This window comes from Dreissena polymorpha, chromosome 7, assembly GCF_020536995.1.
Source record: "Dreissena polymorpha isolate Duluth1 chromosome 7, UMN_Dpol_1.0, whole genome shotgun sequence".
Classification (NCBI taxonomy): domain Eukaryota; kingdom Metazoa; phylum Mollusca; class Bivalvia; order Myida; family Dreissenidae; genus Dreissena; species Dreissena polymorpha.
This window is the reverse complement of record NC_068361.1, coordinates 104264039-104408217: the sequence shown is the minus strand read 5'-3', so window position 1 is coordinate 104408217 and position 144179 is coordinate 104264039. Positions and strand designations below refer to the sequence as shown.

At 35.4% G+C, this 144179-nt stretch overlaps 6 protein-coding genes and 1 long non-coding RNA gene across 7 annotated transcripts in view; 2 read left to right on the top strand and 5 right to left on the bottom strand.

Moving 5' to 3' along the window:
* The window catches only part of LOC127840004 (sodium-coupled monocarboxylate transporter 1-like), a 639226-nt gene extending 585649 nt beyond the window's left edge, over window positions 1-53577 (bottom strand). Inside the window, exons 1-6 of the mRNA XM_052368393.1 lie at window positions 53040-53577; window positions 48091-48159; window positions 44425-44476; window positions 43832-43899; window positions 43490-43570; window positions 43085-43158 (exon numbers count right to left, since the gene is read on the bottom strand). Coding sequence (XP_052224353.1) covers window positions 43085-43158; window positions 43490-43570; window positions 43832-43899; window positions 44425-44476; window positions 48091-48159; window positions 53040-53390 — 695 coding nt within the window. The 5' untranslated portion in view covers window positions 53391-53577. The remainder of the gene's footprint in view (window positions 1-43084; window positions 43159-43489; window positions 43571-43831; window positions 43900-44424; window positions 44477-48090; window positions 48160-53039) is intronic.
* LOC127837256 (sodium-coupled monocarboxylate transporter 1-like) lies at window positions 2165-26055 on the bottom strand. Its single transcript, XM_052364181.1, has 14 exons — window positions 25426-26055; window positions 20230-20298; window positions 15771-15822; window positions 15205-15272; window positions 14678-14758; window positions 13415-13488; window positions 12888-13028; window positions 12186-12407; window positions 11709-11895; window positions 10971-11057; window positions 5215-5396; window positions 3928-4028; window positions 3231-3352; window positions 2165-2788 (listed from the first exon to the last, which is right to left on the bottom strand). Exons 1-14 carry the CDS (start codon window positions 25780-25782, stop codon window positions 2564-2566), a joined length of 1968 nt encoding a protein of 655 aa, XP_052220141.1. The 5' UTR covers window positions 25783-26055; the 3' UTR covers window positions 2165-2563.
* Window positions 32879-40551, bottom strand: LOC127837267 (sodium-coupled monocarboxylate transporter 2-like). Its single transcript, XM_052364194.1, has 8 exons — window positions 40415-40551; window positions 39299-39500; window positions 37078-37264; window positions 36348-36434; window positions 35343-35524; window positions 34550-34650; window positions 33839-33960; window positions 32879-33508 (listed from the first exon to the last, which is right to left on the bottom strand). The coding sequence occupies exons 2-8, from the start codon at window positions 39451-39453 to the stop codon at window positions 33278-33280; spliced, it is 1065 nt and encodes a 354-aa protein (XP_052220154.1). The 5' UTR covers window positions 39454-39500; window positions 40415-40551; the 3' UTR covers window positions 32879-33277.
* A 16338-nt stretch (window positions 53578-69915) lies between the features above and the next one.
* On the top strand, window positions 69916-74870 carry LOC127837253 (mucin-17-like). Its single transcript, XM_052364169.1, has 5 exons — window positions 69916-71852; window positions 72484-72624; window positions 73198-73343; window positions 73855-73972; window positions 74576-74870. Exons 1-5 carry the CDS (start codon window positions 70446-70448, stop codon window positions 74843-74845), a joined length of 2082 nt encoding a protein of 693 aa, XP_052220129.1. The 5' UTR covers window positions 69916-70445; the 3' UTR covers window positions 74846-74870.
* Window positions 74871-76126: 1256 nt separating this feature from the next.
* LOC127837276 (uncharacterized) lies at window positions 76127-79800 on the bottom strand. Its single transcript, XR_008029208.1, has 3 exons — window positions 79701-79800; window positions 79072-79189; window positions 76127-78468 (listed from the first exon to the last, which is right to left on the bottom strand). It is a non-coding gene; the product is annotated as an uncharacterized LOC127837276 (long non-coding RNA).
* A 5501-nt stretch (window positions 79801-85301) lies between these two features.
* LOC127837271 (DNA polymerase epsilon subunit 3-like) lies at window positions 85302-111460 on the top strand. Its single transcript, XM_052364199.1, has 5 exons — window positions 85302-85475; window positions 97724-97797; window positions 100883-100968; window positions 105007-105125; window positions 109846-111460. The coding sequence occupies exons 2-5, from the start codon at window positions 97732-97734 to the stop codon at window positions 110052-110054; spliced, it is 480 nt and encodes a 159-aa protein (XP_052220159.1). The 5' UTR covers window positions 85302-85475; window positions 97724-97731; the 3' UTR covers window positions 110055-111460.
* Window positions 111461-112810: 1350 nt separating this feature from the next.
* LOC127837252 (BTB/POZ domain-containing protein 8-like) lies at window positions 112811-133264 on the bottom strand. Its single transcript, XM_052364168.1, has 10 exons — window positions 132218-133264; window positions 129714-129824; window positions 128685-128841; window positions 127807-127998; window positions 126434-126619; window positions 122291-122373; window positions 121683-121764; window positions 119180-119309; window positions 116214-116287; window positions 112811-115377 (listed from the first exon to the last, which is right to left on the bottom strand). Exons 1-10 carry the CDS (start codon window positions 132850-132852, stop codon window positions 114928-114930), a joined length of 2100 nt encoding a protein of 699 aa, XP_052220128.1. The 5' UTR covers window positions 132853-133264; the 3' UTR covers window positions 112811-114927.
* Between the last annotated feature and the right edge of the window lie 10915 nt (window positions 133265-144179).

The following is a 144179-nucleotide window of genomic DNA, read 5'->3' as shown; positions in this document are numbered from 1 at the left end:
TCAAGTTATTCTGTCAAGCACTCGAATAGTCGAGCGCGCAGTCCTCTGACAGCTCTTGTTATTTAGACTCTTTGTATTACATAATATTTACATAATATTTAAAATATTAGACACAATGCTGTTACAGGCAAATAAGCAGTACCAGTAAAATTTTGATAAATGTAGTGAATTTCTGCTATTCATATGCGCACTATCAATAACGAGACTATAGTTGTTGTTTTTTTAATTTCGACTGGTAATGTGTGTAGGTGTGAGTTGAATTCAACGGGAAACGTTTATGAACATAAGTTGGCGATGTTTTGTTTCTTTATGATTTCATCGATTTAACAGTGAAATAGGACACATGTCTACTTGAAATGAGAGAATATGCCTTGTTTAAATACACGCATATATTTGGAAGGAAATAGTGTCGGTGTGTCCCTTTAAGACTTAGTACTGTTTTGTTTTTATAATGGGATGAGGTGCGGACAGATGTTTGATATGCACGTACTTGTAAAGACATATATATTGAAAAGGCATGCGCATTATGTTTTAACGATGAATAGTAAACATTAAATTGATACTTAAAATCAGCTAAATGCATTATGTTCATCTTTTCTTGAATGTTCGCCTAACATCTAAAGAAAGCAATAAGAGGTTCAATTCTCTATGAGCATGTCTCGCTGCGCACGATTACGCTCTTCTCGTATATGACTCTTATGAATCTTGGCAAATACCTAGTGTTTTATTTTGCTTAATCTAAATGAACTCATGACTCTATATGTACTTTAAGCAGCATAGTATGACTTCCAAATGTCCAACAGCTCTTTAAGAGAAATATATGAGAAAGAGATTGACACGAAATACCTACCCATCTATAATAAAGTTTATATATGCACTTCACTATTATAGATTTATAGCATTTTATGTGGTGCAATATAAGTGTACTCTAGTAAATTTGAAATTATGTAATAGATTTCCTCTCAACATACATGCAGAGTTCCAGATAACTTTTTCAGCTAAATCTTGGTTTACACTCTATTAAAGAATCCAGCCTTAAAGTGTATTATGAATTCCTTTTTACCGGTTAGTATAATTTTTGGAGCATCAGCATTTAGGTTTATAGTCTAAGAAGAGCTCATGACAATTGCAGGATTGCTGCAGACTTTTTGCGAAAAAAAGGACCAGATAATGGAAAACGGTTGGCTTTTCGAATGTTTTAAAGATGGTCTTTAATTCATAATAACGTTTTAGTGCTGTTGGTTTCATAATTTTTAATGAGGGCCTAGACGCGTGAGAACTCATTGATGAAATGTTTACATTATATTCATTGAGATTGAGTTTTATGCATGATCACAAATTTTAAATTCTAATTTTATTTGTTCAATGTGTAACCGTAAACACATAATTTAAGTATACTTTTTTACTAAATTTAATTCATTTTTACGACTTAAAGCGTCTTATCTGGAGCTCTGCAAACATGTATTAGTAGCATATATTGAAATATATCCATAGAGTTTCTTTGTTTATTGAATGTAAATGACTGTACAAAAATTATGGTACGTCATTAACAAAGAAAGTTACGTCTACAAACACGCGGTTAATTTCGGTTCAGTAGCAAATATCACACAAAGGGGCGCTACTTCTGCTATAACATTAACTTTCCATTATACGCCGTAAATTTCCGTAGTCGTCCGTAATATATCGGAACGACTGTCAATTGACATCATTGTATCATGCATGATTGTATGTTGCTTTGTGCTTGGGTGAAACTCACATCTTGCCATCGCGTTAATTTATTCAACGCATCAATGTTTGATTCCATTATGCACTGCGCATATTGCACAAGTCTCTCTGCACAAACCAACATACATATACCCAGCATGCAATTTACGAACAATAATGTTGCATCTGTACACATGAATGAAACCATTAAGCAGAATGTAAATAGACATTGGTCATCAGGCAAGATGTAAGTGTCATCAAGCATGAAAAGGTGTCTACATACAAATTGAAAGAACCATCAAGAATCACGACACAGTCATAAAGAAGGATGTCAAGTGTACCTAAATACCGTTCCATAAAAACATCTACGTAGAAACCGAACGTATTATATTCAAGTGTTTCTCTACAAATGTACAATGCAAATTAAAACTATTAAAAATGGACTATTAAGAAACTAGTATTGTAGAAAGACACAATTCATTTGGAAACATTTATTTATAACGAAAGTGCGCATCTCAATGCCCTGCATAAATATGTTATAACAAACAAAGGACCTTAATTAAAAATAAACAAATATATACAGCTAAATATAAAAATAACAGCTAACACACATAAATTATCATGATAATGCATGTCTAGAGTGATTATATTTTTTAGAGCTACAGTGATTGGGCATGGCAGTTCAGAGATAGGGTGTAATTGGTTGTGGTTCAATAAATTATTTATCTTAACAATCTTCGTTATCTTAACTAATGTTTCCAACTATGTTATCTGATTATTAAAAGTCAGCATATAAAAACACACTTACACTATCAAAAAAAAGTGTTTCTATAAGCCTGGTAATTCACTCTCCTCAGCTTTAGTAAGGAGGAGGTTTCATCGAAAGAAGCTCTTCGGAATTAAATGAACTATTTGTGTACACAAAATGGGGTGTCATCGATGGTTTGTAGCCGAGTGGCGTCACAGCAGATTTGCCATAGGGCACTGGAGTTTTCTCGTGTATAGAACCGTTGCCGTTCTTGTGTTCATCTAGATCCTCTTTTGTGATCACGATTTCTTTGTCTTGCTCTTCATGTACCAGAACCTGCAACGTTGATGATATCACCAATAATATATTCTGGCAAGTATTATATGTATGCAAGCGATACTGTTAAATAAAATGACCAAAGCACCACATTCAATGACGACGTCGTATATCATCAAATTCATGATTATATTGCCAAAGGCATACATGAACTGGGCGATGATGACAATGTAATTGTGATAATATGACACCAAAGAAGAAGAAGAAGAATAAGACACACATGATGATGCTTATGGTGATTTTCTGTGATAGATACTGAGCACCTTTTTTGTTTGGTTATTGAAGTAATGAGCTCACGATCGCAATGTTAATATAATAACCACTACACCAACAATGCTTAGTTCGTCGGTCTTTCATCTCTGTGCCGCATTTGTTAAACCGAAAAAAGTCGTATTTTACTCGTGTATAATTGCTGATTATCCTTATATTGTTATGCACTTACCTCTGGGTCTTTAAACTGGTAGCCACACCTGCACAAGGTCCTCCATTTCTCCGGTAGACAGCATACAAGTCGGTCGAAAAAGGGGATGAGATATTTTGGATCTACCTCCTCTTTCTGCCAACCTATAAGGACAAATTTTTCTTTTTGAAAACCAGAATTTTCAGTTTTAATTACACATGTGTGTCTTATGCCCAGAATTTCTTAAAGACTGGGATAAAATTTGGAGTAAATGGCAATAGGGAATTTTAAATATATTTAATTACTTTTTATTGCCGTCAACGCATGATATGATTTGTTTGTGTGATTTTTAGGAACACCACATTTTTCCCATTTAAACTTCATTTTAAATATATATAGAGTTATTAAAAAAGCAATTTATCAAAGAGACATCGGAAACATGTCAGTTTATACTTAGAGTAAATAAATACAATAATATCCAAGAGTAATAACACATAAGAAAAAAGTCGTTTTAAAATGTGTAGTTATAGGAATTTTAGGCCTCTCGAATCTTTAAGCTAGATGATTGCAATAGTTCAATCTCATCTATGTATTGATCAGCTAATAATGGGGCACTTAACTGTGACTTCAGCATGTTGCAAGTATTCAGGGGCTTAAACTCAATATTTTGGGCAGGGTCAATTAATAAAGGATTAAAATGTATACCTCAACTGCATAATATAATTAAATATATACTGACCCGTAACGAGGCTGACAAATAGTCCTACAACTATGACTGTTGCCATGCCAATGCTGGGGTACCATAGATACGACACTGTATACAATAACTGCACTCCAGACCTGTGAATATAATTAGTGTTACAAGTAAAACGTTATGACCGTTGTAATGCGAATGCCGGGATGCCTCATATACGACACGGTAAACAAAAAGTACTACACTGTATACTTTAGCTGCACTTAACACCCGTGAATAAAACGCACCTACGTAGTATATTTATGACTCTTGCCTTATCAATATGGGTCGCTATACATAGGATAAGGTATACAATAGCTGTATTTCAGATGTGTGAATTAAACGAGCTTACAAAAGCAAATCATGCACATAATTCTTAAGGTTGACTGAGTCATCTATGTTACGTTTAAAATGTAATCCTTGTCATTTACACTGACGTGCCACTATGAGGAACACAGCAATGTCAGCAAACACGACCAAGACAGGGCTACTACTATTAGAAAATATTAAATGGACCTTGTTTTCAGATTTTTGTATTAATGAAAAATGTCATTGAATATGTTAACTAACAAATCTATAGTTTTAAATATTCTTAACTAATTATAATAACAATAAAAAAATGTGTATAACAAATATTGCCGTCCCTGGCATTCGCATTCGGGTCATCTAGAAGCAAAAGCCAACTCATCATTTTATTTTCAAAATTGCCGACGAACACCTTTACAAACAATTTATTGATTTACCGATTTTTGAACGATAATTGTCCGTTTATGAACCTATAATCTGCATTCTTATTATTCAATAGCGTTATTTGCTTTTTTTTATGCGTAATTCATATTTGTGTTCGAATATTTGACAATTCTTTAGTAAATCGTCATATTACTTAATATTTAAGATTTTTTAATGTGTTTACTTGTTTTCAGAATGTTTTGATTGTAGAAAAAAATAGTTTTGATGGTATGAATAAATGTATGCGCAACACAATAACAAATCTTGAGGTACAGAAAACAACATTGTGTAAGAATATCGCATCACAAAAGTGCCAGTACTGCGGGTATGTTTACAACTGTGAATGTAAACGGCATATGAAATGATTGCTGCGTTAATGAGACACAGTTCCATAAATAAAAAAGTGCGATTGCACATTGATAAATTTCTATTTATTTTGTTAGTTTGATCTTATGTTCCAGAAAAAGACTATGTTTGTATATAATGTCTTACATCAGACCGTGTTAAACGAATTCTTAAAAATGTTTCACCAACTTTAAACGCAAAAGGGAAAGTCGAACTCACAGTTCAGTTAGAGTCTTTGTTGTTGTGGTCATCATCGCAGTAGTGGTAACCATGGTAACGTTAGCCGACGAGCAATTTGCCGTAGGGAAGTCCAGTTTGTAGCCACTGCTGGGCAGGCCATATGCGCCAACACTGATCCAAAGCGGGAACGCCAGACCCAGTATTCCGCCCACTACACAGCCCTAGGGTGTTCAATGTACAAATGATTTGTTAATTTTTATTACAAATACTGGTTAAATTCTGTATATAATATCATTTTGTTCGTCAAATGTAACGCATACTGATTGTGGCAAGAATTAAAGAAAACAAATATTTGATTTTATACATTATGATACAAAGTTAAATACAAAACTACATGTAAATGCAATATAAGATTGAACGACGATTCACATGAATACATTGACATTTGACATTCGAAATTGTTAACTTTATACGTCTAGTCATGTTTTAAATTATTCTGTATTGCGTTTTTGAATTGAGAATCCGTACGATAGATACTTTCTGTTTTTCTTAAACGCAAATTGATATGCAATATCAAATAATTGCATTTTGCATGTATTTGCTAATTGATTGTCAATTCTTCTTTTTCATTACTACTATATACGAGCCAAAACATGTAACAAAATATGGAGTACGAAAAACAACAACAAATATTTTAGTAGCTATTAAACATAGCATATGATCAGTTTGTAGTCGGGTGAAAATATGAAAAAAAAAACACTCAACCCCCCAAAAATTGCTACAAAAGGTATTTTAACTGATTCTGATAGGGTAGGATGCCTTTTATAATATATCAAAAGTTTACAAAAATTGGACCTTCGGATTTTTTTTTCAAGATGTCGCCCAAGATGGCCGCCAAAACCAATTAATGATGATAACTCTGTGAGTTTTCACTCAAATTGAATTATTTTGGTGTCTATACTTAGGTTTCGTGGGTCAATTAACACATTTATAGTAAAAATTTGTGTTAGCCTATAACGTGACAGAGCAATACAACAAAGTGTCAAAATGACCGTTAACACAATGACCGCAAGTGCATAACTATTAACTCAACTGTGTATTATTATTTTCGTAATTTTGTTATAAATATTTTTCATGTTTTGTTTTAAATATTAATCCCCAGTAAAACATTGTTTGAATATTCTGATACTGAAGCTCTAGCACAATATACAACAAATTATACATTGTAAATACAGACTTCCATTGTACAAACAAATCAGACCTGCGTTTGCTAAACACTGCCTCATAGTCATACTAATATTTTTTGTGTACAATATGCAAGGAGGAGATTGAGCTTTCCAAGAATAACTGGGTAGCTATTCAGTGGAAGGTAGTGAAGGGAATAAATGAAGCTAGTGTAAAGCGGAAGGATAATCTTGTTATTGAGGCTTGCACTAAAGTACATAAAAAATGTCAGCAGTACACAAATGACAAAAGCATAAAAAAAACTATGTGGCAAAGCAAAGTTGCAGTTCTGTGCAAAAGTGAACCACAAGGCAATCAAGTGGAGGTTTTGAAAGTCATAAAGACTGCATACTCTGCGGTGTAACGTTTAATTGGACAAAGTGCATTTTAGCTGGGTACGTACTGACCAATTTGTGCAGACTATTTTAGAGGTCTGTGATTCCCGTTCCAATAAATGGGGACTTACCGTAAAGGGCCGGATTGAATACTATATACGAGATTTACATGCAGCAGACGGACTTTATCATCATTCATGTAGTGGAAATGTTCGGTCTTTCAAATCTGTTCCGATAGAGTTTCAAAATACCCCAGAAATCAAACGCAGAAAATCTGGTCGTCCTAAAGATGAAGATAAGTATCAAGCATTTCAGAAGACGTGTTCTTACCTAGAATTACACAGTGAGGAACAAATAACCATTACTTCTTTGAGTGAAATAAAGAGAGGGTAGCTTTGCAATCCTGTTTGGAACCATATGACAATTACAGTTTGATAAAGCATCTTAAAACACGCTTCAACGACACTATTCATTTTTCCGGAGGAGAAGGTTTGGACGATATTGTTACGATGAGAGAACAAACATCGCAAATATTGAGATCGTATTACAAGCAAAAGTGTGAGGAATAAGATGAAAAATCCAAGAAACGTGCTATCATTGAAACTACTTCTAGATTAATCAAAAGCGATATTAAGTCTGAGGTTGTAACCTTTACGAATTGTTGTCCGAGTAGTGGGGATTTAAAGCTTGAGTCAGCTCTATCATTCCTTCCGACTAGTCTGCGGACACTACTGGAGACATAGTTCTAAGGAAGAGACACAAGACGCAAGGTTGCGGCAGTTGGTCATGCTATTATTCAAGCAGTTTGCCCACGAGATGTCATTGCACCACCGCAAGTGGGACTTGCTGTACAAATCCATCATCTATATCGGCCCAAGTTCAATGTCGATACTCTTCACGAAATGGGAATTTTTATGTTCATATAAAGATGTTATGAGATTTGAGAAAAATGCAGCGGATGTTATTAAACCTGCTGTCCTGGGTAGTGATATAGATTAATTGGAGAAGTCTGTTCTCTTTGCCGCAGATAATGTTGACCACAATATTGTCACCCTTGATGACAAAGGTACTTTTCATGGGATGGGTATCATTGCATCTATCATCCCTGGAGCACTCTGATTCCGCGAAAACAGACATCAGTGCTGAACACTAGAAATAAAACAAAAATTCCTATCTTGCGCCACAAAGTAGTTGTCTAAAAAACATTGTTCTGATGTTGGGGTGTTTTCATACACTCATGAACTTGCTAGGGGCCATAGGATCACTCATGGAAGGAACCGGTCTATAAAACATACTTGAGACTGTCTATGGGGAAAATGCAATTGTGCACATTATGACAGAGAAGGCTGTCCACAGGGCTTTGCGGTGCCATTTTCTTGTTGACAAGTGCCTTCACAGCCAGCTTATATCCGAAATTACCCAGTAAGATCCCGAGATTCAGATACTTCTGGATCAGACCGAGGAGTTGTACTCTTCCCTTCTTAGGGGCGGGACGACGCTAGCAGATGCTACATGTTCTGAGATTTTGATAAAACTCGAGACGGCTATAGAGAAGAAGAAACATGAACTTGCGCAAACATCAAAAACAAGCCAATTATGACTGAATTATCCGCTAATGGTCAGCATAGCAAGGATGTTGATCAAGGCGGATCGTACTGGTTGTTGGCTGATGCATTTGCAGGCAGTATCCGATTGTCTATCCATCTTTGCTGCAGCTGGGCACTTCAATTATCTGCGACCTGCTTATTACTATCTTCAGCAAATGAGAAGCATAGACAAAACGCATCCAGACGTTTATAAAAAATGTGTTGATGGTTTTCACGTTGCTCGTAGGAGCAATCAGTGCAGGGCTGGGCTAAGCAGTGATCTTGGCATTGATCAAACACTAATGAGGTCTCCTAAGAGCACAGGCGGTCTAACTCGCGGAAGTGGGATGACCGAGGAAATGCAAAACCTTTGGACCCTATCTGCACCTGTAACATCTGAGTACAATAGTGCAATGCAGGATTTCACAGACCTGGCCTATACAACAAGTCCACAACACAAAAAGTCGACTGAGGTGCGCATCAAAAGAGATGCTTCTAATCTAGAGAAAATGCATACCAAGATTACAACCTGCTCACCCTACACAGCTGATCCTACTCTCAGAAACATTGTCAATGGTATAGTGGCTGGGTCAGATGTGAATGTGCATGCATTTCAGGACGTTGGGAGCAAGATCATTAGAGATATCAAAGGAAAGTCGGCCTTTGCTTAAAATTTAAGAGAAAAGATAGAGCCAAAACTATTGGGAATAGCTCCGCTGTTAAGATTGCTGAAGACCGTTCTATTGATCCTGCCCTTCTGTTCCAGCGTTTCCTTGTAGTGTCAAAATCTGGAGATCTTTCCCTTGAATATAAAGAAGTGAAACTCCAGCTTGAAGACGTATTGTCGTATGAACTTAGCCCCCATCCTCCCGCCCTCTTTGAAGCCAAGAACATACTTCGCAAAGCAGACAAGCCTCAGATCATTCAGACAATTAGAGATCATGCTAAAACGCATCAAGTAAGGGTGTGATGAACTGTATTCCTGAAACAGAATGTTACGTGTTTGATGGTGGCTCCTTAATTCATCGTTTACCATGGAAAAAAGGCGACACATATAACACAATAGCCGAGTCTTATGCAGATTTTACTGTAAGGCATTACGGAAAAGCGACAGTTTTTTTTATCTCGTGACAAAAACAAGGCAGGCATGATTGCTCTGATCAGCACAGCTCTGACTATTAGGGGGTGAAATGTCGTTGTTTCACCAGGAGATGCAGACGTTGATATTGTTAAAGCAACAGTGGAAATATCGCTTCATAGCACCACAACGTTAATCGGCGAGGATACAGATTTGTTAATCTTTCTTCTACATTACTCCAAAAGGAACCATAAGACCAGCTACTTCCGTTCTGATTTTAAAAAACAGTCAAAGGAAGACAAAGTGTATAATATTAATCTTTTAAAATAACATTAAGGAGACAAAGTGTGCAATCAGTTGCTCTTTGCTCATGCTTACACAGGCTGTGATTCAACTTCAAGGATTTTTTGCATTGGTAAAAAGTTAGCCTTTCGTAAATTAATAAAACCTGTTGCGATCATGAAGTTATGCGCTAGTTCATTCCTCCTTCCAAACAAGTTTCAAGAGGAAATATCAAATCTTGGAAAAGGCTTAATGGTGGAACTGTTTGATGGAAAGTCCAATGATTCCTTAGAATCACTGCGCCATAACATTTTCACAAAGAAAGTGGCTAGTACCGACTTCCCCCAACATCGCATGCAACAGTATGCAGTAGCCAACGCGTATATTGTCAAATCATGGTGTGGATGGGGATGGCAAATAATATGAAACCTAATGAATGGGGATGGAAACAGGAAAACGACCAATTAATTCCAATCATGACCCAAAGCAATCCTGCACATGACGAACTATTGAAAATCATACATTGTAACTGTTCTGTAAGATGAAAATCCTCTCGATGCAGCTGCCGACGCTATAGAGTCCTCTGTACTGCTGTATGTGGCCCTTGCCAAACTGAAAACTGTGACAATCCAAACAATTCACAAGAGGTCTGTACTGATGAAGATGCGGACGACACGGACAATTTAACGCTCTGAGACAAATTTATGGTGTATCAGTGGACAGCGGAATGTCATAAATTGTATTTCATAATTACTCAACAGCCTAATTATATCATCAATTCAATCCAAGAGTTCTTTGTTTACAAAACTATATGGTGTTTGACATAAAAAAATCATCACCTTTGAGTCAATCGTTATGTTCTTGCGGTCCTTCCTATGGTGGCGGTGCCTATTTTTTGATGTCATGATAGATTTCTGTGTCAAATAATAAATTTATACTATTTTTGGTGATCTTAAAGTGTTCTTTGACCCCAGAAACCTAGGTAAAGACACCAAAATAATCAATTTTGAGTGGATAGTTACATAGTTATGATCATAAATAGGTTTTGGCGGCCATCTTGGCGGCCATCTTGAAAAAACAATTTTCCGGAAGTCGGATTTTGGTAAACTTTTGATATGTTATTATGTACCTTTTACCCTACCAGGATCAGTCAAAATACCTTTTGTAGCAATTTTTTGGGGGTCAAAGTGTATATTACCCTGACTAATATAATCCACATAATTGATTTTGTCATTATACAAATTTATTGTCCATTGTACAATGTTAGAATACATGTATACAAGTACATACTTGCCAATTTGCCCACGGAAAAAAACCACCGAGTAGAAATATACCAAGAAGTGGACCCGATGCTGCTCCAGTAAAACTTAGGGATGCCTAGAAACAGCAATTGTTATTTTATTAATGAAAGTCGCCTATACTATAGTGCATAAAGGTATGATTAGTACACGCAATAAATTGCATTTTGATTGTGGGTGTCAAATAATAAACCTTTAACAAATGCATTCCAAACGCTTCATAATGCATCCCAAACGCGAAACAATTTGTCATTATAAAAATCAGTTCGCAATAATAGCCTATATCGCAATTCCGCAATACGAATAAGAATAAACGCAATACATATTCTAAAAAATAATTGGCTAGTTGAAGAAGTCACTAGTAGCAAAGGGTTGCCTAGGTCTGAGAAGAACAAGCAACATCTACGCAAATTGGCATTGTGAAAAACGACTTTAAACAGTAACCAGTACAACAAAGTATCTTCAAATCTCTGAGCAATACAATCGAAAACACTAAACACTGGATGAAATACGTGGTATGTTATGTTTTGTCTTATTGTTAAAATGGAGTTTCGAGGCATATTTTTTAGCCCTTAATCCGGCATTGTCCTGTAAATAGTACCCGTGAGACTTAGCCAACAAAGGTCAGAGCCATACACGCAATACCAATAACGATGTATGTTATGAAAGGCGATTTAAGACAACTAAGTACTGCGATAGTGATGACCCACATGCTTCATATTAAAGTCACCTGAAGCACAGTCCCGCCAAAGTTCTGAGCAATAAATGCAAAGCCGACGCCTGCGGCACCGTACACCAGCACGAGTCCTTTGCTTATCCACGTCTTCACGCGCTCCGACACCTTGTGGCCAATAGCGGGCTTCAAAATATCCTCCCACGTGACGGCAGCGAGCGCGTTAAGGCACGAGGACATAGTGCTGATACAAAAATGTAAAATAAACGTTCACATGAAAAGCGATATTATATATCTAATGTTAAGCGAATAAGATGCGTTTAAGCATGACATACTTTAATAATTTTATTTATCACAAAGCATTAAATTATACAAAATTAATATACACATACACATCCATGAGTTAGCTTAGCTCGTTAGCTTAGCTTTAATTGGTCTAGATATATGTTTTTAAAAGATTCGTTACGATGCTAAATAAATCGCTAAACAGAAAGATTTTTGTCAAGAAAAGAATTAAAAGTTACGCTGGAGTACCTTAAAGCACCGCTAAACAAACACGACACAAAGAGACCTGGAAGTCCCGGGTAACCCAACACCTCCATGACGAAGTAAGGTATGAGCTGATTTGCGTTGGCCACTTTCTTGCTGGTCAAGGGATCGCAGCCCTGTTGTGCGTAGTAGGCGAACATGACAATGCCCGCAAGACACGTGGAAAGAACGAGGAGAATGACGCCACCAATGTTGAGGAGGACCGCGCTGTCAAAGATGCGACAACTGGTATGAGATACTGAACAAGTATTATATGGTTTTTGGAGATTCAATCGAAATTTAATTATTATTTCTTTTTACAATGGAAAACAAATTGGCATATTTTTTGGCCCCCTTTTTTCTTTTCATTCACCAGCTCGGATTTGTGGAGGGGGGATACAATGTTTCTTAAACATCGCCTGCTTCGAGCACATTGAGCACATGCAATGGCATATTATCAACAACGGCGGAAACGCATTTTTCTGGCACATATATTTCTCCAAACGCTTTATTTTTGGCAACATGTGTTTTAATGTTACGCCTTTTGTTTTGTCCACTTAGTTATTGATTTCCTCAAAGTGGGACAAGCACAGCAACTTACCTGTTTAAATTATATGGTTAGAAAAACACCTGGTATAATAAATTGGAAAACAATCTGAACTAGTTTTCATTTGACTCGCAACATTGGCCTATTTTCTGCTGACTCACTACTTTGCCTTCCTCAGGGTTGGAACAGCACAGTACCGCTGAACGCTGGCCTGGTTACACCCGTACGTGGCCATCCATCCAATACTCCCGCCCACTACTAACGACCAGATGGAGTGGCGAGTGGTCGGGTTGAAGTTCGCACTGAAATAGGAAACATGCACTAAAAAATCAAGGCAATATTATAACGTAAGGATGTTTTTAATTCAACACACGATTTGGTTTAGCGCTTAAGAATGGTCAGTCTTGCAAAATCATTCTAATAGTGTTTTGTTTAACGATTAGGTTTGTTCTGAGCATTGTCCTGCAGAAGAAGTGATTTAATTGTGAGTGAGTGGGTGAGTGAGTGAGTAAGTTCGTGAGTAAGTGAGTGAGTACTTCATTATATGTTACATTATTTTTAAAATAGCAGCTGCATTCGAATCGATTACTACAAAGTTAATCTATGTCAAGAAAACAAAGTAAAAAACTTATAATGGTTACCCATTAATACTAATACAGTCTGATTTTCTAAACGTAATGATGCTTACTCCCAGAACTCGATCCTATGCCAGTCCTCGTTGATCCTCCAAACGGTGTTCATACCTCCCACCTTCATCGCACCCTGTTTGGCATGACAGTATGCATGAGTAGAGTGCAACGGTGTGGGATTGAATTAATGTTTTTAGAAATCTACATTGTCTCGATCATATACAGATAAGAAAATATTACGTTAAAGAATTAGATGAAATCTCAGTAACGGACTTTGTTGAGTTTATTAAAAGCCCATATACACTCAATATCAACGATTACTTTGTACAATATTTCGAAAAAAAGTGAACACAAACACAATCAATGTTCCTTATAGCAATAGCCAAAATTTCAAAGCTAGATGTGATCTGGTAACATAGATTTAACAAGATACAAAATCAACCTTTTGTGGAACAAAAATATTCAACACATGTTAATGTACCATATTAGTATTCGTGTGTCAAATGAATAGATATCGTTGCGAGATATTAAAATGTAGTATATTGTGCCAAAAAATAAAAATAAAACAAACATTTTGTATCTTGTTTAATCTATGTCACCATACCACATCCAGAGTTGAAATTTTGGCTTTTGTTATAAGGAACATTGATTGTTTATGAATTATCTTTAATTTACGACATTGTGCGAAATATTCATTAATTTTGAATAGTTGTGCGATTGTAATAGCACTCTGTATACGCATGTAAATACAGCATGATTTATATAAACCTTCGTTGATAAGAAGCCCATAAATAAGGATACAAACCTGTATATAATGGAAAAGAACGTTTATCTGTATGATACCGAAAGATATGTCACTATGCATTCGAACCTGTATGAACTTGGATTTTAACCTGAATCACTATGTATACAAACCTGTATTTTCATAAGTACAAACTTTTACCACTATCACAATGGATACGAACGTGTAACAGTATGGATAAGAACTTGTATCACTATGCATAAGAATCTATATCGCTTATATTAGTATATACACAGTTTTGTCAGTTTTTGTACGAACATGTATGATTAGAGATACAAACCTCTATCACTATGGATACGAACTTGTATCCCTATGGGTACGAACCTTATGGATGCTAAAAGAGATCATTGTGTATACTAATCTGTATCACTGGTGATACGATCTTTATCACTCAATATACGTATCTCTATCACTATGAATAGGATTTTGTATCGCTATGGATACAAACACGTATCAAAATTTATACGAATGTGTATAGCTATGGATACGGACCTTTACATTTATCAATACGGATACAAACCTGAATCACTATTGCGAGAATTCCGGCTATCATCACCACAGCCTGGAACACGTCTGTCCACACCACCGCCTTCATGCCGCCCTGTCATGCAGAGCATACACAAAACATGCATTTTATTATTTTTATTATTATTATTATTATTATTATTATTATTATTATTATTATTATTATTATTATTATTATTATTATTATTATTATTAGTGTATGCACAGTTTTTATGTTGCATTCATTATTTTTCACAATATATATATATATATATATATATATATATATATATATATATATATATATATATATGAATGGTACAAAGTGTATCAAAGGTACCTACATGATCCGCTAAGAGTTTACATAGGTCAATATATTGACACAAATATTTCCCTGATTATGATCATATTATACAAACGCATAATGGCCACTATTATAGCAAAAGCAATATGGTAATTTGTGGACTATTATTTACATTAACGCATACGTCCCCTAACTCAACAACCAAGAACTGCCATTGTAAATCTATAAAATGTACGTACGAGAAATGTATAGAAGGTTGATACACAACCCACTGTGATAATTGTGGCCCAGGTTGGGAAACCAGTTACTGAAACAGAATCATTTGACTAATGCTTAGTTGGAAGGGACGAAGAGAATATATCATCTTCTCTCAGTGGCAAGAAAGTGCCGGTCTCGATCCCAAATATTTGACAAACAAACACCTCGCCCAAATGTCACCAAGTGGAAATTCTACTCAGACAAAGGCTTCGAAAAGGTTGGAGTACGTTGCATGCTTCAAATGCAATACATGACACAAATAGCCGAAGAACAATTAGGTTTGGATCATCTATCAACAAAACGTGTGTTGACTATTATTAGTTTCATTAAGTAATATCATATTTCATAGTATTGCACGTCGATAAACTTCAAGTTCTTCTACAAACAACCTTTAAACACAAAATAGAAAATATTTCCTTTCTCTACTTGTGCTTTGCAAAAGTATGCGAGATTAAATGGACAGAATATTAAACAAGAAGCAGTGTTCTGGCACGTTTGAATCTTTTCTCAACAACGAACATTTTTTACAAATTTGTTTGGTATTTACCTGCTTCTAAAGCAGTGGAAGGTGCGTAGGAAGCGATACCCATATACAGGATCTGAAACATGTCGCAGAACATACTTCAAAACATGATGATAAGATATTGAAAAATGTCGCAGAACTTAGTTCAAAACATGATGAAAACAGCTTGTAAAAAAGCAGAACATATTCAAATCCATGATTTGAAACAGAATTTACTATGTCGCAAATCATAGTCCAAAATATGATATAAACAACGTGCACATCATAATTTTACTCAATACAAACATTGGCTTCAAACTTAAACATAATAGTTTAAACACTGCGAAAACAACAACATTGTATGCATCATTGTCGAGGAACGTGAATGTAACATTACGAAAAAAACTTGTAACATGTCGTACAGCATATATCCAGACAGGAATTTATAGACATAGTGTATTTTATAATGAAATAACGTTGGTATGTCCTTATGTTTTATAATAATAGTTTTAAGCCAAATAACAAATTCTTGACAATCAATTAACAAGTTGATGATGTTTATTAATGTTATGGTTTAATATTAAATCTGTTTATATGAAACGATCGTGATAAGAGTAAATTTTCTGAATTATTTTTAATAGAACCACACGCGAATGTTTCCTCCGATGTTAAATGAAACGCTCGCTCTCTAAATACACGAAAACACTAACGTTGTTCATCAGCTGACTATACTTAATATTAAAACGTTAAACAATAAAATATACAAAAACATTCTCTCTACAGTTGTTTATCGGTTAATAAACATCTCTTTGTAGTTCTGATGCGTGATGATTACCACTCGGGCTCGCAATCTTTGTTAATGTGTCGCTACACAACCACACATAGAACATTTAGAATACATGAATTGAATCAAAAGCGCGTTATCGAAGTAAATGTTACGCGTCGCATTTTACAAAATGCGCATGCGCCACTAAAGCGTGTAGTTTTTTCAGAGGCTTGTGACGAGCTATTTCGCTATTATAAACTTTATCGTACGGCGACGTCTCCGCTTACGTTACGGTAATTGCGAGCGTTGTTAACGCACTAAAATGTATTAAATGGACTTCTTCACATATTATTGAGTTCTTTTCAAATTTATCATAAACTTATTTAAGAACAAAAAATCCTCTGTATCGAACCGCGGACGTCCGGAATCAAAAACTGTTATGGTACCCTCTCGACTACTGTAACATTTGAATCGGGTTAATCGTATTATATCTGACCTACACAATCCACGTTTTGACACAAATATCAATAAAAACAACATAAAGACACCAAAATATTCCATCGTGTTGCGTTTGTAACGCTTTATTATATTCAATTTAAAATGACTATTACTAAAACAATAACACGAATTATTATTGTTTGTCTCTATCTGTAATGGTAATTTGCTCCATACTTTCTAGTGTTCTTTTCTTTTAGAATCTTTCTCAAAATGTTGAAAATTGCCAATTTGTTGACCTGTAACAAGTCATCTTAAGCAATTTAAAGTTGAAGTTTAATCACGCCCCTTTATGGCAGGAATCTATATATAATGCCATACCAAATCGTTTACAAGCAATGCATAATCAGGTCATAAAACATCATTTGGTACATGCGCAATAATGATTATTTTGTTTTTAATAAGTTTTGTGATTGTAAGATAAATGGAGGTACAAGAGTTGTTTTAATTCCCTTTTCTGATAAATGTAAAGACCATCAACATCGATGACCGTCTTCGTACAAATATTTTCACATTTTATAACTACTTCCTCTTCATATAAGTCTTAACTCCACACCACGTAGAGCTGTTGTTTGACGGAATTCCCCCCCCCCCCCCGCCCGGTTATTATTTATTTCATTTTCGATTTTATCAGCGTTATGCACAAAGCGTCAGGGTGTATATACAGAGGGGGTAATCACGTGATTATCAAGATGGCGACGTCCATGCCGAGGCCGGTATTTTCCGCCGTTTTATACCCTTTCCTAACTTTTTTTTATTCCGCCGACTTTCCAGCCATATTAGCAAGAAAGTTTCTGGCGTTTATTTCATAGTAATATTCACTCCAAAACCCGACTTTACTCGGTGCGAAATTTCTTAGCGGGATGAACTTATTATTGCTCCCATATAACCTAATTAGGGCTCCACTATGAAAATACAAAGCGAATTTAAAATACGAAATAAACGCTAATCACCTTTTCACTGATATGGCTGAAAAGTGAGCGTCGTTTAAAAATTAAACAATAGTAATAAAGGGTATAAAACGGCGAAAAATAACTGTCTCGGCATGGACGTCGCCATCTTGACTATCACGTGATTATCCCCTCTGATATATGTTTAGGTGCAGACAATCCTACAAACATCTGGTTAATTTATTGCGGCCTAAGAGTATCGTAAATAAATAGAGCGAGTCTATCGTGCGGTACGAAGTGCGCTTCACAATAATTTAAACCCCAGAATGAATATACAACTCTATTGTTTCGTTCGGTCATAAATTCATTTTATTTCTTTTCAACATCCCATAAAAGGTCGCCGTGGTGTAATGGATATTGCGGTATGACAAAAAACATAGATACCAATCAATATGACCATAGCAAACGGAGAACGGTATTAATAAGAATAACGATAAATATTACACAACGAACAGCACATGCTTTATAATTGTTGTAAAAACGCGTCGTTTGATTGGTTGAATTTCCATGCAGAATTGGAGACTAATAAGATGGCTCATTAATTAATCATGACTACGACCTCATGCTAGCCTATTCAAGAAACATGGCGTTTTTGAGTAAATGTGAGTTCTGACGATATAGCGTACAATTGTCGAAAGATAAAGCAGCACATGTACATCTGGAAAGGTGTCAAATAAGCCATAAATAACAATGAAAGCTTATCAATGCCGTGTGTTTTTGTAATGCCTGTCGTCGTTTGTGTAAATTTAAAGTTTCTAGCTTAAGAACATACCACCTAACCATATCGATTGCGAAAGAAATAACTCTTTTTTTCACGATTCTTATATGAGTAGAACGAGTTCCAAGTGTGGTTAGAGTGTAAAGATATACAGTCGATTGGTGTATAACGGATACAGTCGATTGGTGTATAACGGATACAGTCGATTGGTGTATAACGGATAGCTAAGGACTTTGAGTCTCATTTCAACGTATACAACATGCATTCAGTAATTAAACCATTACACCTCGAAAGACAAATGTCTTTCTTAATGAAACATGCCAGCGATTTTAAATTTCCGACAAATATTATTTTTTAACAGCGCGAATGTCATTGTACACTGATTCAGCCATTACCGGATCGCCTAGGTCTTTATCGGATTACATGTGTATCGTGTAATGTATTAAAATATGACCCAGCATTTGTAAAAAAAATCATTTCTGCGTTTAATAAGACCAAGTTCATGGAAATCGCTGCACAATTGATGAAGTAATGGCTGTTCACAGCTACGCACCCTATATTTGGGTCATTTTGAGTTGAATACCTTGTTATAATTGATAGTGCCTATTATTGTTTTCAGAGGAATCGATTTTTCGTTATAATTTGATTATTTTTCATTCAAAACGATGCTTTTATCTTATTAAAATCATAGTCACACGCTAACCACCTGTGTTTTGGACAACTTCAATTGAGTGTATATGTAGTTTGAGACAATCCCCACATTCCTGAATATGGGTCACCATGCACATTTCCGTTATTCACTAAATCACGAGTTGCAGCTTTCATGCTTATTTTATATGGTACGCATACATTTGGTTTCTGAGCATTCTTACTTTTGTAAAGGACACATTATACTTAAATATTACATAAATGAAAATTATGTTTACCAAACAAACTATGCAAAAATTAAAGAAACCATACGTCTGCACTTTTCCTTTCGTCACAAATACGGTGCGTACATAACGTGACCTTGTTTTGCTTTCGAAAAACAAAACAGTTGTAAACATTGACACACGTCAACAAAAACATGAATCGACTGAACAATGATAGGCTTTTTGTATTCAATTCATAGAAAACTATAAATCTTAACATGAATAAAAGTATTTTGCAATAAACTTTTAACCTATCCGTAACTCACTAAAATCCGCTATATACCAATCGACTGAACATGAACCGATACATCCGGTATACGCTCTCGCAATAATAGGTTGCTATAAGACAGGTGTTTTGTGACAAAGTAAGTTTTTCAGTGCATCGTCCTCAAATGTCATGTGAAATCGGTCGATGGGGACTTAACTGTCGGTCAAGTGACAGATTATCTTCTTTATAGTTTGAAGCATCTTTCCTGTAATGAAATTCGAATGCAAAATATCATTACAACGTGAGGGTATTCATGGGTTAGCCTGCACGGGCTGCATAGGCTGATACAGAACGACGCGTTACGTAGATGTATTGCGTCTTGTTTTTCCAACGATATCACCTTCTATGTTTACAGATGTCGTACATGTGTTTAATACTATAAGTGGTTTGACCTACTTGCTGGATAATCATGATCACTGTTCCGGTCAATTTGGCTGCCCGTGAATTGAACCGCATCTGTAGGTACTGAAAATAAATATGAAAACATAAACACCTTTGTCAAAAGTTACGAAATAAAAACGCTAACATTTCATTTTAAAATTACGAAATAAAGATAAACAGATGAAATATTATAATCTTGTATGATTTTCCCAAATGTCGGGAAAAAAATGAATAATTGCCTTTCGCATTTGAAAAAAGCAACAACAGAAAAATACGGATAAATATTATTAGTTTAGAACTGAAAAATGACCGATTATCTTATAGAGTCAGAAATGTACTTTGTTTGATATCAGTACACAAAAGGGACGATTCATCGCATTTAATAGAAGCATCAATTCAAGGTACAATTCAAACCATGTCACGATACGAAACTCGGGGTTGCTTGTTGAAAACTGCTTGCGCTGCAAAGGTGAACATTTGGTGGCGTATAAAAAGCAAAAACACAACGTACGTAATAGAAACGAAAAATATGGGCTGTATATCGCATAGGTGAAAACACTGCATCCCCGAATTTTTTTACTAAAAAACTGTGAAATACATGCAAGATTTCTCTGAAACTGAAAAATTGGAACGTGTTTCTCCAACGATTAAAACACGAACGTTTTTTTATGTAGCGTAAACGTTGTCACTTACTGACACGGGAGTACAGCCGATAACGTTTGTAATCAGTTTGCTAACGAGAATACGTCCCCCATGCGTATTACTCACGATGTGAGTAAAGCTATTCGTCTGCATGCATGATGTACGACCTGATAACTTTTGTGTCCGGTTAAATAAAAAAAAGTTTATAAAAGTAGCTACTGACCGGATATTAAGATTTCATACTTCTTATTCGGAAAACACGTGCATGTCAAATCAATCAACATTTGCATTATACCTATTCTTGCTTCTGTACGAATATTGTGTTTTTACCTTTCATCTGAATTGAATGGATGTGGTAGGGAAATACACTTTAATGGACGGTTCATGCAAAACATATGGAACAAAAGCAAGATTAAAGCTTTTTCTAGTGTCGCATTAATAAATTACAAATAAAAAAAAATACATCATATCAACAGGCATGGTAGAAATAAAAAAAATAACGAAAGCTTTAATTATCATTAACTCAATTGATGATAAGTACGTATAGTTATTTAGACAGAATGAAATATGTCTATATGAGTCGCGTTCTGAGAAAACTGAGCATAATGCATGTGCTTAAAGTGTCATCCCAGATTAGCCTGTGCAGTCCGCACAGGCTAATAAGGACGACACTTTTCGCCTAAACTTGATTTTCGGTAAGGAGGGACTTCATTGAAAACTAAAAATACCATAAAAGCGGAGTGTCGTCCCTGATTAGCCTGTGCGGACAGCACAGGCTAATCTGGGACGACACTTTACGCACATGCACTTAGCCCAGTTTTCTCAGAACGCGACTCATATGTAATACATTATAACAAAGAAAATATCATTCGTTTCTGACCAGCGTTTCCTTCAATTTGAATTTTCAGTGGCAGGTGGTTCGCAGTCCAGCAACGTTTTTGAGCTGTTAAGGTAGTAAATCTCAATAGTATTTGTAATCACAAACATGTTTAAATACAGATACATAGCTGAAACAGACCTGTTATCAACGGAGGTATATCATTCCTGTTTATACGTATCGTTATAGCTGCGATTATTAAACACAAAAGAAGAACAGCCAATACCTTACAGCTTCCCAAACTTAAACCGAGTGATGGTAAATTGATTTTATTTTACTGTTTTCAGTTTGTTTTATTTAAAACAAGTCCTTAATGATTCTTGCACATCGATCAACAAAGAGCGAATATCTACTTAATTAACCATGAATTTAGGTGTTACATGCCTTTAGACTAACGTTTATAAGTCGTTTGCAGGTATTCAAGTGCACACTTTCTAATCCTTTGACTTTGTATTTCCAAGAATAGCACATGCATACTTCAAAATAGATCGCACACATGCATCGACTAGTTTTTCTAAAGGTCAAACAGCTTACATTTATTCAAAGCAATATTAATTGCCTTAAGTTCTTTATTACTATGATGTTTTGGGTTCAGATTGGAATTCAATGTTAAGTTAAAAATGCTTCCAAAATATTTAAAGTCGTTGATAACTTCAATTTGCTAACTATCATATATGCAATTCTCAGATGCATTAGTCTGCGTCGTTTTCGATATACAATAATGTTATACTTATTCGTATTTACTTTGAATCACAAACAATTACAATACATAGATAAATACTCTAAATGATTTTGAACTTCGTCTGAAAATTTTCCCATATTGTCGGGAAATATTAACAATGTAAGGACAGTGTCATAAATACTTAAACTGGAAGTACTTTTGTTATACACGAACAGTACTAAATCCTCAACATTTAAAGAAAATATGAAAGGGTACATACAATCGCCTTTACGTAAACCCACGGCCTATTTAAAATATTCAAAATTACAAGTAAATTAATAATAAAGGCAATACTTATATGTTGGTAAATATTTTAGTTATTGTTAATAACTTGACTTCTATACCACATTTGAACATTTTTGTTTAAACAAAACTTCTGCATTAAAATAAGCATACGTGGTAAAGTGGATAGGATAACAGATTTAATATATTAACACGATATTGCGGATTACGCAAGATTGCAAGACCAATACCTGCGAAGGTGATCGAAACATAACTACATGTATGCAATTCCAGTTCGACGTTCTTTGGAAGACAGCCTGTGGTTTAAGCTTATTTTCTATACTTTCCGTCAATTTCTCAGGATAATGACCAGATTTCAAAACAGCATTAATAAAATCACACGTGTGCAATGCTGCAACAGCAATAGATTCGATTGAATATTCGTTCAAAGTGCAAATGCTTCCATACGATTTATCACGCTTCAACGATTTAGGAGCGTATTTAAACGCTGCAATGGTAAACGACTGAGGTCGCAGTGGTGTAGTTGATATGGTGTCCGCCTAGCGATCGGGAGGTCACGGGTTAGATACCCATTATGGGAGCGTTCTTTAGATTCCCCCCATAGACATCAAGTAATGGTTCTAGTCCCAGGCAACGGACTCGAGAGCGTTTCAAATAAGCCTTGGGCTTTCTTTGCAATCGAGCTTAACTAAATAGGTTTAAACTGACCTAATTCAGGGAAATGTGAATTTGGTATATCAAGATTGTGTCTTGAGCGAAACGTTTCAGCCTCATCCTTTCAACCATCGAACAAACACTTTCCAATATAACATCAACAATTGATGCATTGTTATAGTGATACATTATCGCATGTCTTGTAGTGTTTAACTTTAAAAAAAATCCCCAAAATCTTTAGGTCAATGTTTCTTTTTAATGTTTTGTGTTGTTGTTTTTTATACTTCAGTTCAATGTTTTTAAGCTTGTTATACTTTAAAAAATATTCAACCATCGAAATGTATTAGTTTTTTAATAGCAAATATTAACCAAAGATACATAATTGCAGTGTTCTTATTAACATTAAACATCAAACCCACTCTATATGAGTACGAATACAACATTCTTAAAAAAAGTATGAGTTATTAGATATTAAATGTTCCTTCCCAAAAAAAGATTCTGCCCTTTTGCGAATTGCGACATCATATGTATTAAATGCAGTGATCAGTGATTCGCTGCTTGCACAATCGATATTAGCCGCTTGGTGCGAAAATACGTCTTATTCCATATGCGACTAGTATTTACGCAGTCTGGTCAGGAGCTTTCCTTTCCGCTAATGATATCACACAGCCTGGGCTGGCCTTAATGCCCATTTTCACATGACGCCGCTTATACAGTCTTTAATAAGTGTGAAATTTTGTTCGTGACAGAGCACACTACCGATTGTCGATAAACCATTCGATTACAGAATGTAAATTGGCTCGTATCACTCTACCAATTACAACACGATAATTTGATGATGTACATAAAGCAAGTAGTTTAATATCGTGTTTATTATGAGATCTAGCTACTGAGGCCATAACTGAGTATACATCTTGATCATAATCAATATCGTCTGTAAATCAGTTAACAATATCATAAATAATACAATCTGATTCACTCAATTTTATTCCGTCAAAATAGCCTCAAAGTAAACCTCACCTTTCCTACCTTATAAAGAAAATGCCATTTGCAAGCGAAGCGAACAATTACCACTTTTAACATTGTATGCAAGTGAATATTCGAACCAAACATGAAAGTCTCAAAGATAAATATCTTCATTTGGGCCAAACATCGACAATCCTGTTTCAACCAAATAATTGAGTCAGGATGATTTTTGTTCATCCAAATTATTCTGTAAAAGTTCCTTTATAGTACAAAACTTCACCACCGCTTGACAATCATTTCTGTTCTGATTTTTTTGTCAACATTATGATAAATATATTCATCATACCGCTAAATTGATATATGCCTGATATAACGATGCCTGTTTTTTTTTCTAAATCACTTCCACCGGAAGATGTTATATCAGTCGATCAAAGGTGGTAGGTCATATTACTCAGTATCAACTATTAAGTCATAATTTACTTAAAATAGAATCAGATTTAAAGCAAAAAAAATTGATACAAAGATGTAATATATGTATTCAGAAAAAGCTACACAAACAACATTAAACACATTTTACAAATATTAAGCGCAAGTGCTCATGACCTCATTATTAACATGTCGAACGTTAACAATCATATTCATTGCCGCTAAAAATGCAGTGTCGTAGCGATTATTTTTAAATTAAAACTCGGCAAGCCTCGCCGTTATTTTATTCTAAGCCTCGCCTGATCTATTACAAAACGATCAGATAGTAACCTGTTATTTTCTATTTAACAGTTTCCCGCATTCAAGTAAGATGTATAGGGCAAATAATAAAAATAAAATAAAGGAAAATATTCACGAAGGTTCATGCAGTTACCTATTACAGTGCTTATGCGGGTGACACACACACCTAATTATTATTGTCTAAGATGTATATAATGTAGTATAGGATTAATATATATATATATATATTCCTGTATTATATAGACCATCGACGACTAGACGCAAGTCAAAGACTTGCAGACGGCTACCAAACATTCTCTCCACATATTATAAATGAAGTTTCGTTGTTTTTTTATCTAACTGCTTCAGCACAAAATGTAACAACAACAAAAATGAGACTTACTTCAAAGCTGCTGGTGAGACGCAGAGGGTAGAGAAGAGGCACGAAGATGAGCGCCGACAGGATGATGGCGAGGATCATACCGATCAGATACATAAAGTACAAAGTTCCGGCGGTATACATTTCCGCCGGCGTCCCGAGTATCAGGATCGCCGACATGAAAGACACGAGGATGCTAATAGCGACCGGAACCAGCTGCATGTTGCGCCCGCCCATTAGATAGTCGGCGTTGTTGGAGTTCTTGTTCAGGAATTCCTTGACCGCATAGAAGATTCCGATGACCGCTGAGATTCCAAGCATCAAAGCGAAGAGCACCCAGTCCCAGGCTTGAAACTTCCGCACTTCCTCTTCGGTCGCCATGGCAATTACCACTTAACTTCCTGTTTTCAGCGAAGCAGACAAATATTGTTATTAAAGATGTAATTGTAGAAGGTAAATCGCGGGATTCACAAATTAACAGTCTTTTGCAAACTACATACGTACAGTCCGAATCGTATGAACAAGTTAAATTAATGAATTAACCTGACAATTCGCATGCATTTACAGGTGAGGAAAGCTTAGCATAGTTGTATAATAAAACGTAAGATTACAGACGGGTTCAGCTGTAAACCCTTTTAGGCACAACTATCAGTGTATACCGCTTATATACGATGTCACATTTCTGTATTGTTTAAATAGGAATCATGTAAATACTCAAGCGGTTGTTAAAGTGGGGAAGTAATCTCGGTAGTGGTTTGTATACTGGTGATTGTATAAACTTGTCGTTTGGTGACAATCGGGGCAGATTTACAGCGACTGTATATTTTGGCGTCGTTCAAACACTACATGTGTCGAAAACGGTCAACGAACACAGTGAAGATGTCATCATATAAAGATTTGTTGTCTCTATGGCCTGGTGTATTCAGTTTAATGACAACGCAAATGGCTCAAATCGTAACACTGTTTGCTTACCAGGCAGCAATCACCGGGCATGATTTTCCCCATCCACTTGAACAATTGGTTCAATCAGCACATGAATGTCGTATATATTGCGCTCTAATCTGTAAGTCAGTACTATTCTTTATCATAACCGAATTTACCGGGTTCTATAGTATTTTATCAGGATTTGTAAACAGCAGGTTTTAGTCAATCAAACGCATTAGAATCAAATATATCAAGTTTCAAGTTTCAATTTGCATGCACAGGTAATACAAACGAACATTAAGATTTATGATGAAAATCATGTAAGTAAAAAAGTCCAAATCTATTCACCAATTGATATTGACCTCTCTTAGTTCTTAAAACCCTATAGATTTTTGGAAAAAATTCACTGCTTTTAACTTTGTCTGATAGTGGGTAATTTTAAAAAGCGCAATTCAAACTGTTCCTCAATACGGTGCTTTGTCGTGGAGATTGTTTGTAACAAACCTTTTTGAGTCAAAATGATGCATGCGTGTAATCTACCATGCTTTGGAATCGAGTGAAACAGAACTGCTTATTATCAAAAAGCGTCAATACTAGATCCTTTGTAGTTATTATTTCAAATGTTAATTTTACATGAATTAAGACTCTATTGATAGCAGCAGATAGTTCTATTCATAAAGAAACACCGGTGTGCACAAAACAGCACGTACAAAAAGAACCAGGAAAACCCCACCCGATTAACAAAATTAATCACGCTGGTATTAAATTGCAAAATTACTTCTATATAAGAAAGATAACCACTATGCTAAACATTTGATAGTTCTGTAAACAACACCAATTAGTTTGTACAATTATTTACCTCGCATTTATTATTCACAATGAAACCAAAAATCAACAGGAGTATAAAAATCTCACCAATTGGCCTGCAAGTCTTCGATGAGTGACACGATAGGAAGAGACGTATTATTCGTCTGGGCGTTAAGTTACATAGATGGGTCACAGGCAAGATACAGTATTTTTTTATATACTTATAATTGTTGTATATTTTTCATGCAAGGCACGATTATTTACGAAATAAAACTGGAACAAATCGCGATAGAGAGATCGCACAACAATACAAACACAAGTACAAATTACCATATTCATTAATGTTAACCAACTCTTACTTGCAACAATCCACCACAAGTGTAAGCAATAGCAGAAATTATAAAGTGCATTTGTAAAAATCAACTTTTAGCTATTCTTTAATGATATTTTTTGTAAGCAAGGTTAAGAAGTTTTTACAATACGATATTACGGATCACGACTGTATTTTAATTGCTATGTGTTCGTTGAGTCATATGCATACCATGAAATAACATCTCGTAACCTGTCAATTAAAGTCAACAATCAGCAATGAATAAATCTTGGAGACGGTTGAAATCGGTTTGTCCGCGATTTTCCACGATATACTGAAAATTTAGGTTCACATTTACATTTGTTTTAAACATATGTAAAAAGGAGCTTAAAAATGAAAATTGATCCTTGAGGATTCATGAACGTTTTCTAAAATATAAGCAGAGGCATTTCGGACTGTGAAAACGAAGAGGCTGACACAGTTTGATCCGGTTATCACTTTGACTTGCCATATGCGCGTTTCCCGGAACTTGATCAGCCATTTACCATACACGAGATCATAAATAGTATAAGAGATTTGAAACGCGGTAAAACTTATTGCAGTGACTGTTTATTAAATAAATTATTTAAACAATGCAAAGAAAAAGAATTATGTGCATATCTTTTACTTATTTAATTATATTGTAAGCTAAGAATTGTATCCGTAAAAATGGGCAGGTTAATAGTATTTATAAACATAAACGGGAATTGCTTATAAAATTAACAACAATATATTAACTTGCTTGTATGCTTATCTTAACTATAGGGATATTACATTTGTAATAAGCTTATCTAAGTGTTTTACAACAGTTGATACTATGAGCATATACATCACTTGATAGTATTGGCATAAACAATTCTTAAAAATCTTTAATATTACTTCAAACGCTCTATTAGGTTTGAAGAAAGGGCGATTCATTGTTGATGCGATATTAATATAAATGTCTTTATTACAAAAATGTGTTAATGAAATTGAAAGAAAGTATGTGATAAATATATATTAATTGTATCAATATATAACACAATGCGTCTGATTCGTATATTTTAGGGATGGGAATCGTAACCGAAATCGGTATCCGGATAACCGTATATGCTATCCGAATATATCCGGATATCCGTATTCTTTTGTAAGCAAACTACAATAGGCTGTTGCCATCAGCACAACACTGTGAATACGTTAATTTGCACTGTTTACAGAATTACAAACAATATAACGCATTTATATGATTACTTTATTTCACATATTTTATTTATAAGACAATATCAAAGCCGCAAAGTAGGTAATTTCTTTTAAAAAAAAATACTTCGTAAAACTAAAACAAAAGCATACTACGATCTATACAATCTACAAACATTAAATACAGTCAGTTTAATTTCATTCGTATTCGCTTAGATGCACTGACCTAAGATTTGTGTTCATGAAAATAATTGCATCAACTAAGTCGCTATTTAGTCTGTTCTTTAGCATGGTAAGTACCAAGCCGGCCGTCGAGAACACTATGACGTACCATGGGGATCTAAAGTCATGAATTCTTCATTAGGAAGATATAAATCTTCCTAAGGAAGATTGGAATCTTACTTAGGAAGATTTATATCTTCCTTTGGAATAATTAAATATTCCTAAGGAAGAATTCGTGACTAATGACCCTTTAACCGCGTCATCTTAATTCTTCCTGTGAATTTTGAATTCTTCCTTTGTACGATTTAATTGTCCCTACAAATGCTATAGCCAATCAGGGTTCTGCTAACAACCAATCAAAATACGCGTTACATTTCACGCGCGCTACTATATCTTCTTATGAATTTTGAATTCTTCCTAGGGAAGATTTAATTTTTCGTGATTACCTGTTCCGTCAGAAATCGATATGTATATAATTATGGACTGTGGACTAGAAACATAAATATGCTGGCAAAGCTGTACAAATATGCTAACGATAGTTCTTGATTACGAGATTTATCAAAGTAATCATGTTATAAAATCAAATCTACTCCATTGCATGATCGTATCTTTTGCAAGATTTCTAGACCATTATTGTGTTTACTTACGAAAATTCGGCAAACCAGTTAAATTCGATGATGAAATGATAGATGAACGGAAAAAGTACAGTCCATCAATTGTATAATTATTATATAAACCAAATGAAATTACTGAACAGACAGACAGGATAACAATCTTTATGCGAATACCACAGGGGTATTTGATCATGAACAATAATTCAAAGCGTTTTGATTTGAATCCTTTAAGGGAAATTTCAATGCAGGAATATTATGTATTAATATATTCAGGAGAAAAATGTGGGTTGCCATCCTAAAATTGTGTTTTAGACTGACGCCCGTGATATTAATTATATCGATGCAATAATAAAATATTAAAATTTGTACTAAACGTTTTGCATTCAGTATTGTGTCATATTTATTTTTCGTTTTGTGATTACTTAATTACACTTATTAAAATTGTGTGTTATAAAATGGTTCTTAAAATGTTTATTATATCGATTTAACGTTAAAATGGTTAAAATGGAAGTGAGAATTTTGCGTTAAATTGTTTTATTTTTACATGTCGTTTTAATTTATTCCATTGGGCTGAAGAGTACTGAGTCGCCTTATCCAGTATGTTTCTCGAAGTTTTCGTTTTACGTCTGACCATTTTCATTAGCTTCAATACAGCACAGGACGATATTATCAAACGTGTGATGATGTTCGCTAAAATGTGCTCAACCAAGTAACATAGCGTATTTGGCTACCGGCGATGGTGTTTATCAAGATAAACATGCTATTGAAATACGATTTCAAAGTGATAACTTTCAATTTATAAATATCAGTAAGTTATATTATATAACGATTCCAAAGATCTATGTAAATGTTTGACTATTCATATACATATGAGCCGTGCTCTGTGAAAATGGGGTTTAATGCATGTGCGTAAAGTGTCGTCTCAGATTTGCCTTTGCAGTCCGCACAGTTTTATGTGTCTTATGTTTTATTTATCAAATACTTGCATTGTTAACACATTATTTTACACAGACGGGTATTATTACTATTGATCGTTTTACGCTACATAAACGGATGAAACTTGACTAGAAATTGACGTTATAAATTTTGAATAGAAACATATTTGTCTTAAGTATTTATCCAACAGACTACATGTTTGTGTAAATATTATATATATATATATATATATATATGACTGAACTGGTTAGAAAAAAAAACTTGAAAAGGATATACAAAAAATCAAGATGATCGTCATATAAATTGATATCATTGCGAACTGGACGAGACGATGTCGATACTGTACCTCGCCTCGAGTTTGTATAGCACCTATTAATGATTGATTAGGTAACAATAAAATACCATCTGAAAGAGTTCATGGTAGGAATTTTAAATAATTAATGTGATTTGTGGGGAAACACAAAGTCCAATTACATAGACAAAAATCACCCGAAAGTTTTAAGAAAACGAAAACTGAATGTTATATAAAATACATTTACATTCAGTCCAGCGATTTGTGGCGATCTATGTAGAGATCCTCTTTTTATAAATTGTTATAGAAGAATTGTAAAATATTGTCATCAAATACTGATTCCTTTTATTTAAAACGGTATACTAACATGCCAATCATGATAGTCAGAATTGCAATATATATTCGGTTTACAATGTCGAGACGATTTTTTTAACAATAACGGCATTTTCTTACGTATTTGATAACGTAAATGCCTTAGATTTTAACGTGTTTTCATGCCAATTCCAAAGTATAATTATTAAAAGTATACACAGGATTGGTATAGAATACAATATAAAAGCTCTGTGTTATATATGTTTCGTTTTCTAAAGCCTGTGTGTGCCCATGAATGTTATTACGATTTATACCAAAAACATTTACATCATGTATTGCGGAGGTAACATTATCCCTTTTACAGATAAGAAATCAAATTGGTCGATATGCCACCCAATATATTCGTGGAAATTAACGATATAGTCTCTTTTGTCAGGAAATTTATCAATATAAGGAGCCGTATTTTCAAAAAGTTCACAAATTATTACATCAATATACAAATAAATATGTTATGCTACCAACTTATACTAGAAGGCGTTATACATAAACATACGTTCATGAACACTGCAGAGATATACCCCTTTACAAAACAATATTAATTTAAAATGTATATACTTCTATGTTTGTTTGTTTTTAAATATCATAATCTTTGTTTTCCTTTTATTCGTAAAATTGTCTCTGTATTTTATGTGTTTATGTGTATCCATGTTTAAATATATTGAACTGGTATTATAAAATGTCAATATTATAAAAGGTGACAAAATGCATGTAAGATTAATATATGTTTACGTGATTTGCGGTGCAGATTTCTAAATAAACTGCCGCGTCAATCTTGAAAATTATTGATTTGTATCAACACGAATTATGGCTATTTGCTCTTTCTTTGTGTAGAGAGTAAGACATAATGTTTTTCATTGTCTATTGCGTGTTTGGAGTGATTGTCTTTGACAACAAATCTGTGGGTTTCATTGCAGTATGCTGACCAAAGATTTGTTGATTTCAGCGATGTGTGCATAACAAAAATATGCAGGTTTCCATAATCTGTGTTTTTCCAATGATCTGTATGTTACAATGATCTGTATGTTACAATGATCTGTATGTTACAATGATCTGTATGTTACAATGATCTGTATGTTACAATGATCTGTATGGTACAGTGATCTGTATGTTACAATGATTTGTATGTTACAGTGATCAATCTGTACAAGGGTCGCAGTGGTGTAGTGGATTGGGTGTCCGCCTAGCGATCGTGAGATCATGTGTTCGATCCTTGCTGTAGGAACGTGCTTCTTTAGATTTCCTCCATAGACACTGGTTTTTAGTCCTAGGATACGGACACGAAATCGTTTCAAATAAGAATCAGGTTCTCTCTGCAATCAAGCTAAAATAAAAAGGTTAAAACCAATGTTTTAAAGAAATATTTAGGTTTCAGTGGTATTTGCATACTCAAGTATCTTTAGATTTCAGTTATCTTCCTTTACTTTTGTGTATTCTGTGTAGTGTACGGAAATAAAGATATTTAAAGTTCTGTGCCTGGGTTTAAACCAAAGTTGAAGAAGTTTCAATGCTATTTACTTACTCAAAATCTGTTGGTTTCAGCGCTCTGTGGAACAGAACTTTGGTTGCAGTGTTCTGTGTCATATCAAACAAGTGTAGTTTTAGTGCCATTGGATAAATCGAAAAAAAAAAGATTCTAGTTTCCTTCTTTTTTCGCATGGATCGTGAACCAATGTTACAAATTAACATTTCAAAACAAATACGTGAAGTCCCTAAAAGGAACAAAAACCAAGGCATTTATAAAAGATAACACTTTTATTTTGTAAACATTATTAATGTATTGTGCATCTTAAACAATCTGAACTCTATATTACCAATTAATTAATGCATTCCAATGATATCAGATTATTTAAAGTAAAAACAAAATGATAAAGTTCGAATGTATTGGTTGAAAGATAAAGCTACATAGTAAGCCACAGGAAAAACTGGATATTCAAACTGTCTGCTTGAGTGTAATAAATTGATAATACTCGTTTGGTCAAGTATATTTATATTTGCATATTGATATATTATATCATACGTCGTAATATACGTTGACATATAACTGATAAATGCATTATGTAAGACATCAATTAACCAGGCACACCTTAATCTGATTAAAATGATATAATACAAAACGCAATTTTTGGGCGATTGAAATTCGTTCGTAGTTATACGAAAAGTCTTAAGCGTAAAACTACATTCTCCTTAGCTGCCGTTAGGCGGCGATTTCGTCGAAAGCATCTCTTGCAAATCAAATGAAACGTTTGTGTACACAAACTTTTGTATCGGCGACGGTTTGTAGCCCAGTGGAGTCGCAGATGAGTTTCCGTTCAACGCTGGAGATTTTTCTTGAATATAATCCTTGCAGCTCATATGATCCTCCTGATCATCTTTTGTGATCATTATTTCTTTTGAGTGCCGTTCTTGTACCAAAACCTGAAAAGTGTATGTTATAAACCAACCACCAATACTACACTTTAGCGATTATTTTGATAATTATGCTAGTGATAATTCCAACGAAACAACGACACTGAGCCAGGAATTTTGATGATCATGATGATGATGAGGAGGAGAGGGAGAATAATAGTGATTGAACACAGGAGGACCCAGTCTTAATGTCCAAACCATACCTTTACACCATGAAAACCATTACAACGATGCTCCTTTTTTGGACCATCTCTGTTACTCATTCGTCTTAAGTGAACAAAAGTATTTAACCGAGGAATAGAATCATTGACAATCCAAATATTTTGTTCATTTACTTACCTCTGGGTCTTTAAATTGGTAACTACACCTGCATGGATTTCTCCATTTCTCCGGTAGACAACACAAAAGTCGATCAAATAATGGAATGAGGTATTTTGGATCTACCTTCTCTTTCTGCCATCCTTAAAGGACAAAAGTGTTCATTCAAAAACCAAATTGCTCAACATCAATATCATTATGTGTCGAATGAATTCTTAGTATTTCTTTAACACTTGCGATCAAGAATGGTTTAAATGACAATATGCCATCTGTAATATAATAGATTACTTATCTTGTCGTAAATGCACAACATAGTTTGTTTGTCTGGCGTTTAGGGACTACCGATCTAAGCAACAGTTTGAGTGTGAATTTCATTGTAAACATCAATTGAACCACCAACAAGCCGTTTAGCTTAGAAACATCGGAAATAGACTTTGTTAATACTATACTTCGAGTAAATTATTATCAAATAAACCGAATGTCCTTTAAAAACTTGTCTATAAATGTGTAGGGTAAGAAGAGGTAGACTTTCTCTGCATCGGCTAGTTGAATGAAGTGCATCAATATCGGCGGTGCATAAATCAGATGATAATGGTCCCCTAGTCTTTGAATATTTCACTATGCAAGTTATTCAGGGGTAAAATGCCACACATTTGGGACAGGGGAAAATAATTAAGAATTAGCCTGTATGCCGTGACTACATGCAATGATATATTTAAAGTTTATATTTACCCGTAACGAAGCTGACAAACAGCCCTACAACTATGACAGTTGCCATGCCAATGCTTGAGTACCATTGATATGACACAGTATGCAATAACTTCACTCCAGACCTGTGAATATAATGAGTATATAGTAGAATGCGGTTATAAATGACCGTTGCTATGACAATATCGGGATACCTCAGATTCGACATGGTTTACAATAATTTAACTCCAGAACCTTCGAGTAAAATAAGTCTACAGAGTTTATTTATAACAGTCGCGATCCCAATTCTGGATTGATACGGTATAAAAAAGCTGCACACTTAACGTGTGAATTAAACGTTCTTTCAAAGTATATTTATGACCCTTGTCTTCAATTAAACGAGCCAACAAAACAAATCCTGACCGGATTTCATAAGGTTTTATAAGTGAAGAACGATTTATTTTACTGTCCATTTGTCCTTATCGCCTTCATCGAAAACTGATCAATGTCAATTACGACGAGCAAAACAATAGTTCTTGTGTTACACAAAAGTAAAACACTTAATAAAGACGGTGCGTGTTTACTTTCATTCAAATCGTATTGGTTAAAAAAGATTCATGAAGTACATGCATATGTTTGTGAAATGACAACACACAACTTACATGTTAATAACATTACATTGTGTAAGAATATCGAATGACATAAGTGCTAGCAATATAGTTATTTACACATCCCTATATGTATACAGCATGTTGACTAGTAACTCAGAGCATGACAAACAAGTCAATAAATCATAAAGACATGAATGCATAACGCGAAGGGACAATCATGAACTAACAGTTCAGTAACAGCCGCTGTTGTCGTTGAAATTATTGCAGCATTGGTCCCAATGGTTACATTTGCCAACGAACAATTTGCCGTAGGGAAGTTCAGTGTGTAGCCCTTGCGGGGAAGGCTATATGCGCCGACACTGACCCAAAGCGGGAACGCCAGACCCAGTATTCCGCCCACTACACAGCCCTGGGAAGTACAATGTACAGATTAGTCATTTTATCACAAAAACTGATACTAATATGTTCATGCTATAACAGTATTCGCCATATGTTAATTACTAGTATAAGAATTTCGTTTGTATTACACCGATATAGGCGACGAGTAAAGGAAGAAATTACTAGTATTTAATTGTATAAGTAAAAAAGGTGAACTGAACTGGCATTAAAATACAAAAAAAATAGTGTGCGAATATAGAGAACAACTTGACCTTAATATTAATGAAAATATATGTGACAAAATAATTTAAGAAAGAAATGACGAAATACACTTTCCCGGCATTTCAATATGATAAAAGACTTATAAGGTGTTACCAAATACTCATACCTTCACAAAGAGTTGATGTTTAAACAACTCATACATTTGACACGTGTTTATGTAAAAACACACATATAAACAAAAATAGAAAGCATGAACATCTACTCGCGTGAATCAATGAGTTTTGATAGTGGACATAAGTCGGTATACGCCGTTTAAGTCTAGATATGTTTTAAATAATCTTTTTTGCGGTTTTGCATATAAATTCCATACCAACGTTTATCAAAAGCGAAAACCGAAATCTAATTTAAAACATTGTTTCAATGCATTTCTTTGAAAATTATCAAAAGCGAAGCGTGTTACAGATATGTACGTGTTACAGATATGTATCACGACATAGAGGTGATTAACCTTTCATTAAACATAGCATTTGACCAAATCTAGTTTGCATAATATTAATCAAGAATAATTAGTATAATTGATTGGTGTTATTGTTGATTAAAACAGGTTTTGATTAATGTTTCAAAGTACCTACTTGCCAATTTGCCCACGGAAAAAGACCACCGAGTAGAAACATGCCCAGAATTGGACCCGATGCTGCACCAGTAAAACTTTGGGATGCCTAGAAATAGCAATAGTTCGTTTGTTAATGAGAGTCACTTATAACACAGTCATGCAAAAATGGATGATAAGTAAAAGGTATACATTGAATTGTGAAATGGAGTTTAAATACATATTAGTAACACAAGTTTCCCAAAGGTGCAATAAATAAACGCAACTGCATTGGCCATTACACAAAAGTGAAATAGTAGCCTCTAAAACATTGCATCCAAACGTTAAATAATAAACGCAAGAGCTATATCAGTATACATTATAGGTAAATTGAAGAAATGCTTCAAACGGTCTAAGAAGTAAAAACATCACTAAAGCAAAGGGGAATTGTGATATGCCAGAATAAAGAGTCACCTGTACAACACTGTATATTCAAAGGTCTGAGTAATGAATGCGAAAACAATTTCTACTCCTAACACAGCATATCATACACACAACTCTTACAGGTTATGGTTGGTCTTTTAATAATTCATTTTTGAAATTAAATGCAGTTCAAACCCAAAACGCTTTAAATGTCCGGTCAAAAAGTCATCTGTAAAACTCGTTCGCCAAAGGTCTTGGCAACAAACGCAATACCAATCACGGTGGAGTTATAAAAGGCGAGTTAAGATAAGTAATTGTGCTGGTGAAGATTCAGAAGCTTCATTAAACACCTGCAGCACCGTCCCACCAAATGTCTTCGCAATAAACGCAAAGCCGACACCAGCGGCACCGTACACAAGCACAAGTCCCTTGCTTATCCACGTCTTTACGCGCTCCGTCACCTTGTCGCCGATTGCAGGCTTGAGGATATCCTCCCACGTGACGGCTGCGAGCGCGTTAAGGCACGAGGACATTGTGCTGGGGACAAAGTAAAAAGTTAAGTTTTACAGCAAGCACATTGGCAAAAAGGAATTTAAGCATGGTATATTATTCTTATTATTATACAAATTATACAAATACATGTAATTTGATCATTCATATTCACGGTCGTTAATCACGCGTTCCACCTCTTTTTTGAGATGCATTAATAAATGAGCCAATGCTATTTCCGAGGATGCGCTCAGGCCCGGATGTTTTGAAATGTAACGGATAATTTTACAGAGTGATTAAGTTTTATATGTTTTTTTAACAAATTTCGCATTATTTTAAAAATCGGTTAATGTAGTGCGATTCAGCGATTATAAATTCATCAAAAAATGTACAGAAACATACAATCACAACCCAATTGGAAATGTGAGGATTTTTATAAGTTGTTGCATGGTAGAATTCGTGAAAGCAAATCGATGTATTTTGCAATCGTGACGAGCAAAATCACAGCCAATTAAATCGTACATTACATAAAACGATTGCTTTGAACCTGTACAAGTTAACGCATACACAAAAACATCGGCTTCTAGCCGATCTAATAGATACATTTGCAAAAAGGGATGAAGCCAATGCCAAGGAGGTGGCACGCAGATTAGGAGGTGGCGCCAATGCACATTTATAGCTATTTTAAAGTGATATATTTAATGTTATGGTTTCTATTATGTTTACAAGACTTGCATTTTTTTTGTAAGTTGACTTCTTCATCACTTCTTCACATTTGAGTCGCGTGCGTTTCGAATAAGAAAAAGTAATTTTCTAATATTGTATTGATGGTTTTAAACGTTCATCTTTGTATGATAAGAACAGTTAACGTGTATTATACAAAAAAGTTAACGGAAAAAGACCGAGCTATCTTATTTCTTTGGAGTTCATCGTGGGAAAAACAACATATATGAGCCTTATTAAGGTTTGTTGTCCTTGGTCTTTCAATAAATTAAGCATTTGGATTAAGATACACAAATCATCGTTTCAAGAAGAAGTATTATCTTAAATTTATTTCATGCATTGCCATACTGTATACAAATATTGCGGTCGATGAATTATTTTGATTATGCTGAACATTAAGTTATTGATTTTATCGAGTATTACAAATTGTTGGTATATATCGTACAATATGTTGTATTCATGTTGGTGACTTCTTAATTGAAATGATCACTTATATAATTATTAAAAAATACATCTTATTAATTATAGAATGTGATTAGGTTCTGTAAAGATTTTGGCCTTCGTATGAACGTTGAAAAATATATTAAATATAACAAATAACTTTATCTACCGAATGTACATCATGCGATAATGACATTAAGATACGACTGTAAATTGATACATCCTGCATTGGCGCCACCTCCTATCATTAGCGCCACCTCCTAAGAATTGCCTCCATCTCTTTAGGAAAAATGCAAAATTATCTACTACGTCGGAAAGAAGCCAATATTTGTGTGCATGCAGCATCTAATGTACTAGTATATTGTACGCAATCGTTTGATGCCGTTAGCGATTTAATTGGGTAAAATTTTCTCGTCACACAGGAAAAACTCATCGAAATTCTTTTTAAAACTCCACAATGCCACTATTTATAAAGGTTCTCACGATTTTAAATGGGTTGAGAGTGTATGTTTCTGTACATATTTGGATAAATAAATCTTCGCTGAATCGCACTACATTGCCAGATTTTAAAAATAATGCGATATATGTTGAATAACATATAAAACCTAATCACACTGTAAAATTATCCATGAAATGCAAAACATTCGGGCCTGAGCGTCACCTCGGAAGTAACATTGGCTCATTTATTAATGCATCTCAAAAAGGAGGTGACGCGCGTGATTAACGACCGTGATATTGTAAAATGATAAACAATTAATATAAACATACCTTCACATATGACATGACTCGTAAAAGTATCTTATTTGGTCTAGATTTACAATTTTGGCAGAATCGTTAAGATTGCATATGGACTGTCAAAACAGAAAATAATGTTAATGTCAATGCTGTAGGAAAAACAAAATAGTTGCACTGAAATACCTTAGCGCCCCGCTAAACAAACACGACACAAAGAGTCCTGGAAGTCCCGGGTAACCCAACACCTCCATGACAAAGTACGGTATGAGCTGATTGGCGTTGGCCACTTTCTTGCTGGTCAAGGGATCGCAGCCTTTTTGTGCGTAGTAGGCGAACATGACAACGCCCGCAAGACACGTGGAAAGAACAAGGAGGAAGACGCCGCCTATGTTGAGGAGAACCGCACTGTCAAAGATGCACCAATTGGTATGAGGTACTAAATAAGAATTAAATTGTTTTTTAGATTCAATAAGATTTCCATTAAACACGTAAACAGGGCAAATGTACTACATGTGTATATTAGTTTCATAAAGGATATGCGTCTAACTCATTTAGAATTTATGATAAAAATGCTACAAAACAATTTATTTTCTGGTCGCGCCTTTTTTCTGGAGATGGATGGTGTATAACAGTATACGTTTAACCCTGCTAAGAGTGAAAAATAAATAAATAAATTCGCATATCATTAACAACTGAAGAAACGCCTTTTAGGGCACGTCTATTTTGTTTCCCACACCTTCATATTGTCAACAAATAATTTATTGTCAAGCCTTTTATTCTACGCACTCAGTACTTAGTTTTTCTCAAGGTGGGTGCAGCAAACTATCTTTATAAACTTACCTGGCTACAATACATGTTCGTAAAAAACAAGGCTATAATCCATTCAAAAACAAGAGATGTGTTTGTGAGAAACACAGTGTCCCGTACTGCGCCGCTTTGATTTTTTATCATTTGGCAGGTACAGATAATTATCTCCCTTTAAAGCTTATTACTTCCCTTGGATTTGTTTTTTTACCTTTGACCTTGAAGGATGACATTGGCCTTGACCTGTCACCACTGAAAATGTGCAGTTCCATAAGATACACATGCATGCCAAATATCAAGTTGCTGTCTTCAATATTGCAAAAGTTATGACTAAGGTTAAAGTTTAGTTACAGACACACACACACACACACACACACACACACATACAATGACAGATAGACAGGCCAAAAACAATAAACCCCCAATCACTCGATCCGGGGGCATAAAAATCCGATATTGTTTTCTTTTGACTGAGGACAGACTCTACAGACTCACTACTTGGCCTTTCTCAGGGTTGGAAGAGCACAGTACCGCTGAACACTGGCCTGATTACACCCGTACGTTCCCATCCATGTGATACTACCGCCCACTACTAAACGTCAGATGGAGTGGCGAGTGGTCGGGTTGAAGTTCGCACTGAAATATGAAACATGTACATGTAATTCGATGCAATGTAATCACCAACAAAATGTTCATAATTCAGCACTAGATTTTGTTTAGTCATTCAAACAGGATAGTCTTCTTTTTTGGTGTTTTGCAAAGACATTATATCACTATTTCTTTCAACGGTGCGTACCGAAGTTTGTCTAGAGAATGGCCTGTTTTAATTATAAGTGAGAATGATTGATGGATAGAGTGAATGAATGAATGAGCGAGCAATCAAGTTAGTGAGTTAGTGAGTTTTTGGTATTTTATCCCATTTTCACCGCGACATTGACGGTATAACACGTTGTGGAATATACTTGCTTGTATTCAACACTGTGGAATATACCTGTCGCGTGCACGGACTACTTTTTAAATGACGTCATGCGATATGCGCTAAAATTAGGTCGATATTGTTTGGTTCATTGATCAAATTATAAGGTCACCCATTAGAAGAAAATGTGCATATTTTGCAGAAAAAATATATATGACATATTCACCAAAAGAAATGTTGAAATAAAATATAAAATTACACGATTTTTGTTTTGTTATTTTTTTATTTATATTTACTTTACCACTGAATGATTTTTCATAAGAAACAAATTCGAAAAAACTTAAGCTTCACAATTATACGTCCTTCAACCTTTAAATCTAGTCATATGACATAATTTTTCGCCATCCGTATAATGAATCTGCTGATTGATGGCGTCATAAAATGACATACTTATTGCTTCATTTTCTGAATTGTCAATTGATCACTTTTTCCTTATTTCGTGTAATGTGCATTGTTTATAACCAAAGCATATACTTTTGATATTTAACTTAAATATTAAGAATGTACAACAAGCCATACACATATCGCACAGTTCATGAATAATCTGTTTTGTTTGCTTTCCTATTTAATTCACGTTAGGCATAGAGCTGTGTAAAGTATAAGATGGTAAAAATAGCACCACACTGGAATTGGGAACGTCCCATTTTGTACACGGGTATTTTCTACTCATTTATCTGTTGTGTACTGGAATGTTTTCCATTCTTTGTGTATTTATATATTAAATTATTTTCTCGTACAATAAGAGCATTTACTATAGATAAATAAAACATTGTGCAAGTTTAAACATAATTATGTTTGTATGCAGAAATCTGCAAATGCAACCGAGTTTACCAACGGCTATTATTAGATAAACTGCTCCGGTTCATTTGAACAGCAGTAATGTAGAGTACATGACGTAGCGTGTGACGAAGAAGAAAGTTTATCGCGTTCATAAACTCATTTAAATAAAGTGATAGAATGGCATAAGGGTCTTTATTTAACTATGCTAAAATAATTATTAAAGACCCTAGATGCAAAATCGTCAATTATTGAGTTACATGGATTATTAGATGGATTTTAAAGGATAATTAAAGGTAAGATACTAGTTCTTACGTGTTTTGATTTTTGTTTGTACTTTTGTCGTTCCCTGTTCTCGGGAAAATGATTTTAACATGGGCGCCATTGATGCATCGGATCACACACGGCATACCCATAACATTATATAAAAAACACGTTCTGCGCGTCCTTAAATTCGTCGTCCGAAGTCGGAAAACGTATTGCCCTGTTTATTTTGTCAAATAAAGAGTCAGTCGCTGCAATTGTCTGTTTACTCGTCAAAATTGTCAAGGTCTTCGATAGCTAAAGAAACTTCAGCGTACAGTTTATTTAGTATTGACAGTCCTGTACAAAGTCGCGCCAGTCAAAAATCATAAAAGGCGACATTTAAAGTTATGGTAGCCAGAACTAGGTCGTCGATGGTGTACATGTATAGATCTATTGACATCGACAGCATTTTGTCAGGAGCAATCGCCGCCATATTGGATTTTGATCATTTTCTTTCGAAAATAAAATGAATGATAGTAAAGTAAACTCTTCTTTTCGCGGTCGTAATGTGTTGAAATTCGCATACTGCGTAAAATTGAATGTAGGCATATGGTGATATTTTTACTTGTTTTACAGTTTATGTGTGAATTTTTTAAAGACTATTTTGCGTACCAGAACAAATACATGTATATCACTACGCATGGTTACATTTGTTAGATTTTAAGCGATTTTATGACTAAATTAAACTTATTGTTAAGGTTTATAGATCTATTTATGTTAAATGTCACGTTGAAAAAATCAAATGGGATAAATAGAATACTAGGATTAGCGTTGAATACAGAGAAGTTTATGTTGCTCGGCTCGAACACCGAAAGCGCTCGCCAAGGCTCGCGCTTCCGGCGTTCTAAGCCTCGCAACATAAACTTCTCTGTATTCAACGCTAACCTAGTATTCTCTATGTCTGGAATGAGTTGTGGGTTTCAGGGTAATAGAATAGTGGGTTGATGGGCTTGTGTGTGCATTTATTTTTGGCGTGTGTTGCTGAGTTTCTTACATGTGAAACAAATAGATGCTGCCTTCGACCCACTAGTGTCCACAAAACAAACGTATAAAAAATACCCGATACAACTTAAACAAAATTATTACCTAATTGTAAAGATACTTACTTCCAGAACTCGATCCTGTGCCAGTCCTCATTAATCCTCCACACAGTGTTCATGCCTCCAACCTTCATGGCACCCTGCAGAAAATGACAGTATGCACGAGTAAAGGTTGGAAGTTACATTAAGTTTTTTATCACAAATTACGAGCTTTTATAAATGTGGATACGAACGTGAACTATTATGACTGAAAACATGCACCACTATGGATAAGAACGTGTACTACTATGGGTAAGAAACTGCATGACTTCGAAAACAAAACCGTATCACTTTTGTTTCGATGTTTATCATTATGCATACGTAATTGCCTCACAACGGATAGGGTGTTGTATCGCTATAAGAGCGCGTTTCACGATTTAAATACGACTTGTATAACTATGGATACGAACAATTATTACTATGGATACGAACCTGTATCACTATTGCGAGAATTCCCGCTATCATCACCACAGCCTGGAACACGTCTGTCCACACCACCGCCTTCATGCCGCCCTGTCGTGCAGTGCATACACAAAACATGCATGCAGTTATTGTGTCGCATACGTTATGGTTCACAATATCTAGGAGATGTATAATGTGTTACCATACGGTGACTATATCCGCAAAAACATTCTTCTGATCAAGAACATGTCATTGCTTCTATTGTATCGTTCATATAATAATTTTAGGATTATTAATTAAAATAACGCATACATACCCCAAACAAACAAACAAACACTGACAACAATTATTGAACCTATACCATGTACGTACAAGAAATGTATAGAAAGTTGACCCACATCCCACTGTGATAATGGTGGCCCAGGTTGGGAAACCGGTTACTGAAACAATCATTTGACCGATGAAGGGATCGCAGTTTCGTTCTCACCTAGCAGCAAGTTACTGCCGGGTTCGATCTCAATTATTGAAGCATTCTGACATCTACCAATCTTAAACTCTGAATTTGAAGTGTTGTACATGAATATCATCTATAAACAAAATTGGTGTTGTAAAAAATTAGTTCAATTATAGCAAACTATGTAGTATTGCATGTCGATTAAATTTTAATCCTTGTAGAAAGGAAACAAGTGAAAAACACAAACTAGTCTGCTAGTAATTTACCGAGTTGATATTGAAAGGCCTTTAATTACAAAGCCCAATATGTATTACATAATTTAAAACAAGACCCTGAGTGATTGCGCGTTGTAATCTTATCTCACCATAACACCTTAAGAACACTTTTCCGTCTACATGTTTTTATAAAACTCAATCCATACTAATGGACATGCAATAGTTGTCACTTTTAACTGTCGATGTTTTTTTGGTCGATTAACTAGCGATTTACACGAATCTGAATGGGCATTTACCTGCTTCTAAAGCAGTGGAGGGTGCGTAGGAAGCGATACCCATGTACAGAATCTGAAACATGTCGCAGAACATGGTAAAAAACATGATGATAATATATTGAACCATGCCACTGAACAAAACAATTACAATTATTTTAATTCCATTTTCTATATAATCAGTGGCAAGCTCAAAGCATAGATAAACAACAATTTTATTTTTGGTTTTTAAGGTTAGTCCAATCCGACGAACGTCTGATCAGTTTATTGTGGCCTTAAAATATCGTACACTAATAGGGCTGCGCTATTGGGTGGAAAGAGGTGACCTGCACACAGAGTATACACCCTATAATATACAACTACATTGATTTGCTCGGCCAAGAATTAATCTAATATCATTTAAACAACACTTAAATGTCGACATACCAGATTTAAGATTATGCCCAATGTCCTAGATTCGTAGTTTTATCTTTGAACCATTGCTTCTCAATATATTGTACAACGTTTTGTTTCGATCAATAAAACTCAAACTTCTTTTAACACAGAAAGAGTATCAAGAATCTCACAAGGTCAGAGACTATATTTTAAAGATTGCGGATATTAATTAAGATAAGTACAGCTTTCAATGTGTGTTGTTGTTGTTGTTGTTGTTGTTGTTTTTAAGGGTGTTGCAGACAAAGAACGTTAATTTAAAGACATGTTTTCCACACACAAAAACAAGAGTTTTCCATGCAGTTAAAGATAACGGTAAATATGACAACGGCGAACTGATATCGGCATGTATGACTATAGACCGTTCCAGAATTTAGTCATTACCAAATTATCTCCCCTGAATCTCTCCGCGTCCGCCATTACACTACTGCCTTACAACCGGTAACATATATGAGAGAGCACCGATTATTCAACGGATGAATTTCTTTCTTTTTTTTAAAACGTTTTTGTTTGTCATGCAAATTGTATGAAATAAAGTTTTTTTGCTAGGGGAGATGTTAAGCTAGTGTTATAACAGAAAAATGCTTGAAAAACATGCATTTTTGTAGGTATTTGTCTAGGAAAATTAACAAGTTGACACATTAAAAAACATTTAATTAAATTAAATGCAATATTTATCATTTGATTATTTGCATCAATCTTAAAATCGTGTAAGCCTTTGCATTCCAGTGTTTAATTGCCCCTTTGTTCTGCATAAACCGATTATCTCGTTTTGATCAGATATTATCTAGACCTAACTAACAACATGGTGCCATAAACCACACTGGGTGGTAGATGACAGTCTGGTCATTAAACACAATTGATGATGCCACCATGTCGTCCCTTTCTGTTAGTATTAAGCAGTCATTTGGTTGAATAATTTACCTCCGACATACTTAACAGTTGCGTACATTAGATATGTTACATATTGTACAAATTAAAAGTTATGTCCAATATAGAATATCAGAAATTGTACACCGTAAAGATACTAGCCCGTTTAATTTATGAAAAAAGAAGTATTTAATAATTATAAAATTTACGTAAAGACATTTAACGTATTTAGCGGGTATCAGTTAATTAAAACTACGTCTTTCTGTATGTAGATTTAATGTTACGGCAATTCACGAACGACATCATAAAAATAAGAAATTACAATTGACACCAACGGGGGTAAATAATGTTTTCAAAAAAATATATATGTATATAGATAAATGTGTGTTAAAATGTTAGATATTTGTCACTCTACTCACTAGTAACGAGTTTTCAATATACATGAATACACAGTTTAATTTGCATCATGTGAAGTTGTGTTTTTCAGTTTTATGTTAATAGCGTCATTCTCAGTACAAACCCCTTTTAAAACTACATGTAAAACCCGTCATGCACTGCGCTTTTAATAGGGCTTTGTAGTACGTTTATTTTCAATGCACCCCTTACACTTTCTATCACTCATTTGTTTTTCATACTAGCGCACTCATGCCATTGATAATTATATTTTTATAATTAGATGTATTATTATTTCCGGAGTTTCTTTTCGATTAATTGACTAAACACGTGTCGTTATCCATATGTTTTGCGTCAGTGCAAAGACATATAAAATAATTTTTTTTATGATGTTGAGCTTTATAGCTGTTAAATTATTCCAAAGATTATCACCTAAAAGATCGTCAAGATCAATATCACTCTCCCATGAAAAAAAGTTCGTTTTTTACGTGATATAATTCCAGCTCACAAAATTTTATTTAAATCCAAACAACATATTTTTTTATCTCTGATTTCAGTGAGGACAAGAAAAAATGGAAGGCGTATCAACAATATCATACTTAATACAATATGTTATGATTTTCGAATATAGAGTTTTACCAATTGATACAAATTTCAAACAATTAGCTGTAATTAATTGCGCGAGAATCTTTAATAAGTATTAATTAAAATATAATCTGCTTGATGTTGCGGCTATTAAAATCAACACAAAAAAACATGCGTGAATTGTTTGTGACAAGTTAACAGTAAAAAGTCTAATAAAAGATATGAGCGACTGAACCGGCAAATTTTAGCCGATGATTACCACTTGTTTACACACACAAAATAAAAAAATACACGAAAGCATTTAAAACAATTTATTTGTAACAATCAATCTCAACCTCAAAAAATCATTTCAACAACAAAAAATGTTATAATCGCCTGAACATAATTAATTATGTAATGTATTAATCCGACATCGGCGAAGCGGGTATTCTCTACGTCTTTGGCTTTTGGAAACGCAGACTCGCAGAAGTTGGCAGTAGTGTAATGGCGGTCAGTCACGTGACTGACAATATGGCGGCGGTCAATTTATCGATTCTGGAACAGTCTATAAGCGCACGGATATTGGTAAATATGACAAAAGCGAACGGATAACAACATGTATGAAAAAGCGAACAGATAACGGTAAAATATGGAAAAATAAACAAATAAATGTAAGTATGCCAACACGAACAGCACTTGCTATGTTACTTTTTGAAAACGAGTCAATTGATTGGTTGAATTTTCATTCGGAATTGGGCATCGCAACGACAGGGTTGTCTTATTAGTTAATCATGACATCGAAATTGTGAAGCAACCGTTTTAAAGTGAAATGGTAGTTTCGACGATGGTGTACACTTGTCAAGAGATCAAACAGCAAAAGCGTATTGAGCAAAGCCTTCGTACGATTATAGCCTTTTTAATTTAAATTAAGAAATCTACAATCATTTCAATACGATATTAGCCCTTTTCTTGTCATCTGTAATAGCTGCCTAATTTGATTTAAGCTGGAACACAACCGAAATCTGGAAATGTTTAAAATTAGCCATTAACACCAATGCAGGAGTATTAATGCCACGAGTTTTGCGATGTTGCTGTCTTTTTCACTAAGTTGCTAGTTTAAGAACAACCCACTTAGCCCCAATATCGGCAAAGCAATAATATCCATGAGAAACGCAATAATAAATTTGATTACAACTCTCATGAATATACAAATTATAAGTGTAATAAATGCGTACCGATAAACCGTTATATCCGGTAAACAATCGCGCGATATTATGTTGTTTTTACACAGTTCCGTCGTGGCAATTTAAGGCTTATTGCATCTGTTTTAAATATCGTAGAGATTCAGCCGATTTTATTCACATTCAGCCTGCTGTATATATGTTTACAAATCCCTCAAATGTATTAAATAATATATGTTGTTTGACCTACTTGCTGAATAATCATGATCACTGTCCCGGTCAGTTTTGCCGCCCGTGAATTAAAGCGCAACTGTAGGTACTGAAAATAAATATAAAAACAAACATTCATGTCAAAAGTATGGAAATAAAATGTGTAAAATTGCATTGCAAAAGTGCGGAAATAAGATAAAGACAGGGGAAGATTATAAACTTTAATAAGAGACTCAGAATTACGGGTAAAACTGAAGCTTGCAGTTGAACCTTCAAAAAACGGAAAATATGGCTCAATATGTAGGGTTTAGATTTGAAAAGTACCATAACCGACGAAGGAACAACACAAAAGAGCGAGAATGGCCCATTTATCGCATTAAATGGAAGCATGCAATATAAATATTCAACACACATGAAGTTGTGAAGCCCTTCAATGTTTACAAACAAAAGCTAGTGCTGCTTAAGTGAAAACGTGGGTGGTGTATCAAAAGCGGGCCCTCGAAGTACGTTATTGAAACGTTATAATTTGGGCTGTACATGTATATCTGATAAGTAAAATATTGTATATAGAAAAGTTGTAATAGCAAACCGTGTATATTCGAAACCGTGATGAAGGTATTTTTGATATTAAAGAATTGAAACGTGTACCTAAAAAATAGAAAACACGAACATTTTTTATATCAAGCTTATTTCCGCTAACGTTTCCATTCAGTTTGCTATTGATAATTCATCTCTTTATAGGTATTATTGAAGATGAAATACTAGTTGTCTTCAGCATACATGATGTCCGACCTGATTACTCTAAGTTCTGTGCAAGGTTAAACGTATATAAAAGCAGCTGCCGGTCGAGCGTTAAGATAGTTTGAATACATCTTCTTAGGAGTGCATTTGCAAGACCATTAAGTCTACTTATGCATTACAACTTCTCTTGTTGTTTTTTTTAAAGAATAGTCATGTTTTAACCGAATTGAATGAATGCAACAGTGAAAGATAATTCAATTGACGGTTCATGCGAAACCAATGGCACGACGAGCGTGATTTAAATTTTAGGCTATTGTCGCATTAGTAAATAGCAAAAAAAAGAAAATAACTTGCACAAACAATTATATTTTAACTATCTGTAGCAAGACAAGACAATAATTATTGTTTTTGAGGAATCGTACTGTGTATTTCCTCTGAAAGCAGTAAATTTATAATAAACTTACATAAGTTATGTCACAATGCTGGTAATATAACAATAATACAACCACTCATATTAACAGCCATGATATAAATTTAATAATTGTATGTAAGCTTATACTTCTATGGAATGTCATTGAATATGAAATAAAACATAAATGCGTATATATTAACAGTCATGTTAGACATTTTTATAATATTAAGAAAACTAATACCTATCACAAATTCTACGGAATGCAAGCAAATATTAAATAAATAATAATGTCAATCATATTAACCTGAATGGCTTAAATTGAATGATTTTACGAAAGCGTGTTCATATCATGTATTCTATGGATGATAACTGTTTATAGTTATTAATACAAAAAAGCTAACACAAATATTTCTTAGCATTATTTCTTCTTTCAGTCTGCTGTTTCATAACAACTAGCATGCATATGTAATTTTAGTTTCGTACCAATTTTTATACGTAATTTGTAATATGTAATTCTATGATTTTTCCTTCTAAACGGTAAAACGTGTACGTAATATTTAACAATCAATAGATTTTGTAATAATAAAGTGTTTTTTCTAATCGCGTCGTATGATGAACATTTACATACAAAAGGAAATTAAAATTGTTTATTTATTCATTCAAACAAACTGGTATTTTGACCTGCATATCTTCCAGTTTAAGTTCTCAGTGGCAGAGCCGATGTTCTTGGGTAAGAAACTGGAAATATGAGTAGTTTAAAGCGGGACTGCACGATTTTGTCAAATATGCATGCATTTATATAAAATGTGTAAAAAAACAAACTTATTATACATATATTCCAATATAAATTAAAATTAAAATTAAAAAGAACATGTGTTGAAAAATTCAAAATAAGCCAGATATTTAATTCTGAAAACGAAAATGTCTGTACAGTCGAATTCGCCAGCATGTATATTATGCATGTACGATGTGAATCTAAATTTAGTTTTACGGATCATTTTAATTGCCTGCAACGATATCTATCCATACGACGCACGAACACTAACTCTGATCTTTATAAAAAGACGAATGCTTCGGTTATTGTAGGATAATATGTACGATATATCTTCGTCACAGTCGGCTCGGGCGCTAATTTGTCTTTGCTGCATTTTATGAAATTCGTCTTCAATGTATATTTTGCTTGCCTATTTTGTGTTATTGTAACATAGTTTTATCAATATATTACAATTTAACACATATAAAAATCGTTAAGTCCCGCGTTAGGTGGTAAATCTAACTAGTATTTGTATATAATGCCGGTATTAAATTCACGATCAATATATGAAACAGAACTATAAACAACATACTATATACTTCAAGTTTGTATGCATCGACAGAGCTTGTATTATTAAACACGACACTAAAATATTATAATTGTTTATAATATTACAAGCCAAGTTCGAATGTACGCAATTGCAATCATATAAACTTAGGGGTTTTATTGATTTTATAAATAAGTTTTTCGTTTGGGTTATTTTATATCAGAATTTAAGGATTCATGAATATCGATAAAAAAAAGAGCAGATAGCTAAATCACCATATACTTCCGCGTTACAAACCTTTTATTGAACATTTATAAATCGTGTGCAGACCTGTAAGTGTACTAGTTCTAATGCCTTTGATTTGTTTATTTGATTTGATTTGTTTATTCCCGAATTGCGCATGCTTTGTTCAAAATAGATTCCGCAAAGGCACCACACAGTTGGTATTGTGTTTAAGGCTAAAAGTCAAACTGCTTCTATTTATTATATGAAATATTCATTTCCTGAAGTGTCTTTGGTGCATAAATGTTATGGTTTTTAATTACAAATCCCTGTTTAGTTTAAACATTTTCCAAATAATTCAAATCATTTACTACTACAATTTGATGGCCGTGATAATTATGCAAATTGCTCAGATGCATATGTTTATCTCATTTTCGAAAAAATAGATTTTATACTTTAATATATGATACACTTATAAAAACAAATTTACTATTAATACCGGATATTAAAAAACGTATATAAAGACCTAAATGATGTTGAAATGTAATCAATATAAACAATTGTCATAAATACTTAAAACGGAAGTGCATTCGCTCAGCAAAGTCAAAGGGGTCATAAGTTCGCCTTGACGTAAGCCCACAGCATATTTAAAATATTCAGAATTAGAAGAATAATGTATTTAACTTTTAAAAAAATCCCACAAATCTTTAGGCTTATGAATTATCTTTCATTTTCAGTGCCTGTACTTTCATTTTTATTTTTTATATTTAAGTTTGTTTACTTTCATTGCAAACGCAATAGTCGAAACCTCTTATTTTCCGACAAATCAACACTGATACATGATAACTACCAGCCAATTTACATTCAATGTGCTTAATACTGCAACATTCTTCAAATTTTGGCTTTTAACATATGAAATGTTCATTTGCAGATAAAGGATCTGCAACATTCCGGATATCGTCATCGCGTGCATAAAATACAGTAATCCGTGATGAGCTGCTTGTACAAAGGTTATGCGCGTCATTTCAAAGTAGGTGTTTTTCCATACGCGGCGCGCAGAAAGTGCAATCTGATCAGCAGCGCCCATGTCCGATAATGAAGCCACAAAGCCTTGATTGGCCGCATACTCAATGTAAACGACCCATTTTCGTATCACGCGCCTCATTAAGTCTTTAATTGTGAAAATGTGAAATTAAGTTCGTGACAGTGCAAATAACCGATTGTTGATGAACCGTAAGAATAACAGAATGTACATTGGCTCGTATCAACTATCAACTCTACCATTCACAACACGATTTGATGATTTACATAAATCATTTAATTTAATTCGTTGGTAAATAGAAGATCTAGCGACCAAAGCCCTAATAGAGTAAACACCTGGATTTTAATCAGTATCAATCTTAAAACGATGCCATAAATAGTAAAAACATATCAACCATCAATTCTAAATTTAATATCGCCACAAAATTAAACCTGACATTGTATACAAATACCATTTTCTTGAATATCGAAAGTCATCACTATTAATAGTGTATGCCGGTGAGTCTTCGCACTGAACATTACAGCCTCAGTGATAATTAATTTAAAAAAAATGTCGATCTAGCTTTAATCAAATAACTGAGTCAAGATGATTATTTTGCAATTTCAATTGAATGTATTCTTTTAAATTTTTCTTCATAGTACAAAACAACGCCGCCGCTGCATCGACGAGTATTTCTTGTCTGAATTTTCTACAAAATTTAAGATAAGTATAAATAACAGCATACCCAATAAGTAAAGATGTAAAGACAAACTAGTCAAAGACCGTTAATTCTAATTACTTTTAGTAGGCTGAACATGTTAATCTGCTTTGGTGCGATAAGCGATGAGATCTGGAAAATGGTAATGTAGACTTAAAAGCTACATATTCACAAATGTTCCTTTTTTTATTTATTACAGTGTTATCTTTTATGTGGATGACATACAAAGCATATGTATTGCCCAATGTTTATATAGTAGAAAAGCCTTGAGTCGTTTGATTATTCAAACAAATTCCTTTATTTCTGGAACATTTACACTGTCTTGATAATGCTTTCTTGTAACCTTTAATCTCGAAGCGCCACAGGCGCTTTCGACAACTGCCGTTACGCCAGCAGGGGCTAGTGAAGTCGTAAGTATATTCATGTATTGTACTGACCATTTGCCAATTGCCTTAATATAAATATAAACAGACGGTAACAAACATTTATCTTCTTTTAGTATTTATGTAGTTTAATTATTCCTTTATCTTACTCGAACATCGCAAAATCTAAAAATGAAACAAATGAGACTTACTTCAAAGCTGCTGGTGAGACGCAGAGGGTAAAGGAGAGGCACGAAGATGAGCGCCGACAGGATGATGGCGAGGATCATACCGATCAGGTACATAAAGTATAAAGTTCCGGCGGTATACATTTCCGCCGGCGTCCCGAGTATCAGGATCGCCGACATGAAAGAGACGAGGATGCTAATAGCGACCGGAACCAGCTGCATGTTGCGTCCGCCCATTAGATAGTCGGCGTTGTTGGAGTCCTTGTTCATGAATTCCTTGACCGCATAGAAGATTCCGATGACCGCTGAGATGCCGAGCATCAACGCGAAGAGCACCCAGTCCCAGGCTTCAAACTTCCGAACTTCGGTTGCCATGGCAACTTCCGCTTAGCGTATATATTCACGAATTAAAAGACCGTAGCGAACTACATACTTAATGTCCGCATCGTATGCAATTGTTAAGCTAATGAATAATTCCGACAGTATTATCCGCGTTTATCGGTATGGAAAGCGTAGTATACTAAGATTACAGATGGGTTTAACTATTAGTGTATACCGCTGATATACGCTGTCACATCACCGTGTGGTATAAATGAGAAAAATGTAGATACGCCAAAATTTGTCAAAACGGGAAGTAATCTCTAGTCACCCCACCCCCTACCGAAAAAGGGCAAACTTAAACTGTATGAGATAATTGCCGCACCTTCAGCCTCGTCAGCCATGCCAGCAAAGGCATGCAACTTATCGTTCTCAACCAACTGAAAAGTACGACCGATTAGCTACTTGTGGAAGAGCAGGCTAGATTCAGAGCTGGACGGAGCACAGATCTTTAACTGCATGCAGGGTCATCATTGAGAACCACCTGCAACACCACCTTGAGCTTCTCCATAACGTCATCGACTGTAAGAAAGAGTTCGACCGCGTTTGTCATGATAGGTTCTGAAAGGATTCAACATTGAAGAAGGGATTATGCAAGTCATCCAAGAACTCTACGGACCGTGCTTCTAAATGAAAAGAAGTGGAACTTTTTCAGGACACCAATTTGCGTCCGTCAGGAATGTCTCCTCTCCCCTTCTGTTCCGTTAGAAGATAATGCAAGAGACCACCAAAGACCACTATACTTTCATCCCCATCGGTGGCAGACCCCTCTAAAACTATATATTGCGCTGAAATCTGTAGTTCAGAACATAACTTTAAACCACTTACCGCATAATGGATTATGCTGAACATTAAAGAGTTATATGCATTGCTCCAGCTAGGCCTAAATTGAAGGGCGCCCCGCCCTGCCCTTCCTAGGCCCCCCCCTTCCCTTAACAAAAATATTATTTTTTTACATATGATGATTAATAATCTTATTACAATACATTGTACTAGTAATTTATGTATTCCTCATTGTAGACATTATATTTGAATTGTTTAATAATAATGGGAATAATATATTCTAACAATTATTAAAAACATATAAATTAACATGCAAGAGGAAGCATTCCAGAAACGCCCGCGCGCTCGAAAGTGCCCTTTTGACAAAATACTGCGAGTCCAAAGAGCCCTTTTGACAGAAAAGCGCCCCCTGTCCTTTTCAAATCCTAGCTGGAACACTGATACGCTTAAATGCTGTTGTCAGGGAATCTAGATGAGACAATATACGCTCCGTGGCTGTTGTATACAGTATTTCTACACAGCAAGGTTTAGTCAAACAAACGGAGCAGAATTAAAATAAGCAAAATTTAATTCTTGATTGCTCGTTAAGGGTCTGAAGAATGCCATCAGTATGCTAGGGTTATAACAACGAACACTGTAAGTTATGATGATATTTTATTATAGTATAGAAGTATTTATATATCGCTAAAATATTGACTATTTTGCTTATATTAATAGAAACCAATGCATCATCTTATCATCATACATGAACTAGTATAAAAAAGTATCCTTGTTCACTAAAAGTTGAAAATTATTTATAAATACGATTAAATAAAATAACTTTCCTAGAATATATTGCATAAAAATAAATTAATATGTTTTTCAAACATTGGTTTAAAGCTATTTTATAAAATGTGTATTTCGGTTCAATAAAACAACTCGAAGAACTGTTCATTGAAATGTATTCTGCAATTTAACACACCGTTTTCCAAGTCCACAAATATTCTTATTAGCAAGAAACATTTTTAGTCTGTGTAACGAATATTGATTCCTTTGTAAGGAAGGTCACCTATCTTTGAGAAACAATATCAATCTCTCCCGGTGTCTGACTATAGTCTAACTGCACTCACATGACAAATAACCTGCTTTATAAAATGAAATTGCAAAAAGGTTATCGGATGATTTTGTAACAACAACAAATAGTGTCGCTGGAGACATCAAATTATTAAATGATACACCTCGGTGGCTTTAGAATAAAGGCAAAGCCTGTCGAACAGAAACAAAAATATAAATTATAACATTTAGATGCTTATGTATTAACATCAACAAGCAAACAGGCATTTAAAAAAGATTATGAATGGATCTAATGTTGCAATCTATGTTATTTTCTTAATTAAAGACTTTACCGTTATATTTACAACGTATTTCGGTTCTGGCGATTTGCTAAGTTTGTCAACAAATGTTAAATATTGTTTTTAAGTCAAAACCAAAAGCAATGAAGAACTGAATCCGCTGCCTTTCAAATTTAAAATTGTGTCAATATATGTTATAGATTACGAAGATGATGTTGTTGTTTTCATTTGTCGGACAATTAGGACAATAAGTCATAAAAGTAGATGATATGAATGCATTATTGGCTACAATACGCGCACTCAATTTGTGAATATAACTACGGTACGGTGCTCATGCTTAACTCATATGGGTCCTCCGGTTACCGCGTATCAAGCGGTTAAGGAAACGAGTAACATAATTTCTGAATTAATGCAAACAATTTTAATACATTTGTAAGTTAAACACGTTTGAGCGTTAATCTAAGTTGTGCACCCAATAGCCCGTGATTTGCTTCTCGCACATGGTGAGAAAAGTGTGCCGCCAGTCCGGGACTCGAACCCGGGACACAGGGCAAATGCTCTCCCGACTGAGATTACCGGACCGCCGAACAATTAACCCCTCCCCTTAACAAGTCCCAGCTATTGACGCTCCGGTGTCGCGTGAGAATTGCAAGACCGTGAGGCAGTTAAGATATACAGGAAGACAACAGGTTTTGCGCATGCGCAGTATGATATAAACATGTTCGTGAGGAATGCAAGACCGTATCCTTGTATTATATCAACGAGTCTTACCCTATTTTATGATTATTGCAAATGGTGAATAATTTAGATGCGGAAAGTACACTCAAAACCCCTTAACAAGATCGTCACGATTTGTACTCGTTAGTTTTCTTATTGCGTGAACACAAAAAATAACATTGTTATTATAATGTAAGCAGATTGATTCGGCCCCAAGCTATTTCGGTTATTTAGTTGGGTATATAATCTGGGTCATTTATTATTAAAGCTTATTATAACTACCAAGTTTTAGTTTCAAATAGTCGTTGTGATGCGTCGTTTTACTTGGTATTCCAAGATGTTCACATGCAGGCGTGTTGTTTATTTTGCAAATGTTCAGACAGAATTTGTTAAAAAATGTCAACATTAACTACTAGGATTGCTTAAAAACATACATATTTTTTAAAAAAAATTGAAAATCAATGTGAGACAGACTCCCAGAATAGGCGCAGTGTGTCAATGCCCTAGAGAAGCTTTGCAATTAAAGTGAAGAAAAAGACAGATTTAAATATTTTAAGCATAGGTAGACATATGACCATGGGAATAGTATTGTACTGTAACACACTGACAATTTTTATTATGTCATCCAGTGTGGTCAGTTTCTGATATTAGAGCGAGCCAGAAAACTGGGCCTACCCAAACTAAGTAGTTGCTGGCATTTTGTATATTACGTATTTTTCAGTGAAAAAATCATAGCTAATTTAAATATAAATGTATTTTAGAAATTTAAAACAAATTATGCAGCAGTAAAGGACTAGGTATATGTAAATCTCTACAAAAGATGACAACGTATTGCACAATCATTCTAAAAATGAATTGACTAATTAAAACCTTATATTAGTTTTTTGTGGCAGTTGTTTGTTTTTGTTGTTTTTTAATAATGTTTATACAAGGAATGGTTGAAAGTATGTCAACATTCTTCCATCAGGGATAAAACTTTCTTATAACTGATAATAATAATTATTATTATAAATGATTGTTAGTATGGTTATGATATTATGTATAAGCCATAATCTGTATTGTCAGTATCTTTGATAAAATTGTTATTCTAGTGTTATTATTAATGAGAGTGAATCAATCTCAATGCAGAGTTGTTCCTTGCTCTCACATACACCTCTGCAACGGGCTCAGCATCTATTAGAACAAGAACCGTGTTTAAACCGAACAAACATATTCAAAGTATATTTAATTGCACATTGAGAATAGAAAACATTTTACAATGAAATACCACCACCCATGATTATAGGGAAACTTTGACCCCTTCATTTATGTCCAATCATTATCTGATCTACATGTAACAGGAAATTCCTCCCCTGAATTATTTATTATGTTGTACTTGTATTGAACAGGTTTGATACTAGCCAATGTATACAATGTATCTTTATTCAGAATTGTTCTCAGACAGAGATATTAAAGCAATTTATTTTCTTATAAGATTCATATTATTATATTGGGGTTTTAGTTAATAATATTGATAGTTTTAGTATATTGATATTTCATTTTTTGTATTCAAACAAAAATGACTTAATTTTTAATAATGGAAAATATATGAACCATGCAAAATCATACAAAAATGAACTTAAGCTGTAATGTGTTGCAGATTCACAGAGGCGTGTAATGTGATGTTGTTATGTTGTGTAAGATAGATCCTGTAAAAATATTCTTCATGGAATTTGTAAATAATACCACAGATAAAATATATGGTTGAAGGTAAATAGTCTGCAAGTTGCTCATTTTCCTCTAACATGCCCTTGTATTTCAAGGAAGAATACTTTCCAGGCCAGAGGAAAGAGGTTTGGGTTCATATCCCAACAGGGGCTTCAGAGGACATGCATTTTGGGACAAATAATTTTATTTGCTTAACTTTATCCTTAAACTCAACCAAAGCATCATGCAAATGCATTGGCAATAATCTTTGATAATGCATAAATGAAAAGACATAAAACTTATGAATTGAAATCATTTTAGCTCCACTATTATATATGAAGTATATATAGTGGAGCTATCCTACTCACCCCGGTGTCGGCGTTAGCATAAGCGATAGCGTGCAAATGTTAAAGTTTGCGTACCACCCCAATTATTTCCCATGTCCCTTTACATACTGCTTTAATATTTTGCATACTTCTTGACCAACATGACCCCAACCTATAAACAAGAGCAGAACACTGTATCAAGCATTTTGTAAGAATTATGGTCCTTTTTCACTTATAATATGCATATTATTTATAAATCTTATGTAAAAGTTTGCGTACCACCTCAATATTTTTCTATGTCCCTTGACATATTGCTTTAACATTTTGCATACTTCTTTACCAACATGATCTCAATCTATAAACAAGAGTAGACAACTCTATCAAGCATTTTGACAGAATTATGGCCCCTTTATACTTAAATAATTGAACATTTGGTTAAGTTTTGTGTTTTGGTCCATTTTACTCCTAAAGTAGCATAGCTATTGCTTTCAAAATTTGAAAACTCGCTAACTATCATAAGGGGACTGTACAGGGCAAGTTGCATAACTCTGGTTGGCTTTTTAATGGAATTATTGCCCTTTTTTGTCTTAGTAACTTTGAATATTTTGTTAAATTTTGTGTTTAGATCCACTTTACTTCTAAAGTATCAAGGCTATTGCTTTCAAACTTCCAATACTTTCTTACTATCATGATGGAACTGTACCTGGTAATGAGACCTTGACTTTTGAATGACCTTGACTCTCAAGGTCAAATTAATAAATTTGCTTATATTGCCTTAACTTCTTAATCTATGATCAAGGTACCTGTAGCAGACCTGAGCCCCACCCCCCCCCCCCCTGGACGCTTGGACCAATTGATGTTGACCTATCACTCTCTAATAAAATAACGAAAACTGACTTGCCACAACTCATCAAGTCAGAAGCTCTCTCCCTTATAGATAATTTGTATGCTGAGCATCTAAAAATCTACACTGACGGCTCCAAATGCCCTAACTCTGGTTTGGTAGCCAACTCTTTTGTAATTCCCTAAAAAAATATTACCAAAACGCACAGGCTCAGCAACAATCTCTCTATTTTTACAGCAGAATGTTTGGCAATTTTTAAATACTCTTTGTGCTGGATATTGGTCAATAAACCTACTAAAACTGCTATTTTATCAGACTCAATGTCATCTCTTGAGTCTATAAAAAAACAGAAAAAGCAGATCTAGGTCTGACATTTAAGCTAACATTTTGGAACTTCATCAACAGTGCCTAGATAAATCTTTAAAGGTCACATAAGTATGGTGTCCAGCACATGTCAACATCAGCGGGAATGAGCAGGCCGACAGGGGGAAAAAGGAGGGCCTCTTGAGGGGGGCCGTAGATGCTGGGGAACTCCTGGCACCTACTGAGATCTACTCCCTGACAAAGAAATTTATAGTGGGTGAGTGGAATCTCCGGACCGACAATTTGTCTTCCCGTCGACATACTTTTACCAGAACCGCGAAAACCCTCAGGCCGCCTGACAGATACTCAGCAAAGTATGTCCTCGGTATAGACCCCGCATGTTCTAGGTGCCAGGAACTGCGCCCCACATGCTGCTGCACTGTCCTAACCACAAGGCGCAGAGCGACCACCTCGAAGCTGCATTGCACTCCCATGGACTAGTTTTAAACCTTTCCAACATGCTAGACCCCAAGGGAGCAGCTAGGGGCCTGGTCTTCTCTGCCCTCGCCAAATACCTTCTGGATTGTCAGATAACTGACAAAATCTAGGCCATTGGGGGAGGGAGAGCAGCCAACACCCACCCAATTATTCAGTCTTGTGACTGTTTGTCCTTTAAACTGTGTAATCTTTGCACAAAACTGACGTAATCTAGTAATTGTGTTGGATTTGTGTCTCCTTTACACAACTTTTATTTTAGCTTTTAATGGGTTTATTGTTCTACCCCGCTCTTTCTAAATCAGGCCAATGGTATTGACCTGGTCTTCTTTATTCTAATACATTTTTTATGAGAGTATGACGTTAGTCCACCATTTACATTTTTCAGTATCTTAATATAATCATATTTTATGGCATTTCTTATTACAAGAAAGGACGAGGCTGTCCAGTAACCTGGGATTGTTGGCTGCATTGCACCCCCTCTCTTCCCCTTTGACACCCCACCCTTTCCCCTTCAAACTCGAAGAGCCATGTCGGACTGGAGTGCATGGTGCAGGGCCTAATACCATGAAAAACCCTTATTTAGCCCTATCCAGGGTAATACCAATCCCTTGGTATTATTGTCGATTTTGATGATATTGCTAATTTTCGATCATAGCAAATTTGGTACCTTGTAGTACATTAAATCTTGTTATAACTGCTAATTTGTGTAGCAAATTTCCTTATTTTTGTGTAAAACTGCTATCTTATATAGCAAATTGCCTTAATTTTTTCTCAATACTGCTATTTCTACACCATAGCAAACTTTTTACTCTGTATTACACTAATTCATGTTAAAATTGCTATTTTATATAGCAAATTTCCTTAATTTTATGTTAAATTGCTATTTTATATAGCAAAGTGCCTCGGTTTTTCTGTTTAATTGCCATTTTACATACCATACAAGGTACTTTAGTACTATTTCCTCCATTGTTTTCACCAATATACAAATAATATTGATTGGATTAGAGCTTTTTGGGTTTGTTTTACTGCATCTAGGCAATATTTGGTCTTTTTACCATTTTACATCATACCTTTTTCCAATTTTCCTTCAATTGCATACAAACTATTTTTCATTTACCGTGCACTCCCTCTGGTCCTGGGGAAACAACCTTTGTAGACTCCATCCCCACAATTACCTCCCTTAGTTCAACTAAGTGACATCACCCCTGCTGGCTTTTCTCCCCCACTCACACCGGCCTACACTCCCGAAATCTCTTCTTCTTTCAACCCTCCAGGGTGGCAACTTGTAATTTAAACATATAAACGCATACAGTACTGTACATATTGTAAATAATGTACTTTTTGTACAAATTTAGTTGTTTTGTCACATTTTTACCTGTAAAGCACATTGTTTTACCCTTTATTTTTATGTGGCCCTATAAAGGTGACCGTTTGGAGACACGTAAGTCATTACCCTTAACATATAAGGGTTTTTTACTAATCTCACTTTTAAATATTGTTTTAACGCCACTCTGGGGGGGACTTCTCTTCTCCATAGACCAATCCTCTTTAAGTTCCATACAGACAGGGTCTTATGTTGGAGCATTACGGCTATATTCCCTGTCTGCAAGTGTTTAACATTGAGCCACATACATTTATAATTTATACACATTACAATTTTTAATAACTCAATACTCAATTGCAACATTAATATAGATTTAAGAGTTATACTCCCTATATGTTATTATATATTATCTTTTTCCTTTTTTTCCATATAATTGCATGTCTACATGCAAATTCACTGTACATTTGAGAGCTATTAAATCAGGCTCTAGCATTCCTACTAATTAATGTTCGTAGATAAGCATATTTTCCCATCGATTAGATCTTGTTGTATGACATTTCGTTTAAACATTAAATATACATCTAATTCTGGTACTTTACTATGTATGTAAATATATAGTGGCAATGTTAAACCACTTTGTGATCTGGAAAATCCTTAAATATTTTTTTTTTCAAACATATTACACATCTGTGTATTCCTTTACTTTTCTATAGGCATTATACTAAAAATAATCCTACTTGGATTTTAACATTTAAAACACAGATCACAAAGTTTAAACACTCCAACAAAGCATTGCAGTAAATACTGAACAATGGGTCTAGTAATGATGATACCGCATATAATAGTATGTGTTTTTACCATCAATTCTTATAAAAAAATTGGGCTATTCTCCTCCTTCTCTCTCTTTTCAATACAAACAACATAAATATAATAATGATAATAATAACAATAGTAACAATAATAATAATATTAATATTAATATAACTTCATCATAATAGTTTAAATAACATATACCAATTATATTAAATTCAAACAGATTCAAGTAGTAATATTCCTTCTTGTTTCATATGCTTTGTTTACATTCCAAAAGTGCAAAAGGGCAGACGTCCGTGCAAGAGCAGACGCCATTTCAAGGTCGTTCTTTGTGCGAAATTTTTATCCCAAAACGGATTGACCTACTTGCTTTTGCGCGGACGTGACAGAGATAACCAATCAGAGCTATGCTTTTAAAGTCAACCAATAAAAACACGGCTTTCTTACAGCATTAGGCTAGACATTGATTATTAATTTTATTAAGTACTGCGTTTTTAACGCTTCTTGAATAAGTATAGATATTTTTAAACCAATAGATTTTTATTAAGGCACCGCACCAACACTGCAATGTTTTATTTTTATATCAATGGTACAGCCCAGTAAAATCGGGCTGTCCATTTTATGGCTGTTTTTGACCTTTTTATCAAGAGTTTTATGTTTAGCAGTGTGCTCGGGCAATGGTTTATTAACCGAAGTCCCGAGGGTAAATAACCCCATTAGTCAGTCATTTATGATCACATTTGATTCATACTTTGACTCAAAACAATGACCACACACCCACATTATACCCCCTCTTCATGATGGCTTACGTTATTCTGTCAAGCACTCAAGTAGTCCAGCGGCTGTCCTCTGACAGCTTGTGTTCTTTTTTTTGTTACTCCAACTATCACGCAACATTTTAATGCAAATGAATAACATTTTTGGTTTCAATAGTCCTAATACAATATAATATATAATGCAAAAATGAGAGAACAGAATAAACTAATTATATTAGGTAACAATCTCACAATTTAAATAAATTAATAATAGGTTTGCCATCCATATAGAAGAAAGAAAAGTAAAGAAATTGTGAAAAAAACACACTAAAATGTGTGTGTGTGGTACAATCTATGTATTGAAAAGAAAATATATAAGACTTCAACATATAAATAACTGTATGTATTAACATATGAAATTAAAAAAAGGAATAAAAATACTTACTTAAAAAATTGTTATAAGCGTTTTAAATCACCTAGGGGCTAATGTCCTAGCGTGCACTGTTTTGAAGGTGCGTATGTTCTAGGGGCTAACGTCCCAGAGGGCTAATGTCTGTACCCTATTAATAATATATTAATTACTGGTGACAGTCATGTATTTATATACATATAATTAACAAAAACCTGTCAAATGTTTCACTATCACTCATACAACCATTGAACCATTTTATCCATGAACAATTGTGAACTTAAGCTTTGAAATTGTGAAAAAAAGAATAAGTAGTATAATGCATGGGGAACTACAGTAAATGCAATGCTGAAAGAAATTAAGTATATCATTTGGTTCATCTTCAGTCCATTTCCAAAATAAAATATAATATAATAATAACTGTCAGTCATGTATCATTTATGGTTATAATACCTATGTTTATTATATATTCATAAAAGAATTACATTTTCTTGCTAATAAACTTAATACATGCTCTAACTCGCCTACACAAATGACACAATTAACAAATATTTGGATTGATTTTGAAAGATTCTTAGTGCTCATAGGTAATATGGATGTAATATGATAAAAATTGTTATCATTATTTTGTGTTTATTGTTTTTTAAAAAACAAACAGCTATGCAAACAATTAATTAAAATCCTAACAATTAAAAAGACTAACAAGTATAGATCTGGTACAGTGGACAGGAAATGGACCCAGTCATAGGGGTACAATTATCAAGTGATGAGCTCGTTATCATAGACTCTGAGAAGATGCTATAAAAACATGGGACCTGTCATAAAAAGCTAAGATGACCTTTCTGCCATAAAGTTGGGGGTCATAAAGTGTCTTCTAAGAAAAATAACAATATTGACAGGTTAGCTTAAAAAAACATAGAATTATACGATTTATTTATTTATTTTTTATTGGTGAACCAAAGGGCCAATGAAATCTATTAATTGTAATGTTAAGAGATAAATTACTTGACTTCTTTTGCTTTTTGCTATTGTTCAGTCAGATTTTTGAAGTGCTGTCAACATTTATTGTATGTTATAATAAATTTGATTTTGTTTAAAACTGTGTTAGTAATACTCTTCTTAAAATAATGGAAGATAATGAATATGTTGATTTAGTGAACTTTCTCACTTTGGAAACTTTTCCTGTGCTTATGAAGGGAACTGATCGTGTAAATATCAACAGGCGTCACCAGTTCAAAATTAAGGCAAAGAAATTCTTCTTGAAGGGTAGGATATTTCAAAATTGCATTTTCTCCCTGAATTTCTCAGATCAATAATTAACTACAAGTAACGGTTTCTAGAATAGCTCCCAGATGTGATCATAGTGTTTATTTTAAGTTATAAATTACCCTTAGTCAGGTTGCATATTTCTTTATGAAAACTGGCAATTTAAATTAATATCTTAAGATGAAAATAATGAACAAAATAATATGGTGGTAGTTCTGTTTGTTCATGGTTATGTGTAGCATGACATTTGTAAATTTCATTTTGCTCGTTAAACTAGCTTTAAGATTCACAATACTATTGCTCATGCAGTTGGCAATAATGATGAATATGGTGGTTGTGGTAGTTAACAAATAGTTAAGCTCAGAAGTGACATTTTAAAGACCAATTGTGATGTAAATTAAATTGACATGGGTATAGGTGTTGTGATCCTGGTTAAGTGTAGCTATCAGAGATTATGGAGACTAAACTCTCAGGTAGCTATAATAATGTTGCTGATGGTAGTGGTGTTGTGTACATTGTACAAAATCTCTAGCCTTTAGACTAACTCTCAGATAGCAAATGATGTTAACCATGTCTACATTAATATGCATTTCATGCCCCACATCCTTCAATAATATATCAATACATTTAATAAAATTATTTAAAGTTGTTTTAATAACATAAATGACAACATACTTGTTTGAATTTGAACATTTCTTGATCATACGACCCAGACCATACGGTCCAGCTTAGCGGACTATACAGCCCAGATTAGCAGTCTATATGGTACAGCTTTGAGGACCATACAGATTTTCTGAATTAATATTCATTTCGTGTTCCGCTTTTTTCAATATTGTATCAATATATCAATTAAAATATTAAAGTGGCTGTAATGCCATTAATTACAACATAGTTGTTTAAATTTTAACCCTTTGAGCGCTGGAACCGGATTTTGAAGGCCTTTGCAAACAGTTTGGACCCAGATGAGACGCCACAGAACGTGGCGTCTCATCAGGATCCAAACTGTTTGATATCCTGATAGTGGTCTTAGAAAAAAAATCGAAGAAAATGCTAATTATAGAATTCAGCAGAGAACATTTAAGCAGACGACAAATTTCCCAGCATGCAAAGGGTTAAAGTGGTTGCAATGGCATTAATGACAACATACTTCTTTAAATTTGAATGGCAATTGTCATATTATTTTATCATTTAATGACACATCAATTATCAATTAGTGTAATTGTTAATATGAAATAATATGTGGAACACTGTATTATGTGAATTTGGAATAAGACATCAACTTGGGAATGGACATCATTTTGGTGATTTTCTCAAACAAAACTATTCATGATCTCAATTAATTTTTGTAATATTTTATCTATACTTCAAGCTTAATAAGCAATTTTCTATAACTTTTTATTAACAGTGATTGTATTTTTATCCCTTTTAATGTATTTTTAAAATGTGTTCATGCACTGCAAGGACAAGGTATTATTTTATGGGGATTAAAAACAAATTCAATAAAAAATCCAGTTGTGTAGTGTAGTAAAATCAATTTAAATGATGCTATTATATATGCAAGTATCTATTTGAATTATAATATGTCAAACTTAATAAATACAACATGTAAAACTTCATATTATGCACTGTTGAAAAATCACAATTTATTCCCGCATTGACGTCTTATTCCAACCTCACATTATACAGTATTGTGTCATAAATTGGACGTTTTGCTTTTATATTTTGCATACTTCTTTACCAGCATAAACCCAATCTATAAACAAGAGCAGACAACTGTATAAAGCATTTTGTAAGAATTATGACCCTTTTTCCACCTAGAATATGCATATTACCCGGTATTGATAAATCTATGTTAAAGTTTGTGTACCACCTCTAAATTTTATGTTCCTTGACATTTTGCTTTTATATTTTGCATTCATCTTAACCGACATGACTCCAATCAACTCAAGAACGCTTATGCCTAGGATCATGAAACTTGATAGGTAAATTGATCATGACTCGCAGTTGACCCCTAATTATTTTCAGGTTACTATATCAAAGGTCAGGGTCACGGTGACCTGAAATAGTAAAATGGTTTCCGGATGATAACTAAAGAACGCTTAGGCCTAGGATCATGAAACTTGATAGGTAGATTGATCATGACTCGCAGATGACCCTTATTGATTTCAGGTCACTAGGAGGTCAAAGGTCAAGGTCACGGTGAACCGAAATAGTAAAATGGTTTCTGGATGATAACTCAAGAACGCTTATGACTAGGATCATGAAACTTCATAGGTACATTGATCATGACTGGCAGATGACCCCTATTGATTTTCAGGTCACTAGGTCAAAGGTCAAGGTCACAGTGACAAAAACATACTCACACAATGGCTGTCACTACAACGAAGAGCCCATATGGGGGCATGCATGTTTTACAAACAGCCCTTGTTTTAATTTTGATATCCTACTTTGCAGGTAAAGAACTCTTCAAATATGTACCAGGGGTGCTTAATGGGGTTAAAGTGGTTCGGATGGGAGAGACGGCTGATCTCTTGAAGGAATTCCATGCCAGTGGTATAGGGGGCCACAGTGGTTTCAATAAAACAAATGAGACGATGAAGATAAGGTTCTGGTGGCCCAAGATGACACATGATATCAGGGAATATGTAAGTTTCAGAATGCTACCTGTTACTTTTCAGTTTTTATGTGTTGTATAGTCATGAAAAATGTTTGTAAATAAAGAGTGTCTAAATACTTTGAAATACAAACCCAGTGTTTTGAAACAGCTTTGCATTAATCACAATGGAAAGTCCTGCTTATGTATTTGTATTACACTGAATTCTTTTAAATGTATAATTCTCAATTTTGGGGCAATTATTATTAGAAGGGCATTATATTCAACTGAGAATGTATTAAATAGCATTCAAAATTTTCATTGATGTTTTTGTGTTGAGACCATAAAGTCTATGAATCTTCGCCAAACTATTCATGGCCTGATCAAGGTCTGCCCAAATTCTGTATAAATGGACATGGGAAAAAGTTCAAATGCTCATATTCTGTTATTATTATAGCCAAAATCTTTAATAAGTCGCTTAGACAAGCATTGATTTGAAAATTGAGAGTCTTAAAATGGGAATGGTTGCTTACTTAATCAAGTGTTTGTAAGTGCATATTTGTTTAATCAGTAGATTTGCGGTGCTTAATATCCATCTGTAAGTACTTTTTGTTAAAAGTTGGTAATCTAAAATTGTCATGCTGTTTTATATAAAATTTGATAGGTGAAGATGTGTGTACAATGCCAAAAGTCTGATCCACTGAAGCCACCAAAGAAACCTGAACTGAAATCAATCCATGTAAGTTATATATAATACATTTATTGCCTTTATTTTCATCTTGCCGAAGCATGCGAATGTATAATGGCCTCAATTGCTTTGTTTATGGTTATTCAAATTTTTCAAGTTAATGATTAGCTTTTTGTAAGAAACGTTCAAATAGCTGTGTATAAAATAGGATTTGGATGTGGCTATTGCATACTAGTATAAACAATGAAAAATAAGTTACAGTGAACTCACTTCTTCTGCAAGCCTTTCCTTAAGGGTAATCTCATCCTTATCATTAGTTTACTTCTGCCATGAATAATTAACACTCCAATAATTAACTAAAAACATCTCTGTGTATTCTTGGGCACTCAATGTTAAGTATATTTTTTTTACATTAATAAATGAACTCATTTAGTCCATGCCCTATACACATCTTCTGCAGACAATTTCAGTAAAAACAATCTATTTACAGGTCCAGCAACCATTTGAATTAGTTGGCTGTGATTTAATGGGTCCCTTCACAGAGACACCAGCTGGGAACAGGTACATATTTACAGCGACTGATTACTATACCAAATGGGTGGAAGCCTTTGCAATTCCAAACAAAACTGCTGTTGAGGTGTCAAAATGTGTCCAAAAAATGATATATCGGCATGGAGCGATGAATGCGATCTTAACAGATCAAGGAAGAGAATTCGTGAATCAGGTACAAGTAAAATTTAACTTCGTACTTTGAAATTGATGTGCTATGGTAAAAATGCAACCCCTCCATACACTTTTTCTACTTCAGGTATTCAATTAACAATTTTGCCGATCCAGACTAACATCTTACTGGCCTTTTAGGATGCATATGCCCCCATATGTTCTAAGAAGTCACAATGAGGCTTGGAGTTTCACTTCTTTATATTGCATGCAAGTTGAAATTCACTTAAGCTCAGAGTCTACTCTCAATTACCTCTGTTTTTATGGAGATATTGTGCTGAAATTGATTTTTTTAGGTACAAGCTGTTCTTACAATAGAAAAAGGTTTATTCCCCATACCTAAGCTAATTAAAGTCAACAATAAATTGTAACAAATTTTATTGACTTTCTTAATAAATTTTCAGCTTTTTGTTTAGTCATAAATTTAACAAGTACAGATTACTTCAAATATGCCTGAAAGAAAGCGTACATTACTATAAAGCGCAAGACAAGTCTAGCGTGCTGTCTAGGGACAACTCTTGGTTATTTTTATAGAACACGTATGTCATGTGTATTACTATTGCAGATTAATCAAGAATTGTGCGAGAATTGGGACATCAACCATAAACTCACTGCTGCCTATCATCCACAGACCAATGGCTTGGATGAAAGAACAAATCAAACAATTAAAAGGTGAATATTATTATTTATTTAGAACATACTTTTTTGAAGTTAAGATGAGCATGCTTATATTAGAGCATCACAAAGTGTTGCTATCCGAGGCCTTGTCTGACTAATTGCAACAGATATAAATATAGAAGTCTCTGGTAACTTTAAGTATTTTACGACATAGAAAGGATGTTATTTTGAGTCCATTCCTTGTAAATAGGTATACAGAAGATAAATGGGCGCATACATAATAGCTGCCAGTAACCAAAGTCAATAGCGTATTAGTCATAATTGTATTGGAGTTAATTACCATTGGGAAATATCAAATTATTTGATTGGTTGCATGATGTCAGTACTCAGCATCTATTTATCAAGAAGTTAACAATAAAAATGAATTACTATATTATGCACGTAATGCAATAGTGGCGGTATACTGCTTTATACTGCTTGGATGTCACTCTGTCCAGCTTTTTAAATAGTATTCATAAAAAGAGAATAGTGTAAAATGCCCATATGTGAACAAAACAGATACAAATTCTTTATGTTCAAAGAGCTTTTATCTTAATAAAATCTTACGAGAATTGTAGTTTAAATCTGTCATTGCAATGTGTATTTCCACCTGCCATGTTTGATTTTTTTTTATTGATTTCTACATAGGGCACTAAGTAAACTGGTTAGTGAGGAGCAAAACAACTGGGATGATCGTCTCGAGGAAGTGCTCTTTGCAATCCGGACAAAAAAGCAGTCATCCACAAAGTTTTCCCCATCCTTCCTGCTATATGGACGTGAGGCAGTTTTTCCTAGTCAGCTACCAAAAATCAACGTTGATGTTAGTATACATTACCTTGATTTCTATTTTGACCAATTATTAATTCCATACAGTTTTACTGATTTCACCAGTTTCAGGCAAGGGTTTACCCTCTGTGCTTTTAGTCGGTATGCAGTTTCCCAGTTGTGTTGCAAACTGTATAATTTGATTTTTCAAATAGTTAGTCAGATACCTTGAAGAAACTTGACATACTTGTAAAAGACAATGTGAGGTCCAGGATTTGATATTGTATTACCTCACCAGTAACTTCATATTGTAGTACCTGAATAGGAACTTCATATTCTAATACCTGAATAGGAACTTCATATTGTAGTTCAAACAGTGCCAATGGTATCATTCTTTACCTTGATGCGTGCATAGACAAATCATTTGTTTGAAGCTTTTACTGGGCCGATGTCTATTAATACAGCAAGTTTCAATTTTTGTGTGGGTATGTTAACATAGTATCTCTATTTGGTTAATTGGTACTGCAATTCACTTCAGGTCAATTGTTTTGGTTTATTTTGATTGATCATAATTATGCAAATATGTCATGATAATTTGATGGAAAATAAATCTTACCCAAACTGGTATTCTCAAGTGAAAACTACACCTCCTGTCAACACGGCTCCCTCTCAAATGAAAACTACACCCCCTGTCAACACGACTACCTCTCAAGTGATAACTACACCTCCTGTCAACACGGCTACCTCTCAAATGAAAACTACACCCCCTGTCAACACGGCTACCTCTCAAATGAAAACTACACCACCTGTCAACACGGCTCCCTCTCAAATGAAAACTACACCCCCTGTCAACACGGCTAATTCTCAAATGAAAACTACACCACCTGTCAACACGGCTTCCTCTCAAATGAAAACTACACCCCCTGTCAACACGGCTACCTCTCAAGTGATAACTACACCTCCTGTCAACACGGCTACCTCTCAAATGAAAACTACACCCCCTGTCAACACGGCTAATTCTCAAATGAAAACTACACCACCTGTCAACACGGCTCCCTCTCAAATGAAAACTACACCCCCTGTCAACACGGCTACCTCTCAAGTGATAACTACACCTCCTGTCAACACGGCTACCTCTCAAATGAAAACTACACCCCATGTCAACACGGCTACCTCTCAAATGAAAACTACACCACCTGTCAACACGGCTCCCTCTCAAATGAAAACTACACCCCCTGTCAACACGGCTACCTCTCAAGTGATAACTACACCTCCTGTCAACACGGCTACCTCTCAAATGAAAACTACACCCCCTGTCAACACGGCTAATTCTCAAATGAAAACTACACCACCTGTCAACACGGCTCCCTCTCAAATGAAAACTACACCCCCTGTCAACACGGCTACCTCTCAAGTGATAACTACACCTCCTGTCAACACGGCTACCTCTCAAATGAAAACTACACCCCATGTCAACACGGCTACCTCTCAAATGAAAACTACACCACCTGTCAACACGGCTCCCTCTCAAATGAAAACTACACCCCCTGTCAACACGGCTACCTCTCAAGTGATAACTACACCTCCTGTCAACACGGCTACCTCTCAAATGAAAACTACACCCCCTGTCAACACGGCTACCTCTCAAATGAAAACTACACCACCTGTCAACACGGCTACCTCTCAAGTGAAAACTACACCTCCTGTCAACACGGCTACCTCTCAAGTGAAAACTACACCCCCTGTCAACACGGCTACCTCTCAAGTGAAAACTACAACTCCTGTAAACACGGCTACCTCTCAAGTGAAAACTACACCTCCTGTCAACGTGGCTGCAAAAAAAGAAGAGGCAATTCATTTCTTGACGATGCCATCTGACCCTATACCACTTGCCAAAGGAGAAAGATTGACAGTGTGTGGTGAAGGGGTTGAAGAGACAAATCTCCAAACTCTGGAAGGCAACAACTGGGTAGATGATCAGGTAATTTACATAATATATATATATATATATATATAGATATATATATATATATATATATATATATATATATATATATATATATATATATATATATATATATATATATATATATATATATATATATATATATATATATATATAGATATATTGCCTTTTGCCGTCTGTCAATCGGCGACAGTCTGTCCGTCTGTCTGTCACAAAAGTTTTAATGGCCATATCTCACAAATGTTTTAACATATCAACATGGAACTTCATTGATGTATAGATATTGTTGAGAAGAAGTACCATGACCATGAATCAAAACCCTTCACAAAAGTTCTTTGTTGGTTTATATTGTGTCACTCATCAAATTTATCATGCTACAAGATTTTAATATGAAACTGCATGGGTGTATAGTTATTAATGAGGAGAATAGCATTGCATAACAACAATAACCCTACACTTAAATATTTTTGAAAGATTATACCATATATCCAGGGATTTGCAACCATTAACAAACTGAATTTTTGCTAGGATATCGAATCTACGAATTTGCTTGTTTCTGTCAGGATTCCTTTAATAAACATATATAATATTAAAGAAGTTTTAATGTGTAGCTAAATCTGATAAGTCCTTCAATGGTATTTTGCAGATAGTCAATGCATATTTGAAACTATTGTCAAGACAGTCGACAGACAGTTGGTGTCCTGGAGAAAAAAGAATGTTTTCATTCCCATCGTATGCTGCCACTCAATGGAAGGCTGGAAATTTTACGACATACAGATTTTCCAAGGTACTATTAGTATTATATGATTTTTGTTTTCAAAAAAGAAAAAGAATGCGATAAATATCATATGCAGTTGAAAGGTAGCTCTTTGAGGAGGAGGATGTTGACAGAAATTGATGTAACCTTTTATTTATTTATTTGTTTGCAATGGGTGTGGGGGGGGGGGGCAATTATCAATAAGGGGTGAGAAATAGGGTATTTAAAAATATTTTTTAAACAAGCAAATTCGTTAATTGATATCACTAATGGCTGACAATATACTATGTTCCGTAAAATAACAGTGTGTGCTTTTAAGGCAGTTTCCCTGATTTCCTTGTGTCTGGGTCTTAAATAGCCGTTTATTTTTACCACATTTGTGATATTGAATATATATTTTAATTATGCGTTTTACAAACTCCAGTTATCAAGACATATAGTATGTAAATAAACTTAACTGAGTTATCATATTAACACGTGTGCAACATCAATTGATAGGGATTTTATCATTTAAATGGATAATTGGTAAATCTTACATTTGAAGCGTACTCTAATTCACCAAATATATTACATGACAATTAATACAGAACTATTTTTCGATAGGTGGACTTTACCATGTACGACTTGATTATGGTGCCCAGGTGCCATAATAGCCATTGGGTTTTGCTGGTGGCCCAGCCAAAAACCAAAACTGTTAATGTTTATGACTCGCTGGGTGGTGACAACAAGGTTTTCTTTGAGCTTTTCAGGTAAGCGAAAAAAAAATGTTAAAAATTAAATGCAGAAAAAAGAATGGACATGTGCTTCAACTCATAAAACTCATATGTCAATACGTGTGTGTGCAAAAGACAATAAAAAGCTTGCAAATCCATCAGTTATACATGAAACAGCAAGCAGGAGACATGGAATAAAAACTCGTCCCCTTTACCATGCCAAGTTCAAAACACTGGATTTTCTTGATAGACTATCAAAATAAGGAAACTAATTAAATGGAACATTGCAATATTAATTTACATATGTTATGTCAGCTTTTAATCTTTAGAAACAAGAAACTTGGTAGTTAAAATCAGGTTTTTCATGTTAATTCACTTATTTACTTTTTTAATTTTTAATCATTGTAAGGTCCCAAGATTTGTCAGTGCAATTTATTGACTGGAAATCATCTGCTTGATCCATCCCCAATTCTATTAACAAGGAATATAACTTCCATAAAATCTAGGTTCAAAAACTTGACATGGCTTTGAATTTATAATCTTTCAGAAAGTTCATGAGCGTCCGGTCCAATGTTATGTCTGATGGAATGGATCAGTGGCATTTTTCATCAACAACGCAGAACAGACAAACTGATGGAACAAGCTGTGGCATCTTTACTTTGATGGTATGGATATTTGTATTTTTAGTATCTCATTAAGTTTGCCAAGATATTCATTCGATAATATTTAATTTACCATTTAAATAAATTAAGCTTGTTCAATGAGTAGGACGCTCAACTACAAATCAGAAGATTTAGGTTTTAATCCTAAGCCAAGGCTAATCACTTTCACAGGGATTGGCCATACAATTGTTTTCCACTTTAAAATCAAGTAGGAAAGTTCTTAAAAAACGAGTTGGTAAAATAATTGTAATTCAACTTAGTATTGTTGAAAACAGGAGAAATTCGATCAAACAAATGGAACAATTTGAGTAAATACAAATAGAGAAACCTCTTCCTTGCATTGTCAGTTCACACAGTTAGAGAGGTATCTGTTTTAGTATAATAAATTACCTCTTGATTTTAAAGTTAAAGTTTAAATGCAAACTTAAGTGCAATAATTATTTGGAAGTAATTATTAAATTCATTGAAATGCAAAATGAAATAAATTTGGCACTTGTGAATTTGATTGACAATGATTATTTTGAATAACTGGATCATCAATTGTATAAGATATTTATCAAAGACGATCCATGATTTCAATCAAAATCTTTAATATTTCTTTTGCAGAAAGCTGAATGTCTTGTGAACAATCTCCCAGCACTGACACTGGGACAGTCGCACGTAGCATTTTTCCGGAACTATGTTCGGGGACGTCTGTTGGCCTCTGGGGACAGGCACACATATTTATGTAATGCCCTGCAGTGTATTGACCCCAGAGGACAACTTAAGTGGATGAACTGTGATGTGTGTGGGCGTTGGGTGCATGAGAAGTGCATTGGAACTGGTTTGGACACTGAAGGCTTTCGATGTGACATTTGCAATGTCCAGTACAGTTGATAAGATACTGATTACAGTTGATACTTCGAAATAGGCATTTATTGCCCATGAGAAGTGCAAGACCAAGTATTAGTTTGAAATAATGATGTTTGTGTTGGTGTTGTCTTCTCTTTGTCTTGAACAGCTGATATGTATGGCCTGTGAGAAGTGCAAAACCATGTATTTGTTTGAAATAATGATGTTGGTGGTGGTGGTGTCTTATCTTTGGCTTGAACAGCTGATACCTATTGCCCGTGAGAAGTGCAAGACCAAGTATAAGTTTGAAATAATGATGTTGGTGGCAGTGGTGTCTTATATTTGGCTTGAACAGCGGATATGTATTGCCCGTGAGAAGTGCAAGACCAAGTATAATTTTGAAATAATGATGTTGGTAGTGGTGGTGTCTTATCTTTGGCTTGAACAGCTGATACCTATTGCCCATGAGAAGTGCACGAAAAGCTGATATTTATTGCCCGTGAGAAATGCAAGACCAAGTATTTGTTAGAAATAATGATGTTGGTGGTGGTTGTGTCTTATATAATTGGCTTGACCAGCTGATACGTAATGCCCATGAAAAGCACAAAAACCAGGTAAATGTCTAAAATCATGAAATTTGTTGTGGACGTGTCTTATATTTGACTTGACCAGCTGATATGTATGGCCTGTGAGAAGTGCGAGACCAAATATTTGTTTGAAATAATGATGATGGTAGTGGTGATGGTGTCGTATTTTAGGCTTGACCAGCTGATATGTATTGCCCGTGAGAAGTGCCAGACCAAGTATTTGTTAGAAATAATGATGTTGGATGGGTCTTATATAATTGTCTTCAACAGCTGATATGTATGGCCTGTGCAAAGTGAAAGACCAAGTATTAGTGTGAAATAATGATCTTGGTGGCGGTGTTGTCTTATATATGGCTTTAACAGCTGATATATGTTGCCCATGAGAATTTGAAGACCAAGTAATTACTAATCATAATGTTGGTTGTGGTTGTGACTTATATTTGTCTTGACCAGCTGATGCTTATAATATCTCAAGTTATGAATGAATGTGAGAAGCCAACAATGAATATACATTCATTATTCATACGTTCAAGCAATACAAGGTATCTGTAAGATTCGCGAGAAAGGAATTGAATTACTGAAATTTACTCAAGTTGTTATAGAAAGTATTTCTGAAATATTTTATAACGTGTTTTATATGCCAGGCGCATTGGCAATATTGGTGTGTTCCCAGGTATGCATAGGTGTGATTAAAACACGGGGGACATGTATATCAGTAAGTAACAAACAAAAGACAAAAGATGGTCCATATCTTGAAATTTAATTGGAGATCAAAAATGTTAATAAGTAGGTGTTCCTACATTAAATTCTGTATACACCTGATATGACAAATTTTAAGATAAACATAATAACATTGCAATTGATAATGATAACAACGGGGCGACTTATATGAGTATTATTTATACAAAGCAAAGTCTCTTAACGTTGTTTGGTGAAAAGAAAGTTGTTCTTTTTTGTTTTAACAACTTCAAAAATATGCTTCATTTGTTGTTTTTTTATTTGTTTTTATTTTTTTGGATAAAGACATTTGTAACTGATTTCAGCATAGTAAATTTTTTGTTTAAAGTCATTTGAATACAGTGGTGAAATTACATAATTAGCAGAAGAAAATTGAACTTCTTTTTTGCAATAAATAAACAACTGCTTTGTGTAAATTTTTAAGCATCTTTGGATATGAAGGAAAATAACAATTGTAATAAAAATACAGCATACATTTTGAAAGGTCAGTCATTCTGAAAAAAAAACAAACACTGTAATTATTTGGATCATTAACAGAGGTTTAGAATAACAAAATGCAATGAAAGCAAATCTACCCATGAAGTTTCATGATCCTAGGCGTATGCGTTCTTGAGTTATCATCCGGAAGCCATTTTACTATTTCGGGTCACCATGACCTTGACCTTTGACCTAGTGACCTCAAAATCAATAGGGGTTATCTGCAAGTCATGATAAATCTACCCATGAAGTTTCATGATCCTAGGTGTATGCGTTCTTGAGTTATCATTCAAAAACCATTTTACTATTTCTGGTCACTGGACCTTGACCTTTGACCTAGTGACCTCAAAATCAATAGGGGTCATCTGCGAGTCATGATCAATGTACCTATGAAGTTTCATGATCCTAGGCCCAAGCGTTCTTGAGTTATCGTCTGAAAACCACCTGGTGGACGGACCGACCGACCGACAGACCTACCGACAGACCGACATGAGCAAAGCAATATACCCCCTCTTCTTCGAAGGGGGTCATAATAATACACTGTCTCCTCAGAACAATACATGTTTCATAAAACAAATAATAATAGATATTCTAAGAAAATAGCAACAACAAAAAGTTTGTTGTGAACACAACAGTCAAGTTATGATGTAGAGGCATGACTAACAAAATCAGATGGTGAGTATTTTTAAGTATACTTTTCCTGTAAAATAGCGTGGTACTTGTGGAAAAAAAATGCATTCAAATAATAAGGCTGAACATAAAACAATATTAAGTCTCTTAAAAGTATTGTCTTCAATACAAAAAGAGGCAGAGTACTATCAGACAGCAACAAAATATATGGAATTAATGATTCCCTGTTGTAACATATATTTACATAAACACCAAACAGCAACATTTAAACAGAGCTTAATTTCTCACTACAATTTGATACTTTTTTTGGAAAATATTTTATAAATCATTCAAACGATTCTTGTTATAATATTTTCAAGGAATACATTCTATTAATAGTATCAAATGTCTGGGTTTAATATAAAGACACAAGTGATTGAGTATTTTTCTTTTTTAATTATTGAACTGTTGTTTATTAACCAGAAAACAGAAACTTTAAGGTCTACCGGTAACCATCTGTTTGTTGAATGATATGATGTACAGGCAATAACTATGCAACAATGTGTATTTTACCCTTAAAATATAAGTTCATGATTGCTTCACTACAAAACTCACATGTTTCGCTGATGACTTACAATAAGTAGTTCTAAACGGATTATCATTAACAGTACAAAAACAACTTAAAATCATATCTACATAGATATGACAATGGAACAATATAACATCATAAGTTACAACTTGCTGTAACGGTAACTTCTTTCAAGAAAATAATGAAACACTGTAGACTGTTATACTTTGATATAAAAACTGTAGCACACACAATAAAACAATAAAATAAAATATGTACACGCCATTGCTGCCTAACTAGCAGTTTGATACTTATTATGAAGTCATGAAGTTTAACACACTTTCAAATTCTTACTTATGATTGTAAAACCATCATATATAAATGCCTATTTCGAAGTATCAACTGTAATCAGTATCTTATCAACTGTACTGGACATTGCAAATGTCACATCGAAAGCCTTCAGTGTCCAAACCAGTTCCAATGCACTTCTCATGCACCCAACGCCCACACACATCACAGTTCATCCACTTAAGTTGTCCTCTGGGGTCAATACACTGCAGGGCATTACATAAATATGTGTGCCTGTCCCCAGAGGCCAACAGACGTCCCCGAACATAGTTCCGGAAAAATGCTACGTGCGACTGTCCCAGTGTCAGTGCTGGGAGATTGTTCACAAGACATTCAGCTTTCTGCAAAAGAAATATTAAAGATTTTGATTGAAATCATGGATCGTCTTTGATAAATATCTTATACAATTGATGATCCAGTTATTCAAAATAATCATTGTCAATCAAATTCACAAGTGCCAAATTTATTTCATTTTGCATTTCAATGAATTTAATAATTACTTCCAAATAATTATTGCACTTAAGTTTGCATTTAAACTTTAACTTTAAAATCAAGAGGTAATTTATTATACTAAAACAGATACCTCTCTAACTGTGTGAACTGACAATGCAAGGAAGAGGTTTCTCTATTTGTATTTACTCAAATTGTTCCATTTGTTTGATCGAATTTCTCCTGTTTTCAACAATACTAAGTTGAATTACAATTATTTTACCAACTCGTTTTTTAAGAACTTTCCTACTTGATTTTAAAGTGGAAAACAATTGTATGGCCAATCCCTGTGAAAGTGATTAGCCTTGGCTTAGGATTAAAACCTAAATCTTCTGATTTGTAGTTGAGCGTCCTACTCATTGAACAAGCTTAATTTATTTAAATGGTAAATTAAATATTATCGAATGAATATCTTGGCAAACTTAATGAGATACTAAAAATACAAATATCCATACCATCAAAGTAAAGATGCCACAGCTTGTTCCATCAGTTTGTCTGTTCTGCGTTGTTGATGAAAAATGCCACTGATCCATTCCATCAGACATAACATTGGACCGGACGCTCATGAACTTTCTGAAAGATTATAAATTCAAAGCCATGTCAAGTTTTTGAACCTAGATTTTATGGAAGTTATATTCCTTGTTAATAGAATTGGGGATGGATCAAGCAGATGATTTCCAGTCAATAAATTGCACTGACAAATCTTGGGACCTTACAATGATTAAATATTAAAAAAGTAAATAAGTGAATTAACATGAAAAACCTGATTTTAACTACCAAGTTTCTTGTTTCTAAAGATTAAAAGCTGACATAACATATGTAAATTAATATTGCAATGTTCCATTTAATTAGTTTCCTTATTTTGATAGTCTATCAAGAAAATCCAGTGTTTTGAACTTGGCATGGTAAAGGGGACGAGTTTTTATTCCATGTCTCCTGCTTGCTGTTTCATGTATAACTGATGGATTTGCAAGCTTTTTATTGTCTTTTGCACACACACGTATTGACATATGAGTTTTATGAGTTGAAGCACATGTCCATTCTTTTTTCTGCATTTAATTTTTAACATTTTTTTTTCGCTTACCTGAAAAGCTCAAAGAAAACCTTGTTGTCACCACCCAGCGAGTCATAAACATTAACAGTTTTGGTTTTTGGCTGGGCCACCAGCAAAACCCAATGGCTATATTGGCACCTGGGCACCATAATCAAGTCGTACATGGTAAAGTCCACCTATCGAAAAATAGTTCTGTATTAATTGTCATGTAATATATTTGGTGAATTAGAGTACGCTTCAAATGTAAGATTTACCAATTATCCATTTAAATGATAAAATCCCTATCAATTGATGTTGCACACGTGTTAATATGATAACTCAGTTATGTTTATTTACATACTATATGTCTTGATAACTGGAGTTTGTAAACGCATAATTAAAATATATATTCAATATCACAAATGTGGTAAAAATAAACGGCTATTTAAGACCCAGACACAAGGAAATCAGGGAAACTGCCTTAAAAGCACACACTGTTATTTTACGGAACATAGTATATTGTCAGCCATTAGTGATATCAATTAACGAATTTGCTTGTTTAAAAAATATTTTTAAATACCCTATTTCTCACCCCTTATTGATAATTGCCCCCCCCCCACACCCATTGCAAACAAATAAATAAATAAAAGGTTACATCAATTTCTGTCAACATCCTCCTCCTCAAAGAGCTACCTTTCAACTGCATATGATATTTATCGCATTCTTTTTCTTTTTTGAAAACAAAAATCATATAATACTAATAGTACCTTGGAAAATCTGTATGTCGTAAAATTTCCAGCCTTCCATTGAGTGGCAGCATACGATGGGAATGAAAACATTCTTTTTTCTCCAGGACACCAACTGTCTGTCGACTGTCTTGACAATAGTTTCAAATATGCATTGACTATCTGCAAAATACCATTGAAGGACTTATCAGATTTAGCTACACATTAAAACTTCTTTAATATTATATATGTTTATTAAAGGAATCCTGACAGAAACAAGCAAATTCGTAGATTCGATATCCTAGCAAAAATTCAGTTTGTTAATGGTTGCAAATCCCTGGATATATGGTATAATCTTTCAAAAATATTTAAGTGTAGGGTTATTGTTGTTATGCAATGCTATTCTCCTCATTAATAACTATACACCCATGCAGTTTCATATTAAAATCTTGTAGCATGATAAATTTGATGAGTGACACAATATAAACCAACAAAGAACTTTTGTGAAGGGTTTTGATTCATGGTCATGGTACTTCTTCTCAACAATATCTATACATCAATGAAGTTCCATGTTGATATCTTAAAACATTTGTGAGATATGGCCATTCAAACTTTTGTGACAGACAGACGGACAGACTGTCGCCGATTGACAGACGGCAAAAGGCAATATATATATATATATATATATATATATATATATATATATATATTTATATATATATATATATATATCTATATATATATATATATATATTATGTAAATTACCTGATCATCTACCCAGTTGTTGCCTTCCAGAGTTTGGAGATTTGTCTCTTCAACCCCTTCACCACACACTGTCAATCTTTCTCCTTTGGCAAGTGGTATAGGGTCAGATGGCATCGTCAAGAAATGAATTGCCTCTTCTTTTTTTGCAGCCACGTTGACAGGAGGTGTAGTTTTCACTTGAGAGGTAGCCGTGTTTACAGGAGTTGTAGTTTTCACTTGAGAGGTAGCCGTGTTGACAGGGGGTGTAGTTTTCACTTGAGAGGTAGCCGTGTTGACAGGAGGTGTAGTTTTCACTTGAGAGGTAGCCGTGTTGACAGGTGGTGTAGTTTTCATTTGAGAGGTAGCCGTGTTGACAGGGGGTGTAGTTTTCATTTGAGAGGTAGCCGTGTTGACAGGAGGTGTAGTTATCACTTGAGAGGTAGCCGTGTTGACAGGGGGTGTAGTTTTCATTTGAGAGGGAGCCGTGTTGACAGGTGGTGTAGTTTTCATTTGAGAGGTAGCCGTGTTGACGTGGGGTGTAGTTTTCATTTGAGAGGTAGCCGTGTTGACAGGAGGTGTAGTTATCACTTGAGAGGTAGCCGTGTTGACAGGGGGTGTAGTTTTCATTTGAGAGGGAGCCGTGTTGACAGGTGGTGTAGTTTTCATTTGAGAATTAGCCGTGTTGACAGGGGGTGTAGTTTTCATTTGAGAGGTAGCCGTGTTGACAGGAGGTGTAGTTATCACTTGAGAGGTAGCCGTGTTGACAGGGGGTGTAGTTTTCATTTGAGAGGGAGCCGTGTTGACAGGTGGTGTAGTTTTCATTTGAGAGGTAGCCGTGTTGACATGGGGTGTAGTTTTCATTTGAGAGGTAGCCGTGTTGACAGGAGGTGTAGTTATCACTTGAGAGGTAGCCGTGTTGACAGGGGGTGTAGTTTTCATTTGAGAGGGAGCCGTGTTGACAGGTGGTGTAGTTTTCATTTGAGAATTAGCCGTGTTGACAGGGGGTGTAGTTTTCATTTGAGAGGTAGCCGTGTTGACAGGAGGTGTAGTTATCACTTGAGAGGTAGCCGTGTTGACAGGGGGTGTAGTTTTCATTTGAGAGGAAGCCGTGTTGACAGGTGGTGTAGTTTTCATTTGAGAATTAGCCGTGTTGACAGGGGGTGTAGTTTTCATTTGAGAGGGAGCCGTGTTGACAGGTGGTGTAGTTTTCATTTGAGAGGTAGCCGTGTTGACAGGGGGTGTAGTTTTCATTTGAGAGGTAGCCGTGTTGACAGGAGGTGTAGTTATCACTTGAGAGGTAGTCGTGTTGACAGGGGGTGTAGTTTTCATTTGAGAGGGAGCCGTGTTGACAGGAGGTGTAGTTTTCACTTGAGAATACCAGTTTGGGTAAGATTTATTTTCCATCAAATTATCATGACATATTTGCATAATTATGATCAATCAAAATAAACCAAAACAATTGACCTGAAGTGAATTGCAGTACCAATTAACCAAATAGAGATACTATGTTAACATACCCACACAAAAATTGAAACTTGCTGTATTAATAGACATCGGCCCAGTAAAAGCTTCAAACAAATGATTTGTCTATGCACGCATCAAGGTAAAGAATGATACCAGACAATTACTTGGTCTTGCACTTCTCACGGGCAAAACATAACAGCTGTTAAAGCCAATTATATAAGACACAACCACCACCAACATCATTATTTCTTACATATACTTGGTCTTGCACTTCTCACGGGCAATACATATCAGCTGGTCAAGCCAAAAATAACACACAATAACCACCAACATCTTTATTTCAAACAAATACTTGGTCTTGCACTTCACACGGCCATACATATCAGCTGGTCAAGCCTAAGATAAGACACCATCAACACCAACATAATTATTTGAAACAAATACTTGGTCTTGCACTTCTCACAGGCCATACATATAAGCTGGTCAAGCCAAATATAAGACACAACCACAACCAATTTCATGATTTTAGACAATGACTTGGTCTTGCACTTCTCATGGGCAAAACATAACAGCTGTTCAAGCCAATAATATAAGACACAACCACCACCAACATCATTATTTCTAACAAATACTTGATCTTGCACTTCTCACGGGCAATACATATCAGCTGGTCAAGCCAAAAATAAGACACCAACACCACTAACATCATTATTTCAAACATATACTTGGTCTTGCACTCCTCATGGGCCATACCTATCAGCTGGTGAAGCCAAATATAAGAAACGACCACAACTAATTTCATGATTTTAGACAATTACCTGGTCTTGCGCTTCTCATGGCCAATACGTATTAGCTGGTCAAGCCTCACATAAGAGTAAAAAGACACAACCTCAATCTACATCATCATTTTATTAATTACTTGGTCTTGTACTTTTCATGGGTAATACATATCTGATGTTCAAGCCAAATATAAGACACGGCTGCCACCAACATCATTATCAGACAATTAGTTGGTCTGGCACATTTCTAATGAAAGTAAGTAACAGTTGGTCAAGCACAATTTAATACAAAACCACCATCATCCTTAATTCAGGCAATAACTTTGTCTCTCACTTCTGATCCACTATAAGTATCAGCAGGTCAAGCCAAATATAAGTCACAACCACAACCAACATAACTTTATTTCAGACAATTACTTGGTCTTAAACTTTTCGGGGGGCAATTTGTATCAGCTAAGTTAAGCCAAATATAAAACAGAACCACCAGCATCAATATGTCAGACAAATAATTGGTCTTGCATTTCTCACTGGCAATTCCTATCAGCTGGTCAAGCCAAAGATAAGACACATTACCAATGCCAACATCATTTTTCCAGCCAATTACTTGGTATTGCACTTCTCACTGGCAATAAGTATAAGATAATTATGGCAAATTAAGACAAAACCACCACCAATTTTATTTTTTTAGACAAATGATTGTTCTTGCACTTCTCACGTGCAATAAGTATTAGCTTTTTTAAGCCAAATATAAGACACAACCACCACCAATATCATTATTTCAGACAATTACTAGGTTTTGCATTTCTCAAGGACAATTATTATCAGCTGGTAATGCCAGTTTGTATGTTGGTTTTGCAAATCTAAAAGGCAAATATTTTTGCAAGCAATGAAAAATATAATACACTGCTACCAAGTTACCAATATCATTATTTCAGTCAATATTAAAGTGAGTCTTACATGAATCAAATGTAATTATATATTATAATAAATGTATTACTAGCTATAGACAATACATACAACACATCACCACAATTATAATTTGAAACAATATTTTGGAAATAAAAAAAGTTGGAAAAAGCTAGAAATAGCCTTTAGAAATATAAAATATTTCCAACACAAGCACAATTATTTTGGTTAATAACTTGACGAATGATAAAATAACTGTAAATGTATTACACAATAAAACAATATTCACTTTTTGGTTCCCATATCTTAAGTAATTTTGGCAGGATTTAAAAACATAATTTACCAAGATAACAAATCATTATAATTCAATCTAAACACTTACAGACACTTAATACCTTAAAAATTAACCATAATTTCTACATATAAGCGTTCACAGAATGTGCGATATCTAACGTTTTAAGTACACTTGTGGTAACACTTCAGTATAAACATATTCATAAAAATTTGGGTCCGGTTGTGAGCACATTGATTTTAAACAGTGACCGTTTTAACCTGTCAGGCCGTTTTACCTCGGGACCGTTTAATTTTTACCAGCAATAATTTTCACCATTAATGTCCGAAAATAACAACAATCCGAACAGTAGTTTTTTGCATTCTTGATGTAAAAAGTCATTTTGTACTTTTAATATTAACAAAACTACTACAAATTCAAATTAAATAAGTGCTACTTGTATCGGACATCGGTCTTAATGTTTTCACGGTCAGCGGGTTTGTAATTCTCACGAAGGTAACGTGAGAAATGCAAGACTTCCGGTTTATCTTAAGAAATTCACGGTCTTGCAATTCTCACGCGACACCGGTTCGCTGAGCTGTACATATGTACCCATAAAAGCTCAGAGCATTCAAGAAAAACTACTGTCCTTACGTGTCCAAATTTAGAACGTGATACTTAAAAAGACATAGATTTTATTATAAAATATGCGCATCACCCGGACAGTTATCGAAATTTACAAGTCCGCCTGATTGACAAATTCATTGTGAATCTTACAACGAACAATTTTGTTTATTTACCAAATGTGGCGGGATCATTAGTTTCCGTTTTATTTTTTGGAAAAAACAACGGTTGACGCTGCTCTCTGACTATATGAATGTGAAATCAGAGACACATTATCCATTAAAACAGATCATTGGCCAGACAACCGATAAGGTATTTATTTTTGTTCAAGTATGTTATATATTTTCGCGAGAGAAAAGTAGACACTATGGTAGGTTCTTGGTGAGTCGTGGGTTCTTTACAGTATTTTTTAACCAGTTTGGGAATGGGGGATATAGAGGATATTTAGTCATGTCAGTATAAGATCGTTTGTTATTTCACTCGGGAAAATATTATTTTTCTATGATCACGAGTTAAATAACAAAGATCTTACACTGACATGAACAATTTTTCTGTTTCTTTTATGCCCCTTTTTTCAAGAAAATAATTAACAGCTGTTTCCATTTTGCTGAAAAGTTACTCTTTCTCCCGTAGTGTGCCTCAATGCAGGAATTTATGAGGTCATTTTGTCTAAAACATGATGTCATTTCATTTGGTTGATTTCATTGATTTATTTGGTTCCAAAATCATAAAATGAATTTCAGTATAATTTTTTCTAAGATTCATCTTATAAGTCATAGAGTTGGATTTTGAGAATCTGATGAATGATATGCATACATGCCAGACGTCCCGATCTTGGCAGGACAGTCCTGCTTTTGGGGTGTTTGTCCCGGTGTCCCGATGTGACACTATTTGTCCCAACATTCGTACAAAACGATATACGCTCTATAAGACCACAATAAAATTCCCTATTCAAACTCCGTCTGGCTTTAATTACCATCGCTTATCCCTTTATTGCCCCCTATTAACAAACCATATCTACTTGTCGAGTGATCCAGTGTTGTTTTTGACACCTTATCAGCGATATATCGGCAAATTTTTTATTTTATCGGGCATTCACACCAGGCTATTTTTATGATAAGGGTCGTTAATTGCTAGTGATAGATGCATCGTAGTGCATTAAGCGGATTGCTTTTGTATTTCAAGGCCCAAATCAAGTCCAAAGATACTATTATTACGCTGTATTCAGTGTATTATATCCTCCAATTACCTTGAATCAAGAGGTTAAGGAAACAACTAAAATAATTTCTTAATTAATTCAGTCAATACCACAATAAACGAGGTGCCTAAAAAGATTTATTTCATTCCCGTTAAATTCATGTCAAAATTGTTTATTTATATGTCAAACAAATCGAGCGCTGACCGATACCAGAGACATACATTTACTTTCTTTTTGACTGATTTTCAGAAAATAATTTGTACATATTGCATCAATCTAAATTTAGAGTTAATGGATGATTGGTTGAATAAAAACTGCTCGATGTGCGCACATCCCGTTGAACGTTGCCTTAGTCCCAAATGGATTCATCCGCATAGTGCACATGTTTGTTTACTTCTGGAAAATGGAGAACGTCTGTGTTCATGCAATTCTAAACGCATTTATCGTCAATATTTGCCAGAAATTATGAGGTTTTGTAAGTTATTAGCTGATTACTGACTTCAGTAAAGGTGGCGTGATTGATCGTTTTAGGTATCCTGCTTTTTGGTCAAATGTCCCGACATTTTTAATGGACTGTCCCGATTTGGACCCGAAAATTTCTGGCATGTATGGATATGTTTAGACTTATTAAAAAAATTGAAACCTTCAATTGGGATTTTTAGTTCCCATTTGGGAAAAGTATTTACTTTTTCCAATGGATCCCCCTACCAGACCAAAATTTGAATGAAAATTGCTTTATTAGTGGTGGTTATAGAGATCACATGAAATCATGTGTGATAGAATGTTGCCACATGATGCAGTTGTTACAGAAAAAAGTTTTGACACAGTCAACATCGTTTTGCTGATCAAAAATGCTACAAAACAGGTCAATATTGTAATTCATCAGAACTCAATACGCAGGGTTCTCAATAAGAGCCGGCCCCCGGCCAAATCGGCCGTTTGAAATCAAATTTTTGCCGGTTGGAAATCGCTCAGATTTGGAAAATCAGCAATTGACTTGTGCATGTCTTTTCAGTAATTTTGCTCCTTTTTGCTATTAGTATTAAGCAAAGACGTCGCTTGATTATCTCCCTTAACGCATTACAACTACAACAACAATGAAAAGGCGCACATTGGAATCGGTCAAAAAGCAGTCAAATATTTTGACATTCTTTTCATCACATGGTCAGTTTTTGATCCTGATTGCTTGCGTTTTTTGGGTTATTCCAAAGTTTTTGTTGTTGTGAAAGTTTGTTTTAATTAAGTTACGTTTCAAACTAAAAAAATGTGCATGGTAGGCTGACGATCAGGCCTTTTCCACCCCATTCCTATCTCACAACTCAACTGCTAGACTTTTTGCTGACAACTGCATACTATACCGGTACATCAAATCTGAAGAGGACGCCTCAGCCCTTCAAAAAGACCTACAAAGATGGGAAAAAGATTGGCTCATGGAATTCCACCCCCAGAAATGCCAAGTTATCCATATAACTAAGAAGCGGAAAGTAATCACAAAACCATATAACATCCGTTGTCACACACTAGAGGAAGTTGACTTAGCTAAATATCTTGGAATAAACATCCATAAATCCCTGAGCTGGAACCATCACAAAAATGAAGTCACCAAAAAGGCGAATAACATCTGCTCATTTTTGCAACATAACCTTCACCATTGCCAACAAAAGACTAAGGCACTCTGCTACACCACCCTGGTAAGGCCACTCATGGAGTAAGCAGCTATCATATGTGACCCGTTCACGGACGCCAATATCCGAAAACTGGAGATGGTTCAGTGTAGGTCAGCATGAATGGTCTACAATGACTATAAAAGAACCACCAGTGTTACACCAATGCTACACCAGCTCCAGTGGCCGACCCTCCAAGAACGCCAGGCCCAGATGAAAGTAGCAATGATGTACCGCATCGTCCACAATCTAGTGGATGTCCCGACCACATACCTCATACCCATAAGTTCTGCATGAAGCCATGGGACTTGCTACCTGGCCCCCTTTGCTAGGACCGAGAGCTACCAGAAATCTTTCTTCCCAGATACCATCCGGATTTGGAATAGACTCCCCCAAACCATTGTAAGCTGCTCATCAGTGAACAGCTTCAAGGAGGAAGTCCAGTCCATCTCCCTCAAGTAACTGATAGTATGGGTGTTTTTACCTGCAATGTAAAATGGTATTTTTCGGCGTCAGCTGAATACGCCAGCTTTTCACCTTAGCCTGACCTTTGTTAGCGTCCAATAGAATTCAAATAAAACTTCCCGCGGCCAAGTACAGATGAATACACTTCATTGACTGCATTGGCTGATTTGATAATACCACTAGAACATTGGAAACATGTCCGCGTCTTTGTAACACTGTTTTACTGCGTGTTCAGCATGAAACAGTTTTATCTCTAATAAAAAGGCTTTATAGATAGAACAGTTTTACACTCAATCTCGACATCAATACAGTTTGTGCGTACATCTTTTATTTTCAGAGGATTTTCAGCGCGAGAACGTTGTGTACTTAAAGGCCATGTTCTCATATTTAGTACTGACTTCCATATTCCTGTCAACATGTTATATGTAAAAGTATAAAGAGCAGTGGAAGCGATGCCTCACTTTAATGTGTTGCATTTCAACCCGCGAGGTATAAGGGGTCAGTTCGCGGTTAGTGTGTTTGAATGTCAGATGTTTATATACAGGTCAGACCTTCTGTGCTGTTCGGAGTTCGCGGTCAGTTATATAATAGTTATATAATAAAGACGCTATAGCGTGAACTAGGTGAACCAGAATTTTCTTTACCACCAGAAAGATGTGAAATGAAGATATCCAGCGATATTATTTTATGGCATGTCAATAATAGATTCTTAATGTGTTTTCAACAATACCATGATAAATATTATTTTTAATAAATTAACAAGAATTATTCCATCATATTTACTAATGTATTATTGCAGCATATTGACTAATGTATTAAGTATGAGCGCGATGATTCTCGATACTGTTAATAATCGAATCAAATACACGTAGCAATTCCCGATAAACCACTCAAACAGGTTTGTTCGAAGAACGCGCGTAAACATATTTAAAATATGTACGGAGACTTCGCGTGTGGCCGGTTGACTTTGGTTTTCTTTTTTGTATCTATAGGTTTATGACCAGCAATATGTAATAATGTAAAATAAGCCGCAAAAACTCCGCGTAACATCCCGTACTGCGTTTGATGCAGCTTAAAACTGCACAGAAAAAGATATTAGCTATCCTTGATCTCATTCATTTAAATCTTTACCTTCCATAAACTCCAACCACAATCAACGCCGTATATCTTTTTTAAAGATATTTCTTGTTTAATATTCTCTGGTTTCGTTGAGCATTTTTAAGACTCACTGTTAGTGTTTTTCCCAGCCCATTTTAGCGTGGCGAAAAGCCACGCCGCCCTCCCGGATCGCCACACTGCCCTATTCAAAGGCAAATTTCGCCACGCGCCCTTTTTTTCGAAGGCAAATTTCGCCACGCGCCCTAATCGATAACATCTATATTGCCTTACGATCTAACTTGGTCCGCAAAGTCAGCTTCCTTGATTGTCTGTGACGCTCCGACTGTGCTTGATTTACTCGAGAGACGTCAACGTCTAATCGACTATATTAATTGAGCAGATTTAATCTATTACAGTGCTCGATTTATAGGTAGGTCTTACTGACTGCTCCAAAGCTGTGAATTAGTCATGCGTGAATAACCCCGTGTCAGTATCAATCGATAATGCCGGAGGCTATGTTATACCAAGCGCACTTTTCGCTCGGCAATGTGTATTCCTCCACGATAAAATCATTACTTCAGAGACTTTTGATGAAAAACTCGATGTTATTCTTGTGGCAATTGTGCATTGCATGCATTATTCAGTTATATCAAAACATATATTTTTACGCATAATTACATTTAAAATCACAATTTTTTTTATTCTTTATCGTTTTCGTCTTTAGGATAATTAGATCTAATTATTGAAATAATTACTGAGACGTATACTAATTAAAAAAAATGCGAATCGCGTATACGATTTAACGTTGCTATGCGCACCTGTCGCTTACATCATTTGACATTTTATCAACATTATTTATTTATTTGTAATCTACTCGGTGGATGTATGTCACGGAAACGAGTGTTTGCATATTGTTAGCAATCAATTTACTCGCAATGTTATTTTAAACATCTGTCGAGATTATTGTTAGAAAATGGGATAAGACAAACATGGTTTCATTTATATGTTAGTGGATCAGTGTATAATCAGATTCATACGCATATATTGCTTTATTAGGTTTGTCGTGCTGTACAGTTTATTGAAACAGCATGGAACTTAAATGTACATTGCAAGGTAAATATATTAATATAAATCATAGTAAGTTAAATACATCTATTACCATTAAATTTGCTTGTTTATATGTTATTTTTTCCACAACTGCTTCTGTCGCGATTACATGTTTCCCCGTAATTCAGGTATTCAGGGAACGTTTTTGCCCTTTTTTGCCTAAACTGTGCGCTAAAATGCCCTTTTTGAAAGTAATACGCCATGCCCCTTTGCCCTCCTGGGAAAAACACTAACTGTAAAAACTTTCTCACACCACCATGCGCCTGTACAAGGATACGCCAGATGGTGTGCATACAATAAGGAAGAAGAAGAAGATTACCAATCCAAAATCAAAGTTTTTTCCTTATCACAATAAATTGTCCCAATTGGAATCTTGTGCAAAAAAAACCCGTCAAAGTCGTAAAAATTTACCCTAAAAATCGAGTGTAATTACGTATCCGAAAGTCCCATTTATCCGATTTATGATACACTTTTCATAAAATGCACAAAAAAATGATCAAATTTAAGTGCCTGGTTGACCATTAAAATAGCCATAAAATGGCCCAAAATGCAGGAAATCAAGTGCTCAATTTTAAAATTGTACGGGCCCCCCCCTTGAAAGTAGAGCTGCAACGATTCACCAACAGCTCGATTCGATTTCAATTTCAGACACTCCGATACGGATTATTTCGATTTAATTCATCTTCAAACCTAGTTTTATCATACATTCACTCTTCTGCCTCAAAATAAACATTACTGTTCAAAAGTTTCGCATACCTAGATATCTTGGGCATTTGTCATATTGTGTGTTTGTTTGATATAGTTTGGTTGGTTCAACAGTGTTTTAAAAACTATTGAAACTGTGTAAAATTAACATTTGTAAGGAATATTTTGCAAGAAACTGCCAATTGTCTTTCAAACTATGTCAATATTTCAATATAACACATACAAAAGAATAGCAAATTAGGACTCAATTTTAATATAAAAAATCTTCTGACTAGAAGATTGTGTTGAATACACAATAATATAAAATTAAATAAATAATCATAAAAACATCTGGAATCAGTGGAGTGATAGCACTATCACTATTATACTTATATCCAAAAACCGCTACAAGCATGTCTACCATTTAGCCGTGAAAGCATCATCTGTTACCTCAGGGCCCTCTCTTGCCACCAGGGAAAGCCATCCACATCCCTCATGAGGGGGAATTACACATCGTTTTGGGCAAAAAGGGGAATTTTAGTAGATCTTTTCACCAACCATTCAACAACTAAAATTGCTATATTTTAATTTAATTTACATAAATATACATTTAATCAAAGGTTAGTAGCATGATACAAGCTGGCAACACTGGTATAAAAGTAAAAATAATTTATTTATTTTTTAAATTTTTTTTTTGGAGAGGGAATTTTTGGCTAAAAAAGGGGAAAAAGGTATACTTTTTTCATGGGGGGAAGCCGCCGATATTCGGCGGTAAAAAGTGCCAAACGAGGGCCCTGTACCTGTAGGACAAAGCACATTCTCTAATAAACTTAACAAATTCCCAACAGAAACAGAACTACTTTTCTGGCTGGCGACTTGAGTAGTTGCACTTGTGCTACCTTTTAGTCTTGCTGAATCAAAGTTATGTTTACATCCGTGAAGCACAGTTTACACTTTGCTTTATCGGGAGGGCTACCATCCCAAAACCCAAAATACTGCCACACTTTTGATTTTAGCTTCATAGGCGCATCTGATAATTTCAATTAGTCGGCCACAACTTGTTCAGCCATTTTGACGCTTTTTCCGAAAGTAGACCGTAACGCGCTTATTGATTAGATGTTTAAAGTAATAAGCAGCCAATCGCGCCTGTCGTAATTACAGGTAAAGATAAAACCTACACTTTCCCGTATCAAATATTCAGATTACAGCGAGCTTTAGGTATCTATCTATATATATATGTCTATATGTTAAAGAATCAAATCAAATTTGGTATGTTTGGTATGGTAATCAAATCAACGCATTTCGAACCGGTTTTCGATGCATCGGATCGAATAGTTGCAGCTCTACCTGGAAGGCCTGTTGGTTTCACATTACGGCCTGTTGCCTCAAAAGTTATTGAGAACCCTGAATACGCTGTTATCAAATATTTCCTCTTTTATGTATTGTTCATTTAGTGTTCCTAAGTAACACCAGTCTTTCAAAATACTGTCGGTCCTCGGATTTTTCCGATAATAATTTAGAAAATCTGGAAATGGTTCTTTTATTGCAGGACCTTGTTTCCGGTAATAAAAATATGGCGAAATTCGGAATTCTATAAGCTATTTTTTGAAAATGTTTCTAGGGTATTAAAAGCTAAGTTTATTGAATTTTTTATGAATACCCCAATAATGTAAAACGCATTTTCATTGCTTGCATGCTCTGAATGACGTAGGTATATATACGGTATCTAAAGGCTTTTGCCACGTCGTCAAAGTGAATAACACACTACGTCATCAATATATGAGTACTTTCTGCAAAGGGAATCAAAATTTACAACCATTTGAGTTTTGGTTCCCGTTTTATCGGATTAATTTGTAAGCCAGCAGGGCATAAATAGTGGTCATTGTGACATTCCCGTGAACTATCAACAACAAAAGTGGAGTTACAATACAGTTACATGTACATAACACTAACAGTAATTAAATAAACAAACATAGAAGCAAGTATTTAATTAAATTATTAACTTGCTTTATAGTGAATAAATATTGTGAAGCTCTCAGACAGACATAGATTGAATAAGATCAATTAAGTTTCATTATTTGTTAGTGACATTTATGAATAAAATTATATAAAAAAGTATTAGTATTAAATAGTAAAATATTTTTAAAAAATAACATTTTTGTCTTTAATCTTTGTTTTTATTTTTGGGCCCGAAATGATCAGTTGAGACTGGAAAAGGCAGCATGAATATAAGATCTCGTTGCCGGCAATAATTTTAGGAAGGACTGTAACACGATCCTAAGTAACACAAAATAGTTCATTTATGAGTATTTTCCATACTACAAGTAACATTGTCTGTTGAATTGTTTTCAGAAGAAATAAACCTCCTGCAATTTAAGTTTTAGGGCTACATGTGTATTTATAGTATGCATATCTTGAAATTGGAAGCGGATCAGAATCCATGGCTCAACAAGAAAATATTTTCAAGATGACGGTTTGACACTTTCAACACAATCCATTATTTATTATTATAACAGACAATAAACATTTGGAAAAAAAAGCAACAAATATAAAGACCAAATGATAATAATTATGTTTATTTTTATTCATAGTCATGTTTTTATAAAATCTTTGTGATGTAACAACATTATAAAATCTAGAACTGGCGCGGCAGAGGCCGACGGGTATCCCCACGCCGCATGTTTGACCCAGGGGCGCCCCAGGGTTGGTAATGGGCCATGCATAGTTGAGATTGACCATATTGTCATAAGAGAAGTTCAGTATCAATTAGAAGTGAATCGGTGTAGAAATTAAGAAATTATAGTAAAAGGCAATTTTGGGTGGGCGTTGCCTATGTGGGTGGGGCGCCCCAGGGTTGGTTATGGGGCCATACATAGTTGAGATTGACCGTATTGTCATAAGAGAGGTTCAGTATCAATTTGAAGTGAATCGGTGTAGAAATCAAGAAATTATAGTTAAAGGCAATTTTGGGTGGGAGTGGCCTACGTGGGCGGGGCGCCCAGGGTTGGTAATGGGGCCATGCATAGCTGAGATTGACCGTATTGTCATAAGAGAGATTCAGTATCAATTAGAAGTGAATCGGTGTAGAAATGAAGAAATTATAGTAAAAGGCAATTTTGGGTGGGCGTGGCCTATGTGGGTGGGGCGCCCCAGGGTTGGTAATGGGGCAATGCATAGCTGAGATTGACCGTATTGTCATAAGAGAGGTTCAGTATCAATTTGAAGTGAATCAGTGTAGAAATGAAGAAATTATAGTATAAGGCTATTTTAGATGAGCGTGGCCCATGTGGGCGGGGTGGGGTGCCCCAGGGTTGGTAATGGGGCCATGCATAGTTGAGATTGACCGTATTGTCATAAGAGAGGATCAGTATCAATTTGAAGACAATCAGTATAGAAATGAAGAAATTATAGTAAAATAACCTAAAAAAATGTAAAAATCTCTGACCTGGCCCCACCCCAACACCCATAACTTTTGACCCAGAGGTCAGATCAAAATTCCTAATAGTGCAGGGTTGCACATATGCTCATAGCTACCATGTGTGTAAGTTTTAAGGTTCTAGTGCTTATAGTGTACAGTACAGGCAACGTGTACTTTGACAAACGCCACTCGTTGCAGTGTTCATTTTACGGTGTTTGCTTACCAAACGACCCCCGCGATGGGTGTTCAAATAAAATATTTGCGGGGGCCGTTTTCCATAAGGTGGACACCGCGAATCACCGCGGACCCATAATATCTACCGCAGTGTTCATCGTGTTCGCTAGAAATAAATTATTGAACATTAACATAGGTCGGTACCAATTTGCAGAAAGAATCTACCGTGCGTTTGAATGTTATAGGTGTCGTTTGGTGTCTAAAAAATTAACGAAATTACGAACAATCACAATCGATTACCGCATACATGCAAAAATTCCCGTCTCTGTCCATTACCCGATAATCCCGAGATTTCCGATTTCATGCAAATTCTGGTCAATGTTGACGATAAAAGTGTGATAGAAATGCAAAAATCACAAACGTTCGCCATATCTCTAAACTATCAAATGAATTTCTGCATATGTTTCTATTTAAAGATTTGATGAAATAAGCGCCCATTCAGAACAGGTGTATTTTAACATTCGTAAATCACCTGACGCCAAGTGTGCGCGTTCTGTAGAGTTCATGTTCTGTTACAAATTGTAGCCACAAATAAATACATGTATATATGCCCATGATATTTTCATTTTCTTTGTTCTAAACCATAAAATGCGCGCAAAAATTGGCGTGGGTGTATTTATTTTTGACACAAAATCTTCGTAGCGCAGACAACATTGGGATCTTTTAATTTCAATTAAAAGTTTCGTAGTGAATTTCTTCTCAAGTACCAGGGTAGCTCGCGAATGATTTGGAATTGACATTTCATCTGAATAAAATAAAAATCAAACACGCTGTAACACGCTATATTTAGATTTCATGCAACATGCACAAGTCATTTTCTGGAAATCGGGAAAAATGAAACCCAATTTTGTGAAAACAAAAAGGGCAATTGCATTGATTAATACCATAAAAGTTAATGGTATTGATCATCTCAACACTAAGTTTTAGTTTCCGACTTAACGTACTGGCCGAGTTTAAGTACACATAAAAAATGTGCACATAATATCTACATGTACATGAAGTATATGATTTTATTTTGTACATGTACATTTAAAACGTGTGAATGACCCTCGCAGAAAGGTGTTTAAGGTGGCTGCGCAGCAGCGCAGTGATCACGGGTGTTCCCGTTAACGATAGCGTGCAATCGCCGCAATTTCGGGTGTTCGCCGAACACCGCGGTCAGTAGCGTGTCCGCCCCCCGCGAAATGTCACCCATCGGGAAAATTGAACACCGCGGACACGTGTTTTTGTCAAAGTACACATTGCCTGTACTGTAGGAGGAGATAGTGGCCAGGACGGACGGACGGACGGAAGACGGAGATAACCACAATATCCCCACTTTTTCTCCGAAAAGAGTGGGGATAATGTACCCACGACTCAACAAGCATATAGCATACTTGAAATAAAAGTTTGTTGGTCCTTATAAAGTTATAAAGAGAATAAAGGAATATAAGGACCACATTCTTTTTATGCCCCCGGATAGAAAGATCGGGGGTATATTGTTTTTGGCCTGTCTGTCTGTCATTGTGTCAGTCAGTCATTGTATGTGTGTGTCCCAAAACTTTAACCTTGGTTAAAGTTTGATAACTTTTGCATTATTGAAGATAGCAACTTCATATCTCACGGAGCTGCACATTTTGAGTGGTGAAAAGTCAAGGTCAAGGTCATCCTTCAAGGTCAAAGGTCAAATTTATGGCTTCAAAGCGGCGCAATAGGGGGCATTGTGTTTCTGACAAACACATCTCTTGTTTTCAAATACCTTTGCTACGTCATTAAATATTGAAGCTGAAAGTCAAATGGTTGACTGATCATTCAATCCTTGACCTGTGACAACCTTACCACATTAATACTATACTGAATGACACCTCGTTAACAATTTAGCAGTTGGATTCCACTTTGTCCATCTGTTCAACTAGTCTCTCATAATTCTACTATCTGCCAGTCAATCAAACTTCTGTATTTTACAGAAATCCCCACTTATATGGCAATTCGTAGTGAGCCAAATTGATGTCTCCAATTCAAATAAACTTCATGTTAGTAGCCTTGAACTGAAACCTAATTCAAGTAAAGCAGGGGTTTAAACCTGCAACCTATGTATTGTGATTCCAGAAGTTAAGTTACTTATTGAACTTAAATAGGCGTCATAAATGAAACTATGTACAATACCCTAAATTAATAAACATTACTTAGCATATCATGTGCATGTCTCTTTTTGCAGGGCTTTTTTCCCTGTTTTTGTGAAGTGGCCTTGGCCCCCCCCCCCCCCCATTTTGTGAAAAAAAGAGTTGCAAACTGTTCAAAATTGTGAAAAAAGGAGTCGCAAGCATTATAAATTTGTGAAAATGAGAGTTGCGAACTTCTTGAAATTGTGAAAAATTGAGTTGCAAATTTCTTGAAATTGTGAAAATTTGAGTCGAGAATTTCCCAAAATTGTGAAAAACGCCACTCTCACAGAAGGAAAAAAGCCCTATTTTGTTGTATACATGGCTGTGCAACATAATGTAATACTGTAGAAATATGCTGCAAATAGAATAATACTCTTGGCATATCGTCGATGATCAGCAATTTCAGTCTGAAATAGTAAACTGACGCATCAAGCCTGATAAAGTGTCCAGTTCACATGTGATACTTCACATATTGACTATAAATATTAATTTACATTAATGATTATTTTAAAATTTGATTTAATAAGCAATTAACATTTGTTTGGCAGCTCGAATTATGGCTGAACGTCCAGAGGATTTGAACCTGCCTAATGCTGTAATCACAAGAATTATTAAGGACGCGGTAAGTTATTTCTAAATAACCAGTTGATTTACTGTTCAGTTCGTTGATTTGAATAAGCGTGGCAGCGTTGAGAAAATAATTTATATAATTGATAACAATAGGATTTTTTATTTGATGGCCTATTTTGGTGTCATTGAATATTTTTTTGAAATAAAAAGCTTATGTTATATGACTTATAGAATGCAGGGTTTACGGGATGCGATATTCTGCATGAAATACGCATTAACTGCCAGTCAGGACCCGTCATATTTGTTAATTTGCATATTTGTTCTCGTAATATCAACAAGAAACTCTGAAAGACAACAGTTTACTGCAGTTCGTAATTTTCTAGAAGGATGTACGAGTTGTCTTGCTTGTTGATTTCGACCAGTCGTGTTATTGCGCACCTGCTGTTGCTAGGTGCAAAGTCCCGAATTGAGATAAGATTGCGTAAATGTGAGCTATTTATGTCACTATGAAAGAAAAGCTTACTAAGGTTACGATAGCTTATTATCTGGCAAGCAAGATTAAACTATAAAAATAAATACAATTTTTAATTGTATATATATATATATATATATATATATATATATATATAAATATATATAGGTGTGTGTTAAATGGCGGCTATTGTTTACGTAAATTGACTTTGACACAACCAGCATATTTGTTGGGACCCCCATTTTTAGCTCACCTGAGCTCAATGTGCTCATGGTGAGCTTTTGTGATAGCCTTTTGTCCATCGTGCGGCGTGCATTTTTCGTTGTGCGGCGTCAACATTTGCCTTGTTAACACTCTTAGAGGCAACATTTATTGTCCAATCTTCATGAAATTTGGTCAGAAGTTTGGTCTCAATAATATCTTGGATGAGTTCGAAAATGGTTACGTTTGCTTGAAAAACATTGCTGCCAAAGGGCGGGGCATATTTCCTTAAATGGCTATCTATGGCTATAGTAAAATCTTTTTAACGCTCTTGAGGCCACATTTATTGTCCGATCTTCATGAAACTCGGTCAAAAGATTCATCCCAATAATATCTTGGACGAGTTCAAAAATGATGCCGGTTGGTTGAAAAACATGGCCGCAAGGGGCGGGGCATTTTTCCTTACATGGCTATAGTAAAACCTTGTTAACACTCTAGAGGCCACATTTATTTTCCAATCTTCATGAAACATGGTCAGAAGATTTGTCCCAATGATATCTTGGATGAGTTCGAAAATGGTTTCGGTTGCTTTAAAAAAATGGCCACCAGGGGTTTTTCAGCACTGTTTGCGCCTCCGAAAAACGGAGGAACTCTCAAAGCAAACGGACCTGATCCCAAACCGAAATTATAAACACAAATCCCAATTTCCCCCAAAAAAAAAAAATATTTTTTTTTTTTTTTTTTTAAGAATGAAGTGTCTTATAACATGTGTGACTAACCAGTGTTTGTTTTGGTCAAAAATATCTGCTATAAGGTTTTGATTCTACAGTTCTTATCTCAGAGAGTAACTGTAACTGAAAAACAAAACTGCAGTACTTGAATAAACGTTGAACATGCCCAATATTGCATCTGTTTATATAAAGAAGACAAAATAACAAATAAAAACAAACTTATTTGTTAAACCACTGAACTATTTAAGCATGATAAATTCACAATTTTTTCCCAAATGAGCCGTTGCATCGAAGCAAAAATTCCCAAAATGGCCAATTTTGTCGATAAAAAATTCCCAATTTGGTCAGACTCCTTTTCCCAAAATAGGCAGAAAAACCCCTGACTAGGGGGCGGGGCATTTTTCCTAATATGGCTATATATTGCTTTAGTATAACCTTATTAACACTCTAGAGGCCACATTTATTGTCCAATCATCATGAAACTTGGTCACAAGATTTGTACCAATGATAGCTTGCATGAGTTCAAAAATGGTTCCGTTTGGTGGAAAAACATGGCCACCAAGGGGGCGTGGCATTTTTCCTTATACATGTATAGCTATAGTAAATCCTTGTTAATACTCTAGAAGCCATATTTATTGTCCAATCATCATGAAACTTTTTCAGAAGATTTGTCCCAATGATATCTTGGATAAGTTCGAAAATGGTTCCAGTTGCTTGAAAAAAATGGTCACCAGGGGGCGGGGATTTTTTCCTTATGGCGTCATTAATCTGCATGAAACTTTGTCAGAATATTTGTTTAAATGATATCTTGGATGTGTATGAATATGGTTAAAAAAACATGGCTGCCATGGTGTTCACTTGTCATGAAAGTCGGTAAGAACATTTTGTTCTAATGACATCTTGGGCTGCACAGAACCGGTCAGTTCCTTTGAATCTCAGGTGAGCGACTTTGGGCCTTTCAGGCCCTCTTGTTATTGATAGGACCCCTGAAAATTATTAACTACATGTAGAGTCCTAGGGACCCATAAAATTTGACATAAATGAAAAATCTTGAGAATCTTAACTAATTCTCAATGCCCATAGTTACTTCCATGTCAAAAAAGATTCCTTAATATTCATTCATTACTTTCAGTAAATACTGAATATTTTGAAACCATTATTTTTCTGAAATAGTTTTTATATGCCCGTTTTTTCAAAACAGGACCTACAAAAACATGTATTATAGTTTCACCCTGGGTGGCGAGCGGGCGGCGTCCACAGCAGTGTCAGCTCTCTAATTCAAATAGTTTTCATCGGACCTTGACCAAATTTGGTCAGAAGTTGTGTCTAAATAATATCTAGGTCATGATCAAATATGGGTCATGCCAGGTTAAAAACTAGGTCACGGGGTCACTAAGTGCATTTCAAGCATTTAGCATGGTGTCTCTCTAATTGAAGTAGTTTTCATCCGATCTTCACCAACTTTGGTCAGAAGTTGTGTCTAAATAGTATCTAGGTCAAGTTCAAATATGGGACATGCTGGGTCAAAAACTAGGTCACGTGGACACTTAGTGCATTTCAAGCATTTAGCATGGTGTCCGCTCTCTAAGTGAAGTAGTTTTCATCCGATCTTCACCAACTTTGGTCAGAAGTTATGTCTACGCACTTAGTGCGTTTAAAACAATCACCATTGTTGTCCAAAACCTTCAAATGGGCGTATCTTGTGACAGTTTGGCACTCTTGTTGTGTTTCAGATTCCCGATGGAGTGAATGTTTCCAAAGAAGCTCGACTAGCAATCTCAAAAGCTGCCAGTGTGTTTGTGTTATATGCAACATCATGGTGAGTGTTTGTAATCAGAAAATAAAAAATATTTTTTATGAAATCAAAGGTCCTGAGATCTGTCATGCGCATGTGTGTTTTATCTGAATTGTGTATCAAAAAATGATAAATGTCCAAAAAGGTGTATTTATAGCACACTTGATTGTTCAGGTGAGCTTTTGTGACCGGTCTTTGTCCATCGTCCGTCCGTCCGTCTGTCGCCTGTCCACATTTGTTCGTAAACACTCTAGAGGCCACATTTATTGTCCGATCTTCATGAAACTTGGTCAGAAGCTTTGTCCCAATGAAATCTCAGTCGAGTTCGAAACTTGGTCGTGCCTGGTCAAAAACTAGGTCACTAGGTCAAAAAGAGAAAAAACTTGTGAACACTGTAGAAGTCACATTTCATGCCCAATCTTCATGTAACTTTGTCAAAATGTTTGTCTTGATGATATGTTGGTTGAGTTCAAAAGTGGTTCCCGTCCGTTGAAAAACATGGCCGCCAGTGGGGGGGGGGGGCAGTTTTCCTTATTTGGCTATAGAGAAACCTTGTAAACACTATAGAAATCACAATTTTTGCCCAATTATCATGAAAGTTGGTCAAAACATTGGTTTTATTGATATCTCGGACGAGTTTAAAAATGGTCCAGATCGGTGAAAACACATGGCCGCCAGTGGGCGGAGCATTTTTCTCTATATGTATATTGTGAAAACATGTGAAAACTCTAGAAGTCACATTTTTGGCCCAATTTTCATGAATTTTGGTCAGAACATTTGTTTCCATGATATGAGAGTTGAGTTTGAAAATGGTTCCGGTCAGTTGAATAACATGGCTGCCTGCTGGGGGAGGGGGAGGCAGTTTTCCTTATTTGGCGTTAGAGAAACCTTGTTAACACTCTAGAAGTCACAATTTTTGCCCAATCATCATGAAAGTTGGTCAAAACATTGGTTTTATTGATATCTCGGTAGAGTTCGAAAATGGTCCAGATCGGTTAAAAAAACATCGTCGCCAGTGGGCGGGGCATTTTTCTCTATATGTATATTGTGAAAACATGTGAACACTAGAAGTCACATTTTTGGCCCAATTTTCATGAAATTTGGTCAAAACATTTGTTTCCTTGATATGAGAGTTGAGTTTGAAAATGGTTCGGGTCAGTTGAATAACATGGCTGCCATGGGGGGGGGGCAGTTTTCCTTATTTGGCTATAGAAAAACCTTGTAAACACTATAGAACTCACAAATTTTGCCCAATCATCCTGAAAGTTGGTCAAAACATTTGTTTTATTGATATCTCGGACGAGTTTTAAAATGGTCCAGATCGGTGAACAGTCTTCGAATTAGACTATAAGCCCGAAGCCCGAATCGATTCTTGGGACAGTCGGTCGATAATAAATGCATTTTAAATAGCCCGATCGGTCGATTAAATATTTGAGCGTAAAATTGTGAACAAAGTGAAAAAAATACGTCAACACCGGTCAGCCACTTTGTGTTAAAGAAATAATCAATGGAAGAAGTCGGTACAAGTCGTTAGCCAATCAACACGTCTGTGTTCCACTCTTACATAGACTCCGGAGATGGACGATTTTATTGGCAGTTTTTGATTGGTTGGCGGATAGCGCGGACATGATCGGTGACTGACAAAAAATCTTCGCTACTTTCCGAAAATCGTACGAGTCAGCGAAAAGTTGCAAATGAAAAATTGATCGATTAGCAAAATAAAGCACTGCAGTTGCATATAGTTAAGCAATATGTTAACACAATTGTATATTTATTACGTATTTGCTAGGTAAATGGTTTTCATTTTCTGGAATCTAACGATATGCACATTTTATTTTATGTGCAAAACACATACATTTTTTCGGACTGCCGTGTTCGGATACAGTATTTTTGTCGACTTTATTTTATTTTCAACGTTCTTTATGAACATTTCTATAGTATGACGAATACACACGCGGTGATACGAATGGTATGATATATAAAATTTCGCATTGTATTCACCAGAAATTGCAACTAGAAAGACTAAAAAAGTACAATTAGTTAGGGCTCGGGGCGCTTACAAAACTCTCTGAATTTTTTTTTATGATAAGGACAAATGTCCTGAAAAAAATGACCATTTAGAACACCTATCCGGAGTAAATTTTGACCAATGATGCAATCTGAAACACTGAGATATGGAGATGTCCGCGGAGCATGCCTTTTCTGTTGTTATCAAACATGAATAATACATGTTGTACTCATTAGAAATAGTTGGTTCTGATTGGAAACGGATATTTTTTTGTTCCTGGCCAAAAAAGTCATAAATTTTATGTTAACCTTTTCGGGCTATTGAAAATGTATTCGGGCTATAATTTTTTTTATCTGATAAGCCCGAAGGGCTATTGGTCTTAAATATTTAGCGTGAAGACTGTCGGTGAAAACACATGGCCGCCAGTGGGCGGAGCATTTTTCTCTCTATGTATATAGTGAAAACATGTGAACACTGTAGATGTCACATTTTTGGCCCAATTTTCATGAATTTTGGTCAGAACATTTGTATCCTTGATATGAGAGTTGAGTTCAAAAATGGTTCCGGTCAGTTGAATAACATGGCTGCCGGGAGGGGGGCAGTTTTCGACATTTGGCTTAAGAGAATCCTTGTAAACACTCTAGAAGTCACAATTTTTTCCCAATCATCATGAAAGTTGGTCAAAACACTGGTTTTATTGATATCTCTGACGAGTTTGAAAATGGTCCAGATTGGTGAAAAAAAATGGCCGCCAGTGGGCAGGGCATTTTCTCTATATGTATATAGTGAAAACATGTGAACACTCTAGAAGTCACATTTTTGGCCCAATTTTCATGAAATTTGGTCAAAACATTTATTTATCCTTGATATGAGAGTTGAGTTCGAAAATGGTTCCGGTCAGTTGAATAATATGGCTGCCAGGGGGGGGGGGGGGCAGTTTTCCTTATTTGGCTATAGAGAAACCTTGTAAACACTCTAGAAGTCACAATTATTGCCCAATCAATATGAAAGTTCGTCAAAACATTTGTTTTATCGATATCTCTGACGAGTTTGAAAATGGTCCAGATTGATGAAAAAACATGGCCGCCAGTGGGGGGGGGGGGGGCTTTTTTCTCTATATGTACACTGTATATAGTGAAAACATGTGAACGCTCTAGAAGTCACATATATAGTGAAAACATGTGAACGCTCTAGAAGTCACATTTTTGGCCCAATTTTCATGAAATTTGGTCAGAACATTTGTTTCCTTTATATGATAGTTGAGTTTGAAAATGGTCCCGGTCAGTTGAATAACATAGCCGGGGGGGGGGGGGGGGCATTTTTTTCATATTTATATAGTAAAAAAAGCTTGTGAACACTCTAGAAGTCACATTTTTTGCCCAATCATCATGAAACTTGGTGAAATGGTTTTATATATATCACATAATTAATGCCTTAAGATTGTCCAAATTTTCATTATATTATACAAAATCATTGTAAACACTCTAGAGGTCACAATTTTGTTTCAGATTTTATGAATCTTGGTCATAATATTTATTTTTGTAAGCAAAGTTTGATGTTTGGTAAGGGGGGTCAACTCAAAATATAGGTACCAGGTCAAATCTTACAAAAACAAAATCACTCCATATGCCAGAGTTTTGGTTCAATAATGATGAAACATGACCAGGATGTTTGTCTGGACCATATCTAGGTCAAGTTAAAGATTAAATGAACCGACTCCTCTCAGGTGAGCGAACTAGGGCCATCGTGGCCCTCTTGTTATTTTTAACTATTACCTTAGCAGTTTTAGCACTACACCAAAATTGAATATATTTCAGTAAAAGCTAAAGAATGATTCTGAGATTCAAAATTCATTTCAGCTAGTAATTTAAGTAAATAATAAAAAAGTGCAAACACCATTTAAACTTAATATTAAAACAGATTAAAAACAATTAAACTAGAAATAGCTTGGAAAACACTGTCTGTAGAAGGACCAGTTGAATAATTCAAGAAAGCAGGCAAACATGTGTTACATGTTTTCTGATGTAGTGTTTATGTAGACGTTAATATTACAGTTCAAACAACTTTGCTCTGAAGAGTAAGCGTAAAACTATCACTGCCAAGGATGTGCTGGATGCACTTGAGGACATGGAGTTTGACCAGTTTGTGGACCCACTCAAGGAGTGTTTAGAAGGTGAGAACTAGTTGTACAAAATGAAGGGTTTGTGGACCCACTCAATGAGTGTTTAGAAGGTGAAAACTAGTTGTACATAATGTAAGCTTTGTGCACTCACACAAGGAGTGTTTAGAAGGTGAAAACTAGTTGTACAAAATGTAGGGTTTGTGGACCCACTCAAGGAGTGTTTAGAAGGTGAAAACTAGTTGTACATAATGTAAGCTTTGTGGACCCACTCAAGGAGTGTTTAGAAGGTGAAAACTAGTTGTACATAATGTAAGCTTTGTGGACCCACTCAAGGAGTGTTTAGAAGGTGAAAACTAGTTGTACATAATGTAAGCTTTGTGGACTCACTCAAGGAGTGTTTAGAAGGTGAAAACTAGTTGTACATAATGTAAGCTTTGTGGACTCACTCAAGGAGTGTTTAGAAGGTGAAAACTAGTTGTACATAATGTAAGCTTTGTGGACCCACTCAAGGAGTGTTTAGAAGGTGAAAACTAGTTGTACATAATGTAAGCTTTGTGGACTCACTCAAGGAGTGTTTAGAAGGTGAAAACTAGTTGTACATAATGTAAGCTTTGTGGACTCACTCAAGGAGTGTTTAGAAGGTGAAAACTAGTTGTACATAATGTAAGCTTTGTGGACCCACTCAAGGAGTGTTTAGAAGGTGAAAACTAGTTGTACATAATGTAAGCTTTGTGGACTCACTCAAGGAGTGTTTAGAAGGTGAAAACTAGTTGTACATAATGTAAGCTTTGTGGACCCACTCAAGGAGTGTTTAGAAGGTGAAAACTAGTTGTACATGTACATAATGTTAGCTTTGTGGACCCACTCAAGGAGTGTTTAGAAGGTGAGAACTAGTTGTACTGTTGTACATGATGTAATGCTCAAGAATTAGTTTTACTAGAGCAGTCAATAACTAGTTGTAATTAATGTTAAGTTGCACTAAATGATTACACTGGCTTGATTAAATAGGGAGATTTAATATTACATGCAACTAAATATAATAATTCACTTTGACCAGGGAATGTGTTGTGACTGAAACCCATGCTTGTCCTTAAAAGGTCAAGGTCAAAATCTAAGATACAGGTACATGTATAATACATGAATTCTGTTTTCACTCCGTGACTTCTTTATACTTGGAAAGTTTTGAATGTAGCTTAAAATTACTCGACAATATGATGTTTCGTTTTCACAACTCATGGATTTCTGTTGAACGCAAAGATAAGATTTCAAATTTGATAATTGTTTTTACTTTACTTTGTTTAGATTTCCATCATGTTTATGCCCCCAGTAGGGTGGCATATAGCAGTTGAACTGTCCGTCAGTCTGTTGGTCCAAAAACTTTAACATTAGCCATAACTTTTGCAATATTGAAGATAGCAACTTGATTTTTGGCATGCATGTGTATCTCATGAAGCTGCACATTTTGAGTGGTGAAGGGTGAAGGTCATCATTCAAGGTCAAAAGTAAAAGAAAAACAATCCAAGGGAAGAAATTAGCTTTAAGAGGGAGATAATTTCTAAATCTGCCAAATGATATTTTGATTTTTTTTTTCAAGCAGCGCAATAGGGGGCATTGTGTTTCTGACAAACTTATCTCTTGTTAATGCCTGTAAGGATGTAAATATAACTTCAGATATTCTTATAATGATACATAATTAGGGGACAAAAAATTCCACTCGTCCGCTTGTATTGACAAGTTAAATCTTGAAAGGACGAGTAAATTTCCCAAAAGCTGATTCCAGCTGTCAATCACTTTCTACTTGTTAATTATATCAGCCAAACAGCTCTCAGGCAGCCGAATGCACGCCATTCCAACCTGAAGGTGTATTCAATAATGAACATTTCACAGAATGATCATTACAGACCTATCTCAACAAATGCAGAGATGAAGATACAGCGTAATAAACTTGTTTTGAATTAAGAGAATAAGTTTCCTGATTAAAAAAATGCACTAAAAATTGTTTAACCAACAGTGAATTTCTCAGGGTTCTCTGCGCTACGAAGTTTTTATTGAGCAATCAAATATTGAAGCCCATGTTGTCCTCGAGGAATGACATGATATTGTACATGAAGTCTAATATTTTAATGCTTTCCGCGATATGACAGCACTGTAGTGTATGGACTTTTCAGAATTTTTTCAAGTCATGCAAGTCCCTTGCAATCTTTATTTCACATATATTTAAAGGACAAGTGCATGTGTTTGCAGGACGAGTGAAAATTGTAAGGCCCTCGTTCTGCAGGATAAGTGCATTATTGGAATATTTGTGTACCCTGATAAGCTATGCTTGTTCTTCAAAGCTTAAAATGTCACAATCCAAGTACATGTATTAGCCAAAGAAAGCCTTTAGGTCAAATAAGACAGTTAGAAAAAAAAAAGTATATGAAAACTGTCCCAGACAATTAGGGAAAAGTACCATATTGTCGGTACATGTAGTACCGAAAAATAAGCGTGAACAAACCTGAAAATGGGTGAATTTGTGTTGTGTTACCTTCAGAATGGGAATTATGGGTCTTTTTATTGCTCCGTAGTTAATTGCACTAGCCCATCAATATTTTCTTTTCAGGGCTCCAGCTAGGCCTAAATGGAAAGGCGCCGCGCCCTGCCCTCCCCAAGCCCCACCCTGCCCTTTTATTATTTAATAATTTTTAAGACTTATTATAATTTATTAATCTCTTATTACATTGTAATTAATTTATTCCTCATTGTAGACATTTTATTTGCATGGTTTAATAATAATGGCAATAATATTCTAACAATTATATGTAACATAAAAATAAATGTGCAACAGGCAGATTCCAGATATAACCGTGCGCTCGAAAGTGCCCTTTTGACACAATTCTGCGCGTTGAAAGTGCCCTTTTGACAAAATAACCCCCCTTGCCCTTTTAAAATCCTATCTGGAGCACTGCTTTCAATGCCTTTTTGCTGAAATGTTCATTTTCAGTGTTCATTTTATTTCTGCACTTGCCGTTAATCCACTTTTGAAAATAAATTGATGCAAAGTCCCTTTCTTTTGGTAATTTTCAAACAGTATTTGAGAACTTTATAATACATGTTTTCCTCAATTGGGAAAGTGCCTTTCACGGGTACTTCATAAAGAAGGAAAAAAATGGCCTTGTCATTTTATCTTGGTAGCCTACACAAAGAACCAGTATATATATTAGCCAGAGAAAGCTCTAAGGTCAGATAAGACAATGGTTTTGCAGGATAAAAAGCTGTGAAACTGTCCTTTTATATTTGTAGCCCAATAGAAGAACCATCTTACAAGATTACAATTCAAGTTCAAAGGTCAAGAACATACATGACCTAGGAGTTTTGGTGATTATTTTTATGCCCCCTTTCAAAGAAAAGGGGTATATAGTTTTCGCACTGTCCGTCTGTAAGTCTGTCTGTCAGTCTGTCACACTTTTCGTGTCCCCTCTCTATTTCAAATAGTTTTAATCCGATCTTTACCAAACTTGGTCAGAAGTTGTATCCAGACAATATCTAGGTCAAGTTCGAATATGGGTCATGCTGGGTCAAAAACTAGGTTATGGGGTCGAAAAAACTAATCCTAGGGAAGTAATAAGCTTTAAATGGACATAATTATCTGACCTGCCAAGTTATATATTTTTATGCCCCCCTTCGAAGAAGAGGGGGTATATTGCTTTGCTCATGTCGGTCGGTATGTCGGTCTGTCGGTCGGTCCGCCCACCAGGTGGTTGTCAGACGATAACTCAAGAACGCTTGGGCCTAGGATCATGAAACTTCATAGGTACATTGATCATGACTCGCAGATGACCCCTATTGATTTTGAGGTCACTAGGATAAAGGTCAAGGTCACGGTGACCCGAAATAGTTAAATGGTTTTTGAATGATAACTCAAGAACGCATACGCCTAAGATCATGAAACTTCATGGGTAGATTGATCATGACTCGCAGATGACCCCTATTGATTTTGAGGTCACTAGGTCAAAGGTCAAGGTCACGGTGACCCGGAATAGTAAAATGGTTTCCGGATGATAACTCAAGAATGCATACGCCTAGGATCATGAAACTTCATGGGTAGATTGATCATGTCTCGCAGATGACCCCTATTGACTTTGAGGTCACTAGGTCAAAGGTCAAGGTCACGGTGACCCGAAATAGTAAAATGGTTTTTGGATGATAACTCAAGAACGCATATGCCTAGGATCATGAAACTTCACAGGTAGATTGATCATGACTCGCAGATGACCCCTAATGATTTTAAGGTCACAAGGTCAAGGTCACGTTGACCCGAAATAGTAAAAGGATTTTCGGATGATAACTCAAGAACGCTTTTGCCTAGGATCATGACACTTCATAGGTACATTGATCGTGACTCACAGATGACCCCTATTGATTTTCAGGTCACTAGGTCAAAGGTCAAGGTCACAGTGACAAAAAACGTATCACACTATGGCTGCCACTTCAACGGACAGCCCATATGGGGGGCATGCATGTTTTACAAACAGCCCTTGTTGTTAAATAAATGAAAGCGGCGCAGTAGGCGGCATTGTGTTTCTGACAAATACATCGTGGTAAAAGGTCAAGGTCATCCTTCAAGGTCTAAGGTCAAAAATACAAATCCAAGGGAAGTAATAAGCTTTAAAAGGAGATGATCTATACCTGCCAAATGATAAATAGAAATTTTATTTCAAAGGGGCGCAGTAGGGGGCATTATGTTTCTGACAAACACATCTCTTGTTTAACTGTCTGTTCATGTTTTTAGCCTACAAAAAGAACCAGCAAGGCAAGAAGGACCAGAAGAAGAAAGACAAGGAGGTTGCTAATCAGAGCGCAGGGGGCGGAGACCAGGGGGAGGATGAGGGCGTGGCCATAATGGAGGAGGAGTCAGAGGAGGAGGAGGGGGGCAGGGCTGGAGACGTGAACGGGGATGGTGACGTGGTGGAGATCTCGGACACAAGCGAAGATGCATGACGTTGAGAAATAGATTAGATTAAGATACTTTTACAAATCTATACAAATCCAGAGTTCTCCCAGAAGCACCCGCAGCCAGCGATTTTACTGGTTACTAACAATCTTTGCGCCGGCTATTTCCCCCAAAAGATCAATTCAATTCAGCGCAAAAAACGCCTGTTTTAGTTCTGAGTCGCCTGCTACTTAAAAAATATTACTCGCTGCTCAAAATTCTATGGAGAACTCTGAAAATCATGTATTAATTTTCTAGATCTGCTCAATAAATTGAAGATTCAGACACTTGTGAAGATCCATGATATTTAGAAATAGATATGAAGCTCTATTCAGTAAGCAAGCAATTCAGTAAGCAATCTATTTGGTAAGAAAGGTTATTGACTTTTCACTTTTCCAGTCTGTGAATTAGATTAATATGGAGATCAAATTTGTGAACAATTTACCGGATGTGTTTAAAAGATGTTAGAGTTATTGAATAACCTGACACATCTTTTTGGCATTTGAAATGAGAACTGCACTTAACTCTGTGTGAGCATTCAAACTTTCATGTGTCTATCATGGCTGTTACCAGTAATTGATGCAAATTCATTATGACATTTAAATTAATAAAATCTATATTATTCATGCCAGAATTTAATAACATTTTTGAACGTTTATTGTGTTGTTTTTCAACTATAGTAATCTGAGTGCTAGGTAAAATTCTATGTTTTGGTTGTTAATTGTTAAAAATGGTGAATAAATTTGCTGGATCTTTTAAAATTTGTGTGGCCCATGTTTTAAGATATTCTTGATTCCTCAGAACCAAATTTTTTCCCATTTTTTATGAAATTAATTGGACCCATCATTTTGTGAAAAAAATGAATCACTGACTGTATAAAATTGTGATAAAAATGAGGTGAGAACTGTTCAAAATTGTAAAAAATGAGTGGCAAACTTTTTAAAAGGGTGATAATTTGAGTCACAAACTTAATAAAATTGTAAAATTTTGAGTCCAGAACTTCTTAAATTTGTCAAAATTTTGAGTCATGAACTTATCAAATTTGTTTTTAAATTAATGGCCATTCTTTAAGAAGAAAAAAAGCCCTGAGAACTGTCATGAATTATCTATCAAATTGTTTGCTCTTATGATATTCTGGCAACAAGTTCGTTTAAATATTGTTTGTTATCAGAAGTGCTATGTTTTATGGCTTTTTTGGTCAGGTTCATTGTTGTGATATTCGTATGTAAGCAAAATTTAGTGTGTGTTCAAAAACTTTCTACAATGTTAATGGTTCCTGCATACATTGTTTGTAAAGAACTTGGCAGTTATATTAAATTAATGATTTCTGTTCTTGTTTTTCACCTAATTGCTTTGCACATTAAACATTTGTTAATATGACTTTTGAAAGTGTCCATAATAAATTTAAAGATTTTATTTTGTAGGACGTTGTTTTATTTTGTTGTCCAGAATGATTGAGCACTGTTTTTCTATGTCTATAAAAATCTAAATGTGGTTCTGTTAGTTCTGTGTGAAACAAATTTCCCCAAATTTATCCATGATAGTATATGTCCTTCATTTCAGTGTTAAACTTTATAACTAATTTTGATGAAATTATACATGTATGCAACGTCTGTGTATGGTAGACATACACAAATTTGTCTTGATTTGTTGGTACAGAGATTTTCGGGGAGTTAATGCCCCCCTTTGATTGCAAATTGGACATTGTTATGTTCCCTGATAGGGGGTGCATATATATAGTTGCAGCTTTGTATGCCTTTCCAAATTCTAATTTTAGTCAAATTGAGTTTGAATGGCTAAAAAAAATATTCCCCAATAATCGTTTTCTGTCCATCTAGTCATCTGTCACATTTTTCGTTTTCAACTGAGATCCTAATTTGATGAAACTTCAGTATCCCTACAAGGTGGAAATACACATTTTGTCCTGTCCTTGCTCTCAAGTGAATTTTAGGGAGTAGTTGCCGCTTGAAAAGTATTCCCCACAATACACCCATATATGGTCAAAGTTGATTCGTAAGTTTCACTATTATTTTTGTTTAATTTAATACAGAATTTATATATACTAGTATGATAGCTTACATGGTGAGGTTGTTTCGGTTGGATTTGGTTATTGACATTTAGCATAAAATGGTGGTCCCCTGCCAAGTTTGTTAAAATCATTCATCTGGGGTCAAATTGGTAACAACATTGGAGTAACTGATTTCTCCTATGTATTAATGTTTTTCAAAAATGTCTTAATCCACAATATCCAGAGATTTGGTATTAAGCATATAAATATATGGTCGTCCTCTACCAAGTTTTTTAAACTCGTGCCCTTTGGGTCAAAATTGGCCCAACCTTGGGGGGTAATTTGTTTTCATGAAATCTATCCAATTTGAAAATGCTTGCAGTCTTTAAAAAAAACATGGCCACCAGGTGGTGTTAGTTTCCTAATATGATTACAATTAAGAAACATTGCAACACTAGAAATAACATTTTTTTGTCCTTTGATTACAAATGGTCATTTATCTACCAAATATTGTATAATCTATTAAGCCGCGATTCCAGAAAACTTTATGTGCAGGGTAGATTTCTTTATAGGGTAGACATGTGCATATTGTCAGATTGTTGTGCTTAAAAGAATTTTTAGGGAGTTACTGAAATAGAAATGTGTTTTCTGTATTCTACCATTTTGAATTACTCTGCCGCATTAACATATCCAGTATGGTCTGCCATTAAAACGGTATCCCTATGTGACAGAATGAAAGTAAACGCCAAATAAACACAATGTTCATTGTTTATTGTAAAAACACTTGTAAATAAAACAAAAGATTTACGTGAAAGTATGTAAAACAAAAAATATGGGTAAAAATATCACAATAAATTATCACAAAACAATTCTACGCAAAGTAAAACAGTTTACTGTGCAACTAATCACTCGTTATATAAGCATTTGTATTGAGGTTAAGGAATTTAAAAAAACTATTCTGAGCAAAAAAAAGAAGAAAGAAATCTTGTTTTGATCTGAAAAATATTGTAGATGTTCTTCTTTTCATTTCTTTTCATTTAGTCAGTTTAAAGCCATATTCAACTATTTTTTATAAGATTAATAGACAAAATGGAGTGTACTGCATAAAACCAGCACTATTACTTTCTTTAATGCAAGGAGACTGTGAGTAATCGCTCTTAATTAATAATTAATTAATAAAGGATTGAACTTGCAATCTCTAAGCACAATCTACAAACGGACATAACATTAGCTATATGCCATACTGGTCTTTTTCTTAAAACGGCTTGATAATTAAGTTCAATTTTTTTTATCAACATTGTTAACACATTTCTTTAGCCTTGGATTGGGTTTAACCTGAAATTATCAAAACAATCTGAAAGGATTGGGTTTATACTGAAATTAACAAAACAATCTGAAGTATTCACGTACCTTATTCTTATGTCAAACTAAATCACGTTTTTATTGGCAAGTTTATCCATGGAAAGCAATTGAATAAGATAAATAAACAAGAGATGTGTTTGTAAGAAACACAATGCCCCCTAATGCGCGGCTTTTTTTATGCCCCCCTTCGAAGAAGAGGGGGTATATTGCTTTGCTCATGTCGGTCTGTCGGTCGATTCGTCCACCAGGTGGTTGTCAGACGATAACTCAAGAACGCTTTGGCCTAGGATCATGAAACTTCATAGGTACATTGATCATGACTGGCAGATGAGCCCTATTGATTTTGAGGTCACTAGGTCAAAGGTCAAGGTCACGGTGACCCGAAATAGTAAAATGGTTTTTAAATGATAACTCAAGAACGCATACGCCTAGGATCATGAAACTTCATGGGTAGATTGATCATGACTCGCAGATGACCCCTATTGATTTTGAGGTCACTAGGTCAAAGGTCAAGGTCACGGTGACCCAAAATAGTAAAATGGTTTCCGCATGATAACTCAAGAATGCATACGCCTAGGATCATGAAACTTCATGGGTAGATTGATCATGACTTGCAGATGACCCCTATTGATTTTGAGGTCACTAGGTCAAAGGTCAAGGTCACGGTGACCCGAAATAGTTAAATGGTTTTCGGATGATAACTCCAGAACGCATATGCCTAGGATCATGAAACTTCACAGGTAGATTGATCATGACTCGCAGATGACCCCTATTGATTTTGAGGTCACAAGGTCAAAGTCACGGTGACCCGAAATAGTTAAATGATTTTCGGATGATAACTCAAGAACGCTTTTGCCTAGGATCATGACACTTCATAGGTACATTGATCGTGACTCGCAGATGACCCCTATTGATTTTCAGGTCACTAGGTCAAAGGTCAAGGTCACAGTTACAAAAAACGTATTCACACGATGGCTGCCACTACAACGGACAGCCCATATGGGGGGCATGCATGTTTTACAAACAGCCCTTGTTTTCTTTGACCTTGAAGGATGACCTTGACCTTTCACCACTCAAAATGTGCAGCTCCATGAGATACACATGCATGCCAAATATCAAGTTGCAATGTTCAATATTTCAAAAGTTATTGCAAAACTTTACTGTAAGGTTAAAGTTTTGGGACAGAATGACAGACAGAAAGAAAGACAGGCCAAAAACAATATACCCCGATCATTCGATCCGGGGGCATAAAAAAACACAACTGCTTCAACTAAAACAAGTAGCTGAACAGGGGCAGATTCAAGAACATAAAGAAATCTTGACTTTGATATCAGTACAATGTAATGTTAACTTACAAGATAATCTTTTGAGAACTAAACATTTGCAAAACTACCAGAGAAATTTTACATGTTGAAGATTAAACACACAAAACAATTCTTTAACAGATAGTGCAGAAAGTCAATCAAGCCATCCACGAAAGTAAAGTACACTTAAGATCCAGATGCCTTAAATCAACCGATTGTAAAAGTAACTTCAAAGCTTGGCAACAATATATCCGGTTCAAACACGATTGGGTCTGGGCGTTGAAAGGGCTCTATTGCATCAATATCTATAAGACGCCCATTTGGCTGTAGAAGAACAACTTCATCAGCACTACAATTACTTGCGTTTTCTTCAGTTTCAATCCCATTTTCTTGTGAAGGTTTCTTTACTTTCAGGCTTTTGAATGTTGACTTATTTCTCTTTTGGGTGTCTGAGATTTTCTCGACTGATTTCCTTTTTTCTTTTCTCCTTGTTTTTGTTTCTGTAGACCCAGATTTTATGACTTGTGTCTTTCTATGGCTTTGAGTGTTGTGGTGGGATTTGTCATGGCGTTCTTTGGCAGGCTGAGGTATCTGGAGGTGACCAGTGTGACATTCGAAATACTCCTTTATTGACATCCCCTTCTCTGCTGATGTCTTCTAATAAGTTAAACAATATTTGTATTAATTCAAAATTTTAATTTACCCAACTCAAGAAGACTTATTTTCTAACACTAGTTACACCTCAAATTAAATTACTGAAGCAGGATTATAACAAGCAAATTCGTTGAATTGATATCCCCCGCCATTATACTTCTGGACACAAAAGTATTCTGGACGGATGGACAAGGCCAATGTTCATCATCCTCTTATCCATATGTATACTCATTCCAACTTTCAATGAAATCCGTCAAAGCACTTCCAATATATGGCTTCAGACACACAGAAAAAGCATTTTTTCAAGATACAAAGGGCCATAACTCCGTTATTATCCGATGGTGTACAATGCCATTTGGCGTGCATCATCCTCTTATCCATATATATACTCATACCAAGTTTCAATAAAATCTGTCTAAGCACTTACAAGAAATGGCTCCGGACACACAAAAAAAGCATTTTTTTAAGATACAAAGGGCCATAACTCCGTTATTATCTGATGGTGTACAATGCCATTTGGCGTGCATCATCCTCTTATCCATATATATACTCATACCAAGTTTCAATGAAATCTGCCAAAGCACTTCCAAGATATGGCTACGGACACAAAAGTGCCGGAAGGACGGACAACGCCAGAACAATATCCCTCCGCCTATGGCGGGGGATAATAAAACTCTTTAATAAGTAGTTATTAGCGTAAACAGATTATCTGCTTATTAATCTCGACAAATTTTTAAAGAAACAATGCACAAGTACTAGTAAGCATCAGAAGTCTTTTTTGCAAGCACTTAAGTATTTTGAGTTTTGATTTTTAAAAGTATGACACACAAGAATTATACCTTTCTGTTGTCACTGCTTAGTTTTGGTCTCCCCATCTTTGGCTTGGTAGACCCAATTTGAATGTAACCAGCATCTAAATAAACACAATGTTTTCATGTGTATCTCGGTCAACTTGCTAATTAATAAAACTGTTATGACACTGATCTGTAAGATGATCTTTTTACTTTCAATCATGATATAGCTGTAAAGTTGTTTACATTGCACTGTCATTTAGTAAAGTAGCATAATGCAGTTTGTCAGTCAACCGAAAAGTAGCAAATAACAAGAGCTGTCGAGTGCTTGACAGTATAACGTAAGCCATCATGGGGAAATTGTTCATATTCAATAATTTATTAGACGATCTTTCAAAATTAAACAAGGAAAAAAAAATTATTTTTTTGGGGGGGTGAGGGGGGGGGGGTTTAGAGGGGGTATAATGTGGGGTGTGGTAATTTATTAGACGATCTTTCAAAAATAAAAAAAGTAAAAAAAAATGTTTTTTTTTGGGGGGGGGGGGGGATAGGGGGGGCATGGGGTATTGTTTGGGTGGAATCCATTGTGGTATTCAGGTAAGTGTTGTTTTGTCAAAGTAATAATAAAATGTTATCATAAATAAAGAAGTTATGGCAATTTAAGCAAAATGTTCAATTATCTAAGTGTAAAAGGGGCCATAATTATGTCAAAACGCTTGATACAGTGGTCTGCTCTTGTTAGCTCACCTGTCAAGAAGTGACATGGTGAGCTTATGTGACCGTGTGATGTCCGGCGTCTGTATGTGCGTGTGTGCATGCGTGTGTTTGCAACAATTTGTTTGTGTAGACAGAAGAGGTCACAGTTTTCATCCCATCTTTATGAAATTTGGTAAGAATGTTTATATTGATGAAAGCTGGGTTGGAATTGTATTTGGATCATCTGGGGTCAAAAACTAGGTCACTAGGTCAATAACTAGGTCAAATAATATAAAAACCTTGTGTAGACAATAGAGGTCGCAGTTTTCATCCAATCTTTATGAAATTTGGCCAGAATGTTTATCTTGATAAAATCTGGGTTGGGATTGTATTTGGGTCATCTGGGGTCAAACACTAGGTCACTAGGTCAAAAACTAGGTCAAATAATAGAAAAACATTGTGTAGACAGTAGAGGTCACAGTTTTCATCCAATATTTATGAAATTTGGTCAGAATGTTTATCTTGATGAAACCTGGGTTGTGATTGTATTTGGGTCATCTGGGGTCAAAAACTAGGTCACTAGGTAAAAAACTAGGTAAAATAATAGAAAAACATTGTGTAGACAGTAGAGGTCACAGTTTTCATCCACTATTTATAAAATTTGGTCAGAATGTTTATCTTGATGAAATCTGGGTTGGGATTGTATTTGGGTCATCTGGGGTCAAAAACTAGGTCACTAGGTAAAAAACTAGGTAAAATAATAGAAAAACATTGTGTAGACAATAGAGGCCGCAGTTTTCGTCCAATCTTTATGAAATTTGGTCAGAATCTTTATCTTGATGAAATCTGGGTTGGGATTGTATTTGGGCTATCTGTAGTCGAAAACTAGGTCACTAGGTCAAATAGTAGAAAAACCTTTTATAGACAACAGGGGTCACAGTTTTCATCCAATCTTTATGAAATTTGGTCAGAATGTTTATCTTGATGAAATCTGGGTTGGGATTGTATTTGGGTCATCTGGGGTCAAAAACTAGGTCACTAGGTCAAATAATAGAAAAATCTTGTGTAGACAATAGAGGTCACAGTTTTCATCCAATCTTCATAGAATTTGATCAGAATGTTAATCTTGGTGAAATCTGGGTTGGGATTGTATTTGGTTAGTCAGGTGAGCGAATCAGGGCCATCATGGCCCTCTTGTTTATAGGTTCGGGTCATGTTGGTAAACAAGTATGCAAAATATAAAAGCACTATGTCAAAGGATATAGGAAATATTTGGGGTAGTATGCAAACTTTAACATAGATTTATCAATAATATGCATATTATAAGTATCAAAGGGGCAATAATTCTGTCAAAATGCTTGATACAGTTGTCTGCTCTTGTTTATAGGTTGGGGTCATGATGGTAAACAAGTTTGCAAATATGAAAGCAATATGTCAAGGGACATTGAAAATATTTGGGGTAGTACGCAAACTTTAACATTTGCTGCATATTCTAAGTGGAAAAGGGGCCATAATTATGACAAAATGCTTGATAGAGTTGCCTGCTCTTGTTTATAGGTTGGGGTCATGTTGGTAAAGAAGTATGCAAAGTATGAAAGCAATATGTCAAGGGACAATGAAAATAATTGGGGTAGTACGAAAACTTTAACATTTGCACGCTAACGGAAACGCCAACGCCGGGGTGAATAGGATAGCGCCACTATATATATTTCATATATAATAGTCAAGCTAAAAATGGTAAAAAACTATATTATTTTAAGATAAATAATAAAACCAGGCGTAGAATGTGATAAATAAATTTATGTGTACATATTTTCTATTATTTTAATTAACAAAATGAATCAACACATGCAAACTTGTCCCATCTGCCTGTTTAAATTAACCCTTTTTCCCATAAGAAGCAAAGTGAAAATGACTTGCAACCAGCATAAAACCAGAACAGCCTGCGAGTAACTTGCAGTCTGTTCAGGTTTTACGCTGTTTGCTGCTCATCAGTATCTAAGGGTTTGAAATGAGGCCTTTAAGGCTTGAATTTAGTAATAAAGGTATTTAATTAAATTTAACTTTCTATTGGACTAGAAATGCGTCAAATTACATATCTAAGTGTTGAAGGGTTAACCCTTTGCATGCTGGGAAATTTGTTGTCTGCTAAAATGTTGTCTGCTTAATTTCTAAAATTAGCATTTTCTTCTATTTTTTTTCATCACAATAGCAAATGGTTTGGATCCTGATGAGAGGCCACGTTCTCATCTACATCCAAACTGTTTGCAAAGGCCTTCAAAATTCGGTTCCAGCACTGAAAGAGTTAATAGACTGACTTTGTTTAACTGTGTCCCGCATGTCTGCAGATAGGAGGTCCCACTCTGCAGTGTCCACAACAAGCTGTATGTTGGTACAGAGCTGTTCCTCGCAGGTCCTGAACAAGTTCTCAATCAAGGACTCGAACTCCTGCAATTCAATTGTGCCAGCAAATCAAGTTAACTCCCTTTCAATCAGTGACTTGAACAAGGAACTCAAGTTAACTCCCCTTTCAATAAGGTTTTCTAAGAGGAAAATTTAACTACAAACTCCCTTTTTAATCATTGCAAAAAAAACCCCCAACAAATGCTGAAAGATATATGTGGTGAGGAATTAAAGTCAAAACCCCACTACAATTTGGAACTCAAACTTTTAAATGGCAAATGAATGCAGTAACCGTAATTCAAGTTATCCCTCTTGACAATAAGGGATCAAACTCCTGGAAGCTAATGAAGTCAACGTAGTCACTGAGTCAGGAATTTAAATTACTTGCTTACATTTTTATGCCCCCCTTCGAAGAAGAGGGGGTATATTGCTTTGCTCATGTCGGTCGGTCTGTCGGTCGGTCCGTCCACCAGGTGGTTGTCAGACGATAACTCAAGAACGCTTGGGCCTAGGATCCTGAAACTTCATAGGTACATTGATCATGACTCGCAGATGACCCCTATTGATTTTGAGGTCACTAGGTCAAAGGTAAAGGTCACGGTGACCCGAAATAGTAAAATGGTTTTTGAATGATAACTCAAGAACGCATACGCCTAGGATCATGCAACTTCATGGGTAGATTGATCATGACTCGCAGATGACCCCTATTGATTTTGAGGTCACTAGGTCAAAGGTCAAGGTCACGGTGACACGAAATAGTAAAATGGTTTCCGGATGATAACTCAAGAATTCAAACGCCTAGGATCATGAAACTTCATGGGTAGATTGATCATGACTCGCAGATGACCCCTATTGATTTTGCGGTCACTAGGTCAAAGGTCAAGGTCAGGGTGACCCGAAATAGTAAAATGGTTTTCAGATGATAACTCAAAAACGCATATGCCTAGGATCATGAAACTTGATAGGTAGATTGATCATGACTCGCAGATGACCCCTATTGATTTTGAGGTCACAAGGTCAAAGGTCAAGGTCACGGTGACCCGACATAGTAAAATGATTTTCGGATGATAACTCAAGAATGCTTTTGCCTAGGATCATGACACTTCATAGGTACATTGATTGTGACTCGCAGATGACCCCTATTGATTTTCAGGTCACTAGGTCAAAGGTCAAGGTCACAGTGACAAAAAACGTATTCACACTATGGCTGCCACTACAACGGACAGCCCATATGGGGGGCATGCATGTTTTACAAACAGCCCTTGTCAATATTGGGACTCAAATCAGTGAAAGGAAAAATACACGACAGGGTATATTTGTGTCCATCGCATTAGGCTTATTAGTCCACAAGCACCACATCTAAAAGGATATATTCCCCCACCGAATTAAAAAATCCTAAACAAAACTGGAATTTTAAAATATATGCATATTTTAGTAAAACAAACATTTAAATCTGATATAAACACTCCTAATGTTTTTAACTATGTTTTAACTACTTTTTAATTGTATCATTCCGTAAAAAGCAACAAGGAACTCATTATGTGGTTATGTCCGCGGTCTGTCCTGGCCACTATCTCCTCCTACACTATTAGCACTAGAACCTCGAAACTTACACACATGGTAGCTATGAGCATATGTGGGACAGTGCACTATTTGGAATTTTGATCTGACCCCTGGGTCAAACATGCGGCGTGGGGATAAGGGTCGGCCACGGCTGCACTATTTCTATTTATTGAATGTAAGTGAATTGAATACAGTATTGAATTCCCTGTCCAGAATTCCATGTAAAACAAGACTATTGCCAAGCAATATATGTCCCCTACCAGCCCCACCATTGTCAGAAATTTCACCATTGTGAGATTTTTTAATTTTTTTAAATATTTGTAGCCATAGCAACCAGAATTTTCGACATAGGAACAAAATGAAATGATGTGCATGATGGCCATATTGCCATCTATCCATGTTTCAAGTTTCATGAAAAAATATGAAGAACTTTTAAATTTATCACAGGATCCAAAAAAACACATTTGTCAGCAGTATTTCTAGTCTATTTGTTGCCATAGCAACCATAATTTTGGACGTAGGAACAAAATGAAATGACATGCATAATCTCCATATTGCCATCTATCCATGTTTCAAGTTCTCCTGTGAAACCGGTAGGGGACAAAAAAATCCCCTGGAAGGTCCTTCACCCTATTTCCCCAACATCAAAGGAAAGAAAAGGCTTCAAATGAACTCCAGGAACTTCCCTGTACGAAAATGGACTCAAAATGAAGTCACAAATTGAAGTTAAATTTCTTAAAAAATAGAACTCTTTAAAGGCTTTCTTATGTTTACATTTATGAATTTAATAAGGATAAAGTTGAGAAGTTCACCAACGATTGAAAAACAGTTATGAACAAAGTGGAAACACCTTACCTCACTAAAGGTTTTTGCACTTTCTGTGTCATTTCTCAATGTTTCTATGGTCTTCACCCACTTGTGCACTGCAAGATAGGCCCTGAAATTGCACGGGTAAATATTTGACGTGAATGTGAAATTTATTGCCAAAATCATAGTCCTTATGTTTTTTTAATTGATATAACATAATGAATGTGTTACGATCGGGGCAAGCTGTTTAAATCACTAATTTAAGTATGACCTTGATTTTTTACCTTCAGAACAGGCAACATGCAATCTACATATGCATGGTAACATATGTTATTTTAAAATTGAGCAATACATAAGGGCCATGGTCTGTGAAAAGGGGATTTAATGCATGTGCCTAAAGTCTCATCCCAGACCATCGGAGACGACACTTTTCGCTTTTATGATATTGTTTGTTTAAAGAAAGTCTCGTTTTAGCAAAAATTAAGTTTAGGCGGAAAGTGTCGTCCCTGATTTGCTAGTGCGGACTGCACAGGCTAATCTGGGATGAGACTTTAGGCACATGCATTAAATCCCCTTTTCACAGAGAACAGCTCATATATAAACTGAAAGCTTTTTGGACATGTATGTAAACCAGACCACATATTTGCTGCTGTTACCTGCAGGCCATATCTGGGCTGAGAGTTTTGATGATCAGGGTAAAGATGTCCTCTATAGGCTGCTTGTTGAAGGTCAGGCTCCTCTGAACAGGTATACAAAAACATTGCATCTGATACACAAAGTCACCAAAATTGGATCTGACATGCATAGTTAAGATTATTGGATCTGACATGCATAGTCACGATAATTGGATCTGAAATGCATAGTCACGAAAATTGGATCTGACACTCATTGTCACCAAAATTGGATCTAATACAGTACTCATTGTCACCAAAATTGGATCTGACAGTCATGAAAATTGGATCTGACACCCATAGTCACAAAAATTGGATCTGACCCTCATTGTCACCAAAATGGGATCTGACACTCAAGATCATGGGATCTAATACTCATAGTCACGAACATTGATTCTTATACTCATAGCCACTTACATTGAATCTAACATTCAATTGCCGAGATAATTGGATCTGAGACTCATAGTTTTAAACATTTGATCTGACACTCGTAGTGACGAAAATTGGATCAGACACTCTTTGCCAAGATAATTCGATCTGACAATCATAGTCACAAAAATTGGATATGAGTAGGGATGCAAGAGGTTAACCGGTTAACCTACCAAAATGACCAGTTAACCGGTTACATTTTCGGGTAAAGGTTAACCTGAAAGAAAATATTTTGTATTTTTTTCATGGAATAATTCGTACGATTTTACTTTTTTCGCGTGACATACTGCTAAGTTGCGCTGGTGACTAGTTAGAACAACATGCTGCACCATCGACGGTAATAAATAACGTGTCAACAACCAAAGTAATAAAGCAATTAATCAATACCTTTGTGATAACAAAAAGGGGGTATGTTTTGATAACAGACACTATTGTTTTTTTTACTCGCAAACTGCGGTGAGTAGGAGCTATTAGCGAAGAAATAATTAACACGCTTATTGAACTCACGATAAAAAACAGTTGAGACATTGGACGGCTTATTTTGATGTTTTGTTAACCAATATCCAACACTGATTTCTCGAAAAAATACCGTGTTTATAAGTTACAATTTTATCAAGAATTGCATTCGTAGTTAAAATCTTCACGAGTTAACGTTGTGTTTGTTTATCAAAAATATTATCATTATGATAATTTACGTTCAGCCATTCCACCATTACCGTCCGATGCAAGTTGTATTTAAGAAAGCAAATTATTTACTAATAAATAATTACACATCAATTAAAAATATTTAAAAAATAAAACTGTTCAATTTAGTATTCATGTAATTGCTTAAAATTTGTGCCCTTTGGTACGTTAACAAACATACGTAACTATCAGTATTTGAGATCATAATACTCAGTTACTTCGCTATTAAATAAATATACTGATTATATTAAATATTCAACCCACATTTCATTCAAATTAATTTATTTAGCATTCGTGTCCTTTATTTTACCCACATTTTTTAATTGTATAATGAAAATCAAACGATACTACTTCGGCTACAAACGCTAAAATGCAAACAACAAAATATGCAATTATCGAATAAGAAGAGATGCGAATTTGTTGAACACAATGACCCACTTTACGTCGAATTGAAAGGGACAAAACATTTCTATATTAAGCCAACTAGAGTTTCATAATTAAAACAGAATGAACAAAGGGACACACCATTTTTGTGAGCGATACGCCGCGAATGTAATATAATCTGCCCCACCAAAAATAATGTAATAACACGTGAAAATGAAAATTGTATAGTTTTTTATTTTTTTACTCCTATGCATTTACGTAGGAAAAATATATAACATATATAGCATACATTTACAAAATTATTAAAATAAATTGTATAATACATTTTAATACGAAAATGGCATGTTATCAACGCAAGCAATTTCAAATTTGAAATTACTTTTGTTTCAACAGAGCGGTTCGAGCGGTATGACATTTTTTACGTACTCTTTATCATTTTAACTACTTAAGGCGTTTCGGTTAACAGGTTAATAACCTGTTACGGAAAAAGGTTAACCGGTTAATGATTTTTGTAGCCTCTTGCATCCCTAGATATAAGACTCTTTCAGGATCTGACAATTATTGTAATTACGAATTATATCTGTTCAAACCACTTCAAAAATTGTGTTAGAAAGCTTTATCCAGGAAGTGAATGTTGGTCTTCATTTAGGAACAAGAATATCAGTTAAACTAATGGATGCTCCCCGCTTTGTCAATGTATGTGTTAATAAACACCTAAAAAATCTATTATTAGCCTTGGTGACCTTGACCCAGTGACCTAAAACCTCATCAAAAGGTAGAGGTCCATGCAAGGTACCTACATGCCAAATATGAAAGCGATTGGTAAAGTATTGAAGACGCTATGAGAAACGGTAGCAAAAGCGTGATGGAAGGAAGTCTATTATTAGTCTCGGTGACCTTGACCCCAGTGACCTCAAACCTCATCAAAAGGTAGAGGTCCATGCAAGGTACCTACATGCCAAATATGAAAGCGATTGGTAAAGTATTGAAGGCGCTATGAGAAACGGTAGCAAAAGTGTGACGAAAGGAAGTCTATTATTAGCCTCAGTGACCTTGACCCAGGCAGTGACCTCAAACCTCATCAAAAGGTAGAGGTCCATGCAAGGTACCTACATGCCAAATATGAAAGAGATCGGTTAAGTATAGAAGGTGCTATGAGAAACTGTAACAAAAGAGTGACGGAAAAATCTATTATTAGCCTCAGTGACCTTGACCTTGACCCCAGTGACCTCAATCTTCATTAAAAGGTAGAGGTCCATGCAAGGTACCTATATGCCAAATATGAAAGAGATCGGTTAAGTATTGAAGGTGCTATGAGAAACTGTAACAAAAGTGTGACAGAAGAATCTATTATTAGCCTCAGTGACCTTGACCTTGACCCCAGTGACCTCAAACATCATCAAAAGGTAGAGGTCCATGCAAGGTACCTACATTCCAAATATGAAAGAGATCGGTTAAGTATTGAAGGTGCTATGAGTAGAGCTGCAACGATTCGATCCGATTCATCGAAAATCGATTCGAAATGCTTCGATTCGATTACGATACCAAACCTACCAAATTCGATTCAATACTTTAACATATATACATATATATACATAGATACATAAAGCGCGCTGTATTCTGCCTATTGATACAGGAAGGTGTAGGTTTTATCTTTACCTGTAATTACGACGCGCGCGATTGGTTGCTTATTATTTTAGTCATCCAATCAATAAGCCCGTTACGGTCTACTTTCGGAAAAAGCGTCAAAATGGCTGAACAAGTTGTTGCCGACAAATTGAAATTATCAGATGCGCCTAAGAAGCTAAAATCAAAAGTGTGGCAGTATTTTGGGTTTCGGAATGGTAGCCCTACCGATAAAGCAAAGTGTAAACTGTGCTTCACGGATGTGGCGTACGCTAAGTCCGGCTCAACCACTAATCTAATGCAATACGTCAAACGCAAATATAACGTTGGTTTAGCAAGACTAAGACTAAGAGGTCGCACAAGTGAAACTACTCAAGTCGCCAGCCAGAAAAGTTGTTATATTTCTGTTGGAGTTTTGTTAAGTTAATTAGAGAATGTGATTTGTCCTTCAGGTAACAGGTGATGCTGTCATGGCACAATTGTAGACATGCTTATAGCGGTTTTGGGTAAAAGTATAATAGTGATAATACTACCATTCAACTGATTCCAATTACGTTCTTCTGATATTTTTTTTTATATTATTGTGTAATCAACACAATCTTCTAATCAGAAGTTTTTATATTAAAATTGAGTCCTAATTTGCTATTCTTTTTTATGTGTTTTATTGAAATTACATTTGAACAGAAATGTTAATTTTTAGGCATAAGAGTGAATATATGATAAAACTAGGTTTGAAGATGAATCGAATCGAAAAAATCGGTATCGGAGTGTCTGAAATCGAAATCGAATCGAATCGAGCTGTTGGTGAATCGTTGCAGCTCTAGCTATGAGAAACTGTAACAAAAGTGTGACGCAAGTAAGGAAGGAAGGAAGGACAAACTGGCAACTTTATGCTCCGCCGAAATTTTATTTCGGGGAGCATAATTAAAAACTTGGTGTGTTGTATATTTAATTTGTAAATTAAAAATAAACACTTATATAAAAACTCCTTAGATTTACAATCACCTCATCCAGCCTTCGCAGATTAGTGTTGGATATAAGATTGACGAAGTTAGAACTGGCAAACTTGATGGCAGCTTCCTTGAGATCCTCAATCATTCCAAACATGGGCTCGATCCACTTGATACTTCTGGGCGTCTTCTCGTTCAACTGGCAGCATGTCAATAATGTGTCCAGAACTGTGTCCACCGACTGAAAGAAAGAGAACTAGTATTATTAAGAAAACAGTTCACCGACTGAAAGAAAGAGAACTAGTAGATTTCTATTATCAAGAAAACAGTTCACCAACTGAAAAAAAAAGAGAACTAGTATTATCAAAAAACAGTTCACCGACTGAAAGCAAGAGAACTGAAGTATTATCAAGAAAACAGTAATTGAAATAAGACATTTGACTAATTAGCAGCCATTTTTATATTTTTGATTTGACTAAATAAAATGTAACAAACTTATCTAAGTTACTCTAAAAATCTCAGATACAAATTTATAAGAGCATGACTGTGATAGGCTTTGGCTGAAGTACTCTTATGAGACTTGTATATTGTTTTTAAATAGTTACATTAATTATCAGAATCATTTGACGGTCATAGTGTCTAATTTATTCATACATTTTTATAGCAAAGAAGTATGCTGAAGTTCTGGCTCCAGGACTGGTATTGTCCAGGGTCTGTAACATAACTATAAAGACCTTATGTAAAATTGCTAAGTGTAAAAAAAGGCTCAAAACAGTTTGATTTCTCACCATTATAGGAATATGAATTATACCAGTATAATTTAGAATTTTCGCTTCAATTTACCTCAAATGGGGAATAATAAATATTGCTCGAGTTATAACCTTTGAATAAATCGCCCCCTTGGTGCAATAAGGTACTATGTTACATTGAAATTAAAAGGCACATGGTATCTTTTTGCACCAATGGGGTGAAATATTGATAAAAAATTACATAAAATATACAGGATAAGCTTAATGGACATTAAAACTTCAAACTGTTTATTACTGTACTTAACAGCTTTATTTCCAAAACATCTGAAATTCAAACCATCACAGAAAATTTTGGGACTGTAGTTCGGAAAACAAACAACACGTTTTGCCATGGGGAATATAGCTGAATAATGGCTATAAAATAAGCCAAAAAAAGGCCAATCTTTGTTATGACAAATTTCAAACTAGCTTTACCAAACTTTGCATATGGGGTAATTTGAGTGTGGAAAAAATATTTTATTTAGTTAAATGATATCTCTTAAGCCACTCCACAGAAACCAGCTTACCAAAGTGATTGAAGTCAGTGTTAGTTGACTTACTGACCCCTGTCATATGACTGAAATACTGTTGAAACTGACAAACAATCAAACTAAACAAAGAAAGAATCATAGAATCCTACCAGATCATCTACAGCCACTTTCAGGCACATTTCCAGCATCTCCCTGGGCAACGTGAGCAGTTCCTTGGTGTTCCACACTTGGGCAAGATGCTTGTTGATCCACTTCACGCACTTGTCTCGAAGGTCTGGCATATTAAAACTGGCAGCACATGCTAGTGCGTATGGTACTTGCTTGGTACATTCCTTGCAGGGCTTTTAATGGGGGGAAAAAAGAACATGATGTTTTTGCTACATTGTAGGTACCTATTCTGCACAGCTTGTATGGCTTAAAGATAAAATAACAAGGTTGTTTCTGAAGTGCCGTGCTCTTTGTAAATAAACAAGCAAATTCGTTGAATTGATATCCCCCGCCAAACTAGAGCTTTGTAACAGATGTAAGCATTTTTTCAAGATACAAAAGGCCATAACTCCGTTATTAACGGATGGTGTACAATGCCATTTGGCGTGCATCATCGTCTTATCCATATATATACTCATACCAAGTTTCAATGAAATCAGCCAAAGCACTTCCAAGATATGGCTCAGGACACAAAAGTGCCGGACGGACGGAAGGACGGACAACACCAAAACAATATCCCTCCGCCTTTGGCGGGGGATAATAAACTTGTAGAGCTTTTCATGCCTTAAAATATGGAAACACAATACAAATATGTCATAATGAAAAGAGAAATGGTTTCACTTCTTTCTTATCAGTGGTCACATGTTCACAAACATAAGAGAATGGCAATAAGAAAAAAAAAAGTAATAATCTTATGAGCAAATAAGGAATGAGTTACATGTTAAATCTTTCACACGATCTAGCTAAACAACACACAAGGAAATGTATTTTACACAATTTAAATCATTATAACAAATTTTGAAATACAAGTTGTGAGTACCTTGTGAAAAAAGTGACAGTAGTCCCGTGTAAGGTTGAAGGTTACAACGTCCCGAAGCCTATCCAATGCGTACATATCAGCAAGTTTTGCCATGGAGTGCATTTCAACCCTCGGGTCGATATCGACGCAACCACCGTATATGTAGAATAGCATCTGCCTGAAATGACGGCGGATAAAAAAGCAACCTTCTAAAATCAAACAGTCTCATAAGGAAAGGTCTAGGATCAAAAAAGGTACGTGCTGCTTAAAAGGAGCAGCTTTAAAAGCTGGACCAGTCTGGTGACATTTTCTACTTCATTACTGAGTCCAAAGAATTTCTTCATCAAACATTTGTTATTAAAAATTATAAGCACAGCCTTTTGATTTGCCACTGAATATTTGTAAAATACATAACAAATATCAAGAATCCCATAAATATTGAATTCATTGTATTTACTTCTCCTGAGGGCCCAGAGGGGGAAAGCAAGAAGGGGCAGGACATGTCATCCTGCTATTTCAATCGAGATCTTTCTTTAGTCTGAAAACAGGTGTTTGCATTGTACACCCATTTCCTTGTTGGTGCTGGTTTGACCATTTATAAATCCTTAAGCACTTAGATAAATAAGTATTTCGACCGTATTTAGTCCCATAGAATATTGAATTTAGTTAAAGGCCTTTCTTACTAGGTTCAGGTTGTAAAGACTTCAATTCCAACCCTTAGTTACTGATGAGCTGCAAACAGCATAAAACCTGAACAGACTGCGAGTTACTCGCAGGCTGTTCTGGTTTCATACTGGTTGCAAAAGCCATTTTTACTTTGTTTCTTATGAGGGAAAAGGTTAACTAAGTCACAGCGAGGTTTGAACATATAGGTTGTTAAGGAATGGCAATAAGCAGCAAAAGTGGTATATTGATCAGAGGACAGACTGTGTAAGTCTCAGTGTCCTCTCACTTAAGACCTATTGCATGATAAACTTGGTACAAATGTCATGCACTAGTTGTGTGCTTTGCATGTCTATTGGAAAAGTCTTAAAACTTAAAAGCACCAACCACACGTCTGCTATGCTAGCCCCTTCAATACACATCATTTGACTGTCCGTTTCCCTCCAACAATTGCTCAGCATGGCACCAAAATACTCCGATCTTGTAGATAAAACACACCTGTGACCAATAAAGTGAGTTTAATATCTAGTAGTTGACATAACTATAAAATGAAATAATGTGTAATTAAGCACTTTACACACACATGCACGCTTGTACGCAAACAAACACACACGCACAAACACACAAATAATTAAACACTGAACTGCTGTATTTTAAGCATGTTTCTTTTCATTCAAGTCTGTTATTTGATTCTTAGGACAATAGGACGGAAAACACTGAAAAAGTTTAGGCTTAAGGTAGCGCATCTCTAATGATTTCCCGCGATTTCTTCGAAGGTTGAAGAGCCTACTATTAGGTGCCGTAGCCTAGTGGTTAAGGCGATAGACTAGAAATCTTTTGGGATATTCCCGCGCAGGTTCGAATCCTGCCGACGACGTATACTTTTTTGCGACGCGTTTTATTTATTTTCTAACGTAATTTGATTTAATATGTCATATAAGCTATATATATTGTTAAATATGTTGCAATTTTTATGCACATTCTTCAATTATTAAAATTAAAACAACGTTATGGCGAAATTGGGTGATTTACTGTTGAAAATACAAACCATGCATGTTGCATTTTTATTTTTATTTCAAAAAGTAAACGGTAAATATGTCTATTTCTTGGTATTTTTGCTGTATATAGTGTTTCTATAAAAACTAAGTTTAAAATATGACTTAAATGATGCTATTTTGAATTTTATGACACTTTGTTTTTAACCGACCCAATTTTTACTTGGCTGAAATCACTTACATTTCATGGTGCTCTTCCATAGATAAAAATTTGTAAAAAATAAATGTCTGTAAAAGAATACTTATTTCATCTTGTTTAAACTTTAAACACCTTTACAGCATCTGTACACACCAACTGCATGCCCATATTTGGAAATTTGAATGAATTATGGAACTTTTATATACCCCAGGGGTGAAAATAAACTGGACAAAAGCCGAGCGTGGGGGTGGTTTTGAAAAAATCGGTATATTTTTTTAAAAAGCATGGAAAGCCTACCTACAAATTTGCATGTAGTTCAGTGAAATGATGCTGATTAAGAAAAAAATTAATTAGATTATATTTGGATATGTGCCCATTAGAGGTGCGCTACCTTAAGATATAATCTGATTGATTATCAATTGTGCAAATGTTTTAATTTTGTATGCACTTTGTCTTATAATATGCTATATAATATATATTCCCAATTGACATGCCCTAGCTTACTGCAACAGAATTAATTCCAATATAAACAAAGTGAAAGTTCTGAGTTCCAACAGCCAAGACTTTTTCTTACCATTTTTGGTGAAAAAGGGAAATAAGCATCAATCTCCATCTAATCAGGACAAATTATTATTTTGCCTCATTTATAACTTTTGAATAATTATTGATTAAACTTGTATAAAACATAAAATAATTAACATGAATATCTGTTTAATGGATTTTACAACTTCAATTGCATTATTTCTATACTTAATAGCTTTATTTCCGAACAATCAATTGGGAATATCGAGACAGGATTTGGAAAAAATATCCTCTTTGCCATTGGGGGTATGATAAAACAAGACTATTGCCAAGCAATATATGTCCCCTACCGGCTCCACCATTGTCAGAAATTCCACCATTGTCAGATTATTTTTTTTATTTGTTGCCATAGCAACCAGAATTTTTGGCGTAGGAACAAAATGAAATGACGTGCATAATGTCCATATTGCCATCTATCCATGTTTACAGTTTCATGAAAAAATATTAACAACTTTTAAAGTACTCGCATGATCCAGAAAACCACCATTTTCAGCAGTCTATTTGTTGCCATAGCAAACAGGATTTTTAATGTAGGAACAAAGCGAAATGACGTGCATGATGTCCATATTGCCATCTATCCATGTTTTAAGTTTCATGAAAAAATATTAAGAACTTTTAAAGTTATTGCAGGATCCAGAAAAGTGTGACTGACTGACAGACTGACGGACAGAGCGAAAACCAAAAGTCCCCTCCGGTGAAATCAGTAGGGGACAATAAAATAAGCCCAAGAAGACCAGAACAGCCATAGCATAACAATTTATCTGAAATGTATTTTGTAAACTAAGCTATCAATGAGCTATATTTCTTTTGCCCAAATATTACAATAGTAACAAATTGCCATTACCATTACCACAGATTAAAACTGGACATTCAAAAAGGGACTTGTGTAATATGGGTTTTAAATGATCATAAAAAAGAATAATAGTTAACACATTCATTATTTAAATGGATTTTTCAGCTAAAAAATTTGATAAGTGTGCAAAATTAGACGGGATCTTTTTGGGGACTACTTTTTCCTTTGGGACTCCTACATTTTCCAGGTAAGGAATCCCAGGACTCCTGTTTTAAAATACTAGTAATACCCCTGATTGTAAAGCTGTTCAATCAACTTTTACCTGTGCGCTCGTATTTTGGTCCCATTAACTTCAATGACAAAGTCACAGTCTGTCTCCGCCAGCAACATGCTCAGCAAGTCCTCTCCCAGCTTACAACACGCCTCAACCCTTCTCAGCACTCCTAACTGCTTCTCCAACAAAGCTTGCATACCCGCACTTGAATCCTTAGGCCTCAACACTGGTCCACGTTTTTCGGCAATGCAACTTGGTTCTATATTTGATGCGTTTATATTATCTGCATGTGTCATAAGCCCATTGTTCACACTGCTTGAAGTATCACAGTCTTTGCATGATTGCATATCTGCATCTGTTAAATCATCCTTCTTCTCCATTACTGTAAGTAATACTGATGGTAAAGATTCAGAGCCTGTGGTTTCAAGTTCAAAACCATTCAACGCACGGGAACTATTATCAATACATACATTAGTGTAACATGAAGTCACCATCTTTTTAGCATCTACAATCACCTTTTTGACAAGCTCCTGTGCTTTTTGTTTATACACAAATTCAAGTGAATTACTCAGTTCTTCTTCATCTCTATCTCCTGCATGGTTGCAACATAATCTATTTGATTCAAAGTCACCACCGATTGAATCTGAAAAATTGTGTTGAACAGTTCCATTATTGGATCCCATAAAGTCAACACAATTGTTACAAACTTCATCTGACTGACTTTGTTCCAAATTTTCTGAAAATTGGCTAAAAAACCTTGTCTCCTTCTTTGCTTTATCAAGACTTGTGTTAGTTATGTTCTCTGATATTTCATGAATATTATTATCAAAATCATGTCTGAATGTTCCATCAACAGCCACCTGGCTTGAAACATTAATGTAACAAACAGTATCTGTATGTGAAAACAAGTTTGAGTTTCTTCCATTTGCGAAATAATCTGTCGATGATATGGTAGAATGAACTGTGCCAGACTGTACTCCAGTCTGATTGGCTGCATCCAGCCAAGGCTGGCTCTCATTGGTGGGATGTTGACCAATTAATGCTTGCAGATTTTGAAGTGCAGGTGCTACATCATCTTCAGTGTACAGAGCTCTGAAATTGCGTCCAATTTTGATATATTTCTCTGTTCTTTCAAAACTATGGTGTAACAATTCTTTAATATACTGGTAATAAAAGGCTATCTCTACTTTTATTGTAAAAATGTACGATATAAAAACTGAACAAAGTATTTATAGAAGGGTTTAACAATATGGCATCTATTCTACTATTAAAGTATAACAGGAAAAGGCAATAAAGCCTTATCACAGAAACCTGGTAACCTCTTAAAAATAGCTGATATAAATAAATTGGCTACTTTATAAATGCACAAAGGGCCAAACCTGAAGTTGTCCACTACAGCCTGGGTTTCTTCTGCTGACCACACCTGGTCAAGACTGACCACTGTCACACCTTCAGTGCACTGTCCTACCTCTGACAACCACTCCCACAAACCATCACATCTGAAAGAGAAATATTGTTTATTGAATTGTCAACTTTAGTGACAATGAAATGTAAAAATACCAATTCCTCACTATGCTGACCACATTATTATTGGTATTTTTATGCAGGACGAGTAAAGACTTAATGACCACTAGTCAAATTATGGACAAGTGCTATTTAGGGTGTGAAATTGATGATAAAGTTGTATGTGAATTATCAATGATTATTAAACACTTTTAATACAGTAAGCGTGTGCATGGACAAGACAATAATTTGGGTATGTCCAAACCCATGATTAATGGTTGTAAAATCCCAATGTATAAACAAAAGGGCCAATTGAGTTCACTGACACCAATTGTTGGAACAATTAACATTGATTACCTAGTTTTCGACCCTACTTGACCCAGATTCAAGTATGGACTTTATATGGTCAATACAAACATTCTGACCAAGTTTTATCAAGAGTGAGTCATAAATGTGGCCTCTAGGGTGGAAACAAGATTTGAACTGGTGACCTAGTTTTTTCATAAACCTGACCCATACTCAAACTTGGCCTAGGTATTGTCAAGATAAATATTCTCAACAAGTTTGATCAAGCTTGAGTAATAAATGTTACACCTTGAGAAGTTACTATTTTGTTTTAAGATTTGACTGGAAAACCTGGTTTCTAGACACACATGACAAAGATTCCAACTTGGACTCTATATTGACAAAGTAAACATTATGACCATGTTAAACAAGACTATGGCCAAGCAATATATGTCCCCTACCAGCCCCACCATTGTCAGAAATTACACCATTGTCAGAATTTTTATATATTTTTATTTGTTGCCATAGCAACCCGAATTTTTGACGTAGGAACAAAATGAAATGACGTGCATAATGTCCATATTGTCATCTATCCATGTTTCAAGTTTCATGAAAAAATATTAAAAACTTTTAAAGTTATCACAGGATCCAGAAACCACCATCTTCAACAGTATTTCTAGTCTATTTGTTGCCATAGCTACCAGAATTTTTGACGTAGGAACAAAATGAAATGACGTGCATAATGTCCATATTGCCATCTATCCATGTTTCAAGTTTCATGAAAAAATATTAAGAACTTTTAAAGTTATCGCAGGATCCAGAAAATTGTGTCTGACTGACGGACTGACAGTGGACAGACAGAGGGCAAACCATAAGTCCCCTCCGGTGAAACCGGTAGGGGACAATAAAGATTAAGTCATAAACGTGTTATCTAGAGTGGTAAACAATTTTTCTCAGAATTTACCCTGTGACCCAGTATTTTGACAAATATATCCCAGAATCAAACTCATCCTAGATGTTGTCAAGTTAAATATTCTACATTCTGACCAAATTTCATCAAGATTGAATGAAATATGTGACCCCTAGAGTGGTTTCCTGAATAAAGTTGACAACGCACAACGCAAGCAAAGCAGTGATCACAATATGTCACATTGTGCACTTCATGCTCAGGTGAGCAAAAAACATTTTGGTATAAGTTTGTTAATAAATGTCATCATAATAAAGTCCTTAAACATGAGTAAGTACCTTGCTTGTATAACACAACTGTGCAGCATGATGAACGTCCCTGGCAGGAGGATCTGTACATCAGCATAAGTTTCCTCTGCTTCATTTAACATCCTCCGGAAATAAAGGAAACACTTGCATATACATGCATAATGTAAACGATTTGTTTTTGTTATTTTGACTTACATGTAAGTAGGGTTTTCCTCTTTATGTTGATATTTTTACTGTTTTTTAATTGAATTTACATCACATCACAGTGATAAGTTAGCCTACTCTGACTCACATTTGTCTAGGGCAAGCTTGTTTACCATTACTAAGTGCAAATACTTATGCCAGTTACTGACAACTGCCCTACTTGAATCAGATTTGGGGACAATGGCCATATAAATAATTTTATTTCATGTCCAAGCGCCACTCAAGTCAAAGGTAGGATTTGGAGAATCAAACCCATGATTGCATATATATAGTCAAACGCTCTACCAATTGAGCTAGGTTCGTTTTATTTATGTACAATTGAATAAAAAAATACAGGACTATGGTGATATTTATTTTTGCACTTATTTCAATGCTTTTCTTTAAGCATTCAAGTCATGATTATGAATGTACATGTAATATCCACTATAAAAGGACATATTTTAGTTGACATTCAACAGACAGAAGGATTGAATGGACCTTAAAGGAACAGAAAGGTCCAAATTTGAGTTCAGCCTAATTCAGTGAAATTTCCAGCAGCTCAATTATATCACTTTATTTCCAATAGCATGAATGACATTGTTTCAATCAGGGACTTAACATACAACTGACCTGTACCTACCTTTGCATATCGGCACACAGATAAGACTTGTGCTGTTTCATCATTTTCTCCATGGCTGCTGCACACTTCTGTTCAAAGGCTGAGCTCTCTTTTTTCTTCTCCATTACACTACAAATTATTCTTCATGAATAATAACAATCTTGCTAGCAATCACACGGGTTACATATCCTTAATTTAAGTTAATTGGTAACAATTATAGTCACGAGTATTGTCAGTGTTTGAAACTTTAGAAAATAGTTTCTTTGGTTGTTAACATTAACAATTATGGCAACTTCTAAATGGAAGTCCAGTATTCAGCAGAAATTGTTAGCTTACTGTTGTTTTCAAATGACTAGGCAATCTAGGATGCCAGTCATGTTATATTTATTAAATCTTATTACATTTAACTCCCAATATCCACTGCCTTTTTAATTTGTTTAAAGCTGGGTTCCCACTGCCGATCAGATCAACTCGATCAAGCCCAATCAAGTGGTCGGGTACTGGTCTGGTTTGGTCGGCATGAGTGGTCGGGGGCGGTCGGCATTGGTCGGGCTTCCTACAAGATATTTTTTGACATGTCAAAAAATATCGAGTAGGAAATGGATCGAGAAGCGCTCGGCAAGTGGTCGTGTATTAGTCGAGTAGAAGATCGTGTTGATCGTGAAGCAATCGTGTGGCAATCGGATTGACATCTTTTACACGATCTCTACCCGAGCCGCTCGACCTCTACCCGAGTTATTTTAGATCGCAACACGATCCACTCGACCTCTATTCAATTTGATGTACAGATTTACTAGACTGATACCCGACGGCTACTTGACCGTACACGATCACTTCCCGATTGCTATTCGACCATACACGAGCTCATGTTACTAAAACAAAACTCACGTGCAAAACGTCGTGCTTGACTCTCATAGCCTTCTTAGAATCGGACAAGTAAACATCCAAAGATGCCAAGAAATGGCAAAAAGGCGACTGATACTGCTAAAACTAGTAAAAAAATCAATGACGATTAAAGTGATTAGTGAACAACAATGTTTGAAGTTTTTATTCTCAATGTTTCAATACACGAATGTTCGCGACTTTGTACGACTGTAGTACGACCATCACGATCTGGTCATGTAAAGATCTGGTGGCGATCGAGCTGAGGTCCACTTGGTCGAGCTGAGATCGTGTAGGGCTCGCGTAAAGGTCGAGATGATCGAGTGGAAATAGGAAAGATGGTTGAGTGGACGTCGTAAATGAGTCGTGTGGGGGGGTCGTGTGTTATCGACAAGAGGTCGAGAAGAAGTCGTGTACACCCTTTTTAGTCGAGCTTGGTCGGGTTTGGTCGGGAAATTTTGGTGATCGGGATGATCGAGTTAATCGGATCGGCAGTGGGAACCCACCTTAAGGCACTTTAATTTGAATAGGATAGAGGGTCATTAAGAGGTTATGACCAACATTAGTTTTAAAATGCTCAGAGTACTAATGAGTGTCAGCGATATTTTTTTAAGGGTTTATATTTTGATATGTTTGCATAAGATGTGCTACGTCTAGTTTAAAGTACATTTAAAAAAACAAATATTAATGTGTAATTTTGATCCGCTCATTATAAGGGAGACATTTAAAAATATGAAAAGTTCAATCTTCGGACATCTTCAACATATCTTGAAAACAAAGATAATTAATAATTAAAGTATATTATAATATATCTATTATTTCAAATGCAAGAAAGAAAATCTAAACATGTTGACAAAAGGTATGACAACAACAGGCCAGGCTTAAAAAGTGGAGGTGTTAAGTTTAAAACAGGCATCAAAACAGTTAAATATCCTTAAATAAACTCTATGTGATCAACTGACTAGCAAAAATCATATGGAGCTCATATGTATAACAGAACTTGAAATAGAACTGAAAATATTTGAACATGTAACAGCTGTGGCAAGTTGTGGTTTTGGAATGTACTGGATGAAAAATCCTAATTAACTGTCTCAAAATGTTTCCAAACAGGGGAAGCCAGTTCCATATTCTGCTACACCCTATCATACTTAGTCTGTAACAATAATAAGGTGCTTCATTCCAAATACTAAAAGGTCCAGGGTAGTCTCTCAACTCTTAAAGAACAGTATGTTCTCAGCAGGTATACAGAGCTCCAGATAAGGTTTTGTGAAATTCTTAACGTTACTACCAGATTTTCAAAAAGAATTCTTAACTCTGAAATTTTATTCTTAATCTTACAACTAAGTTATGGAAAATAATTATTAACTTGTTTAATTAATGACCTAAAAATAAATAATAATGGGTGTCACCGTATGAGATCTTTTCAATAATGTCTTTCTTAACATTCAACTTCAGCTCACTTTGCGTACAATATGTTAATAGCATGTTTTTTGTGCACGCTTTGCAGTTTTTTAGGATGTCCTCTGGGCGCAGACATTGTTTTTGACAGATACACATGTAGACTGTACACACCGCTTTTATTGGAAAAATGCGCTTCTTAAACAAACCCGATAACCATTCTATATATATCGTGTAAGTACCTGTTATCGAACAGCACCTAATATCGGATGTTTTGTTTTGGTTCTGTATGCACATGCGCAAAAGTGCGCATGACGTCGCATTGATAAACAAATGGTCACACATGAAGTCCATGACCCACTATCCTACTTAGCTTGAAACAAATGCGCCGAAAACAGGTTAAAGGAATGCTTTTATTGTTATTTACACCGTTTTGTGTGTTTTTTGCTATTACTTTTTGAATGCATTTATCAAAACGTGCATTTACACACCAAAAAGCATATTTCAGTTTGCAATTTTGATTGCAGCAGACGCAGATTTTTTCGTCGAGTCCGAATCACGTGATAGTCATGTGACTTTGTATATACTGGAGTAGTATTTATGAAGTGTCAGGTAATAGGTCATGTTTACATCGGCCGCCATTTTTTTTGTCTGCTAGAGGTGACAATAATCAGGGAATCATTGTTATGAATTCCTTAGGGTAGTTTGCTGGAAAACTTTACAGATAAATCATTCAATGATTGAACTGTTAGTCATTTGTAAAAACAAAATGTTTTTGTCATTTTAAGTGTTTCAATTTTAAGGTAATTTAACGTAATTTCTTAGGTGTTCGATAAGTGGTTTGTCCACCATAAGTATCAATAAGATCATTAATACGGGAAAAGAACTCAATACAAATCGATACGAACTGACGTAAAAATAATATTCGTAACTTGATTTTGTAATTCTTAATGGTAGGACCAGATTTTAAAATAAATACATAACGGACTTGAAAATAATTCTTAATTACGAAAATACGAACCTTATCTGGAGCTCTGGGTATATATAGGATACAACTTGTACAATTATCTGTATCCATTTTATTCCATAACATAAGTAACAAGTCTTCTAAAGACGATGATCGTAGGGTTTAAATCTCCTGCAAGCGATTAAATGTACTATATGCGTTTAGTCTTTTATTGAGGGATGAGGCCTTTAATATAAGATCGCGGTGGTGGAGTGGATGAGGTGTCCGCCTAGCGATCGGGAGTTAATTCGTGGGTTCGCTCCCTACTCGGGGAGAGTTCTCATCTCCTCCAAAGACACCAAGTATGGGTTCTTCCCAGGAAACGGACTCGCTTGGCAGATTATATAGATAGATAGAATAAATACGATACAAATTAAACCATTAAATGTTGGTGGAAAGTAGCCTATACAATTTTAAGCGAACTTCAAATGAAACGCTATTCGAGTGAAGGGCAATGCTCTTTTCCGTATATCTGGATATATTTATTACATGTATTGTCACCTTAAAATATAGCTGTTTCGGATACAATCTTTAAAAAAGTAAATATTAATTCACCCAATCTGTTTGTCATTCAACAATCGTCTGAACGATTTGACTGCGACAACGGGCGCTTTACGTTCAGTTTAAAATCCGGATAAAAATCTTTTACAATGTTCCACAGAACCAGGTACGTGTATTAACACAACAATGTGTTAATACACATACCTGACAGAACGCACACACTATAAAATAACCCACAAAGGAGAATATTAAGAAAGAAAGACAGAATTTTACCAATTTTGTCAATTTCACACACATCGATTCAATTAACGCCGATTGGAACTTGCAACAATCAAATTTTATACTAAAAAGAGGCGAAGTCAATCTATCTATCTATATATACTGCCAAGCGCCCTTTAGAGCATTATAGGCAGAGGGACATTATCGAGTCCGTTTCCTGGGAAGAACCAGTACTAGGTGTCTATGGAGGAGATAATGAGAATGCTCCCCGAGTGGGGAGCGAACCCACGAACTCCCGATCGCTAGGCGGACACCTCATCCACTACACCACCGCAATCAAAACATAAAGAAATGTATGTTCTCCGCCCAGCTTATTAAATGGCAATTCCGTAATGGTCAAGATTCGATTACGTTTAATCGTAACATCTAGGGCACGGTCACGGTTGTTAATGGCGGGCGCCATCTCTTTTTTGCGATGCATTGATTCTTCTTCATTATTTTTTATCGAGTGCACCGGGATTATCTCCCATATGGCCATCGCCCCCGGAAAGACGTGTTAGTTGGTTACGGGGAATAGTGCACGATCACGGAGACACCCCGTTCCAGAGGTGACCCTGGGTCTTTTAGTGCTCGGTGTATAGCACCTAGTACACTGCACATCGGTTTCACGTCTCATGCGAAAGACGAGTTAGTAGGTTAGGTGCAGCGGGGGATCGAACCAGCGAGCTCTGGATTGTGAAGCCAGTGTGTTACCACTAGACCACGGATCCGCTACCGATGCATTGATTTTTTTTAAATCAGACTTTATTTACGCTCGATTGGTCATTGTCGGCTCGGGTACTACTTACATGTACCCCGGGTACTCCTAAGTATACTTACATGTACCCCGGGTACGGTATATATACTTATACGTACCCGGGAAATTTAACGCTAAATCGGTCGTTGCCGGCTATTGTTTTGAGGTTAATTATATCCACATTAATGTCAATTTTCTGTAAAATGGCCTCTATTTATCGAAACCCGTACTCAAAAAGCATGTTGATGCAGTTTTTTTAAAAAGAGAAGTTTATTTAAGATAATCGGTAGCGCGTTTTACGACATCGGATTTTGGGCGGGAATACAACTCGGGTACAGTCTAATATCGACCGGGTACGATTTAGTATATTTATCGTACCCGGGGTACATGTAAGTATACTTAAGAGTACCCGGGGTACATGAAAGTAGTACCCGAGCCGACAATGACCAATCGAGCTTTATTTACAGGTCCTACCGGCCTCTCCACGAGGTCTTTGAGGTCCGACCTGGCCGATGCATTGATAAATGAGGCAATGCTATATATACTTCCGAGGTGGCGCTAATTAAGGACCGGATGTTTCGAAATTTCACGGATTACTGTTCAGGGAGAGTATGTTTTCCAATTTTGCAATTCAGCAAAGTTTAATTAATCAACACATGTACATAAACGCGCAATCTCAACCAATTTGTAAACTTCAGGACCTTTATATGTTGTGACATATGGTGGAGTTTTTGAAAGCAAATCGAGGTATTTAGTATTATGCATTTGTGAGGAGCAAATTTCCACCCGATTAATTCGCAAACGACATTAAACGATTGCGTTCAACATATACTAGTTGCTGCATGCACATACTCATTGGCATCTTGAAGATCTAATAGATAATTTTGTATTTTTTCCAAAAGAGATGGAGACAATGCCAAGGAGGTGGAGCTAAGGGCATGAGGTGGCGCCAATGCACGATATATGAATCATCACATGACTTATACATTTGATAGATAATGTTCCTTTTCATATTTCGTTTTATTTGTCAACGTAAATACCTAAACTTAAATCAAAACAGAACATACCGGGTATACTCATTCTATAAAAAAAGATGTAAATGTGTTTATATATAAGTAACCAACTCGATAAAGAAGTCAATAACCTGAACAAAAAACATATTGTACGATATAAATTCAAAATATGTAATATTCAATTAATCCAACAACTCAATTCTCAATATTCTCAAAATAATTTTTTCTACAACAAATGAGTTAATACAAAAACAAAATTCAAGAATTAATTTAAAGATGAACATTTCTTCTGTTTAAAACGACGATTTTTTCCCCTATTCCAATTGCTTAATTCACTAAAACGCAAAAGTCAAATAATCTTAAATAAGCTAACATATGTCGTTTGTTCCTACTAATATCTGCAACAAAGTTGGATAGCTTTGGCTTTAAAGGGGCCTTTTCACTTTTTGGTAAATTGACAAAATTTTAAAAACTTGTTTCTTATTCGCAAATTTTAGTTTAAGTTATGATATTTGTGAGGAAATACTACTACTCAACATTTACCATGCTCTAAAATATCCATTATATGCATCTTTTGACGATTTGAAAACCTGAAAATTATAAAGCGTTGCAACGCGAAAAGATTGGATAATTTGGAAAGTTCTGTTGTTGTCGTTATAGTTTGTGAAACTACGAGGATTGCTTATATAAAGTAAATCAAAGTACTGACAGTACTGGTGTGACGATGCTTTTGAGAGGATGGATATAAAAGCATCAAGTTAAGTTTATCTACATCACCACAATCACCACAATTGTGTATGTTGATACGAAAAAAAAACTTTGACCTTGAAGGATGACCTTGACCTTTCACCCCTCAAAATGTGCAGCTCCATGACATACACATGCATGCCGAATATGGAGTTGCTATTTTCAATATTGCAAAATTTGACCTTTGACCTTGACCTTGAAGGATGACCTTGACCTTTCACCAATCAATATGTGCAGCTCTATGAGATACGCATGCACGCCAATATTGAAAAAGTTATGGCCAATGTTAAAGTTTTTGGACAAACAGACAGACGCTTTATATTTGACATTTCACCTTGAAGGATGACCTTCACCTTCACCTTTCACAACTGAAAATGTGCAGCTCCATGAGATGCACATGTATGCCAAATATCAAGTTGCTATGTTCAATATTAAAAAAGTTATGGCCATTAAAGTTTTCGGACGGACGGACAGACTGACACACTGACTGACTGACTGACTGACAGTTCAACTGATATAGGCCAACCTACCGGGGGCATAAAAGGCAATGGCGATATTTTTCTCAGCCACATAACTGTTATTAGTTTGATATCACAAAATGAAAGTGAAAGTAGAACTGTCAAAAATGACAACCTGTCAACGTGTTGTTTTTGCTGGCACGAGAGGGCGATTACACTCAATGTGTTCACATTTCGACCATTTGTCAATGACCTTTATAATATGGGTAGCTTTGATATTATTTATTGCTATCATGTAACTGCATGATTTATATGTTTACAATACACAAAGCATAAATAATGATATAAATATACTGATTGTGCTTATAATAATCTGAGAACTATAGCCAGGTCAATTAAGGACTTAAAATACAATTTTGTGTCCTGATTTCATGAAGAAATGACCATGCATGTCCTAGATTTCAAATTCAAGGCCCTGTTGTGACACATTGTTAGCATTACCGTTAAACTGTTACCAGGCTTATGAAATTTGTTTTTATTGAACTATCTAAGGAAATCTAAACCAGGCACTGATTTTTCTTGTTTAATACAGTCATAGATCAGTTGTGGCCTCTGGGTAATGACCAATTTTTGCTTACTTGTCACACCCTTAAAACTTTCCACACGTCTATAATAGCAAATCTGGATTTAGGTGATCTTCAATGGTACATTTAAACTTTAGCTCTGTTACAAGAGTGCTGGTAAAGTCCAGTCACATATTTACATCTAGGCCATGTCAAAATCAAAGTGTAAAAGACAAATGAAAGATGCGTTCATTAATTATTGTCCAGTTGTTTACTACTGCTGTAAGTTTTTATATAATATGACTGATGAACATCATGTGAGAGAAAATTCACATTATCATTGTATATCAGGTTTAGCAGCCTTTTAGATAACAAAGTATGCTAGTTTTCAATGTCGCTTCTGGGGATGAAACCTGTAGGGCTTTTAGGAAGATTCTGAAATTTTCGATCCCTCGAGAGCAACCAAACCAAAAATTAAGTCAAACATTGCCGACTCGGTTTTTTGAGTCGGTTCATGAGGGATAATGGAGCTCGATTGGTCATTGTCGGCTCTGGTACTACTTACATGTACCCCGGGTACTCTAAAGTATACTTACATGTACCTTGGGTACTCTAAGTATAC

Excerpts from the sequence above, each read along its gene's own strand:
- LOC127837256 (XM_052364181.1), bottom strand. The coding sequence starts at position 25,782 with ATGGCGACCGAAGAGGAAGTGCGGAAGTTTCAAGCCTGGGACTGGGTG. Across the intron at positions 20,299-25,425 it reads GTCTCACCAGCAGCTTTGAA|TACCTACAGATGCGGTTCAA; the intron begins GTAAGTCTCATT and ends ATTTATTTTCAG. Across the intron at positions 15,273-15,770 it reads TTCCACTGCTTTAGAAGCAG|TAACTGGTTTCCCAACCTGG; the intron begins GTAAATACCAAA and ends ATTCTGTTTCAG.
- LOC127837267 (XM_052364194.1), bottom strand. The coding sequence starts at position 39,453 with ATGTTCGCCTACTACGCACAAAAAGGCTGCGATCCCTTGACCAGCAAG. Across the intron at positions 35,525-36,347 it reads TTCCGTGGGCAAATTGGCAA|GGCTGTGTAGTGGGCGGAAT; the intron begins GTAGGTACTTTG and ends TGTACTTCCCAG. Across the intron at positions 33,509-33,838 it reads ACCAATTTAAAGACCCAGAG|GTTTTGGTACAAGAACGGCA; the intron begins GTAAGTAAATGA and ends TACACTTTTCAG.
- LOC127837253 (XM_052364169.1), top strand. The coding sequence starts at position 70,446 with ATGCAAATATGTCATGATAATTTGATGGAAAATAAATCTTACCCAAAC. Across the intron at positions 71,853-72,483 it reads ACAACTGGGTAGATGATCAG|ATAGTCAATGCATATTTGAA; the intron begins GTAATTTACATA and ends GGTATTTTGCAG. Across the intron at positions 72,625-73,197 it reads CGACATACAGATTTTCCAAG|GTGGACTTTACCATGTACGA; the intron begins GTACTATTAGTA and ends ATTTTTCGATAG.
- LOC127837271 (XM_052364199.1), top strand. The coding sequence starts at position 97,732 with ATGGCTGAACGTCCAGAGGATTTGAACCTGCCTAATGCTGTAATCACA. Across the intron at positions 97,798-100,882 it reads CAAGAATTATTAAGGACGCG|ATTCCCGATGGAGTGAATGT; the intron begins GTAAGTTATTTC and ends GTTGTGTTTCAG. Across the intron at positions 100,969-105,006 it reads GTGTTATATGCAACATCATG|TTCAAACAACTTTGCTCTGA; the intron begins GTGAGTGTTTGT and ends TTAATATTACAG.
- LOC127837252 (XM_052364168.1), bottom strand. The coding sequence starts at position 132,852 with ATGGGATCCAATAATGGAACTGTTCAACACAATTTTTCAGATTCAATC. Across the intron at positions 127,999-128,684 it reads ACTGTCACTTTTTTCACAAG|CCCTGCAAGGAATGTACCAA; the intron begins GTACTCACAACT and ends CCCCATTAAAAG. Across the intron at positions 115,378-116,213 it reads TAAGCAGTGACAACAGAAAG|AAGACATCAGCAGAGAAGGG; the intron begins GTATAATTCTTG and ends TTAACTTATTAG.